This window comes from Drosophila novamexicana, unplaced genomic scaffold (genome assembly GCF_003285875.2).
Source record: "Drosophila novamexicana strain 15010-1031.04,08,12 unplaced genomic scaffold, DnovRS2.1 tig00001361-arrow-arrow-pilon, whole genome shotgun sequence".
Lineage (NCBI taxonomy): Eukaryota > Metazoa > Arthropoda > Insecta > Diptera > Drosophilidae > Drosophila > Drosophila novamexicana.
The window spans coordinates 257,794-401,972 of NW_020824852.1; the positions used below are offsets into that span (position 1 = coordinate 257,794).

General features: G+C 38.9%; 8 protein-coding genes across 13 annotated transcripts; 4 read left to right on the forward strand and 4 right to left on the reverse strand.

Moving 5' to 3' along the window:
- The first annotated feature begins 16,011 nt into the window (after positions 1–16,011).
- Positions 16,012–62,284, forward strand: LOC115767318 (zinc finger CCCH domain-containing protein 13). Of its 2 annotated transcripts, XM_030711559.1 has the most exons (6): positions 16,012–16,120; positions 35,457–35,489; positions 56,635–56,906; positions 57,059–57,285; positions 59,032–59,798; positions 59,854–62,284. In XM_030711559.1, exons 3-6 carry the CDS (start codon positions 56,712–56,714, stop codon positions 61,719–61,721), a joined length of 3,057 nt encoding a protein of 1,018 aa, XP_030567419.1. In that variant the 5' UTR covers positions 16,012–16,120; positions 35,457–35,489; positions 56,635–56,711; the 3' UTR covers positions 61,722–62,284. The 2 variants fall into 2 exon arrangements, with proteins under 2 accessions (XP_030567419.1, XP_030567418.1); XM_030711558.1 differs by lacking the exons at positions 16,012–16,120; positions 35,457–35,489 and adding an exon at positions 52,415–52,504.
- A 1,396-nt stretch (positions 62,285–63,680) lies between these two features.
- LOC115767256 (moesin/ezrin/radixin homolog 1) lies at positions 63,681–91,871 on the reverse strand. 4 transcript variants are annotated; one of them, XM_030711467.1, is made up of 9 exons: positions 91,679–91,871; positions 74,188–74,335; positions 67,841–68,020; positions 67,578–67,709; positions 67,020–67,046; positions 66,117–66,883; positions 65,653–66,040; positions 65,372–65,584; positions 63,681–64,541 (listed from the first exon to the last, which is right to left on the reverse strand). In XM_030711467.1, exons 2-9 carry the CDS (start codon positions 74,200–74,202, stop codon positions 64,377–64,379), a joined length of 1,887 nt encoding a protein of 628 aa, XP_030567327.1. In that variant the 5' UTR covers positions 74,203–74,335; positions 91,679–91,871; the 3' UTR covers positions 63,681–64,376. The 4 variants fall into 4 exon arrangements, with proteins under 4 accessions (XP_030567327.1, XP_030567329.1, XP_030567328.1 ...); XM_030711469.1 differs by lacking the exon at positions 91,679–91,871 and adding an exon at positions 87,466–87,562; XM_030711468.1 differs by lacking the exon at positions 91,679–91,871 and adding an exon at positions 85,047–85,399.
- A 659-nt stretch (positions 91,872–92,530) lies between these two features.
- On the reverse strand, positions 92,531–93,794 carry LOC115767290 (uroporphyrinogen-III synthase). Its single transcript, XM_030711522.1, has one exon. The coding sequence runs from the start codon at positions 93,545–93,547 to the stop codon at positions 92,738–92,740; it is 810 nt and encodes a 269-aa protein (XP_030567382.1). The 5' UTR covers positions 93,548–93,794; the 3' UTR covers positions 92,531–92,737.
- A 285-nt stretch (positions 93,795–94,079) lies between these two features.
- LOC115767283 lies at positions 94,080–97,532 on the reverse strand. The gene is made up of 4 exons (XM_030711514.1): positions 97,128–97,532; positions 96,700–97,074; positions 95,969–96,620; positions 94,080–95,667 (listed from the first exon to the last, which is right to left on the reverse strand). Exons 1-4 carry the CDS (start codon positions 97,226–97,228, stop codon positions 94,603–94,605), a joined length of 2,193 nt encoding a protein of 730 aa, XP_030567374.1. The 5' UTR covers positions 97,229–97,532; the 3' UTR covers positions 94,080–94,602.
- A 232-nt stretch (positions 97,533–97,764) lies between these two features.
- Positions 97,765–103,279, forward strand: LOC115767284 (protein MAK16 homolog). Of its 2 annotated transcripts, XM_030711516.1 has the most exons (5): positions 97,765–97,898; positions 97,964–98,010; positions 98,071–98,866; positions 99,306–99,498; positions 103,202–103,279. In XM_030711516.1, the coding sequence occupies exons 1-4, from the start codon at positions 97,884–97,886 to the stop codon at positions 99,495–99,497; spliced, it is 1,050 nt and encodes a 349-aa protein (XP_030567376.1). In that variant the 5' UTR covers positions 97,765–97,883; the 3' UTR covers position 99,498; positions 103,202–103,279. The 2 variants fall into 2 exon arrangements, with proteins under 2 accessions (XP_030567376.1, XP_030567375.1); XM_030711515.1 differs by lacking the exon at positions 103,202–103,279 and having other exon boundaries at positions 97,771–97,898; positions 99,306–99,628.
- On the reverse strand, positions 101,083–102,447 carry LOC115767288 (protein enhancer of rudimentary). The gene is made up of 3 exons (XM_030711519.1): positions 102,339–102,447; positions 101,901–102,000; positions 101,083–101,839 (listed from the first exon to the last, which is right to left on the reverse strand). The coding sequence occupies exon 3, from the start codon at positions 101,734–101,736 to the stop codon at positions 101,422–101,424; it is 315 nt and encodes a 104-aa protein (XP_030567379.1). The 5' UTR covers positions 101,737–101,839; positions 101,901–102,000; positions 102,339–102,447; the 3' UTR covers positions 101,083–101,421.
- LOC115767273 lies at positions 103,089–118,806 on the forward strand. Its single transcript, XM_030711504.1, has 4 exons — positions 103,089–103,118; positions 103,202–103,500; positions 118,477–118,482; positions 118,527–118,806. Exons 1-4 carry the CDS (start codon positions 103,089–103,091, stop codon positions 118,642–118,644), a joined length of 453 nt encoding a protein of 150 aa, XP_030567364.1. The 3' UTR covers positions 118,645–118,806.
- A 10,374-nt stretch (positions 118,807–129,180) lies between these two features.
- LOC115767287 (protein FAM136A) lies at positions 129,181–129,741 on the forward strand. Its single transcript, XM_030711518.1, has one exon. The coding sequence runs from the start codon at positions 129,258–129,260 to the stop codon at positions 129,660–129,662; it is 405 nt and encodes a 134-aa protein (XP_030567378.1). The 5' UTR covers positions 129,181–129,257; the 3' UTR covers positions 129,663–129,741.
- The last annotated feature ends 14,438 nt before the right edge of the window (positions 129,742–144,179 follow it).

Below are 144,179 nucleotides of genomic sequence, written 5' to 3' on the forward strand. Positions count from 1 at the left end.
GTCAAATCTCATCCGATTTTCAAAAAGTTTGGCTTTTTGTTCATGGTTTGGGCTCTAGATCAAAGTTGCATCTAAATCTGACAACATCATTTTTGGTCAAAATTCATGTCGAAATGTTACCCTCAAAAATCTTATACAGACATAGGTCAAAATTTCCCACCCCATAACTCGGTCAAATCTTATCCGATTTTCAAAAGGTTTGGCTTTTTGTTCATGGTTTTGACTCTAGATCAAAGTTGCATCTAAATCTGACAACATCATTTTTGGTCAAAATTCATGTCGAAATGTTACCCTCAAAAATCTTATACAGACATAGGTCAAAATTTCCCACCCCACAACTCGGTCAAATCTCATCCGATTTTTAAAAAGTTTGGCTTTTTGTTCATGGCTTTGACTCTAGATCAAAGTTGCATCTAAATCTGACAACATCATTTTTGGTCAAAATTCATGTCGAAATGTTACCCTCAAAAATCTTATACAGACATAGGTCAAAATTTCCCACCCGACAACTCGGTCAAATCTCATCCGATTTTCAAAAAGTTTGGCTTTTTGTTCATGGATTGGGCTCTAGATCAATGTTGCATCTAAATCTGACAACATCATTTTTGGTCATAATTCATGTCGAAATGGTACCCTCAAATATCCTATGTCGAAATGGTACTCTCAAATATCTTATGTAGACATAGGTCAAAATTTCCCACCCCATAACTCGGTCAAATCTCATCAGATTTTCAAGAAGTTTGGCTTTTTGTTCATGGTTTGGGCTCTAGATCAAAGTTGCATCTAAATCTGACAACATCATTTTTGGTCAAAATTCATGTCAAAATGGTACCCTCAAATATCCTATGTAGACATAGGTCAAAATTTCCCACCCCATAACTCGGTCAAATCTCATCCGATTTTCATAAAGTTTGGCGTTTTGTTCATGGTTTTGACTCTAGATCAAAGTTGCATCTAAATCTGACAACATCATTTTTGGTCAAAATTCATGTCGAAATGGTACCCTCAAATATCCTATGTCGAAATGGTACTCTCAAATATCCTATGTAGACATAGGTCAAAATTTCCCACCCCATAACTCGGTCAAATCTCATCAGATTTTCAAAAAGTTTGGCTTTTTGTTCATGGTTTTGACTCTAGATCAAAGTTGCATCTAAATTTGACAACATAATTTTTGGTCAAAATTCATGTCGAAATGTTACCCTCAAAAATCTTATGCAGACATAGGTCAAAATTCCCCACCCCATAACTCGGTCGAATCTCATCCGATTTTTAAAAAGCTTGGCTTTTTGTTCATGGTTTGGGCTCTAGATCAAAGTTGCATCTGAATCTGACAACATCATTTTTGGTCATAATTCATGTCGAAATGGTACCCTCAAATATCCTATGTCGAAATGGTACTCTCAAATATCCTATGTAGACATAGGTCAAAATTTCCCACCCCATAACTCGGTCAAATCTCATCAGATTTTCAAAAAGTTTGGCTTTTTGTTCATGGTTTGGGCTCTAGATCAAAGTTGCATCTAAATCTGACAACATCATTTTTGGTCAAAATTCATGTCAAAATGGTACCCTCAAATATCCTATGTAGACATAGGTCAAAATTTCCCACCCCATAACTCGGTCAAATCTCATCCGATTTTCATAAAGTTTGGCTTTTTGTTCATGGTTTTGAGTCTAGATCAAAGTTGCATCTAAGTCTGACAACATCATTTTTGGTCAAAATTCATGTCGAAATGGTACCCTCAAATATCCTATGTCGAAATGGTACTCTCAAATATCCTATGTTGACATAGGTCAAAATTTCCCACCCCATAACTCGGTCAAATCTCATCAGATTTTCAAAAAGTTTGGCTTTTTGTTCATGGTTTGGGCTCTAGATCAAAGCTGCATCTAAATCTGACAACATCATTTTTGGTCAAAATTCATGTCAAAATGGTGCCCACAAATATCCTATGTAGACGTAGGTCAAAATTTCCCACCCCACAACTCGGTCAAATCTCATCCGATTTTCAAAAAGTTTGGCTTTTTGTTCATGGCTTTGACTCTAGATCAAAGTTGCATCTAAATCTGACAACATCATTTTTGGTCAAAATTCATGTCGAAATGTTACCCTCAAAAATCTTATACAGACATAGGTCAAAATTTCCCACCCGACAATTCGGTCAAATCTCATCCGATTTTCAAAAAGTTTGGCTTTTTGTTCATGGTTTGGGCTCTAGATCAATGTTGCATCAAAATCTGACAACATCATTTTTGGTCATAATTCATGTCAAAATGGTGCCCTCAAATATCCTATGTAGACATAGGTCAAAATTTCCCACCCCATCACTCGGTCAAATCTCATCCGATTTTCAAAAAGTTTGGCTTTTTGGTCATGGTTTGGGCTCTAGATCAAAGTTGCATCTAAATCTGACAACATCATTTTTGGTCAAAATTCATGTCGAAATGGCGCCCTCAAATATCCTATGTAGACATAGGTCAAAATTTCCCACCCCATAACTCGGTCAAATCTCATCCGATTTTCAAAAAGTTTGGCTTTTTGTTCATGGTTTGGGCTCTAGATCAAAGTTGCATCTGAATCTGACAACATCATTTTTGGTCATAATTCATGTCGAAATGGTACCCTCAAATATCCTATGTCGAAATGGTACTCTCAAATATCTTATGTAGACATAGGTCAAAATTTCCCACCCCATAACTCGGTCAAATCTCATCAGATTTTCAAAAAGTTTGGCTTTTTGTTCATGGTTTGGGCTCTAGATCAAAGTTGCATCTAAATCTTACAACATCATTTTTGGTCAAAATTCATGTCAAAATGGTACCCTCAAATATCCTATGTAGACATAGGTCAAAATTTCCCACCCCATAACTCGGTCAAATCTCATCCGATTTTCATAAAGTTTGGCTTTTTGTTCATGGTTTTGACTCTAGATCAAAGTTGCATCTAAATCTGACAACATAATTTTTGGTCAAAATTCATGTCGAAATGGTACCCTCAAATATCCTATGTCGAAATGGTAGTCTCAAATATCCTATGTAGACATAGGTCAAAATTTCCCACCCCATAACTCGGTCAAATCTCATCAGATTTTCAAAAAGTTTGGCTTTTTGTTCATGGTTTTGACTCTAGATCAAAGTTGCATCTAAATTTGACAACATAATTTTTGGTCAAAATTCATGTCGAAGTGTTACCCTCAAAAATCTTATACAGACATAGGTCAAAATTCCCCACCCCATAACTCGGTCGAATCTCATCCGATTTTTAAAAAGCTTGGCTTTTTGTTCATGGCTTGGGCTCTAGATCAAAGTTGCATCTGAATCTGACAACATCATTTTTGGTCATAATTCATGTCGAAATGGTACCCTCAAATATCCTATGTCGAAATGGTACTCTCAAATATCCTATGTAGACATAGGTCAAAATTTCCCACCCCATAACTCGGTCAAATCTCATCAGATTTTCAAAAAGTTTGGCTTTTTGTATATGGTTTGGGCTCTAGATCAAAGTTGCATCTAAATCTGACAACATCATTTTTGGTCAAAATTCATGTCAAAATGGTACCCTCAAATATCCTATGTAGACATAGGTCAAAATTTCCCACCCCATAACTCGGTCAAATCTCATCCGATTTTCATAAAGTTTGGCTTTTTGTTCATGGTTTTGACTCTAGATCAAAGTTGCATCTAAATCTGACAACATCATTTTTGGTCAAAATTCATGTCGAAATGGTACCCTCAAATATCCTATGTCGAAATGGTACTCTCAAATATCCTATGTTGACATAGGTCAAAATTTCCCACCCCATAACTCGGTCAAATCTCATCAGATTTTCAAAAAGTTTGGCTTTTTGTTCATGGTTTGGGCTCTAGATCAAAGTTGCATCTAAATCTGACAACATCATTTTTGGTCAAAATTCATGTCAAAATGGTGCCCACAAATATCCTATGTAGACGTAGGTCAAAATTTCCCACCCCACAACTCGGTCAAATCTCATCCGATTTTCAAAAAGTTTGGCTTTTTGTTCATGGCTTTGACTCTAGATCAAAGTTGCATCTAAATCTGACAACATCATTTTTGGTCAAAATTCATGTCGAAATGTTACCCTCAAAAATCTTATACAGACATAGGTCAAAATTTCCCACCCGACAATTCGGTCAAATCTCATCCGATTTTCAAAAAGTTTGGCTTTTTGTTCATGGTTTGGGCTCTAGATCAATGTTGCATCCAAATCTGACAACATCATTTTTGGTCATAATTCATGTCAAAATGGTGCCCTCAAATATCCTATGTAGACATAGGTCAAAATTTCCCACCCCATCACTCGGTCAAATCTCATCCGATTTTCAAAAAGTTTGGCTTTTTGTTCATGGCTTGGGCTCTAGATCAAAGTTGCATCTAAATCTGACAACATCATTTTTGGTCAAAATTCATGTCGAAATGTTACCCTCAAAAATCTTATACAGACATAGGTCAAAATTTCCCACCCGACAACTCGGTCAAATCTCATCCGATTTTCAAAAAGTTTGGCTTTTTGTTCATGGTTTGGGCTCTAGATCAATGTTGCATCCAAATCTGACAACATCATTTTTGGTCATAATTCATGTCAAAATGGCGCCCTCAAATATCCTATGTAGACATAGGTCAAAATTTCCCACCCCATAACTCGGTCAAATCTCATCCGATTTTCATAAAGTTTGGCTTTTTGTTCATGGTTTTGACTCTAGATCAAAGTTGCATCTAAATCTGACAACATAATTTTTGGTCAAAATTCATGTCAAAATGGCGCCCTCAAATATCCTATGTAGACATAGGTCAAAATTTCCCACCCCATAACTCGGTCAAATCTCATCAGATTTTCAAAAAGTTTGGCTTTTTGTTCATGGTTTGGGCTCTAGATCAAAGTTGCATCTAAATCTGACAACATCATTTTTGGTCAAAATTCATGTCAAAATGGTACCCTCAAATATCCTATGTAGACATAGGTCAAAATTTCCCACCCCATAACTCGGTCAAATCTCATCCGATTTTCATAAAGTTTGGCGTTTTGTTCATGGTTTTGACTGTAGATCAAAGTTGCATCTAAATCTGACAACATAATTTTTGGTCAAAATTCATGTCGAAATGGTACCCTCAAATATCCTATGTCGAAATGGTACTCTCAAATATCCTATGTAGACATAGGTCAAAATTTCCCACCCCATAACTCGGTCAAATCTCATCAGATTTTCAAAAAGTTTGGCTTTTTGTTCATGGTTTTGACTCTAGATCAAAGTTGCATCTAAATTTGACAACATAATTTTTGGTCAAAATTCATGTCGAAATGTTACCCTCAAAAATCTTATACAGACATAGGTCAAAATTCCCCACCCCATAACTCGGTCGAATCTCATCCGATTTTTAAAAAGTTTGGCTTTTTGTTCATGGTTTGGGCTCTAGATCAAAGTTGCATCTGAATCTGACAACATCATTTTTGGTCATAATTCATGTCGAAATGGTACCCTCAAATATCCTATGTCGAAATGGTACTCTCAAATATCCTATGTAGACATAGGTCAAAATTTCCCACCCCATAACTCGGTCAAATCTCATCAGATTTTCAAAAAGTTTGGCTTTTTGTTCATGGTTTTGACTCTAGATCAAAGTTGCATCTAAATTTGACAACATAATTTTTGGTCAAAATTCATGTCGAAATGTTACCCTCAAAAATCTTATACAGACATAGGTCAAAATTCCCCACCCCATAACTCGGTCGAATCTCATCCGATTTTTAAAAAGTTTGGCTTTTTGTTCATGGTTTGGGCTCTAGATCAAAGTTGCATCTAAATCTGACAACATCATTTTTGGTCAAAATTCACGTCAAAATGGTACCCTCAAATATCCTATGTAGACATAGGTCAAAATTTCCCACCCCATAACTCGGTCAAATCTCATCCGATTTTCATAAAGTTTGGCGTTTTGTTCATGGTTTTGACTCTAGATCAAAGTTGCATCTAAATCTGACAACATCATTTTTGGTCAAAATTCATGTCGAAATGGTACCCTCAAATATCCTATGTCGAAATGGTACTCTCAAATATCCTATGTTGACATAGGTCAAAATTTCCCACCCCATAACTCGGTCAAATCTCATCAGATTTTCAAAAAGTTTGGCTTGTTGTTCATGGTTTGGGCTCTAGATCAAAGTTGCATCTAAATCTGACAACATCATTTTTGGTCAAAATTCATGTCAAAATGGTGCCTATGTAGACGTAGGTCAAAATTTCCCACCCCACAACTCGGTCAAATCTCATCCGATTTTCAAAAAGTTTGGCTTTTTGTTCATGGCTTTGACTCTAGATCAAAGTTGCATCTAAATCTGACAACATCATTTTTGGTCAAAATTCATGTCGAAATGTTACCCTCAAAAATCTTATACAGACATAGGTCAAAATTTCCCACCCGACAATTCGGTCAAATCTCATCCGATTTTCAAAAAGTTTGGCTTTTTGTTCATGGTTTGGGCTCTAGATCAATGTTGCATCCAAATCTGACAACATCATTTTTGGTCATAATTCATGTCAAAATGGTGCCCTCAAATATCCTATGTAGACATAGGTCAAAATTTCCCACCCCATCACTCGGTCAAATTTCATCCGATTTTCAAAAAGTTTGGCTTTTTGTTCATGGTTTGGGCTCTAGATCAAAGTTGCATCTAAATCTGACAACATCATTTTTGGTCAAAATTCATGTCGAAATGTTACCCTCAAAAATCTTATACAGACATAGGTCAAAATTTCCCACCCGACAACTCGGTCAAATCTCATCCGATTTTCAAAAAGTTTGGCTTTTTGTTCATGGTTTGGGCTCTAGATCAATGTTGCATCCAAATCTGACAACATCATTTTTGGTCATAATTCATGTCAAAATGGCGCCCTCAAATATCCTATGTAGACATAGGTCAAAATTTCCCACCCCATAACTCGGTCAAATCTCATCCGATTTTCAAAAAGTTTGGCTTTTTGTTCATGGTTTGGGCTCTAGATCAAAGTTGCATCTAAATCTGACAACATCATTTTTGGTCAAAATTCATGTCGAAATGTTACCATCAAAAATCTTATACAGACATAGGTCAAAATTTCCCACCCCATAACTCGGTCAAATATCATCCGATTTTCAAAAAGTTTGGCTTTTTGTTCATGGTTTTGACTCTAGATCAAAGTTGCATCTAAATCTGACAACATAATTTTTGGTCAAAATTCATGTCGAAATGGTAAACTCAAATATCCTATGTAGACATAGGTCAAAATTTCCCACCCCATAACTCGGTCAACTCTTATCCGATTTTCAAAAAGTTTGGCTTTTTATACCCTGAACCCATTAAAAATGGGTACAAGGGTATATTGTATTTGTGCAAAATCCAAATGTATGTAACAGACAGAAGGAAGCATCTCCGACCCCATAAAGTATATATATTCTTGATCAGCATCAATAGCCGAGTCGAGCTAGCCATGTCCGTCTGTCCGTCCGTCCGTCCGTCTGTCTGCCCGTCCGTTCGTCCGTCCTTCCGTCCGTCCGTATGTATGAACGCAAGGATCTCAGAACCTATAAGAGCTAGAGACTTAATAATAAGAGCTAGAGTCACCAAACTTGACATTTAGCTTCTAAAATAGAATATATATATGCATTTGATGTTGGAAGAAGAGGGTTCAGGGTATCGCCTAGTCGGGAGCTCCCGACTAGAACCTCTTACTTGTTTGGTATTGTTTTTCGTGGCCATCTGACGCTGAACTGGCTCGTGTTATGGTCACATCAATTTCCAGCTCGCTTTTATTTAAACGCATTTGTTTGCATAAACAAACAGAGACAACAACTGCAAATGAATGGCAAAAGCTAAAGCAACAGCAATAATAACAACAAAAATACAAATTGGGTGAAACAAAGCAAAAAAAATTAACAAAAAAAAAAAAAACTAAACAAACGTCAAAACTTTTAAAATTTCAATTTCCGGTGCAACGTCGAATACGTTGGCAGGGAATCTCTTCAGATCTACACACAGATGGAGGGCAGGCAGGTCTGAGGACTGCTTGGACCTGTTGCCCATTCATAAAAATAAAAAGCGACAGACAGAGATAGAGAGAGAGATAGAGAGAGAGAAAGAGAGGGAGATCAGGACTCTTACGAGCTGGCGCAGCATGCGAGGTAAGTGCAGGGCCTGCGACTGGGCCTGGACCTGGACCTGGAGCTGGAGCTGGATAGGAGCTGTGTAAAAATCAACGAAATTAATTTTATTTTGATATTTGCGCAACAAATTCCCCAGCGAAATTATCACAACAAGTTATTTTTCAACGGGGCAAGCAGCAACAATAACAACAACAACAACAACAACAACAACAACAAAGGACACAATTCGCAACGTTGCACGTCAAATTTATCAAAAGCGACAGCCGTAAGAATGGAATCAGCAAACTCCATGGCCAGAGCGTATTCCACGAAGCACGCTGGCAGCTCCCTTGTGCCCGCCTGTGCCTGTGCCTGCGCCTGAGCACCAGCCGTTGAGCAGGGCCGTGTCCATTTTCGTGCCCGTGTATCCATGTCCAGGCCCTGGACTTGGCTCTTGTGCATCTGTCAGTCGTATAACCTTGGCGAAATGTGCGACTCTTGCTTGTTTGCTATTTGCATTTATTCAAAATTAATCAAAAACGCTTTTGATTTGTGATTTCCTGCTGTGGCTCGGGCCACGCTGATGCCTTCTTCATATGCGCCCAACCTGCACAGATCATTTCCTTTTCGAGTTGCCTTAAATGGAAAAACTTATTTACCAAACAACGATCTCTGAATGCAGCAAACGAACAAGCTACTCAGGGATTCTTTTAACGTTTAATATGGTATTAATTATTTAATTTAATATAATATTAATAATAAAACTGTTTGGCCTCACTGAGTGGGCTTGGGTGGGAAAAATTGCGAAAAACGTCTGCCTCAAACTCAATTTCAAGGATCTTTGAGAGAATTTATTATGCCCGTGCCACAGGCTAGGCCGGGGTATACCCGCTATTATCTTACGTAGACATAGGTCGAAATTTTCCTCTCCGAAATATGTACCATATTTGCCTAAAGTTCTTTAACATATTTAAGACTGAATATAGGGTTAACGGAATAGTAATTATCTCTTTGAATCATCAACAACAACAAATAACAGTTGCGCTCAAGCAGGAACCTCTCCGAATGTATTTATAGCATTCAATAGGAATATAATCAGTGCTCATTGTCAGCATAATATGACATTAACATTTGAAGCATTGCAGGAATTATATTTTAAATTCATCTCAACAAATAAATAAATATGAAACGAGATAATAAGATATAATCATATAGGCATAAAGTGAAGCGCGTCGATGCTGAGTTTCATAAAAATATCTTGGAAAGAAGAATATTTTGCCATAGAAGAGCCGATTATTCGACCGATCTTTCCCATGTCAGCTATATAATCTAGTTCTCTGATCCGGCCAGTTTCGACTACTACAAAAAGACGGACCTGAGCAAAGTTTTAAGAGGATAGCCTTAACAGAGATAGACACTAGTTCGCATAGACAGAGACAGACGGACAGAGAGACATTGTTATATCAACTCGGCTATTAATGCTGATCTAGAATATATATACTTTATCGATATGTCTCCTTCTATGTGTTACACAATTCAAAACATACTTATAAAACCCTTTACAAGTATATTAAAACTGGCGACCAAAAAGGGCCGTATAAAAAAAAATATATTCATTAAGGAATTTTAGATTAATATTTATATTAAATGCCAATATAAGTAGTATTTATATTATCATTTGAAGTTTATTTATTACTAATTATTAATAATTAGAAGGCATCTAAGCAGGGTTCAGTTATATTTAGTAAAGTTGCCTACTAGATTGTTCACTTACTAAATCTAAGTTATAGATAGAGGGATAATTGCAAAATAACTTAAAATATATGATTATGTGTGTGTGATACTTATATGCCAAGAGAAAAGTCGTGTAAGAAATAAGCAACTATAGCAAGAGGTTATCATATAATATAAAATATGTTTATATGTGCCTAACATTTAGTTACATTATATAAAACAACAATTAGCACAAATTAAATAATTTAGTTCTTTTATTGGCGCAGGCAGAAAGCCACAATAGATGCTTGTTGCGTATCGCAGATATTTAAATGCCTGACATATGCCACACGCAACAGCTCAACGGAGGCGACCATCTGATTTGGCGCCCACAACATTGCATGGGCCGAGGGGCACATAATCACAGCATATTGCATGGATGTGGCTAAGACAACAATGGCAACTCATTGATGCCGAACAGCAGCAGCAACAACAACAACAAGGAACAAGAACATTCGACGAGTTATTCATTCAAAGCCGCTTGCTGCGACTCATTTGAGGCTTACATATCGTACATGCAGCTAATGAGGCATGATCATGACGCAGTCAAGATCGAAATCAGGACAAGAATGTGGGAGCAGTTCGTGGCGAGAAGAGGACGTCTACAAATTGCAGCTAGAGTATGGATGTGGGTGTGTGTGTGTGTGTATACATATGTATATATGTCTAAATGTGCGTGTATATATGTATGTATATGTGTGTAGGTGTGTGTGGGTATGTTGTTAAGTGTGTGTGAGTGTGTGAGTGTGTCTATGAGTGTGTATGTTTGTGTGCTTATGTGTGTGTGTGTGTGTGTCTATGTGTGAGTGTGCCTATGTGTGTCAGTGTGTGTGCATATACATATGTGTAAAAACGTTTGTCTGTATGCATGAGTGTGTCAGTGCTTATGTGTAAGTGTGTGTGTGTATGTTTATTCAGATGGAGACAACTTCATTTACACACACACACACACACACACACACACACATCAAAGCGAAAAAGTTCCAGAGCGTACGCAAGTGCGTGCAAGGGGATGGGAGCTGGGTATTCTAACTTTCTGGCCTGTTGCAGGCTTCGCACCCGCTCAGCGACAAAGATAAACAAAATGGCGCCCGAGCAGCAACAACAACAACGACAACTCCACTGGCCATTGGCTAAGTTATGGTCTCTGGCCCGTGCCCATGCCCATGCCTGAGACTGAGCCTCGTCCGATCTGGTCTGGTTCGGGCCACAAAAAGGCTTTGGCATCGAGATGGGCATTGCATGCAAATGCAGCACATGCCTCCGCCTCTCACCAGCCTGCCCTCTCCCCCCTCTCTCTCTCTCCCTATCTCTCTCTCTCTCACTCTATCTGCTTCTCTGTCTCTGTTGCCCCTTTTGGATTTGACTGCGTCTGGCTTGGCATTTCCCTCTGCACGTCTGCAGCTGACATGATATACGCTTTGATGTCTCGTTTTTTTGATAAAGTACTCAATCTATAAACGCCAAGAGCTAAAACGAAGAGCCGCTTTTGCACTGCCACCGCCCCTCAGCTCCTTCCTCCCTCCCTCCCTCACTCTCTCTCTCTCGCTCTCTCTGCCTTGCACTGCTCTGCATTGGGGCCGGGGGTCAGTGCAAAAATATGATATGAAATGCCCGGCTGCCCAGCGACTGCTCAATGCTGACTGCCAACTGCCAACTGGCGACGGGCGACCGGCGACTGCCGACTGGTCACTGCTTACTGCTGACTGGAGAATGAAATCAAAAAAAAAAAACAACAACAAAAAAATGGCGCGCTTGCAACGCTTCAAAGGTAAACACTCCGCGAACGGCAACCGGTAACAGCTTTTGGCTAATTCGCGCGGCACCAAAAAGCGACAAAGCTAATGCCAAGCACCTGAACGAACCTTGCATACCCTTACATTCATATCATCATACAGCGATTGTACTACTTTCTCCCTTTTGCCTCACACTACGCACATGAAATGCTAACTTGATTAATTCAGTCGATATTAAACGACATTATGAAAAAGAGAAAAAATTCATAAATAAGAAATTAAATGCTGAATGTTAACGTGAAATATAAGCCAAGAAAATATAAATATTAAATTATGCTCTTCAATTGCATACCTTTTCAATTTCACTCGTTTAAATTATTCAATCAAAGAATTTCTGACCTAAATCTGTGTCATATATGTATGTATGTTACCAGTGTTGGGTAAGGCAAAGCAAGAAGCAGCATTGAGCTATTGTCGTGCCTGCTGCGGGGGAAAAGGTAAATCATGGGGCGATTTTATACGACTTCAAACGTCCCTGAAACCAAACTGTCGACTCGACAAAAAGCAGCGAAGACCCCACGAGTGGTCAGTCAGCCGTTATGGCCAGTTCTTCGAAGAACGATTTCCGTGGAAAGCATGCTCGTTTTCTCAGAAATGCAACGCAATCGCACATCAGCAGCCAGGGGGAGGTGTGGATTGCCACAACAGAGCTGAAGGTGGGGCAACCGCATGCTTTGCTGCCTGCTGCTATTGTGGGCGCCCCTTCAACATTAGCCTGTGATGGATGAAGTGCAGCAGCTCGGTTATGGCATTGTGCTCGGGTCAACAGGGGCCCCACTTTGATCCCGATCTCTCTCATTCTCTCTGTTTCTGTCTCTTTTGCTCCCTCTTTCTGTGCCCCTTCCTCTCTGTGCCCGTCTTTCTCACTTTCACTGTCTCAGTCGCTCTGTTTCTCCCTCTCCTCTCTGCATCTGCCTATCTCGCTCTATCAATTTCTCTCTCTCTCTTTCTGTCCCTCTGTTTATTTCCCTCTGTGTGTATCTCTCTCTCTCTCTCTCTCTCTATATTGCTTTCTTTATATTTCTCTTCCTCTCTGTCATCTCTCTCTTTCTCTTCTCGCTTTCTGTGCTTCTGTCATTCTCTGTCTCGTTCTCTTATTTGCGCTCTCTTCCAACATCTCTCCATATCTCCCTTTCTTTTCCTCTCTCTCTCTCTCTCTCCCTCTCTCTCTCTCCCTCTCTCTCTCTCTTTTCTCTCTCTTCCTATTTTCTCTCTCTCTCTCTTTTCTCTCTCTCTCTTTTCTCTCTCTCCCTCTCTCTTTTCTCTCTCTCTCTATTTCTCTCTCTCTCTCTTTTTTCTCTCTCTCTCTCTCTGTCTCTCTGTACATCTCTTCTTATCAGTATCTCTTTATCTCTAAGAGGGGGAAACTTTTTCTCTGTCTATCTCTCTCTCTCTCTCTACCGCCCTCTGGTTCGTTCCCTTACGCAAGCTCTTTCTCTAAAACTCTCACTCCATATATATCTCTCGTAACTTGCCCTCTCGCTCTCTTTCTACCTGCCTAGCTTTACATGTTAATCGATAGTGAATTTTCTTTAATTATGCGCTAGAGACAATGCTAATCTCGTCCTATCGTCCACGCGTCCACCAAGTGCCGCGCTGTGAGAGGCATGTTACCAAACGGTTGTTGCAGCTCACGGACTCTCTCTTGATCAGGTCAGCCGTAAGCTAAAATGTCATTCATAAATCATACGCAACGATGCTGGAACGACTACGATTCCATTGCTCCGGCCACGTTTCGCTTGCTTGTGCCCGGTTTTTGTTTTCGTTTCTTGGGTTAACTTCTTTTTTCTTGTTCGCGGGCGCTTTAAATCGATTCGCAAGCAAATTAAAACATTTCAAGATTTATACGCACAACTGTCAAAAAATGTTCAAGTTCGTTTATCAGCGTAGTCACCCCCCGCCCTCCACTACCTCCACATCCTCACCAGCAGCAGTTACCCTCCCCCTCCCTTTCCCTGTGCTCTGCCCAACCTCCAACTACACTTGCATTTGGAATCGCAAAGCACTTCCGGCATTCAATTTGAACTTTGCGCACAAAAAGGGCACAAAAGGCACCCTATATATCTATATCTATATCTGTATATGGCCACATATATATATACGTATATGCACATATATAGCCGCATACGTACATTTAGATATTATTTTGGCTGCACTAAGCCGCGGGTGTTGCGTCTGAGCCGAAACTTTTGTGCGTGCTGCGAAAACATAACCCAAAAATTGGCTTTAACTTTTATGATTTTCATGATGAAAGTTCCCAAAACCAAAAAAAAAAAAATAAAAAACGCTTCCAAAACGCAGCGAAAAAATGAATGCCAACAGCCGCAGCCGTTGCACACAGCCGCTATGATAATATTTTTGCATAAAACACGGAACTACAAATGAAATCAAAATTGAATTAAAAATTCTTTCTACCGCGCAAATTGCCAAATGCAACACATTTCATACAGAAATTTTGTTTTTTGCTTTATTTCTTAAGTGTGGCACGCCTTTAGCAACAATTTAAGATACTCGTATGTACATTAAGCATGTTTTCTTTATTAATTTTAGAAAATTGGCGAAAAGGTAAAGTTTGCGAAATTTTAGAAAATATTTGTAATAATTTTATTATGTGAGTTATCTTCTTTCTAAATAGGACCACATTTTTGTTTAGCTCACTGGAACTTTAATTTTTAATTTTTAATTTGAATTTGAATTTCATTTTGATATGAATAATAATTTGTCTTTTATTAGATAGTAAAATATATATTTTTTTATAGTAAAATGAACTGCGTTTCATTTTCATTTTGAAACAGCTATATGAAATATGGCAATAGATATATAGATAGATAGATACATTTCAGACTTGTCTAACCGATTGGAACTATTTTGTTCCAACTTTCAACGGACACGGTAGCGACACCTGTTGTCAAACAATAACTCTGAATGCGCCTAAGAGTATGCCACTATTAGCTGGGACGCGAACCAATTTACCAATTACGATATTTGACTTTACGATATTGGTTTACAGAAACACAAATGTTAACTACTATTAACTGCTCTGCTGTTAAACAAAATGCTGTTCAGATTTAAAAGGAAAAAATCGTAATTACTGAATTTGTCAAGCTGAGAAAAGTTACTAAAAACAAGACAAACGAAACTTAAATAAAATTCAAGAGCCTCACAAAACTAGCCCAATAAAGGCATTCAGCAGAAATAAATAAAAATATATTACTCTCCACATGGCCCATTAAGTAAAGCCAACCGGCGTTATATAAACATTTAATGTCGCGTAGAACATTTATATGTACGGCAAGAAGCCGTTAAAGAAAATATCCAACCGATATTCTATGCCATTTCCGAAACCGAAACAAAACTTTACGCTCGCTGCGTTTGCCTCTGCGTCTGCGCCTGCGCTCCAAAGAAGAGCCCGACGCGAACGCCGTCAAAGTCAACCGGTTTTTAATACACTTACGTAGTTGGCTATGTGCACTACAAGAGTTGATCTGTAACATATGAATATATATGTGTGTGATATATATGTTTTAATGCCGAGATAAATGTTTCTAAAAACATAGAAAATAATTTCCACAAATATTTTCCAGTATGTACAAAATATTACTAAAAACGAAAATTGATTTAAAAAAAATATGTGATATATTTTTTAAAATTTCTTTCTTCTTTAAAACTTTTTCAAAAGGAGAAAATGCTTGCCATAAATATTATTTAAAAGACAAATACTGTCTGAATAAATATATAAATTAATATAAAACAAAATAAGTAAAATAAAAGCTTTCCGAATATATACATATCCTTTATGCTCATTATATTCCAGGAGTAAAAAAGTATTTTTGAACAAGGACATTTTTTTTTTAGTTAAGAGCTCTTCAATTCATGTTGTTTTTCTGCAAAACACTTTTTTTGTGTGCAGTTAGCGTATAATCGGAGTCGGTGTGGCATAGTTAACAGTTGGCTTAGTTGTTTTCTCTGCGAACGTTTTGGGCTGGCGTCTTGGCTGCCGCTTGTTGTTATTGTTGTGCGGTGCCTTGTTAGTTTGTGCGCGCGACTCGACAACGTTGGTTGTTGCCACTAATCAGCGAACAGCGAACAGCGAATGAACCAAACACCAAACACCAAAAATACCGAACCGCATTCAATTGTTTGTGATTCTTATTTTTTTTTTTGTGTGTGCTTCGCATAATTTGTATTTCGTTTTTTTTCTGTTTGTGACACTTGTTGCATGCCCCAGTCCTGCGTCCTTAAAGCGCAACAACAGTGCTGAGAATTGAGAGAAATAGATAGAGAAAGAGAGAGAGAGAGGGAGAAAGAGAGAAACTCGCGAGTGCAATTTGAAAGTCGCGTCAAGCTGAACATCAACTGCGAGAGGAAGAGGGAGAGGGACAGAGAGGAAGAACGAGCGGCAAACAGGGTAAGCCAAATCTTCCAGAACTGCCGTTAGATGATACAAAAGAAGAAGAAGACGAAGAAGAACGCTTTAAGCCAATTTGCTGTGAGTGCCGATGTGTTGGCTTTTATGACAGAACGCGATCTAAATTTGATAGGTGTCTGTGTGTGCCACATAGCCGCAACAACAACCAGAACAACAACAACAACAACAACAGCGACAACAACAACAACAACAACAACAACAACAACGAGTGGTTTCTGTGGTGCAAGCAACGCTTGCAACGCCAAATGCAAGCGTCAAGTGTAGCTCACGACGTCTTGGCTGGGTGAAAATTGTGTGTGGTGTCAAGCCGTCGACACGCCCACTTTCTAGAGCTGCATTCGCCAAACCAGAACTGCGGCACTTGAGCCTGCGGTGCTGTCAACTGACATGGCCAAGTTACCGAATGAAGTCGCTTCAAGTAATCAGCATGAGAAGCGCAGCGAAAGGCACATGTTGGGTGCGAAATTAACAGCCAGCTAATTACAAAATTACTAAATGTACTTGTCAAAATATTCCCAGATGTTTCCTGATATAAGGCATGGCAACGTTAAGATGGACGCACATTTATTAGACGCAACTCGATATCAGTCGAAAGTAGATACAAACACATCCAAAAAACACTTAATTCTCCAATATTTAAGTTTCTAGAACAGCAAGAAGCTAGATAGTTCTGCAATCCACCAATGAATAGAGAACGACAAAAGAAATAACAAAATACATATGAGTACAAGCTTATAGTGAAATTATAAATAAACTGGCGCCCAACGTGGGCGCAGAGAATATAACTAAGGAGAGTCAAATTTACAAAGTAAATCGAAACTATAAGGAAAATCCAAGCATGTATATTTATGGGCCATTTGATACAAATCGGTGCCCAACGTGAGTTTGATAAATGATTCTCGGGGCCATAAACTAGACTATAAACAAAATCTAGCTGGGTTTCAACTTTACTTGGCAAGCTGTGGCTTTGAATGCAAGATTTATTACAGACAATGCAGTGCCTAGAAAGCTGCACTTACCTATTTAATTACAAATGAATGCAAGTAAAGTTAAGATATGCATATGCACATATTGTATGTAGGTCTGTGCACGACTAGCAGTACCTAGGAAACCCATATCTATGCAAATTTATGTAAAAGACAAAGAGATAGAAAGAGAGAGATTGAGAGAGCGAGAGAGAGAGAGAAAGAGAGTGAGAGAGGGAGAGCTGGCGAGAGAAACAGTGAGAATCGCAACAGTTGCTAAGCTGAGCAGCTCAACACATTGAGAATTGCATTGAGAGGCGTGCGGCAAACACCAGAGCTTGAAATGACTTTGACTTGAGACATTTGGCCTGAATTTTTGGATTGGTGGTCGCAGTTTGCAGGTTTTTCTTTTTTTTTTTTTTGATATTTCTTTTTGTTTTTCGTTGCTTTTCACGCTTCTTGGCTCAGCTTTGCGCGCCAAGTGAACTGAACTGAACGTCGCCAGTGAATGGGCTGTGTTGGCGCTGGCAAACAGGGGGAATTTGTGGTACCAAGAAGTGTTGCCCGAGTCAAAGAAAGGGGCAACAACAGCAACCGCAGCGGCAACAACAACGACAACAACAACAACAACAGTGTGTCGTCAGTCGCATTAGGGCAAGAAATCTTTGTGTTTACTGAGATATGCTGAGGTGTGTGCAGCGCTGTATGTGTGTGTCTGTAGGTAATTAAACAGACAACATCTGCAGTTCAATTCACAGCCATTTCTGCTGCTGGAACTGATGCTGCTGCTGCTGTTGCTGCTGCTGGTGCGGTGCGTTGCAAGATTTATTTATGACTTGACCATTCACCCAGGACGGCGGAGGGGAGCAAGTGCTGCGGTTGCTTCTGGTCTGATGTCTGATGCTGCACAGCATCGGGCTGAAATTCATAAACAACATCAACAACATAGAAATCAAGTTTAGCAGCAGCTGCAGCAACGGGTGCTGCGTTGTTAGAACTGCTAGGGCCTGTCGAGGGGGGATGGGATGGGATGGGTGGCCAGAGTGTCCATTGGGCATATATACGTACATATACAATATATATATATATATATATATATATATATATATATATATATTATGTATATTATGTATATGTATAGCAATTTACTGTGCAATTGCTGCAGCGGGCCGAACACAAAATCAAGATGTTGCTGGAAAATTCTTCGACACGAGCTTCTCCGTCCGCCTCGCTGGCTGCGTCCGAGTCGTGGACTCGTGTTGCACTACGACGAAGTCGAGAGGCCAAAGCTTTTCGTTATTTATTTTTATCAGCGATTTTTCTTTAAGCTGCGGCCAAACAAGTTTTCCAGCATATATTTCGCTTTTCGCTTGCAGTTCTTTTTGGCTAAAACTCCACAACCGCCCAACCGACCCAACCGAATCACCCGCCCGACCTCCCGCCCTTCAGCTGGCCAGTTGTCTTTGGCGCTTCGCTGCTTTGAATTGAATGCTTGTTGCTGCAATTTTTTTATTGTTATTATTATTGCCAACTATTATTTTCATTATTATTATTGCCGCATTGCGATGCACCAAATGTCAAATAAATCATGCAACCAACAGATTTTTGCATAGACAACTCGTCGAGCCAGTTTCAACCTGGATGCGGTTCTTGTTGCGATTTCGGTATTGAGATTAGTTGAATTCTTGGGGGATAGCCACAGCATCATTGCGGCTGATTAGGCAAACGAGTGTGTGTGTGTGTGTGCATCTGTGTGTGCAACAGCGTGAAGCAGCTTGTTACATGCCACACATGCCACACACACAAGCACACAGTCGCCTGTGTAGAGAACATGGCTTAATAGCTAAGTCACGCTTGAATAAAGGCTCTCCACAAATGCAGCAAGCAATTAAAATACCATTGATAGCATATCCGAAATGAAAGCAAAAATATTTGCTATCTCATAGGTGCATACCTTGGAATGAATGAGCCTTGAGATAGGATAGGATAGAAAGTTCGTGTCAGTTGGATTCTAAGCAAAATATATATATATAATAATAATATGCAAGGCAAAACCTTAAGAATTGTAAATTAAGGATATATAAATTAAATGAAATTTTCTCTCTGAGGGGTGTATGGCGATTTCTCCAAGTCAAGTTTAATTTGAAATATAACATTTTAATAATATAAGTTAACATAAGTTGATATGAAGTTGAGAAAGGCTATACATTATCCATCGATACACATTATCCATTGATATACATTATCCATGGATATACATTATCCATGGATATATGTACATTATTCATCGATACACATTATCCATAGATGCACATTATTCATCGATATACATTATCCATTGATATACATTATCCATGGATATACATTATCCAGTGATATACATTATCCATGGATATACATTATCCATAGATGCATATTATCCATAGATATTTATTATCCATCGATACACATTATCCATAGATATTCATCATCCATCAATAGACATTATCCATAGATATTCGTTATCCATCGATATAAGTTATCCATAGATACATATACACTATTCATTCACAACTACAAATACAATTATCATTTATTATTTTCAAATTAAACTCGACTCGGAAAAATTCCTAACTAGCTCCCACACCCCGTTTTGACACATCTCACCAATCCATCATCAACCAGTTGACTCAAGATGACATTCCGAATAAAACTTTCGCACAGCTTTTTAAATGGCGACCCATTATACTTAAGTTTGTGTGTGTGTGTGTGTGTGTGTGTGTTCGTATTTTGTAATCTATTCGCGTTTATCTGTCAAAATAAAATCAAACAATCATTTAATTAGCAGCTACAACAACACCAACTACATAAGAAGAAGGAGACGCAGATGATGATGATGATGATGATGATGACGAACATGAAGAAACGAGGCCGCAAACTTCCGCACGCAATAAACTCAAAAAAAAAAAAAAAAAGAAGAGACACGAAAAAAAAAATTGAAATTGAAATTGCCCACTTGGCTGGGGCATCATCTTTGAGAGTCTGCGGCATGGCCTGGGCGTTACCCCATTGGTGTAGACTTTCTAAGCTTTCAAGATTTTTAAAGTGTGCAAATATTTCCATATAGAAAGTAAATGAAATTTCTGCGCAAAATAATTGCCATAGATGCATGGCGGAGGCCGTGTACTTGCTCGTTAATATGTATATGCACACACACACACACACACACACACACACACACACACACACACACACACACACATGCAGTATACACCTGCAGCAACAGCAACAGCAGCAACAACAATGCCAAAGGTCTGCGCCAGCTTCGACGTCGACGTCGGCGCCAAAGTTAACGCCAACGTCGCATCGTCGCATTGTCAACGGGCAATCAGTGAAAGTTAAATCGAACAATGCAGCCAGCCGCCTTGCTGCTCTCCCTCCCTCTCGCACTCTCTCACCTTCTGTATATCGGTCGCGCTCTCTCCATCTCCCTCGCTCTCTCTTCTTTGTGTTTCTGCGTCCACCTGCTCTCGCGCCGGCTGGCTGTCACTCGCAGCTGGAGCTGTCATTGCTGTTGTAGGCGCGCCGCAGGTGCCATTGTTATTGTTATTGTAATTTCACACTCTCAGCAAGCAAAAGTGAAAAGAATGCTAAAGCTACAAAAACCTACGCACACGCACAAATGCCAAAAGCTCTGGCAGCCAGAAGAGGAAGCGGCTTAAGGTGCAGAGGCGCATTAGCGCAGGCAGCGCCAGCGCCAGCGACGGCGACGGCGACAGCGACAGCGACAGCGAGCGTTAATCAATTTAATTAAGGCGCGTGAGAAGCGCAGCAGCAACAACAATAGCAACAACAAATTTGACAGCGACGTCAGATTAACAGTTAAGCCAAAGTGTAAAGCAACAACAACAACAACAACAACAACAACCACACAAAAGAGACAATGCCAAAGTAGTACAATAAAAATTTTCAAAATTAATTTAACTGTTTCGTATAATGAAACAGGCGAAATGGAGAATACCATAATAATAATAATAATAATAAAAACAAAACTGTTAGTAGGTTAGCAGTAAGTTTTGCCCAGCAATATATTTCGCCATCTCCGTCCGAGATAAGCCTGACTTTATGAAGCTTAACTTTCAAGGTAGCTGCCAAAATGTAGCATATTATGGTATGTTGCTTTTAAGATTATATTTTGTATGTATATATGGGTGGGTAAATAAGCTGAGAAAATACGATTAAATTTTGGGTATATATAGGGTTTATGTACTGGGTAAAAAGGCTTAATTTTTGGGCATATATTGGTCGGTAAATATGCCAAGGCATAAAAAACGCAAGAAAAATATATATTAGAATATAATTCTTATTGTTCTTGCCTGAAAGCCCCAAAAACCGCTTTATTTAACAAAAAACTGCCCAAAAATATGTTGCCCAAGCTTGTGTCCAAAGAAATTTTCACTTGGTTTTAGGAGTTTTAAACAAGGCAATATTTGAACTTAAAACAAGTCCACTGTTGTCTAAATTAAGGAAAAAATACTTTGACTTAAATATAATCCATTCCCGCCGAGATAGTAGGTCAAATAAATAAAAGTCCATTCTCACTCAGATATTAGGACAAATATTACCCGAAAATGTAATCCATCTTTTTCTACACCTCAGGCGATGTTCGACTAAAGTATAATCCATTCCAAAATCCAGCCCAAATTTATCCTAAATTTTAGGCAACATATGACACTAATATTGTCCATTCCAGCCTAGATACTAAGGCAAACAAAATCAAACTAGCCTTAAAGCAATAAACCAGAGGAAAGTATATTCAAACGTAGTCACAGAAACCATCTAGTTTAGCTAGGTATTATCAGTAACGACTTCTGTAAAATGCAATATATTAAATATAGTATATATATTCACATATAAAGCAATACATGTATATATCATATACATAAATCCTCAACGAACCGATATCTGTTTGTTTAGAAACTTAATATCTAATACTTAATGCGAAATATATTTTATTATCCCCTGATCATAACATGAAACCTATGTAAAATTGAACACAAACCGAACCCTAGACCCAAGTTCCAATTCATTATCAGATGTACGAATTAAATGTTTAGCATTTGTTGATTATAACTTTTTCGTAAATGTTCCGCCATAGATCTATTTGATATCCAGGTGTTTCACCCGCATTTGTTTTGTTGTTTCTCTGGTTTCTTGTTATAAATTACATGTAAATACAATTTATTGAAGGTGAACGGAAATGTGAGCTAATTTTTGAATGATAAATGCGTTTTGTGGGGCGCGCGCTGTGCAAAAGCGATTTACTTTAATTAATTAAAATGCCAACAAAATGCCAAGATACTCGTGCAACAGCAACAACAACAACAACCAGAGAAGAGCCAACACCTGGAAAACGGAGCCAACGAAGCGCTTAAAAGTTTCTTGACCTTCACGGCGCTGTTTTCTTTGAGCAACAACAACAACAACAGCAACAACAACAACCACAACAACAGCATGCGTTACGAGCTGTAACAGCAACCGATTCATAACTCACGACTTTCGCGACAATTTTCACCTATAACTCATCTAAATGGTAACGAAAAACCCGCCAAAAAAGGCCAACCACAAAACCGGTTTGCAGTCAAAATGATTTTTCTGCCAAACACTCTTAACTGCAGGTGAAATACGTTTGTGAACGCGTTTGCTGCGCAATCAACCCAAGTACGTGTACTTATATAAAAGCAATCGTTTAAAAGCATTTGACCATTAGTTAATTATAGCTATAAAACTTAACCATCGGTCAGAGCGGTTCGTATATATTCGCTGAGCGGCATATAAAGTGTGCAAGGTCTCAATCGCCTGTGCTTAGCTTGTTCTATTGTATTTCCTTTTTCTAATTCCCTTTTACACTATATTCGTGAACGTTATGCTGGCGCTGGTACGGCAATTTCTGTATAGGTTTTATCCCAGCTTGAAATACAAATGCATGCTGGGATAAAAAACGAAATTCAAATTTGGAAAGAAAAAAAAACAAAGAATAAAGTTTATCACTTTTTTTTCATATTCATATTCGGAAACGTTTTTTCCTGATCTTAACTCAGTATGTACCCTTTTGGGTGCAGCAATAGAAGGTATTAATGCTTTATATGTATATATATATATATATATGTATATGTAAATCTGTATAATTAATTACAAAACTGAACGACGTGCGCACGGCTCAAGTAATTCAATATTTTTCGAGTTTCGCATATTTAATTGGCACATAAATTTGACAATTTTATGACAGGACATTTTGCGCCAAATCTTGTTTTTATTTTAACTTTTTTACATCTTTTTTTTATTGCATTTGCTGTACATTTTTGCGGTTGTTGTGGTCAGCGCCAAAGGCGCATAAATAAATATATTGTAAATGAAAAAGAGATTTTTTTTTTTTGGAAATTTACTTTTATATTTGGCAAGTTTTTTATATTTTGATTTTTGATTTTTTTGGTTTTGGTTTTTTTGGTTTTGATTTTTTGTTTTTTATGTGCATCATTAGAAAGTGAATTGCGCGTGCGTTGTTGTTGTTGTTGTTGTTATTGCTGTTGTTGTTGTTGTTACTGGTTTGCCAACTGATCAGCAGCACCTTTCTCTCAACGAGAGAGCGAGCCGAGAAACAAAAACAAAATCAAGACGAGCGAAAAAACAAAAAACACTGCCAAAATCGATTCGCTTCGGTTGGAAATGGCCAGAGCCAGGTCTGGCCAGCTGAAACTAAAGCTGGGAGTTGGAGTTGGAAGCTGGAGCTGGGGCTGGGGCTGAGGCTGGGACTGAATCTTTTTGATCTTGGGAATGGCGAGCCAACGGCTACGGTAGCAATGGACAATTTATGGGGGGCACTGTCTGCATTTTATGGCAAAAATAAATTAAATGCAAATTAACAAACGCTTTTCGAGCGCTTAATAAAAATACAGCAAATGCTTTGCCAGGGGCCAGCTTAGAAAGCCGCTCCCATGTGCCCAAGTAATATGCATTGTCAACGGATTCGTTTTGCCCCGGCCAGGCACAGCCCAAGCAATTTTATGCTCTTCAATTTTGATGTCCAACTTAGCCAGACAGCTTTGAGAGGCCAATCAAGTGGCAAGTGGCTAGACAATTGGTAATTACTGCTACTACATTGATAAGCTATGCTGCCTTTAAGCCTAATACGGAACCCAGTGGGCTACTGACGTGACTAATATGCCGTTAAATATCTTTATTTGGTCCAATTTATTAGTTTTCATTAACATAATGAACATTTTTAATAAAAATGCAGTTTCCCATGTTGCATTGTTCCATTAGGCCCAGTTTTATAACTTTATTAGAAGAACAGGCAAATCCTGATAAAAAATGTTCATAAATTGAATATGATTCAAAACAATTGTTTTTTGCTCCTTTCAAAGCATAATTGCAAAATTTGTTAGTTCTTATTATTTTGTATTTTAAGAATTTTAATCAATTTCGATAAGTTAACAAATTAACTTATTATTTGTGCAAAATTCATTTAAATTTATTGAGTCACCAATTAGCTTTAGAAATTGGGTTCGTTGAATGAAAAGTATGATATAGGATCGATGAAAATCGTTTCCTTTTTATGCCCTTATAAGGGTATTATGATTTTGTCATGAAATAGGAACGGCCATAGGAAAACTTTTTTTTGTATCAAGATTTTTTAACCAAGCTTGGCATTTATAAGTTTCACCATGCTCCTCGTATATACATGCAAAGTCTTATCAACATCGGAGTGCTATATCATATATGTAGCTGCCATAGGTACAATCGGTCGAAAACTAGTTTCTGTTTTTCAAGATATTTTCATCAAACTCAGCATTTAAGAGCTTCACTCCTCCCACACCTCTGCAAAAGGCAAATGTCTACAATGGTATTAACTTTTAAACTAACTTTATCGTTTCTTTTTAAATTGTTTCCCAATGTATAAGGACTACCTCTATAGAATCTATAGAATCCGAAGTGTGACCTTACAGAACTAGCCGAAATTCCTAGAAAATGTTGTCGCTACTTTTCGGGCCCACCCCGGCGTACATTCCCGGACGGACTTCCCCTGTTGATCCGATCCGAACCAGTAAGTTAGCTGTGAACCTTGACTCTTAATGAAATGTTAATATAACCACTTTTAGTTTCGCAGAGCCCACGGATCAGCGTCAGGCACTTGGCTATCAAGTGGTCCCCGTTGACCAAATCGTGTTTCACTTTTGTTTTCATTAAAAAGCATAAAATTTCGTTGACCACCGCGTGTTGTTTCGACTGTTTTCCTTTTTTTTTACGTTTTGCAGTTGAACAATCCGAATGGCTGACCCGTTCGGATGGAGTGGGGTGGGGGACAACGAGGGAGCCGCGGCAATTGGGGGAGCATTTCTATGTTTCTCAGGCCAACGTTGCCGACATGCGACATGCGACAATTGAAAGTGTTGTCAATTTTAGTTGCTTTGTTTGTTTTTGCAAGCTCAGAGGCCACTTTTTTTTACTTTTTTTTTTCTGCCTGTCCAACTGTCTGGCTGGCTGGCTGGCTGGGCAGGCGACGCACTGCGTCTACTTGGCGGCCACTTCAGGCGACTGCTTCAGATTTCCGTCATTAATGTCATGCGACATAAATCTTTGTTGTGGTTGTTGTAGTTGTTGTTGTTGCTGCTGTATAGCTTGTTATTTTTATTACATATTTTCTCGTTGTTGTTGTTGTTGTTGTTGTTGGGGCAACGTTGTTGCCATTATTATGATTATTTCGCATTGTCTTTTTGGCGGTCGAGCAGCGCCCAATGTTCACTTGGACAACCAGTTGACCCGGTGCCAGACGTCTTCCACTCGTATATCGTTTTCATTTTCATTATTTCGCTGAGGTTTACAGCTTGCCCTGCGAAACAAGTTTCAGTTACACCAAAAAAAAAAAAAAAAAAAAAAGGGAAAAAATAAAAGTTTATGACAATTTAATGCAATGCCAGTCGAGGTGTACAAAAAATGTACAGACAGCTTGGACAAGTACCAGAAATGTTGCAAGCCATCCAATCCCTAACCCCTTTATATACTCTATTATCTTTAATTTATTTGATGTTTTTGCTATTTGCAAAATTGGTTGGGGCATGTATTTTGTAGATTTATAAAATGTATTTTTGCTGCAATTCAGTTGTTGGATATGTATTTATGACTGGGAGATGGACATGAATAGACTTAATCTAATAAATATAGAAATATACACATAATGTGAACTTACCCACAATTTACACGGCGCGGAGTCCAGAAATTGCTGTACATGTGGACAACACTAGAACAATATAATAAAGTGAAGAGCAAGTTAAAGAGTGAAAAGATAAGAAAAGAGAAGAGATATAGGCAAAGAGCAGTGGGTAAAAAAACGATATACTTAGATAGATATACTTAGTTGCAAGAGAGTATGGACGAGTATATATCAGATTTTCAACATAACTTGTTTATATATCATACTGCAGAGAAAGAATTCTGAGAATCGCATAGAAGGGCAATTTTTCAATTTGATTTCTTCGATATAGAAGAACATACTCATAGATAAGTTATGTATGTATGTGTCTACAAACAAACATAATCATATACTTTTTTCGTTAATTCATTTAATACTTACTAAATATTTATTATGTTAAAAAATTATTTTAATATAAATTGCACGAAATTAAAAATTCTATTCATAAAGACGCAAGCAACTAAGTCACAATTGAGGGGATGAATTTTGGCAAAAGTTTCAAATACGACACGTGAATTTTCACTCAGATCTTTTAAAACAAGTTTTGAGCTTAACATATTCTCATCACATACGACTCATGCGTATTGCGAACAACTCTTAATACAACTTTCAATTCAGGGGATAGATTTTTGCAAAAGTTTCAAACACGAAACGTGCATTTTCACGCAGATCTTTCAATATAATTGCTGAGCCTGATAATTAAAAAATTGATAAAACTCATATTGAATACATCTCTTGAAAATAACTAAAATTAATTTCATTTATTTATTTGTCTTAGCCTTCAATATTAAAAATGTTTACATAGTCTCTGGCTGCGATATTTGACAACTTCTGTCAACGGCTGACTTCTGATCCCGTTGCAGCGCAGCTCTTCGACCCAGTTCGCACAGAGCGCCAACTTAGCTGTACATTTTTTGTTTGTTAGCCTCTTGGCGCTTAGAGTCAAGTGTAGCACAATCGATCGAAACAAAGTATGACCTTTTCGGCGCATTTTACAAAATGGATTTTTTATTCGATCTCTCATAAAAGGCCAATCAAAAAACAGTCGTGCAGTTGTTGCTGCTGTTGCTTTTGTTGTATCTGACTTCTTCAATGACCCACTAACTGCTGCCATCAAGCACGGAAGCAGACAACAGGCCAAAGTTATGTATCGATTTTTTAATTTAAGCCTACATATATAATGTTTATATATATCAGAGTACTGGACGTGGCTAGGCTATAGTCTATAGCTGGTCTCATTTCTCACACACATTTTGCATGCTCCACATAAAAGAATTTGTGTTGAACAAAAATACGTTAAAAAATATTATTAAACCAATTAAGCGCACTTTATACGAGCACATAGCTATTTTTTTCCACAGCCACAATTAATACCTTCTATTGTAGTATGTGTGTGTGTGTGTGCCGGGTCTGTCGGCGCTTTTCATGCCATAATTTTCAGCTTCCGCAATTCGAAAATAATGGAAAATTTGGCAATAGACAAACGAGTCGGAGAGTGATTCATGACTTTTAACCAACTCGTATTTAATGCACGTGATTAGCTTTTTTTTATTTAATATTTCATTTTGTTCTTTTTTATTTTTTTATTTTATTATTATCATTATTATTATAATTTTTATCGTTTGCTCACTTTTAAGTCTTGTGATAATCCTTTTGTAAAAAACTTGTATTCGTTGCCTTTTGTTTATATTTTTTACAGTTACGATCAATTAATAAATATTATGCAAACATAGGCCAAAAATACAAAACTAGCTAATAAATACCTAAAATATTGATTGCAAATACAGACTTCAGCTTTTGCCTATTCAAAAGTTTAGACGGTACATTTTCAATTACAGTAATAACGATGATTTATAGAACCAGTTGCTGTCATTGTTGCTGTTGTTGTTGTTGTATTACGCGTGTTGTTACCTTGACTCGTGCATCGTAATTGAAAAGTTCCCACAGAGATCCCAAAAAAAAAAAAAAAATTAAACTTAAATAAATAAGAAAAAAAATCATTTCCCTCTTCGAAATGTGATTTCAAGGCGAAACCTTTCAATGTCTGCGGAGGGTGCACGCGCAGGGGGGCATGCCGGAGGCGCTGCGTAAGACAAAATTAAATTAAACAGCCAAAAAATGACAATAACAACAAACCCATGAAGGCTATAATGATGTCGAAGCTGAAGTACGCCTCAGCTTAAAGAGACAAACAAACATCGCATATGTTGTAAAAACATTTCAAAAACAAATACGATTAGCCTAGTAGGAAATGCCGAACCTAAAGATACCCACGACTTATAGAAGTAAAAATGTCATCGAAAGGTTCTTTGAAAATTCGATTTTCAGAAATGTATTGTAAATATTAAAGATTATTATGCAGTACAGATATTGCTTATATAGAAGGGAATTTTACAAAAAAGTGCGACCTTTGCTTAGCTCTAAATGAACAAATCATGTGTAGTTCTTGACGTATGCACACTGCAATTGTAGCTTAAATAGTTGTTATACCCTTAACCCATTGGAAAAAGGGTACAAATAGTATATTTTTTTGGAAGTAAGCTTCTACGACCCCATAAAGTGTTTATATTCTTGATCAGCATCAATGGCAGAGTCCATCGAAACATGTCCGTCTGTCGATCGCAGAACCTGTAAGAGCTAGAGCAAGTCTCACAACAAGTCTCTCCTTGACGTAGATCCCTCTTGTGCCCATGCCCATGCAGTGCGAGTTTGTTCCCCCCCCTTCCCCCTCTACAGCGAACTGCAGTTGATAGGAGGTTCAGGGCATTCGCTAGTACTTGTTTTTTCTTCTTATCTATCGAACATTCACTCTACGTCATGCAGTTCAACTACAGCCGCTATTAGCTCAAGCTGCAGCCCACACATGCAATTAAAGCGGGCACTTCCGTAACTGAATTTGAGGCCCTCTTCTTGAGGGCATTGCACCTAACACAGAGGTCAAAATTAGATACATGTGGCTGATAATAGCTGAGAGAAGACAGCTTCACAAGCGGCGCTCAATACGCTTAAAGCGAAGTTTTTTGGGTTTTAATTTTCTTTTTTTTTTGAGGAAATGCAATGTAATTATAATAAAATTCTGATTGTAAAAAATTTGATAAGCTTTATTGCTGCTATCATAGGATGAGAAAACTTTTCCGGTGAATTCCAAAGTTAAACTTTTTACTACGTATTTTATAAGCCAGAATATGTTCTTATTATTATTATTATTATTATTATTATTTTATCTATTATTCTTATTATTATTATTAATAATTTTAGTTTTATTATTTTTTAAAATTATTATTTTATTATTATTTTATTACTATTATTATTTACGTTTTGATTATTATTTGGAGAACTCAAGCTTATGAAGTAAAATATTATCAAATTCTATGATTTGTTAATCAGAGAGGCTCTTTAACAATCTACGCAGTGCCAGCTAACAATTGGTTTGTGCAGCGAATGCATCTGTCGAATTTTCTCTGACATTACCCACTTATTGGTGGACCAAGTTTAGATACGATTTACAATATCTGAGCACAAGGAAGCGAATGAATGAATGAGCTAAACTGTGACATAATCACGAGTCATAAACAATGCGCCTTCGTTGATTGGGGGTTTTGTGGGTATCAATGCAGAGAGAAAATACATATGCAGGCAAATAGTATGAAATCAACTGCGGTTGAATGCAGCGCCTAATGCTAGACAATTATTGCGATTACGTGATGTATATTAGATAAAAGACTGCGCACGCGCCCCCTTCCCGCTGCCCCCTTCCCGCTTCCCCTACTCCTCACCAACCCATTCGATACCTGCACTGTGCACTGAGCGCCTGATATATCGATTACCTTGCAAGCAAACACTTCCCCATATGTATATGCATGAGGCGAGGCCCAGGCCCAGGCCGCACTCCACAGTCCACACTCCACACGACAGCCCCAATCTCAATCTCTCAGGCAGCAGGGTTCGAGTCGACTGAACACGAAACGTACTAAAATCGAAACCGAAACCAAAACGCAAAGTGTACGCAAAAAAAAACCTTAATTACAGCAACAACATCTGCAACAACAACAATAGCAGCAAATGAAGTCAAGCAAAACCTCAGACCCAGTCAACACTCATCAGTTGTGTGAGTTGTGAGTAGTACTCACTGTAGTGAATAGTGAATCGTGTGTTCCAGTTCCAGGCAGGGCTATCATATGACCGCAAGTCGCTCCATTGAAGCATTGCAAATTTTCTATACCCTGTAATTGAGTTGTGCAGTCTGCTGGTGACCTTTAGCGAATACCCATGATTGCATTATCTTGATCAGAACGCTGTGTTAGTTTGTCCGATCTGGGTGAACAACATTTAGAAAATGGGTTAACGAAGGCCGTTTGAGATAACTTCCACAAATTGGAGAATTCTGAAACCTTTCGTCCATTTGCAGCTCTGAGCTGGGTACGAGGCATCTGATAGTCAGGCAGATCTTTTATATTTATCTATATTTATATATCTATTGTGTTTTGGGTGCCTACCCAGCACAAATACGTGTTGGGGCGCCTGAGATTTAAGCTCAGACTAAAATTCGGACTGAGACTCAGACTGAGAGCTGGAAACAATGTTGGCAATATCAACAGCAATAGCATCGGCCCTGTACGGCCCGTCCATTGTCTTAGTTATTTTGCTTGTTTTTTTTTTTGCGGCTCTTCGATTATAATGATGCGACGCCAATGGATGATGTAATGATCTCAGGCCCTGGCCACGTAATCACCAACTAAGCAACTAAGCAACTCGCCAGTTCGGCAACTAAGCAACTTTGCTTAATTTGTTTACCCCCGATGCGATTGATGCGACGCGACGCTTCCTTTTTCGGTATATTTTTCTTCTTCTTTCTACTCAGTTTCAATTTCAATTTCAGTTTCTTTAGCTTTTGGTTTCATACCATAATAATAAAAAAAAAACAACAAAAAACACGATACTTTACGATGTTGCATGTGTCTTCATGCACTTGCCGCACTAAAAGGCAAACAACTTCTATAAACAAATGTCATTTCCACTAAATTGAAAACTTGTTGACTTTATGTGAAATTTAGCTGTAAGTTAATGAACTAAAGTGCACAATAAATGGTAAAATAAAAAAGATAGCCGGTTTATACCCTGGCAGAGGGTAGCATGATTCAGTCACGTAATCCCATAAAACATTCCCAACTAAGCTACGGAAGTCGTTCTCTTCATATTAAAAATCTGACTAAGAAACCAAACTTAACTATTACTCATAATAGATGTATATAAAATATATATAATATTTGTATATACTGTATAATAAAATATATTATTATTAATATAAAATATACTAATATGTATATATCGAAATTTATATATTTTTATATCAGGAAATATAAAAAAAAAAGATAAGAAATATATACATATATTTATTATACGTATATTTGTTTTTTTCTTATTTTTTTTTAATTTTTATTTTATTTTTAGAAAAATAGTATATTGTATGTTTTTATAGTAAACATATATTTAACATATTTTATTTTAATAATATATATTTTTTATGTTTTTTCTATGCATATTTATATTTTGTATTAAATCTTTAAATATGCAACTTTTCATGAGAAGTTAAGATTTTAACCATCGAATGGTCATACAAATCTATTTTAAAGACACTCTAGTGGAGTCTACTGCATATTATGTTTGAAAAAAAATTAAAATAAAGCTTTTTATAGCCCGTAGAACATAATTATAATATGTGGCTCATACCAATTTGAATATAACTTTTGCTTATATTAGTTGCAAGTGGTAACATAATAGTTTTAATCAAGATTTTAAAATAAACAAAATTTGCAGACATTTTTAAAAATGGTTTTTTAAATAATAATAATTATAATAATAACAATAATTAATGACCAAAAGCGAACACAGCAAATTCGAAGGCAATTAACATATGCAAGATTTTATGGTCTGTCGCCCGCTGTCATAATTATATGAATAGCAAAAGGCAATTGCAATAATGTTTGAAAGGTCTGCTACGATTGTCATCCTTGACAAATTGTTGCTTGATTTAATTAACACTTGAGTTTTAATTAGTGCAAATGTGTCAATGTTGTAGCGGGCTTCAAAGAAAGCGTGACTTGTGCTTTCAATGCACTCAAACAATAAAACTAGCCACTCGAAATCGAATAAGTTTCGCCCACAAATTTCATAATCGAATTTCGTAAGATAAATACATTTTTTGTATTATTATTTGGTGTGCTTTTTTTCAACGGCTTTCAGTTGCGCCGCACCGCAGCACAACTATGTGAAGTATGCCTTACCCCCAAAAACCGCTCGCGCCCCTATGAAATGAAAAGAATTCTGTTAACTGGCACACTGTGGGCGTGGCACAGACATCAAAATCAGCGGTTGCTGTTGGTTTTTGTTTTCGGCTTTGATTTGCATTATATAGTCGTTTTTATTTTTTTTGATTTTTACCCACGCTGTGCAAAACAAAAGACTTAGGAAACGAACTTGCCCCCAAGACAAGTGACGCAAAAAATGTGGCACAGCCAGTAGCCGCAGCAGCAGCCACAGCAACAACAACAACAACGAAATGTGAATAGGAACAAAATGCTGCGGTAAATTAGTTGCACGTTTGCTCGACTTTTTGTTGTTGCCATTGTTGCTGTTGTTGTTGCTGCTGCAGTTGTTGACTCAATTGCGGCTGCTGTTGTTGCAGAACAAACCGCTCATTAGGCGCATTAAATGCAACTGTGCATTGTGTTTGTTGTTGCTGCTGTTGTTGTTTCTTTTGTTCGCAACGTAATTACACGACAAGGCGCAACTTTAATGTTAACACAAATACCCTACCCTACCCTACACACACACACTCACTCACACGCAGATGAGTTTGTCTAAGGCGAGGACTTCAAACGAAATATTTGCTCAGTATTTGATTCTTGGGAATTAGACTACAGTGAAAACTCTCCTAATGAACACTTCTATTAGACGTAAGCCGCTCCTGGGCGCACATTAGCTTTTAAACCAATATAAGTCAGGCCACACCCATTTTTTCCCTATAAGGCGTATAAGGCGCTCTTTAACGGACAATTAGTCAACGTTCGCTGTCCACCGAAGAGAGTTATCACTGTTAGTGAGCCGACTGATAAGCTATCAAAAACATCTCTCTTTTGGGATTATGTTAACGCCATGGCGTGATCAGTTTATGGGCCCAGCTTTTAATATTTTTTATCTATTACATTTAGGTGGGACTCAAGTGTCAATTTCTTCCAAGCCCCCAAATAACTTTGTCCAAATGACTCTTGCTCATTCGACTCACTTGTTTCATGGCCTTATCTGACGCTAGCCCTGATTTATTTCTAAATAACTCCCAACACATTCCACACATATGTCGGAATAGTAAAGCTTCATAGATGCTGACTTTGATGACAATATCTTGGAAATAGAATATTTCGCCATTTAAAAGCCTACTTATCGACCATTCAATCCTGTGTATATATATGAAGTGAAACATATAAATACCAAGATTGGTCAAGTTTGATAAACCTACTTTTTGAACGATCGTTCTTATAGCAGCTATGTCCGATCCAGCCGGTTCCATAATCTGTACTGCCTGCAACAGAAAGGCGGACCTATGCTAGTTCGCATATAAACGGACAGACGGAAAGAGGGGTATATATACTTTATGGGGTCGGAGATGTCTCCTTCTATGCGTTACAGAATTCCCGACATAATTCTAATAGAGGGTGTTATATTATACAATATAATATACAAATAAAAAACAAGCTATGAACGCCAAAGCTACTAATTTCTAAATTATTTATTACCTGTTTTTTGCTTCCCACTCAAAGAAAGAAAACCTGATGAGGTATTTTTTAACATTAACTTTAAGCTATCGCATCATTTATCAAAAAAATCAAGTGTGCATAGTTATTATAGACATTTTCTACAATTTTTCGCTTACAATTCCCAACTGGTGCAAGCATCAGCTGATTTTTAGATAATGAGACAGAATTGTTTCTCAGCTAATTAAATGGCATTGTGAGCAGCTCTCGCATTTACAGCTACAACTAAACCAACCAACTAACTAGGTAACTGACTAAACCCAACCAATATGTAGCCAAATGCATGTATTGTGTGACTGTGTCAAGTTGTTGCTGCCTGTGGTACGTGGGCGCGGGTGTGGGAAAAGCGCAGTAAAAGTGCAGCATCTTTGCCGCAGCACGTTGGCTGCCTCGACGTGGCATTGTCTGAGATCTAAAAACTATTTGCCATGACATGAGAATTAGGCGCAAAAGCGCACTCAAGTCGGAAGAGAGCTTGTGCTAGATATACCTGGTGCCGGTTAGGTAGTTAGTGTCTAAAATTGCTGTAGCCGTTGTCGTTGGTGTTGGTGTTGTCGTCTTTTTTTCTCTATTGGGGTAACGTTCATCACGTTTGTCGATGCAATTTCACAGATAACTGTTTCTTCATGTTTGCCACTCGTGCGATTGCATAATCCAGCAGCAGCAGCGGCAGCAGCGGCGGCACCGCCAAACCACCAAAACAATGCAAGCGCTTTAAAATGCTGCAATTATCCAACAACAACAACAACAACAATTGAAACTTTTGGCCAACTGCTTCTTTGGCTGCTTCCTCGCCAACAAGTTGCAGCTACCACCACTTCCTACCCGCCCGCAATGCCCGCCTATGTGGGTCACAGAAGCTGCTTGTTGTTGCTGTTGTTGTTCTTGTTGTTGTTGTTGTTGTGTATGTTATTGTTGCTGTTGTAGCTTGTCTTTGGGGCAGTGGCTGTGGCAGCCAGAATATAATTGTTGTCGGTTTGTTTATTTTTGTAGACAATTTGCTGTTGTGTTTGTTTTTCTTCTGTTCATTCGATTTTTATACCTTTTTTTGTGCCTATTTTGTGCGCTTTAGGTGGGCCGCCGCTATGGCATTTGCAATTGGCATTTTTTTTTTTTTATCATTTTTTCATTTTTTTATTTTGGGCTTGTTATGACATTTTTCTGTTGTTTGTGGTCGTGTGACATTTGAGCGATTGCCTGGCATTTTGTCACTGCCAGATTGCACCGTACAAATTTTGGATATGTTTCCAAGAATTGTTCACATTTATCAAATGCTAACATACAATTCCTTTTCTTCTTCTTTTTTGCAGATCTTTAACAGCGCGCTTGAAGCTTTGCAGCATGTAAGTCACTTAAATAATTTTGGTATTTAGCCGTTTATTATTTAACTTTAATTTATTTAATAATAATTTAATAATATATTCCTACTACCTAAATCTCAAATATAGTAAATAATAACTTAAGTACAGTACAAAATATATCAAAAAGTATGTGCCTCCATAGAGAAAAGGCATGCAAATTCTCTCAATAATATACCGCTTATTCATATTCTACTTATAATTATTTAAGAAAGGTTATTTCTCGCAAAAACTATCTATACAACTTTTAGAATTAAGAATTCTCTGAGTGTAGTTACGTTAAATGCTACGGATTAATAAAAGTTTATATGGCCATAAAAGTCTGGCTATTTAAATATGTAAAATCAAGAAAAAGAGCTCTCAGTAGAGTTTTATTCATTAACTTTACCGGCAGGTACTCTTCAGATCGGACCTAGTGTTTAGTTTATATATCATTTGTAGAATTAAAAGTGGGGTTTCTCTGAGTGTTATTATATATAATATATATAGAATGTAAGGGTGTATACTTCTTCTGCAACCATACAAATATGTGGAAAAAAAAACCGAGCTTTGAATAGAGTTTTTCTGCCTTAAGGAATCCTTCATAGCGGATCACAAATCTAGTTTTAAAATGTATATACAATTTTTATTAAAATTTAGAGACGGTTTTTCTCAGAGTGTAATTGAGGTTTAAGACAAGCTTATATAGCCATAGCTCCTAGTAGAGTTTAATTCATTATGTTTGGCTTTAGAAACCCTTCAGATAAGATCACAATGCTAGTTAACATGGCTTACTTTTATATATTTAATTGTTATTTTTTAAAGAAACTGATAAAAAGAAATGATTTTTTTTTAATTTGATCTTTATTTATATTAAGCAGCAGACAAGATTATATTAAGAATCAGTTAGCTTCACGTTTACTTTCTTTGAATCTTCAATTAATTCCTCAGCTCTTTTATGTAAACACAAATCTAAACATATTGCATAACAATAGCTAACAAACTTTTCGCGCTTTCCCAACAATAATTCGAAGTTCATGCGACGCCAAGAAATGTTTGATATGTTATGCAACAAAAGGAAAGAAACAAAAATAAAGGAAAATATTTGATGCATTTCGTATTTAAATGCATTTGGCATAAATTGTGCCATTGTCATGTTTCCCTTAACGTTGTCTATGCATATTTTCACATGATTTTCAAAATGCATTTGACAAATGCAGCAGCAACAATAACAACAAACCACTAGCAAACAAATAATAATAATGCAACAAAAGGCGCATTAAAATGACATACAAAATATTTGGGCGTTAATTTGTGGAAACAACCGAACAACAACAACGCATAGAAAGCTAATGTTAATGAACTATTTCTGTAAGACAACAACGAAAACAACAACAACAACAACAATAGCAACAAATGGACGCAAATGTGCGCTAAATGATGATCGAAATAATCAAAAACAAAAACCAACCAACGAAAAATAAATGCACAATAAGAGCGACAACAGCAAACAACAAACAAACCACGCTGTGCATTTAAAAGTCGAAGTTCAATTTGGTAAGACACAACCGTGTTGGGACGAGGGACTGCAGCGGGGGGTAGGCGCCACCTGATGTGGCGTCAAGTGGACACTTGGCAACCACAACAACAAATAATGAAAACAACTTGCACAATGCACAATTTGGGAAATATTTTGTATTCAGCGCGCATACCACTTAAAGTGCGGCAGTGGCAGGGCATATTGGATATGTCGAGCAGCTTGTCAGAATCGAGCCATCGGGTTGGGCTGCTAAATCAATTGAATTGAAATTCTTTTCTTTACATTGTTCATTTTCAGCATGATCGATAGTTCAGCTTCGAATAGTTTTCGATAGTGCCGATAATGCCAACTATGAACTTGACATTTGTATTTTAATATAATTTACATTCTTATAAATAATTAGCCAAATAAACTATATACTTCTATAAACGTATTCATTTTTTATCTGTAAAGACATATATGCTATTTTTGTTTCATATCATATTCTAAAAAGTATATAACCTGTTCTGCTATAATTACCAGATTTATGTTCTGGCTTTAAATGCACATACTAGTTCCGGCTTGAAACCCGCACAAGAATTGAGTCAAATATAATAGAACTGGTTCAGAAATCTTTCAGCCTCATAACTTATAGAGTTTCACACATCTGCGTTAAGAAAATTTAATATACTGGCACTTAATATCCTGATCTGAATGTCACTAACATAAGGCAAGCTGCAAAACTAGTTGAAAATAGCTTCAATAATTTACAAATAATATTTGAAATAAATTACTGTTTTGTCACGCAGTTAAAATAAAAATAAATGCCATTAATGTGAACGATCATGAAGAACACGATATTTATTGATACACTTGGGTGCAGTTAAAACCAAAATTGATTTCAAAAATATTGCCAGTTTAATAACTTTTTTATTAAATGACGTCGTAAAAACATAAGACCCACAAATGGCGTATAAGTTTTGAATATAAAACAAAACAAAAATTATAATAATGACGTTTTTATGTGCGCCGATTGAGATATAGAACATAGATGTGAACTATATCGCATGCGGATCAAGAGTAAGCAATTGAGTGTAATGTATTTCCCTTTAACCTTACGGAATAAGAATTAAAGCATTTAAATTTAAGTAATAAAATAAATCAACTTGTTTTAACTGCAATTTGAAAGCTACTCCAGTTCGATTTAATTGCTGGCAGTTAAAACAGCCTACGAACCGAGCTGTAGGGTATTTAATCTGAATATTCGCCCAAGCTGGAAATCAAGTTCCCACGGCATCGCGATGGGCCAAAACAAAAAGTGTGCTAAGTTTGCCCAAGTTAAATAATCATTCTTGACAAAGCAAAGTAAGCAAATGCTGGCATCTGTACATGACATGCAGATCCTTTCTATCTATATATACATACTTATATATATATATATATATATGTATATATGTGTGTGACTTATGCACACATATGCTTGTAGAGTATTTTAATTTCAATTTAGTTTTTGTGTCAGGACATATTTAATATACAATTATGAAAAGCAACTGCTGATGGCCCTCTTCAAAGCGCAAACAGTTACATTTGCTGCCCAATTAACAAACTGTTGAGATACTCATTCATTTGTGTAAAGAGCATACCTTTTTCGTGGCAGTCGAACTTAACTTTCCACTCGAGTCTTCAATTGCATTTTAACCTTCAGCATTTCTCAATGAAATTGCATGAAGAGCAAAGAAATCAAAGCTTCAACTTGTCTGCATGTGGTTGGCATTTCTGATTGACATCGTTGGCTGTCTGGCTGTTGACTGTTGATTTTTGTCGCCGCTTCTCACATGCATAGATACCCTCGCGCTCCTCCTGCTGATATTGGGTGGCGGGAGATACGTTGCGTTGAGCCACATGACATGAGAGTTTTTGGATTTTTTCTTTCTTTCTTTTGTGCCAATGGCAGGCGTTTGGTGAAAGTTGTTAGCCTGTCATATGAGGTCTTGTTGAATGTTTAATTGCTCGTTGCGGTTGCCAAACGTCTTTAGTATTGACCTTTTGGGCCACGTCCTTCAGCCATATGTGTGCCAGCCTACCCCAACCAGCTGAAATGGTCAGGTGTTGGGCAAGTTGCCTCAGCTGCCACTCAAACTCGCCTGCTCTCGGCTTTTCTCTTCTCTAGTTATCGCTGTTGTCGCAGTTGTTGTCGCCTTTCTCCTGCCACTTTTGCATGGCACTTTGGTTATTTTTTTCGATAGTTTTCGCTGCCATTTTTGGCTTGATTATGCGAGCATTCCAAATTACCTGACTGCCTAGCTAGCTGACTGTCTGGCCGGCTGCCTGGAAGCCCACATGCTTCATGCTCGCCTCGACTGCATTTGGCGTCAACTTTCATTGATTTGCTGGCTGAAATATGTGAAAAACAAACAAACGTGCCCCGAAAAAAAGTATACTGCTGAAAACTGAAAACTTATCGAGACAATTTCACTTTTCATTGTCTTGTCTTTTTTTTCTTGCTATTTTCTTGTCAGCGACAGTCAGCCTGCAACTGCTCTTTCCCCTTTGCCGGCAAAATGCAGCTCGATTCGGTTTTAATGCCAGCAGCAAGTTTGTCGCCTAAGGCTTTTGTTTTACTGCGCGCACAATGTCCTGCAATTGTCTGAAGGTTTGCCTCTGTTTTTAGCTTATTTTCCCTATTGCTGCTTAGAAAGTTGCCAAAACGTGCTCCTAATTGGCCAAATAAAAGCAAAATTATCACAGCAACAAATCAAAGTCAAGTCCAGGCGACATATGCATACGTTATTTTCTAGTGCCAACTAATTTACCCATTTACAGCTGTTAAGGCATTAACATATTCATCTGAGCATATTTGCTAATGTAGAACACATTTTATAAATATGCAGGCGCATATATTAGATAACTCTGCATACACAATGAGCTGTCTTTAAATTAAATTTATGATATTCAAAAGATATCAAAGATAACATCGAATTGGAGGCTGAATAATACAATCAATTTGTTTATGTTAAAATGGCAGTTAACACTTTTAGCTCGCATTAACATATTTTTAGCCACTACCAGCTAACAGAATTTTCATTAACATTTTAATTTCAAACTTCTTTTATGTAATTATGTAATGTTAAGTAACAGAAAACACAGATCCAAAATGAATTAAATCTGTTTAATAATTAAGTCAAGAAATCTTTCGAAACTAATAAATATAGAAATGAAATAAAAAATATGAAAAAATTCAGATAAAATGTAGAATATATTTTTAAATTATACAAATTAAAAAAAAAACGAACATGAAAATGCCTTAAATGCCATAAATAAATAAATCTTGAATTTTATTAAAATGAATACGTTTATCTTTCGTATTCGTGTCTTAAAAGTTGCTTTTGAGTTTGACCTTTAAATAAATAAGAGATTGTTGATACATGTAAGTCGATTCCGCTTAATGCAGGTTTTTAAAATGAACTGAAATTCCCGATGGGATTGAGTTAAGTTCTGTCTTGGATATAATATAAGTTGGTTTTTAATTTTAAAAATAAGTTCGAAAAATGTTGATGGAAGTGAGCCTAACTTTTTGTAAGCCGCTTCTTCTTTTATACAATCTAATTGTGCAATAATTCGTGTATTACTCAACTTTCAGATGTTATCAGAACTGGTTATGATTAATCTTTGTGAACTATTGTATAACATGATCTATGCGCATGGCCAAGACCAATAAATTCATTCAGAAATTCTTATGCTAATACATGGGAACTCTCTTCAAGGCTTAGCCCAGTTATACTTCTTGACACATTTTCATTTTGGAAAACCTATGGGCCAATGCTTTGATTTTAAAAGAACTCTCCCAAGTAACGCCAACGAAATAACGCTTGACCATTGAGACGAGTCGAGCTTCGAATTTGAGGCGTGGGCGACGCGTCGTGACATTTACAGCTGTGTGTATGTGTGTGTGTGTGTGTGTGTGTGAGTTCCATTTATGGTTATGTTAGCTGGCTTTACAGTTACTTCTGGCCGGTCTCTAACGGCGCATGCAAATTGCGTGCATGACAACGACAAAAGCCAAATGAAAACAAACATCAATAAATATTGAGCCTGATTGATTGGAAAGGTGCGCACGCAACTAAAGCGATCCAAAGCAACTAAGCTGAAGAGTGTTTGCAGGGGTGTGCGGGCAGAGGGATAGGCAATTAACCTTGATATGCAGTACATGCGGACAATAAATAAAACAAAGCAAGCCAACACAAAGTAAAGTAAAAAGTAAAACCAAACAACCGAAAAAGCCAAAAGCCGCAGCCACAAAAGTCGTGCAAATGAAGTCATTTCAAGTACAAAACGCTTCAATTGGGGGCAAATAACAACGGCAAGCCGCAAAAAGTGTTTTAAGACAAATGTACCCAAAAATCTGAGACCATTTCCAATCGCATTTCGCACAAAATGGACACAACAGACGGCTTGAGGCGTGTGGGGGAGGGCGACCAGACATGAGCTTAGAGCCAAGCAGGTGTTGTTGCTAGAACTGCCGGAAATTGCCCGGCCAGAGGCCAGCAGATACTACTTTTCAGCTCTTTACAGTTTGTTGCACAATAAGCCAAGAGCTGAGACGCAAACCGGTTGCCAAAATGAAACTGAACCAGAAGCCAATTAAAGCATCTAATTGCCTTTACCTTTGAAATAATTTGGCATATTTCTTCTTTATATCCGATTTTGGCGAGTTGAGGAAAGAAAAACCGTGATTTGGGTATAAATTTTGCATTGAAATTATTTACAATACTAAAAAAACTCATTAATACGGGTGACATTTTGATTATAATTTAATTATTTTATTTGATTTCGAAGCTTAAACAATTAAATTTATACCCCGAACCCATAAAAAAGGGTATAAATGGCATAAAGGTTTTGTGCAAATGTATGTTAAAGCTAAAAGCCCCAAATTTGACATGCAGCTTCTTGAATAGCATCTGTAATTTCCGTAGTTATAAATCAAATAAATAAATCAATTGGAACAACTCGCATTTGGTGTTTGTAGAATAGGATTCAGGGTAGTTCCCTAGTCGAGAACTTCCTACTAGAGTCTCTTACTTGTTTTTATATTTTTATTTTTATTATTTCTTAATAAAAATAATTTATGACCATTCATTTTTCTATGCCAGAATATCATATCAAAATAATTAAATAATTTTTATTGTAATCAGCTCTGATCTTTCCCACAGTCAGACTTTTTATAAAGTATTCAAGCTTCTGCTGCATTTTTTCCTCTTGAATTTCATATATCAATTTAAACAATTTAAAAAACAGCTACTGTTAGCATTAAAATGCTTGAATTTAATTAAAGCTCATTTTGTTTCAAAGTGCTAAATCCAATGCAAAACGAAAATATTTCGTTTAATATTTGTTTCTAATTTCAATGCCTTTTATCTGTTGCTTATTTGACTGACAAATGCTAAGCGTGCGGTAAACAAAACATTTTAATTAAATAAAAAAAAAAAACTGAGAAACCGGCTTCTAAATCCTGCCATGACATCAGCTGCGGTAACCACATCAAAATGCCGCAACGCATCAGCAATCGAGCAAGCGAACCAATAATCATCATCATTATCGGCATCAATTTCTAAGCAACAGCAAAAAAAAAACTTCGAAAAAACCAACCACAACAAATACAAAACTAACAAAGAACTGAGGGAAAAACTAAATATATGAGAAACAAATTAAATAAATGTTTTTAATTTGCGGCCGCTGCGGGCCGAATTTTTAGCCAAAAAGAATCTTTCGATTCGCGGGCTCAAAAATCGCCTTAAATATGCTTCCACTTTTTTGGAACAGATCAAACTTAAATATTTGGGGTTGTTGTGCCTAGCGTACGGTGGCATAGAGAGGGTTGCCACCAAAGTTTTATATTGATATGCAAAGAGAAACAAGAACAAGGGTAATACATGAAAATATGCAGGGAGAAACAAAAACTTAGAGTTAGGGATAGGAGAAAACGATGAGCGAAATGAAAAATTCTAGAAATTCAAGAAAATTCTTAAATTTCTATATATTTGTTTCTCTAATATAATATTTCGCACATCCCTCGTTTTGTAGCACACACACACACTTGACTTCCATTATAGCTGGCAGCCACACATGTGTATTGGTACTTATGCCCGTGTTGTGGTATCATCTTCATTGTTAACGCTATCTCGGGGTCTGACTCTGACTCTGACGCTGCCGCTGCTGCCGTCTCGGGCCCAACAACTAAATTCAGTTGCTGTGACTGCGCCTCTTTTCACAGTTGGCGTCTGGCATTTTGGCTTTTGTCAATTCATTGTCAACAAGTCAGTGAACTTGTGTGCGCGCGTCTCGTACGGTACGACGCTCAGAAGAGGGCCAAAGACAGCTAAAAGACAGGCAGAGACAGCAGCAAAGGCAGCCAAGCGACCAAATGGGCTATCGGGGTACCAGAGTAGCGCGGTACGGAATACGGAATACAGGGGGGAGGAGGTAGCGGGCATATGGTGTAGCTCTTTCTTTTACAAATAATTAACATAAATTAATAGGAAATGAGTAGAAACAGCGCATGGCACACCAGCAACCAGCAGAGGTCGGTTACAGTTACAATAACATTAACATGGCCCGTCGAAAATAAAGAAATACATAAAGTTCGTGTCTTAAGTCTTTTGTTTTGTTTTTTTTTTCGTTTTTTAAGTTTTTTTTATATACTTATATACATATGCGCATTTTTTAGTTAGTTTCGTGTAGCATCTTGAGCTAGTCAGAGGCTGCACAGTTACATAAGCCGAGTCGAAATCTCGCCCAGTTATTTATGGGGCGCCACACACAGAATGACGACAATCGTAAAAGCGTAAAAGACGCAAAAACGCATTTGTGGCAAGTCGCGAAAAATTGCAGCAGCAGCGGCAGCCATTTGGATGCATTCATCGTCTCGGTGTCAGCCAACTAATCAGCACCTGTCATGCGTGCAACGCAATCAGGAAGCAAAACAAAAACCTAACCCACTGTGCAACTAACAGCCGCAGACGCAGCCTCCTCCAGTCTCAGTAACCGTAATGGCCTCTGGCGGGGCCTGCGAGTCGAAACTGAGACTGAGACTGGCACTGGGACTCCTCCTCTGGCACAGCCCACTATGATGTGATTAGGTATGGTTTTTTATGGGCTTACTGCGAGCAGCGAGCACGTCATGATGTAATGTTTATATGGGATACCAGGCAATGAGCCAGCTAAAACGGCTACGAGTATTACCCACCCAATAACGAACAGGCCATCAATAGATAACCAACTAATGGACTGCGAGCCAAAACTATGCACAGCTTTTAACTTTGCCACCCTAAACATCAGTTTCGGTGTGTTTTGCGGAACTAACCAAGGCAACAAAAATTAATTAACAAATTCCGTTTCAACTTAATCTTCGCTTTTAAATGATTTATCTATAAATGAGTTGTTCAATAGAACAAGAATAAAAACAACATCGATTTATGATTGATTATTGTTTTTAAAGCCCTTCAGCTGATCAACAAAAAAAATACGTAAATACTTCTCGCATACCTAAATAACTTATCAAAAAGCTACACATCCGGAAACCATCCAAATTTACTTTAAAAATAATTATAATCATATCAATAACATTTAGCAAAGCTATCGAAACTATTGATTAATACAAATAGAGTATTTAAAACTATAAAAGAGGCTAACATATAACCTATGCCATAGTCTAAATTGCTTTAATATGGATTCATATTTATATACATATAAATATATATGTAAATATCGACATACAAGTACACACGCACGATTAAAAGAACAATAAAAGTAGAGAGCGAGGGAAATGGAGTAAGCGCAGGAAAAAGAAACATGAATAAAATGAGAGAGAGTGCAAATGAATTAAATAGAGTGAGAGTAAAAGCTGAGCAAAGGCCAACATAATGCGTTAATACAACACCTATAAGCAAAGCCTAGAAGTGTGTAAGTCTGCCTGAATGCGTGAGAATCGCAAAGAAGAGCAATATTTAAAAATACATATATTTCATGCAGCGCAGCTTGTTATAAAAGTATGTACAAACTGGGTGCCATAACGTCTTGGGCAGGTCAAGTCATAAATTAACCATTTTTTACCACAATTCCACGCATTTCTCACCCAGTTGTAAACGTCGAAGTGAATTAATTGAGTCCGCAAACAAAAAAAAGCTGCATGCAGCCGGTTTTCAAAAGCTTTCCACATTTTCGGGTGGTATACAGGTTCCTATCTCTTACGATTTCGGTTGCGCATTAATCACCAATCAGTCAGTCAATCAATCAATCAGCGCAAGCAGTTTCATAAATATGCTTATTTGCTAGGATTATCAATTTTATTTATCGAGCCGATTTAATAATTTTTTAAGCAATTGCTGCACATGCTAATGAATTAGGACAAGCGGCAACAGTGCTAAATATATTTAATAGAAATCTTTGAAGTAAAAAGTTTAACAACAAAAAAGAAAGGAATCGATAAACTAAATCAGAGTCATGGCTAAAAAATATTGACTTAAACGGAATAACAATTGGTATCATTGATCTAGCCACACGTATTTAACTTTTACTTACCCAACCACACACACACGTATTAGCTGTTCATATTTGTTGAAAATTAAATAAATTACATACGAAATTTCTATTTATATAAAAAATTATTAAGTGAAAGTGCAACGATCGAAGCAGACAAACAAATGCAAGCAAACAAATCAATTTCTGTGATTTCTGTTTGCCAACAATGAGCAAAATTTTATTTGCCTTGGCCTATGTGAAGAGCTCAGCAAAGAGTATATACAAATGTATAGATAATGTATATAAATAAATACATATATATACATATATGAATATATATAAATATGTGTGTGTGTGTATGAATGTAGTATGCTCATTTATTGATTCATGATTTATTGTACATTTGTGTTGGATTTGCGATGCTTTGGCAAAACTACTCAAAAGGCCATAGAGGAAACTAATTGTAGGGGCATATATCAATTAATGGAAGCTAATGGAAAATTTAAAAAACAAAGGATGAAATCTATTGCAAGATTAAAAGAAGAGAAATAATTATAAAAAAATAAAAATCCTAGGAGATATTAGAAATGGAGAATGTAAGAGAAGAAAAAGAGAAGTACACTTCCCGAAATATGAAGAAGGATAATAAGACAAACAGGAGCCAAGTTAATTAAATTAAATAAAATTACAATAAAAAATCCCTATGAATATAGAAAAACAAAAAACAAGCTATGCAAAATACGATCTTAATTTTATTGTAATGATCGCCTCCGGCCGCTGTCTATGTAAAACGCATGATTATGCAGGCACGTCGTATAATTATTTTCTATGACACACTTTTGTTTAATACCCTGTGATTAGCTCGCAAGTCTTAATCATTGGCCTGGCATCTGAAGGCGCCGCCCTTTTATATGGCTGATGCCCGCATCAAACGCTTCGCATGAGATCGACGAATTTCGGACGCTTTTCAGCTTTGGAAGTGATTGTACGATTTTGTAGGGCTTCGATGCAAATTACCTGATGGCAGGCATATAAACCTGGCGCTTGGCTTTCAATCGTTGCGCTGGTTATACAATCGATTCAATACAATAGGCAAGGCCATCAATGCGGCCACGCCCCCATTTTTTTTTTCTCGAGTGGCAGCAGATACGCATGCGCATCCGCAGATACACCGATTAATAAGCCACACGCACACACCCATGCAGAGATGTATCAATCAAGTGATCGTTAATTGAGAACCGACTTGGATATATTGTGTCCGCTTGATGCTATCCGCCCGTTTTGTTCGGGAAAAAAAGTTTCAGTTCCTAGAGCCATTTGCGACTACAATCAAATTTGGACAATCTTTACGCGATTTTAACGCTTCGTAAGGTTCGCAATTACCCAAAAGAAAAAAACTAACTCAAACAACATTTTGTTGGCCTGACCCAAGTACTAGCACGTCTCACATCTAGCACTGTTTAGCTTAACTGCTCGTTGCTTTACCAAAATTAAATGATATAATTACAGTTCCGTCATCTACCCCTTCCTCTTCCTAGCGTGGCTTATAAACATACTTGGCTGCCACTGAATTCTGCGCTGTCGCTGTTTTGCTTCAAGAATTTTTCTTTCTCTTTGGGCGCGTGTCTCTCTACTAGGGTCAGAGTACAATACACTTTATAGCCTTTTCTCCTTATTATTATTATTCTTTTGGCTTGAACTCTGTGCAGTTTTCCAAGAATCTTCACAATTAACAGCACATGCCAGATGCCACTGGTTGGGCTCCAAGTGCTCAACTTTAACACTTAACCAAAAAAACGATCCACTTTTTTAGATAAAAGAACTCATTGATTTTGTACATTCAGTACAGTTAAAAAAAAACGGGAAGAAAGTATCTATGCACTATTTATAATCTAATCAATCACTGACTACATATATATAAATTTTAATAAATTCATAATAATATATATATTATTTGTAGGCTCACGTAGTCATATAAATGCCTACACAGAGATACAGATACAGATACAGATACAGATACAGATGCAAATACAGATACAGATACAGATACAGATACAGATACAGATACAGATACAGATACAGATACAGATACAGATACAGATACAGATACAGATACAGATACAGATACAGATACAGATACAGATACAGATACAGATGCAGATGCAGATACAGATACAGATACAGATACAGATACAGATACAGATACAGATACAGATACAGATACAGATACAGATACAGATACAGATACAGATACAGATACAGATACAGATACAGATACAGATACAGATACAGATACAGATACAGATACAGATACAGATACAGATACAGATACAGATACAGATACAGGTGCAGGTGCAGATGAATATACAGATGGAGATGGAGATACAGATGGGTATACAGATATCTGCAGGTGCAGGTGCAGGTAAATGGAATATGCAGAGACTGATAGATATAAATATACCCTGTAATCATATGCTAAGTACCCAACACTTTCGAATGGAGTTAATGGCTTGCATCTTCAAGTGCATACCCATTTCATGATTACAGGGCATTCAGAAGAGGGAAGTGTAACTGGGTGTGATAGTAGCTACGTTTGCTCATAGCCTCTCCCTAGCTATTAATATGCACCTTAACTACAGCCCTCGGCTGTATATTCAGTGCCAGGAGCAGCTGCCGCCACGCCCACCAAAACAATGCCAATCGGATGGGAATGTTGTGCGTGCTCATGATGGTGTCTGGGATTGTATTCATGTTCTGTTCAGTTCAGTTCGGTTCGGTTTGGTTTGGGCACACCCACATGCGTTTTCACCTCATCAATCGGAACGCTCAATCAATGAGCCGACCCGTTCGGCGCCCATAAACATAAACAAGCTGAATCTGTCTTCTGTCTTCTGTCCACAGTCTTCTGTCTTCTGTCTTCCATCGGCGAGCCGAGCTGGCTGGAAGTCAATTTATATGCGCGCTAATCATATGAAATAGATCAAATTTCTATTTGTCGGCTTGGCTGTGTGTGGAACGAGGCAGCGGGTTGGCAGGGAAGTGTAGCAAAGCGGAGCGATCTTCGGTCATGTGGATGGGAGGCAATTTCACTTGCTGCGCTGTGGCATGCAACTTGACGTGTTTGTCTGTGTGTGTGGGTTGCCATCTTATAAGCAGGCAGTTAAAATGTTTTAATTTTATTTTCTTTGACTGCGATGGCGGCTTTTGGCTTTTGTCGCACTCTCACCGCCTAATCTATAAGCACATACAGAGATGTGGGAATTGGAATTGGAAATGGAATTGGAATTGGCCGAAGATGGTGGATTGGGGATTGTGGATTGGGGGGTCGTTTACTGTCCACCACTGAAGCTGATTGGTATTGCCATGCCGCACGCCCCGGCCTCAGCCGCGGCCGTGCACGCTAATGATGATTACCCACTTTTACCCAGGCGCTGGTGGCGGCTAGTGGCTAGTTGTTGGTCTGGTCGGGTCTGGTCTGGTCTGGCCTGGCGCATGGAGTACATATAAAAATCAAAAGCGGTTTAACGCGTTTCTCGTTCGAGACTCTTTTTCATTGCGATTCAATTAAAAACGCTTAGCAGCTGTGCATTGAGTCCCTGGTCTCCGATCTCCAATCTGGCGATCTTCAAGCAGATCTCTCGCTGCAAGTCGTCGCACCCAAAAGAAAGCCACTTGTTCCGAGGCCGTCACAAATCAGTTTTACGTGTTGTTGTTATTGCTGCTGTTGCTTTTACTACTTGTTGCGGCGACATTGACTGCCTGCCAGGCCGTGGGCGTGGCAGTTGCTTCTTCCTTTTGATTTAATGGCACACAGCGATCGGCTTGATTCACTTTGATTCAGCTCGGCCTTGGCCACATGCTCGTTGCCAACTAGTTGGCTGGCCGTTTGTGGGAATAGGGGGGGAGGGGGGGCGCTGGCAAAACTCTTTAAAAGCGATTTCGATTTTTGCGCTTTGACTTGCTGAATTTCACCAAAAAAATTAATAAATAAAAAGCTGCAAGCTTGATCATACCGAAGCAGAAATGCACTAAATAAATCAGTCAAGGCAAAAGAGCAAAATCCAAAATATAGCTGGTTTTTTTTTAGTATTTTTCTGACAATTTTCACAGCATGTTGTAGGGTTAAGTTTTGAGCTGCTTAACTTTTATTCCCACACAATAAACACCACTTCTATTATAATATGTTGGTTCAGTATTAACACAGTATTTTTTTTTTAGTATTTTTCTGACAATATTCACGGCATGTTGTACAGTTCACTTAGGTTTTGCGCTGTTTAGCTTTTTCCCTCTTAATAAATACACCCTTTATATTATAATATTGCTTCACCATTAAAGTAGCATTTTTTTTAGTATTTTTGACTTCAGTTCTTAAGAATTTTCTTATATGCGATATTCCCGCAATAACCCGAAACCCTTTAATTTCCATACAAAACATGAAAATACAATTTCAATAAAACCCCCCAAATTGATTATGATCTTAAGCTCAAACTTGTTTATATTTCAATACTCGGAGCTGTCAAGCTGAATGCGAATGTTAATAACACCTTTGATATACACTGTGCTACAAAAATATAAGTGTATAGGCAACCAGTTCCCATGCGGCACGACCATCGACGAATTTAATTGCAAATTATTAAGTGTGCTCGTATAAAGTTTTTATTATTATTATTATTATTATTATATTTGGTTTTTTTTCGGGTTTTATTTTTTTAGTTTTTCCATGAGTGAAAAGTGAAATTGCTCTGCTGCTGGCTGCTGTTTCTTTTTTTCGGGGAGGCGGGGCCTTTGCGCCAATAGCATGTCAGCAGGTTAGCAGGGATTTGTCAAAAGCGCTGGTGAAATCTCTCAGATTGCAGTTGCCAGTGAATTGTTGCCTCAGTTGTTGTTGGTGTTGTTGTTGTAATTGGCTGTGCACTTGGCACAAAACGTGCTGCAAATGCATTTCTGTGCTGCCGTCTATGTGGCCAAAAGCAATCACAATTCGCCAACCAAGGCCGTAAACAAATTTACGCTTTGGCATTTACAACAATAATTGCCCGCTCATATGCAATCACAGGTCCGAAAGGTAACATAGCTATGCATATCAATTGAAAGTTTAACACGCAAGTAAATTTGAGTTTCTTACTGTTTTTTTTTTACCAGCTGGTATGTGCTCAAGAGTTGAGAAAGGTCTTCTAGATTAAGCAAGAGCTGAAATCTTGCCGTTCTACAAACTAAAAGTTGCTTTTGTGTGGGCGAAAAATTTATTTGGGCAACTAAAGATATTACAAATTATTTTGAGCAGTTTTTCGAGAACTGAACTCTAGTATTCTCGCTGCTACAAAAACAAAAAGTCCTCAGACATATTCTATAAACATATTTTTATGGCAATCTCGAAATAAAACATTTCTTGAAGTAGATCTTCTACCTTTCCACGGATAAGGATTACTTACTCTAAAATCTTGAATAAAAATAAAAACCGTTTTAGCTAAAGTTTTTTATATATGTATGTTCGTATATCTTCTACCTATCTACACTGGGCTTATAGCCCACGTCTTCTACGAAACACAATTAAATTTTAAAGTAAATTTTTAGTGTAAAATCTTAAAAAAAAAAAAAAAACCTAAGCAATTGCCCTCAAACTTCACAAATTGATTGCGCAAACATGTTCTTCTGCCAAAAGCGTGTTAAAAAGATATCAGTGCACATTATTAGATAAACCCATAACAATTAAAAAAAAAAAAACAAAATAATAATAAAGAAGAGAAGAGCACCAAAATGAGTAACAATCTTTTTATGACATTTTCCACTTATTAGCAACAAGATGAGATAAGATAAAAGCAATTAAGGTTGCTTGCAACGGATCTTAAGTCGCAATTAAGCAATTAATCTACGTGTACTGACAACTGTGGACGGTTTTCTCATTATGAAAATTCGAGTGGAAAACTTGAGATGAAATTCTTAAGACATTTGGCCTTCTGCCATGAACCGGTACACAATAGCAAGAGACACAAAACGGAGCGTTTCGAAAGTAAGTTGGAAATTATATGTGTGCCAACCAACAAAATTGTAGAAATATCGATACCTTTTTGGCGGCAACTGGCCAAATTTGAGCATTTCCGTTTCCGTGGCCAATAGCAACAACAGCAGCAACAACAACAACAACAACAACAACAACAAACCTGTCCGATTATAGGCATATAGAATAATTTTGTGCAGATTTCACTCGATCTGTGGCCAACAAACAAAGTGACGGCCAAGCTAAATGCCAAGTTTTTCAATTTTGCAGCTCAGTCTGTGTCTGTGTGTGTGCGTGTGTAGATGGAAAACTTGTAGAATGCATAGAAACGACGACGGCTTTTCAAAGTGCTCAATGCTATATCAATAACAGCAGCAAGAGCCCCGCCGCAGCGGCCGCAGCCACAGCCGCCTGCTACACCTGTCTAAGCCAAAAAAAATAAATAAATAAATAACAACAACATGCACTAGCCTGGCCAGGGCCAACAACAACGGCAACGGCAACGACGGCGACGGTAACGCTGCGCCCAAAAATCCAACAACTCTTAATTTCAACACATTCCAGCCAAAGACTTCGCGGCAGAGCCAGCGGCAGAGGCAGAGGCAGAGGCAGCGACAGCCGCAGCGACTGCGTCAACTTTGTACGTGCGACTCGACTTTCTTTGCGGCGGCTTACAATAACAACAACACACACATATACATGTACATATATACAGACTGACTGTGTGTGTGTGTGCGCACATACCTGTCCAGCAGTTAGCCAGGCGGCAGGCAGCAGCAGAGCCAGCAGCTCGAGCTAAAGTCAGTCGCTAGCAGACGGCCAAAGCGTTGAGACGTCGTTAGTTACGGTACGCGTATAACGTGCTAAACAAAACCCAAGCGAGCAACAACGACAACAACAATACAAGCAGAGCTAACATTTGCCAACAACAACAAAAGCTCACAAGCCGCTCTTTTTTTTACTGTGCGCTGTGCTGAACAAGCAAAGGTGTGTGTGTGTATGTGAGAAATGAAGAGAGCCACAGATTGTGCTCTCTCGCAGTCGCCTTGCTGCGCTCTTGCAATTACCGTTAATCAAATAAGTTTTGTAGAAATTTAAACGCCACAACTGCCGCATGTACATATTTGTGTCTGCGTGTATGTGTATGTATTAAACGGTTCATTGATCGAGTTCAGCTGAAATGGAGCAAATGCCACAAACAACAACAACAGCAATGGCAGCCAAACAAACGCAAAGAGAGCCAAAAAACAACAAAAACAAAACAAAAACAGAACAGTGCAAGTGCCTATGTGTGTGTGTGTGTTGCTGCGTGTGTATGCGTGTGTGCCACCAATTTGCTTCATTTGCGGCGCGTCTTCGTCAAATGCGCTTAACCCATTTTATTGTGAGCACTTTGTGTGTGCGCAAAGCAAAATCCAATAAGCGAACTGAAGAGAATGCCAAAAGAATGACAATTGCGGCTTGCAGCCGCTCACCAAAAGAGGGCGCTATGGCAACAAACACAAGCAAACACAACAAAACAGTTGCGACTGTGCCAAAGAAAGGCAACCGAACATAAATGAATGGATTATATTTAATGAATGATCATGTGAACATACATATATGCACACATATGTACATATATGCACTTTTCACTTGCCATACGAGAACCTAGCGTTAGTTAAGCTAATATTTAACTTGAATAAAATGATAAAATGATATCATTTTTAATGCTCAAGCACTTTTAATACAAATATATTGCCTGCTTTCGCAAATGTATCGCTTAGGCGAAACTCTTTCCTATCTGTTCGAGGCGAAGTGTTCTTTTCTCAATGTGAAAAATTACAGCTTTTCAGAATTCAATTCATTTGATTAGGCGCTAAAATCGATCAATACTTTCTGATCTCTGGAAAAATAACATCTAAACTGAGCTCAGCAATGCAAAAAACTCTTTGTTGCCTTTTACAATGGGAACAAATCATTCTATATACACATAACGCTATGCATATGGTATATCGAATAGTTAAAGGGCAGCAAAAAGTGTTGAAAAATTTCTCAAAACTATTTTCGTAGTCTTTTTTTAACAACGAAGCACGTGTAACTAATGTCTAAATTTTACAATTAAAGTGTAAAAAGGGGAATTAATATCATAATCAAAACTCAAAACCTAATATAAATATAATTTAGCAAATGGTAGAAATCTGGCGAAATAAAGGTATTTCAATTGCAGAAAATGGGATATTTTTTTTTTTCTTTGCATTCAATTGATTACAGTTTTGTACACAAGATATTGGCACTTCATGTATTCCAAGCACGATTGCATTGATCCCACTAAATGGGATAAATGATTATAAGAATATAAAAAGAAATAGCCAGCGGATGGCATTAATTAATATTAACAAGTTCTCTGGCCATGCAAATGACAACTGAATAACAATTGGAGAGAGAGAGAGAGAGAGAGAGAGAGAGAGAGAGAGAGAGAGAGAGAGAGAGAGAGAGAGAGAGAGAGAGAGAGAGAGAGCGGGAGAGAGAGGGAAAAACAAATTTATAAATATGCATTTAAGACGAGTTCTGTGCACATCGCAAAGTTAAATGTTATATCAAATACGCTGACACCAGACACTGGAAATTTAATATTAAGCAATTTGCATATAAAAAATATTTTTAAAAATGAGTCACGCATTTGGAACAAGTGGAAGGCGAGCCGATTCCATTTGCATCAATGTTAACACTAATGCGAATGTCGATTAGCTCGTTGGTAATTTTAGCCAGAATGAGCTTGGTTTTTTTTTTTTTAACGCATAATATTAAAGCCCAAAAAGCTGATTGATGCTAAAAATAGTGACATGATGCACAATAAACTCGTATCCACAAGCCGAAATCGAAACAAAGATACAGATACATGGCACACACATATATAGATGCATCTACAGATACATACAGATATCAACATTAGCACTTTATTAGCACTCAAATTCAGCTATTCAAGTGTTTTGTTTGTTTTGTTCTTCTACTTTTTGCACATATAAAATAGTCTGGAAAATACGCGCTATATATATATATATATATATATATTATAATTAAACGCCAACTTACAGAATTTTTAATGCAATAATTAAGAGCGAACTCATGGCCACTCCCAAGTTCAGCCACATTCAAGAAATGATCTTAAAAACAAGTTGGAATATTATCGAATAATCTATACGGCTGCAGATACTCTGCTCTCAGTGTTGTATGAGCTTCAAATTGCCGAATTTCTGTTCTCATCTTTTAGGGTTAATCAAGATTTTTATCATATTAAATAACTCTATTCATAAAATTCTGGGAAATATGGCCAGAAAATTGAGTTCCATCTTAACAAGATGAGATCTGATTTAATATGTAAATCATTTGATTGTAGATTTAACAATTATCATATATTTATTATTCTATAGATACAGACTATATATATATATAGATTGGCAATTTTTAATAAATAAACAAATTTAAGAAAAAAAAACGAGAAAGTAAGGAAGTACCCTTGTAGATATTTCCACTTTGCAAATATGTGAGAGTAGAAAATATCTTGAAAAACAGAATATTTGTCCAAAAAGCGACCAATCTTTCCTATGGCAGCTATATAATATAGTGCTCTGATGATGATAAGTTTTTGTATATATGTTAGGAGCATATTGAAACTAGGCTATTGATGCTGATCTAGAATATATGTATGTATATACATTATGGGGTCGAAGATGTCTATGCGTTACACATTTCATGACAAAATTATAATACTCTCTGCAAGGGCATAGAACATAAGATAAAAGAAAAGGAATGTAAACTTCTGAATATATATTTGATGTCGCAGAATTAATTTTGGGTGTTTTTCCACATTTTGTTATGCTCGTTCTCGATGTTAAGGTGTGAGTGTGTGTGCGTGTGTGTGTGGCTGTGTGTTTAAAAAACGTTTTTGAGGTTAATAATTTCGTTTATTTAGCAGCTTTTGTGCTGTTGGAACCGCTTTTGTGTCATATGTAAATTTAAAAGCCACACATTGTGTCTGGCTCATTCGGATTTTTGTTTTGTTTTGTTATACAAATATATTCAGTAAAAACGAACAATAAAAAAAGAAAAGAGTTGAAACATATAAACGAGATTCGAGTCGCACAACAAGTTGTACAGGCTCATCGATTATGAATATTATTGAGAAGATATACGAGCATGTCTGCAGCGTTGTGGCCGTTCTCTGCCTGCCCACTTGATTATAGCACCAGTTTCTGAGGCAAACATATGCCTACTTGCAGCTGGATGGCAGAACATTATGAAAACGCAACGGCAGCTGGGAAATTTGAAGTTTATCTGAGTATAGAATGCCGTTAGAAAGGCCGCAAAACATGCCTAGCTTGAGCATAAATATTAAGCACTTAACCCAGCTGGCCGTGGAATACGTTGAGGTTTTTTCACTGCAGCGCATTCCTGTCCGATCGATCAGCATTCCACTTATATCCCATGTTAACGAGCGAAATAATTTCACCTGACGCTAATGCGCATTCACTCGCCCGAATCTTCTGGTTCGTTTTCTGATTGATGATCATCCCCTCGGCATATCCCATAAATAAGACATGCATTTCTTAGCGTACTTAACTATTTAATGCTAATAGGATTTGTTCTTACATTATGCACATTTAAGCTGGGCTTAATTTCTTTTAAGTCTGCCATTAAGACTTTAACGCTTTCAGTATTTAATTCTTGTTACTAGCTTGTTTAGCTCGGGTTTAATATTTCTTATTAGTCCGCGAACTAAATCTTTATATTTAAGGGGCTTTATTGAAGCATTTGATCAAAGAGTTTGAGTTAAAGATATCTTGAGCAAACCAGAATTGAATGTTTTCTTAAAGGTAACTTAACATCAGACGACTATATCTCGGACTCAAGGAGTCAAGTCAACATCTAATGTTTATTTGATGGAAATTTAATTGACTCTCAGTAAAAATGCGAAGCTTTAATTGCATCAAGCTCACCTCTCCATGCAAGATATATAAGAAATGCATGCCGAACACATTTCCCTAAGATTCTCTAAATGCCGTACATAGTTCTCTTTAATCCAGTTGAGACACGCAGATTGCTGATCTTCCAATTACGTGTGGCTTTTCTTGCAGATGCCCAGAAGTACTTAGTTAGCGTCTGGCAATCCATAAATTGAAGTCAACTGAATAATCGAAATTGATCGCAGAAGATGGCGCTACGCTTGCGTCGGGACGTCCAGAAGGCCTCCTACTATGTCTGGTTCCTGGGCGCCGAGGAGGCGAAGGGATTGCGTGGCGCGCGCGTCATTAACTCGGTGCTGCCGTATCTGGTGGACAGATCGCGTGGCCAGGAGCCGCTCAAGGTGACGCTGCAGGTCTCGCACAAGGGCATCAAAATCGTGCAGGTAAGTGCAGCGCCTACGCCACACCCCACCAGACACACACTCGCACACACGCCCACACACACTTGCTCGCACACACACCCAAGACACATTCCTTTCTGCTGTTTTTGCTGTTTCTGCTGTTGTTTATTGTCATTTCAATCGGTCGCTAACAGGGCTCGTCGAAGCATTTAATACCACACAGTGCCATAACCAGCTCCGTGCAGACCGATGACATCGTTGCCTGTGTGCTGCTCCTCTATAATCCGGCCACCAAATGCCCCTTGCATGTGCACGCCTATCGTTGCGACTCGGAGACAACGGCCGAGGCGTTGCATTTACAATTGCAAATACTAATCAATCGGCCCGACAATCAGAAGCGCTTCGAGGAGCTGGAGACCAGGTGGGTTCACATAAATATATCTGTATTTTACATTCAACGGGTTTCCATTTTCACAGTTGCTATTTTTAAATCACAATACGTTTACTTTTTAAATCACGTTTAGTTCGCAAATCTAAATCGTTAACAAACTTTGCGATTTACTTTTCAAATCGCTTAAACAATGTGATTTACTTTTGAAAAGTGGGCAGCAAAATGGAAATTCAAACAATATTCTTGACTTAAGTTTTAAGCGAAGCTCGAAACATATGGAAACTAGAAATTGTAGAGTTCACATTCAATTACAGTTCATGAATGTGTTTTGGTTAAAAGAGTCTACACCCAAATTTAGTTCGCTATATCGATTTCAGATGCACGTACACATAAATGATAGTAGATCTTGAGTTGGTGGGAAAGTCAGCTGCAAATGCAGTGGCATCTTCATGTCATTATCATGAGTAGCAAATGCAACGATCTGCGGCAACAACGGCATGGTCGGATCGGTTAATGGATTGTCTAAATGTCTAGGTGGGCAAAGCCGGCTGCCTGGTTGCCAGGTTGCCAGGTTGCCAGGTTGCCAGGTTGCCACTTAGCTGCCTGCTGGTTGCCACTTGCTTCCTGCTTGTTGCGCCCGACGGGTCGGCATGCAATTAATTTCAGCTTTGCGGTAAATTGTAGAAGATCTACATGCCATGCCCCCCACACAGCCATGAGAAACCGTTGGCATCGACTGAACTTTTGTGCAAGCCGCAGCTTTTAAATGAGTGGCAACCCTGCCACATGTTGAACTCTGGAAGATCAAAGCGGTAAACGTGCATTTACAAATTTCCATTCGACCATGCGCCCCCATTTCCACTTTTCAAGTCTACAATTTCGTTTGTGGCTGCTTTCAGCTAAATGTTATCGGTAAGCATTTTCAAGATCGTGAGATGTTTAAGAGAAATTCGGCGATTATATAAGAGCTTAGGAACCGTAGCTCTAAACACCCAAATCTGACAATTCAATATTACAGAGTCTGAATGAGTCTAAGGGAAAACATGAAAGAATCTCTAAGAAATTAAAGATACTTCATATGTATATACTACACTAGAAACTACATGTGAGATCTGGCGACTTTAGCTCTTAAAACCTCAGAGTGTTTGATGTCGATTCTTATCGATTGCTTGGCAACGGGGCAAGGTATCGATTATCGAAAACAAACAAACAATGTTTCATGTTTCTAACTCTTATGGGTACCGACATCTTCACATTCATACAGATGGACTTGGCTTTTGATGCTGAGCAAGAATATATACACTTTATAAGATCGGAGATGCTTCCTTCTGACTGTTACAAAAGTTTGCCCAAAACCTATATACCCTTTTTATGCATTTTCAATGGGTACGAAAACAGCTCATTGATAATCTTTCTTGAATTAAGCATATTCCATTGCAATAAGTACACAAAAGTTAAAAGAATGTATACAAATAGCTGCACTAATCGAAACTCAAAACAGAAAGCTGGTTCAAACCCTAAGCCCTACTAAGCCAGTTAAATTAAAACCAGCGATAGACAAATGCATGCAGATTGCAATAAGTAAGCTGTCTAAGTCTAAGTCCAGGCAACTGCCCGGAATCGTACTTAAGTCCCAGGCTAGTCTGTGGCTGTAGTATTGCCTAGCTAGCTGGTGTTTTTGGCAGTTGATAGCTTGTAGCATAAAACTACTATTTCACAAATATAAGTATATGTATGTTTTGAAAGTTGCGCAATCTGAACCGTTTGGCATTGCAGATTGGGCATTTTGCCGCCGCTGCCCGCTGGCGGCGCACCAGGTCACAACAGCGACAAGAGGCATGATTCCTCGCACAAGTCGTCACATCATCAGTCACAACAACAACAACAACAACAACAGCTGCAGCAGCAACAGCATCATCTGCAGCACCATTCCAGTGGCGGCTATGCGCATCCGTCGCAGCAGCAGCGCTGCCATGAGACATCGCCGAAGCGCTTCAGCAGCTCGCTGGGCAGCGATACGGGCAACAGCACGCGCGAATCCGAGTGCAGCGAGGAGCAAGGTCTGGCCGGCTCGCCAGTCTCCCGATCGCCGCCACATGCCAGCAGCAGCAGCAGCAACAAGCATCATTTGGCGCATCACTCGCATCATCCACATCCTCATCCACTGCCACATGGTCATCCGCCGCTGACGGCGCAACAGAACAGCGATCTGTTCGACTCGCTGGCTGCGGAGCTGCGCGCCAAGCTGAATGGCAATGGGCCGCCGCTGCTGCTACCGCCGCGCGACTATGATACAGTGCATCGCTCCAAGGGCAATCTGACGGCCATTGAGCTGCGGCGCTGTCGCAATGCGCTGATTGTGGGCGGCGCCGGGCCGACCAAAGGTGCAGCAACTGCCACAGCAGCGGCAACCGCAGCGGCAGCAACAGTTGTCGCACCGGCCACCACGGCCAATGGCAAGCAGGTCTCTTCGCGCGGCTCTTCGGGCATTGGCTCCGATCTGGCGCCCAGTCCGGAACGCCAGGAGCTGAACAGCTCAAGTGGTGAGTAGCCAAATAAACTTATCAAAAAATCAATTTCTAATCTCTGCCTGCGCAGATGACGAGCACTGGTCGAACGAGGCGGACAACTCGGTGATTGCCTTGAAGCCATCACAAATTGCGCTGCCGCATCACGCGCAGCTGAAGCGCAAGAGCGCTGTGCAGCCGCCGGAGGATAGCTATCTGCGGGATTTGCCCGCCAAGCCGTATGTGCCGCGCCAAATGGAACGGGAGCGCACCAAGACGCCGGCAGTCGCGAGCAAGTCCTGGTCGAGGGAGGATGAGATCAAGCCGATTATTATGCGACCGGCCGACTATGATGCGAAATTCAATCGTGTTATGCAGCTGGAGCCGCAGACGACCAAGCATGAGGCAGCTGCCAAGCTGCGCGACACCGACAAATACAATGAGATCAATCGTTTGCTCAACAAGAAGCTATCCGGCCAGGACAGAGATCGCGAACGGGAGCGGGAGCGCGAGCGAGCGCGAGAGCTTGAGCGAGAACGCGATCGGGAGCGGGAGCGCGTCAAGCAGCGCTCTCTGCACGATGACGACTTGGATGACTTTGATGACTCGGATCCGTGCAGTGAGCCGCAACAGAAGCAACTGCCAATTGCCGCTGCCGGCTACCGCAAGGAGAATCTAACCGATAAGCAAAAGTTCATGGAGTATGCATCCAAGAAGCAACAGCTCAAATCCTATGCAGCCGAGGAGGCGCAGCGCTATGGCGGCAGTCGCCATCGCTATGTGGATCCCGCCGAGCTGCCGTTTGAGCAGCTGCCGGGCCCCGTGCAGCCAATGCCCGTGGGGCACAACAAGTATGCGGCAGTGCATCGCGGCGCGGAGCAGACGCGCAGCAGCAATAGCAGCAACAGCAACAATGCGGAGCGACGGGAGCGCCACGACAGAGAGCGAGAGAAGGAGCGCGAACGGGAGAGAGAACGCGAGCATTCCAGGGATCGCAATCCGTATCGCGAGGCAGAGAGCCTACCCTACATACAGAGCATGGAGAAGATGATGAAATCAACGGGCATGCGCTACGGCGATGAGCCACCCCGCAAGCCTAGCAGCCGGGATGGCGCACGTCGTGATCCGACAGACTATGGCCGGGAATACCCGATCGCCGCTGGCAGTCAAGTGTCGCCACGTGAGCGCTTCCACGATGCCAAGGACAAGTTTCGGGCCATGGAACGCACCAGCAGCAGTCGCGGCTACGATATAGATGAACGCGACAATAGCGGAGCAGCAGCGCCCGCGGCGTCAGCGTCATCAGCAACCGATTACAGATCCTCGTCGCGTCGGCGTCGCGGCTCCGTGGAGCCGCCCAGCTACGAGCAGTGGAGCGATGAGGAGGAGGAGCTGCAGCCCGTACAGCCGCAGGAGCCCATCATGAGCCGTTCACGTGCTCGTTCACGCGAGCACTGGGAACAGGAGCAGCATGCCAGCAGCAGCAGCAACAGCAATATGCGTCATGGCCAGGAACGGGAGCGCGAACGCGACAGGGAACGGGAGCGGGAGCGGGAACGAGATCGTCGCGAACGCGATTATCCCATGCGACGCGCTGAAGATATACGCGAGCCAACACACGATCCTTATCGCCAGGAGCGTGAACGGGAGCGAGCACGTGAGCGGGTACGCGACAGCCATCAGTCGCAGTCGCGTCACCAGATGCGCGCACATTCGCGCGAATATCTGCAGCCGACGGAGCCGGTGCCCGTGTCCAAGTCCAGCTCGTCGCGCGTGGCCCACCATGCCGAGCGCTATCCATCGCCGGCGCCCACGCCGAACAGCAGCAACAGCGCCGCCTCCGGCTCCGGCAAACAGCCGCTGTCCAGCATGCCCAAGGGCTATCGGCACAGCTATGCGGAGCCCGTGTTTGCGCGCTCCGGCGGGCGTGTGGGCCTAGCCGCAGTCAATCCCTATTAGCAGCAGCAACGACAACAACTACAACAACACTTCTATATGAGCATACTCAATTACTGTACATTACACACACACACACACACACACACACTGAGACACAGACCACTTTTGGGATGTATCCGTCTGGGGAAGAGGAACGACCCCATCCAAGCGCCACAATGCAGCTGGGCACCAAGTGCCCCGCCGGCCAGCGCCTGTAATTATGTGCCTTCTAAATATGTTTTATATCAGTACAGATACATATACATACATATACATATACATATATATAGATAAGCCCATCTATATGCATCAATATCTATGACTATATAATGCATGTATATTTTTATATAGCTAAAAACGAAACGCGAACAAATCGATCAGAGTTGATATATGCATTTTTTTTTCGTATTCTTAAGTTGTGCGGTTGGTTGGTATACAAATATTATATATATATATATACTATACACATATATATATATATATATAGATATACTTTTTTTTTAAATCAACATAATATTTGATACTTGTATGCATAATGAACGTATATAGCTGATGTATCTATTGTTATCAGTTTGATATTTACATTAATAAAGCGCTAGAAAAAAAAAAAAAAAAAAACTATAATAAAACTTTTCTTTATTTATCACTCCCAAAATGTACGACATTTAAGTGAAACAACGAATCTTGGCTTACAACATTCAGTTTAGATTAGTTTTTGGTATTGTGAATTTGACTCAGCTAAAAACTACTTGAAATCTCACAGGCGAAAACGTAACTCGGAACACGCCTTTCGAATCCGCCGCCCATCAGACATTTTTGTTTTTTAGAGTGGCGCCATCTCTCGGCACCACGAACACAACTAGAAGTACGAATCAACCCTGCGCAATATTGGGCCACGTAGATAACATTTCGCAAACGATCATGAAATCATATTCTGCTACGAAATCGTCTAAACTAATCGAATAACAAATCCTATATTATTATAACAGCAAGCAGAAATAATAAATGGGAGCCACCAATAATTTAAGTGCAAATATAGACAACAGTTTCATAATAAAAAAAATCCAATTCGTAAGTCTGGTAACACTAATTTTTAAATCAAATCGGGTAGTACCACATGTTGGTAAGTATTGCGACTTGCTCATTTGTTGCATCAAAATTGAGCTGGACAATAAAATGGGTTTGTGTTAGTTTAGATTTAGATTTAGAGCAAATTTAACCAAGTCTAGTTAAGTATTCAAAAATGTTGGTACAAGATTTCTGCAGAAACTTACCAGAAGTAAATAACGCCAATGTCAAAAAATCCACCAAGAATAATAATATTCGGCAAAAATCCTAATTACTAACATTACAAATGATTATTTTCCGGATGTGATGCGTTATGAACTCCTGAATTATAAAATATATATGTATTCCTTATCCAAACATAAAACACTTCCAAAACTTACGCCAAAGCACTAAAAAAAGAAAGATGTATGGTATTTCATGAAAATTCTTCAGCTTAGACATATTAATTACTTCAAAAGTTCTCGAAAAGATTTTGATTTAACAAGTTTTAAAATCGGAATTGGAAGAGTTTATTGAATATTATAGTGTCATATCATATATCTGACTCATATCTTGAACACTTCTCGACCAAAAACAAATTCAAAATTTTTTAATAAACAATCAGTAAATAATACTCACTTTTTTTTTGCCGGTCGTAAGGAATTACTCAATTGATTTGTCGCCGGACTCCATTGTTTTCTTTTGTTGTTTTGTTTTACATTTTTATTGTTTAATTTAAAAACTCTTTGTTTGGTTTTTCACAATATTTTTTTTTTTTAAGATTTTTTCAAAACAAAAATAAAGAAGAAAAATATAGTTTATATAATATATTTTTTTCTTTCTCTCACTTGTGTTTTCGTTTTTTGTAGTTTTTTTTTTTTTGTAATAATATTAATTAAAAATATTGGTTTTGTTTTTTGTTTTGTTTTTTTGTTTTTTTTTTTTTTTTTTTTTTTTTTGTTTTTCTTTTGCAAGTTAATTTAAGAAACAATTAATCAAGTTCTTATTTAATTATACAAATTTAAAAAAAATAGTAATTATATAATAATAAAAATAATATTTATAACGGGGGAAAATGCAAATAGCTGTTGTTGTTGATTTTTCATGTTGTTGTTGTTTCTCTCATTTTGATGCGCGCACAAAACCGACAAAGAAAATGGGATTGGGGGCGGGGCGGCGGAGGCTTTTGTGTGTGTGTGTTTTTTTTAACAAAATTTGCGACCATTTTACAATATTTGATAGACGGAGGGAAGGGTGGTGGTAGCAATTGATTGATTGATTGACTGATTCATTGTATGATTGTCGTTCAACACCAAACTGTCAAAACCGGATGTTTCTATTATTTTTTCTTTAACTAATACTCTCCATAGATCCACACATGATTCCTCCTCTTCGGCTACTTCTTTACATAAGGTCACAAAAAAATTATTTATATATATATATTAATTGGTCTGCATATTGGTTCAGTGTAAGCTTGGCTATTGATGGTTGAGTGCGAGAGGCTGTTGTGTGGGGTGTGGGGTGTGGGGCGCGCTGCGTCGATATGGTGCTGGTGGTTGGATTGTGGTTGCCTTCGGGATTTAGGACAGAGCGCTGCTAATAGTTGTTTGTTGGGGCGTGGACAGCGCTTTACATGTTCTCGAACTGATCCACGCGACGCTTTGTGTTGCCCTTGCGAATCTCGCGCAATGTCTTGTACTTGTCACGTCCCTGGCGCACATTCTCACGGTGAATCTTATCATTTGCCGTCTCTTTCGTTTCGTCGCGTGACTGCGCCAGATCTTGCTTCAGGGCCTGCAAAAGAGCGAGAGAGTGAGATAGAGGATATGCACGAATAATGCGTAACATAGTTCTTGAGCAAAAAACAGTTCTGTAGCTTACAGCCGTTCGCCAAGTTCAGCTGAAATACGTATTTAACTGAGTCTTTGAGCTATAAACCAAACTGATGCTCAATTGAGATAAGTTGACAATGCTTAACTTATTCTATATATTATAAATTTATAACAAAACGTTGAACGTATAGAAGGAGACATCTTTAAATTCTTAATCAAGAATAACAGCTGCTTCAACCTAGACATATAATTTGTTTCTATGTTAACTAGTCTCTCAGTTTTAAGACTACGATCAAGGAAACTAGCATAGGTCCGACTTGGGAATACACAGAGTATCTAAATCAGAACTGGCCGAATGGGAATACTATACCATATAATTGTCATAGAAAATTAAGTTCTCGTATAACAAACTTGGTTGTTTTTCAGTATATCCCTATCAAACATGGCTTTTACAAGTTTTAGCCTGCTCAAATATATATATACGATATACTATCCAAGAAGAATCCAAGAGAGAATATTCAATGCTTTAAATATATCTTCAAACTCAGCAATTGTTAGCTTCAAAATTCTCTTCTTTTCTAAACATATTTTCTGCTAAATATAACAAAAGAACTTCTTTCAAAATTCCTTCATGCTATGATAAGATAGCTAAATAAACTGTTTGCTGCGCCCATTTAGCCAAAAAGCCTTATCTACATATCTTAGCATATTTATCTAGAAAGGTTATCTGTTCGGTCGTAGCACGTATATCATTAAATATGCCGCTCTGCTGGTTCGTATGTTTGCACGCACCTTGAGCTGGTCGTGCAAGCGTTCATTGCGCTCGGCCAGCGTGCGTCTGTCCTCGATGGGATCCTTGATATGCTCATCTGTGTCCAGGTCGCGCGACACATCGCCGCCGGCATCGCCATTCGTCAGCTCCTCCTCGTTCTCGTTCTCATCCTCGGCCACGTGATGGTGTTGCGGCGTGGTGGATGCAGCCAGCAGCGCAGCAGCAGCCTCGGCCTAGATGGATAAACAAATGGAAAATATGAATGATAATGACGGATAATGGGTATATGGTGCGGATTAACCTGCTTGCGGCGTGCCTCCTCGACCTCGTCTTGTAGGCGTTTGGTCTCTTCGTCCTTGGCATTGACCTCGTCCTGAATGCGCTGCACCTCCTGTTGCTTGGCCATGATCTCCTCCTCAAGTTTGGCTTTCTCGACGGCCTCCATATTCTTGGCCTCCTCGAGGCGCTGCAGCATGGACTGCAGCTCCTTTTGGCGCAGCTCAAGCTCATCCTTGGCGGCCTGCAGCTGCTTCAGCTGCTCCTCCAATCGTCGTATCATCTCCTGCGCCTCGAGTAGATCACGCTGTGAGCGCTCCATCTCCTCTTGCATTTGCTTGAGTCGATCTTCGTACTCTTGCTGCTTCTTCTCGGCGCGCTCACGTGCTGCCAGCGCCAGCTGCAGCTTCTCGCTGCAATTGGGCAACAAACAAGAGATGACATATAGACAACGGTATGAGAACTGGTGGCTTTGTGGGATCCACTTACCGCTCCTGCTGTTTGGCATTCTTTTCCTCGCGCGCCTGCGCCTTCATCTGCTGCACATCGATCGTGTCGGGCTTGCGACGACGCATGTAGAGCTCATGGTTGCCCATGCAGAGGGCCAGGATGCGCTTGTTGATGCGAACGCGCGGCGCAAAGAACATAAAGTCCGGCGCCTTCTTATCAATCGGTTTGATAATGAACTTCTTCTCAGAAAATGAAATGTTACGTATTTCGGACCATGGGAAACCAATTTTGGGCGTTAGTCGATCGTCCTGCTCGTAAATGTTAAGGCCGAGCGCATCGACGCCCAACCACAGATCGGTGCCCTTCTTGTTGCGTATCTCGAAATAGTTAACGCCATACATTTCCAGATCCTGGGCAATCTTCAGATACTCCATCATGGCATCTTCGCGCAGCATGCTGCGATGCTCCTGCCACCAGGTCATTATCGACTGCTCCCATTCATCCTTGGACATCTTGTGCTGATCGATGACACGCTGTGGCAATAGGCGATCATTCGCTAGGAAACCGGCTGTGTGAGTGGTTTTATTGTGATCACCGTGGCGCGCCTGCACCGCATAGGAGGCCAGCAGCACCGACGTTTCCGGCGGGCAGTAGATCTCGTCGGTCAATATGGCATTCTTCACTTGCAGATAGAACAGGCGCAGTGTGATGTCCTGTATTAGCTCCTCGGCCACATCCTCCGGATAGAATTTGGCACGGAATCTGAATTGCAAGGGATTCTCCTTTTTCACATCCTGATTCATAACCTATACATGCGGACAATTGAATAATTGATATTTGATTAATATACAAGTAGCTAAAAAGTTTTCCTTTTAATTCTCTATATATATATATTAAATATTTCTACATAAATATAATTTATATATTGCCCAATTGGGTTACCCATGTGGAGAACGGCATTGATCCAGTCTATGCATTTGTGTGTGCGTTCGGTGCAAAAGAGTGCAGCATGTTTTTTAATGGAGAATTAATCAGAGATCGATAAGAATTATATATTAAGTTAAGTTTTTCATTGACAAACTCTACATTTTAGAGGAGGGGGAGAAGGCATGCAAGGTCTAATATACAGACATATCGATAGATAGACATATCGATAGATTTCAGCAAAAAACAACAATATTTAAATTATCGCTGATGCCAGTTTTCAGCTGCGACGTTGCCAAATTTCACAACTAGTTAAGTTTAACGTTCCTTCGTTTGACGGATTGAATATTTGATATATTACACAATATAAACAATCGTATCCCAATAAACAATCGTTTGCCAGCTGGCTTTTTGACAATTTGCACTTTACAGCGTTGCCAATTTTCACAACTAGCAATTTAAACGGTTCAAATAGTAGGGTGTATTGAGGAAAAAGGAGCCACAATGTTTCAAGGCAATTTCTTAGCGAGTTACACTAGCAATATCTAGTTTTTTTTTCATTTTGATTTGGCCCACCATATCATCGGCATCATCATCCTCCTCGCTTTCATCCGTCTGATTGTGTCCATTGCTATCAGCGGTCTTTTTGTCCACATATTTCTTAACACGTTTCAAATATTTAATTGTCTTTATGGCCGGCGATTCAGGCTAAACATGAACACATAACCTTAATTATTGTCTAATCCAGTATATTTTATAACAAACACAATATACTTGCAAAATACTGTGATATATACCTATATATAGTTGTGTATAGATGTATTTTTTTAGATGCTTACCTTTTTGTATAACTTAATCCATGTGGAGTCACCCTTTGAGTCGGTGTACTGCAGACCAAAGAACCAAACCTCGCGCAGACCAATCGTCTTGACCACCTGATCGAACAGTTGTTTGCCGGTCGTTGTCGACTGAATGGCAAACTCCAGTTCAGCGTCCATTGTCGTGACGCGCACATTTAGCTAAAAATATATATAGAAAAGGGGAATATGTAGTAGAAGGTATGTAAACATAAATATATTTAAGTTTCAGGCATTTTACATAATTTTGGTACTTGTGTATAGACTAAAAGAAGTTGAAAACAAATCAATAGAACTGGATTATGTGCTATCGATCTTGCCGCATGGATCCCCAATACGATAACACTTGCCTAAGAAAAATAATATAGATATAAAGGGGGGTAATAGCCATGGTCAAATCTATGGGTTTAGACGTCAATTGGGTAACTGGGAATCTTTAGGGATTTTTAAATTTTTAAAAACAATTATTTTCTCAGAATGATATAAAGTGTGACCTAATTACTGCCTTGGGATGGCAAAATGCCTTACGCTCCTTTTTTTTATTAGAATTAAAATTCTCACGTGCTAGGCTCATGTGATTTCTTCCATTTCAATGGGTTTTGGTCATTTCTTATCTTCTGTTTTTAGCATTCAACCCTTCACCCATGCGGCAAACAAATTGGTCAAGTGACACACAAATACAGAAAGACACGCTCATACAGTTGTCTCTCTCCTCTCAGCCCTTCTCCGCTCTTCTCTCTCCTCTCTCTACACGGCCATGTGACTGGGAGCCCCTCTTGTATAACGATGACTTCTCTAAACACCCCGCGGTCAACAAGCTTAACAGCTAGTCTATCCATTAGCTATCTATGGGTGTTGTTGTTATTGCTGTCATGGTTGATTGCTTTTTGCCGTTTTCCGAGCGTGATTTTCCTGTATGGAGCTTTCCCGCTCGTAATTAGCTGACACGTGCACGCCCCACATGTTGGGCCAATTTTACTTATATAATCCTCCTTTGTCAGTTGCCGCTCGCAGGTCCAGTTGCAATGCGTGCAAATTGTGCTCGTTTATCAAAGCATTAAATGATCAAGCAAACGATTTTTTGTGTTTGTTTTCATTTTTCCATGTTATCGATGTTATAATGTGTGTGAAACTATCTTTGTTCTGGTTTGATATCAATAAATTGTCGTTTACGCTCATATCCATTTCCAATTCGAATTTTTTGCAACAATATTGCAAAGTTTTTTTCCAAAACGTGTTATCGATAACTCAGTTATCGCATTATCAAGTGCAAAGTTGAGCGTTCTACAGAGGTTCATATAAAGTAAAAACCTTGCAAAAGTTATGCATATTAATCGAATTTCTAAATGTTGCTCTGAACATAAGGTTCTGTCCATTATTCTGCGTATTTTATCGATATCGATAACTTAGTTTTTACATATTAAAGATAATTATTTGCAAATCTGAGCGTTTATTCAATGATATTGAACATCAAACGCTAACCTACAACAATTCTAAATAATTTTTGGCAGTGTTGAGCTTTTTCTATTGCTTTTACTGATATCGATAACTTTGTAATTGCGTACTGCAAAATTTATCGAGCGAAATTGCTAAATCATCGATGCTATTATCGATATCGATTACTTTGTTACTGCAATTGAAATATAAGTAATTATTTTCTGCAAATGTTGAGCGTTTATAAGGTGTTGTGGATTTTAATCTATGTTATCGATATAGCTCAGTGTTATCGATATCGATAACTAAGCTGTCGCAGAAAAAAGATTTCAAAGCTCAAGTGCCACAATAGTTTTTTCTAGAGCATGTTAACGATCTTTATGACTAAGTTCTCGTAGGCTCCAATATAATTCATAATTGAGTGCAAAATGTCGCGCTTTCTAGATGATTCCAGTTCTTGTTACGTGTTGTTAACTTTTTGCATATTTGTTTTGCTACGTAAATTGGCGTGTTGTTGTTGTTGTTGTCGTTTTTTCTTCTCTTTTTCTCTATGTTGTTTATTAGTGCACTTTTTTGCAATGCAAATCAAACGTGACACAATGCAAGGAAATTGAAAACGTTCATTTCAATCCAATTAACGTTTTTGGGTTAATACACGTTGCTGCTGCTGCTGTTGTTGTTGCTGTTGTTGTTGTTGCTGCTGTTATGTCTACTGTACGTGCATACAAGCATAGCTCACACACTGGCCCCACTGTGCATGCGAGTGTGGCAACGGAAACAGCCGCATAATCAACCAGTTCACGTCTCCCTCTCTCCTACCTGTGCCCCTCTGCTCCTCTCTCACTCACTCTTCGGCCGTGTGCTTCATCTGCGAGTCGCTGCGATTTGTCGCTTTTTGATAGGCAGCGGCTGCTGCATGACAAATTGCTCTCAGCTATGCCAAAAAATTGGCCTATGTGACGTTACTTTTCGTCTTTAGCTTTTATTTTTTTGTCAAGCCGGAAACCATATAAATGCATCAAAGCACAAAATTTGTGACTTACAAGTGGGGAAAAAAAAAGAAAAACAAGAAAATATTTGCAAATAGTCGCATATTTCTGACGGAATCGTGAATTATTCAATTAGTTTGTCAAATTCCAACAGTTTATGGCAAACTCTTGCCTAACAGCAAATGCTTCATTTGTATTTGTGATTATGCAACTTTGGCTTAAAGCTAAGCTATTTCTTTAGATGGTTTTCATATTTTACAGCTCGAATAAATAAATATATAGTTCGCCTAGTAACATATAATACCTATAATACCTAATATATCTAGAAAATAAAATATACAATCTTTTGTGATGTGGGAGCATATATCATATAATAATATAATATATCAAACGAAAGTTTTCAAGTTCAACATATAGATAGATAGATAAAAATATAGATAGACGTAGATATTGTAAAAAAAGATTCTTTAAACTCGTTCCATGCAGAAACAAATACAAAGCTACATTCATAGGGAAAACTTTTGGGCATGGACTATTAAAAAATATGATGAAACCTTTTATAGTCTTGCAAAATGCAGCTATAAATGTTATAGGACTGAACTATCTGCATGCCATAAGATAAGATATGACAATCTGTAAATATATATAATCAAAAAACTGTTTCTCTAAAAAACAATCGCAGAACTGAAGCCAAAAAAAAACTTTGTACAAAAGCTAATTTCACGTTGAAGAATTTCCTTGAATAAGCTGTTTTTATCAGCTAGATTTATCAGCTGTATTTAGAAGCTAGATTTATCAGCTACATTTATAAGCTAGATTTTTAAGCTGGATTCATAGGGAAGATTGTTAAGCTATTTTTTTGAGAGCAAAGTTTTAAATATAGGTATGAAAAATATAAATTGTTGATCGAATCTTTGAGCTTATATATTTTTAACAAATCTATTCAACAATTTGGACCAAAATCTTTTCAAACACAGCGATAGCTCGTCAATTAGAATTATCTAGAAATAAGAATCAGCCTTGAAACTGAAATTCCTATTTTTATTTATATTTTTTTTAGATAATTTTTCATGTACAAAAAAAACATTATAACAATACATTCATATAATAGATAATTAGCTTAAATTGGGAGCATCAGCGGAACTGAAATGTTCTAATTAGCGAGCGACCACTGTAGCAGGAAGCACACACAGGCACACACACACTACATTGAAATGCCCTACTCAAGGGTATTCCAAGTGGAATGTAATGCAACATGGAGGACGCACCATTTTGCGCTTCACGCTGCCGGCATAGCGCGAGAGCCGCGCACGGCTGTCGGAGACGACGACCATTTTGGGCGGCCAGGCGTTTTTCAGTAGTTTTTGAATAGCTGCAAAATTTTGGATGGCGCGTGGCCCGCACAAACACGCACACACACACACGCACACACAGAGGGAGAGAGATGGAAGAGACGCGTTGCAAAAAAAAAAATGACCCGCAAAAAGAAAACTTAGACAATGCGCGTCGTTCTGTTGTCCAGCGGCAACTGAGGAAAATGGAAAAGCGCCATTTGGTATTTAAGTTAATTCCACACGACAGTCGATAGGCTCTATTGACGAGAAAGTAGCCCAAGCCCAGGCCCAGGCCTAGTCTCAGGCAGCACGTGATCAGGTGTAAGAGGCAAGGGTGGCACTTGCAAGAGGGACGAGGTGCGAGGGGCGAGGGCCGAGCATACACGTCAGAGCCGACTTTGCAGCGACAAAGTGAAATGGACAAACGCTGGAATTATATTTTCCCTCAATTCGATTTTACGCATTTTTCTTTTTTCATTTCACTTTTTTAATTTTTTTTTTTTTTTGTTTTCATTTTTGCCCCCGCCTACTTGCTGGCAATTGTATGTTAATTATGGACCTAAAAATAGATACACAAATGACTAAACTGAGACATTAATACAGCTGTGCTTTTCACCTTCTCTCCCCCTCTCACTCCCTTTCTCTCTCTCTCTCTCTCTCTGAGCTGACCAGTGGGCAGGGGCCCGGCCTGGATAAACAAATCAGCGTCAATCATATGGCGCGTTGGCTGTCAGTTCTATTAGAGCTGCAATTAGCCAAGCCCATTAAGGTAAATATGCACATCATGAATAACGAAAGGGCATATAAATTATATGTGGAGTCCCAACATTTTTACAGCCTTATTAGAATTTACGTAAAAGATCATCTGTTTTTATGGCATTTTAGCTGTAGAACCTATTAAAACATGCTAAAGCCATTTCCAACAAAGTGGCATTAACGTTTACGAATGCGCAGCAAAGAAGATAAGAAGATTAAACGATAAAACGTAAGAGCTAATGTGTGAAACGTTTACGAATGAGACACAAAGCAGAAAGCTATAATTGAAATTATCTATCTAAAGCGGAAACAAGCTGAGAGCTTTCAAACGCATCAGCTATGAGTGGAAACGCTTACGAATGAGTAGCCAAAGAGTAGAAGACTGAGAGCTTGCTCTGCATTACACCCCCCACTCACGCACACGACAAATACTTACTCGGACTTATCTTGAAACTCAATTTTGAGGTCATTTGTTTTGTACGATTTACAATACGTGCTACACACATTTCATAAAATATACTCTTTTAGATAGTGGGGAAAATAAAAATAAAAGTTGACACTGAACTTATTGACTGATTTATTGTTTTGGCTTTCCGTCTGCCCTGTTCGCTGTCAATCAAATTGAATCAAATGAAATGAAATCGCAACAAATCAGTTTCTTGCACGTCGTCCAAGCTGTCAACTGATAGAAAATTCAGCGACAACACAAGACGGCTAAAAAAAAAAAAAAAAAAAAGACGGAAATTGGGCAACGCCAATGGGTCAAGTGGTCCCCACCTCCAAGGTGTGGTAGGGGGGGCGCCAAGCATTATGACGTCGCCCGCAAATATTTGACGTCATCGTAATATATTTGTACTTTATTATTATTTTGGCTCAATGCCAAGTTGAATGAACAAAAAAAGAAGCAGTCTTTAGACGTCAGGCATTTGGCCAGTTCAATGACGCTCTGCAGATGACGTCTTTTAATTTTTCAGCAAGTTCTGCTGTCAATCATTATTGATAAGAAAAAGTACACACTCGCTATGACTTTTTTTTTTTTTTGATATCGATGTCCAAGTGCTTGATAATCTATCATAGTTTACAAGCTTGTTTCCATTCCCATGATATTTTGGTGTTCTTTTCTTTTTCTCTTTATCAGCGCTCTCAAAACATGAAATGAGTTTTTCATTAATTTGATTGCTGCTGTGATTGATTGCATAACGATTAAAATACAATTTCATATCAAATATGTACATATGAAAATAATATAAATGTGCATATTATCAAATGTTTTTAAGTAGATTTGCATGTTTATTTTTAATGGAATTATAATTCTAGACGAACAATCTACTTCAAACTATTGTTCAATTATTATTGTTGATTTCTTTGCAAACAGTGTGGCAACACTTGCAAATCTTGTACGTTTACCAACACTGAACGTTTCTTGTCTAACCAAATATCAGGTCAAATCCTTTACCCTGAACCCATTGGAAATGGTTAAAAAGGGCATCACGTTTTTGACAGGCACAAGAAAGCTTCTCTGAATCCAAAATATATATATATATTCTTGATCAGCATCAATAGCCGAGTCGATCTAGACATGTCCGTCCGTCTGTCTGTCTGTCCGTCAATCTGTACGTGCTATGAACGAGTCGAACTTATAAGAATGTAGCTCTTCCTCGTGCCCGAGCAGTATGCGGTTGGTAGAACAAAGTTCAGGGTACAGTCAACAGTGCTGCCAGCTTGTTTTTACTTGTGTAAAGGTTGCCACTTTGCAGTGTTGCATCACAAAGTTCATTTGCCACATAAATGTTGTATATTTTAATGCTTTACTTACCGATTTTGGCGACATTTTGCTGCTTGTCTCTCCTCACCCAGTCGTTGTTAGTGAAATTTTAACAGTTTTTGGGTTGCCACAAAGTGTTGGACGTTTGCGTTTCTTTGCTCTCGTGTGTTTGTTGCTTTTACCTCAGTACTGGTTCAGACTGCAATGAGAATTGACAGGAGAATAATGCAATTAATTGAAAGCAAATAGACAAACGAACTATATGTGTCGAATAAACTAGTTTGGGCAAAATGAAAGACAGAACAATATTGTAAGGCTGTTGGACACAGTTGCTTTCTGCACACGCCAAGCGACTGCAAATGGAAAGCTCACGATCATAATTCCTATATACTATAGGAACTGTGTGTTTTGTATATATCACTTGGCGCATGTGGTTATATCTGGTATATACGCTTATTTCGGATTTCACCTGGCACTTTGACAAACGCAAAATGCAGCCTCAGAAACAACTAGTTTTTGTGTTTGCTTCTTCTTTTTTTTCTTTCTAATTATGAAATCGTGTGTATGAAAGTTGAGTCAAAACATAAACGGTTGCTAAAGCGCGCACTCGAAAAATATTGATAAAAATGTTCCGAGCGGAAATGCAAAAAAAAAAAAACAAGAAAGAAAAGTTAACAAAATGTTTAAATTACGACTGTGTTTAAAGGTTTTTTTTCTGTTTTTTTGAGAGAGAGGAATATCTCGTATATATACTTTGACAAGTTAATGAGCTCAGCTCTCAATGGAAGCAACCCACCCGTAGCCGGAGCAAGTGCATCCATTTTACGGGCAACCCTTGAAGCTATTTGTATTTCATATGAAAACGTTTGCTTCCACAACGAAATCACTTAAATCGAACATTAAATGCATATGTTTAAAGGCTTTTTGCTGTTTGTTTTGGTGTATTGTGGCCAAAAGCTGTCAAACATGTCATGAAAATTCAATTGACATTTTGACACATGACATTTGAAACGCCGCTTACCAACACTGACGTCACACGAGACGCCATATTTGTTTGACTTACTCGTAAATATGTTGAGCACACACACACACATATATATATATATACACTATATGATTTTTGAAACGAGCCTGAACAAACGGTTTCCGTCGAAATGCAAATTAATAATCATTAGCTGCAAAGGCAAAAGACATTCCAAAGTTTCGGTTTTCATTGTTGTGTTGGGTTTGCACAAATAGTGACATCATGCCGACTTTATTATCGCTTCTGCGTGAACTTCGAGTGTACATAAATACACATACATATATATTATATACAAGCTACTACTATATCAACACACACACGCACACACACACTCACACACAAGTATGTTATGTTACACTCTTTAAGTGTTGTTGGTTACAAAAGAAAAAAAAAGTATCTGAGGAATTCGCATTGGTATTTATCATCCGAAATTCTTGTTAATTGATGTGCTTGTCACAAAAGTCGTGTTTTATAAGCAGCTAAAAACTTCTTTGAAAAACAAAAATATGACGCCAGTGTTAGTAAATATTCAAATTTCCGTTTTCATTGGTAGCCCTGCTTCGATAGAAATTTATTGATATTATCGCTGTTAAATTTATATCCATTTCAGACTCAACAAATAGAAGTTCTTACAGCTTATTCAAACGAATGTCAGTGTTGGTAAACATTGCTATTTAACTTTTCATCAAAATTATCTTTCACTTGAATATTAATACTAGAATTTTTTCATAATTAAAGCACGCAAACTTTTTTTTATTAACAAACATAGCATTTCAAAGAAATTTACGGGCATAATTTTTGTGTATTATTTTCACTTAAGATCTTAAGCAAAATCTTTCCCTAATAGAATAGATGAACTATTAAAATCTTACAAAAATTATATTTAAATCAAGAAATAGCTGACATAAGTAAAATATTAAGCTACATTAATTTTTAATAAAGGGTATTTGTTGGCCCTGCTACGCCGAATTCGCTTTCCTGTTTCCTCATTTTTATTATTTTGAGATTTCTGTTAAATATTATTTATTTGCCTTGGACTCGAGTAAATTTTGAAATGAGCTCATATTATTTCTTGCCAGCTGTAAATGAGCGAAATGGTGCTAATCAGCGGCAACAGCAACGGCTAGCGACAAATTCCTTTGGTTTGAATCAAGCGTTGAGGGTCAAAACGGAGCGTCTATTGGCAGTTGAATGAATCATTTGAATGTTAAGCGCGCGCACACTCACTCACACACACTCACACACACATACTAATAACACTCAAACGTTTGGTTACGAGCAATGCATCCTGCCTTCGAGCAACCATGCGTCATTTCCTACTTCAGTTGATTGCTATTTGATTTTATTTCATTTCGCTTTTGCTTAATCTGTGACTTGATTTTTTTATGCAGGAGGGCGACGGACGGGAGGCGTAAGGGCTGGTCTGGTGGGGCTTTTAAGTTTACCGCCACAAACGGAAATGAAAATGATTTGGCGAAAATGCTTGAGCGACGCATTTATGGACTAGACTGGATGGAGCGCAGCTTAAGTTATCGATAACACAATGCGTTGCTCAGCACTAAGCGGAGCGTACACCTGATATGCACAGTTATGTTATGCACATTACGTTTACATAATCTCGCCGGGGGTTAACCCACGCGCAACATTTGCTCATTGTTTTGTTTATGTTTAATATCCATTAACTGCATTTAATGAGTTCAAGCTGAAAGCAGCGGGCCAAAAATCACGTTTTCGTTTTACGTTTAATGCTTGACCAACGGAACCACAAGCGCAAAGCACACAAACACAAACGCAACTAATGAGCTTTTGAGCGTTGAGCGCACGCAAAAACGTAAGAGAGCGTCGTAAGAGAGCGACGCGACGCCGACGCGACGCTCGCATTGCGTATGCGCAACGCAATGGAAGCCAAATAACTACATAAAAGCGAAATGACAACAACAACAACAACAAGAGCAGCAGCCGCCGCAGCGTGTGCTGTCTTATTTTTCTTCTTTTTTTTTGCCATTCGTTTTTACTTTTCATTTTCATTTGGAGTCGTAAAAGAAGCATATCGTAATAATAATAATAAATAATCATTAAATAAATAGCTAAAACATTTTTAGCGCCAAACTTTTAATTTCAACAATTATGCGTCTTTTTCATGGCGCGTTGATTTTCGTCCATCCCGCTCGCACTTTCATTCTTTCTTTCTTTCTTTCATTCTTCATCTTTCTTTGTCTGTTTTGGCTGTTTGTTGTGTGGTCAATAATTAAAATGGGGCAATCAAGCGTACAAATGAATCGCTGCTGACCAAGTAAACTGTTTAGTCTGTATACCCTGTACTAAAGCGTAGAAAGTATATGCTGCTGTTCTGGCAGCTGGGCGAAAGTATTTAAACAGTGTAATGTATATTTTCTTTCTCTTTCTCTTTCAAATAACAGCTTCAATTCTTTATTTTATTTCTTCTTATATATGCGAGCTATAAAGAAAACTATCGAATTACCTATAGACTACAGGGCATCTAGAGGTCGAGCACACGAATCTATCGCACTCTTACGCATTCTGTTTTGTTTCGTGAATGAGAACAGGTAAGACAGGGCAAACAGTCAGACAAGCGGCTCGGCTTAGCAACAAATGTTAATTACAGGTTAAAACAAATATATTTTTAGTTCAGCTGTTAATTATAAATATGTACATATGTATATAACATACAATATAAAAAGCTCAGATGAAACACGTTAATGTCTATACAAAAATATCTAAAAAGCTTATGTACACACTGCCACATAGACAGACGACAGCTTAAAATGTGACAATCTAATGAAGCAAATTAGGCTTAAATGTTCTTGATAGCAAGCAAATGGCGCGCACGTAAAGAAAATAACAGCAGCAGCAACAACAACAACAACAGCAAAAGGCAACTGTCAAAAGTCAGCGACTGTATCCCAGCGACATGTGCGAAAGCGAGAGCGAGAGAGAGAGACGGCAACAAGATAGCAACAACTTGGTGGGCGTAGCAGTAGCAGAATGTAGTTGCGGGGGAAGGGAAGGGAGGGGGGAACGTACAAGATGGGAAGAACGGGAGCGAATAAAAACATCAGCGCGGCCATAATTAACACGGCACGCAAATAAATTTAAAAGCAACAACAGTCGAATGTTTTCTTTTTTCTGAGTGTTTTTTTTTTTGACATTTGCGCCTCAGTCACTTCATGATTGGTTTAATTGCCAACATATAACAACAATTAGTTGTGCATAATTATAAGCTACATATTTTTATGCGTAATTATTCAAACACGCAAAAAGTGCTTTTGACAAAACTGAAAATATGATGAGCATGAATATCACATATAATAATTGCTCACATAAAAGCTCTCTCAGCGCAGAGAGAGAGACAGAGAGAGAGAGACACCGTTAGTTGGTCACTAAGCGTGATCTGCGCTTTTATCATGATGTTAAATTTGCTCTTTTGGTCAATTTGACAGAAAGTAGTGCATGCAAAAAACAAACATGGAAACACACACACACACACACACACCACATAGACAAAGCGAACATTGTTTTTTTTCAAAGAGCAGCTGGCATTTATTTATTTTTTTTTGTTGACAATTTTTTTTTTTTTTGGTTGTTTGCAGCTCAATCAATGGAAAGTTTTTATAGGAAGCCTGCGACCGGCTAATTTGCTCGAATAGTTATTACGTGTTTTGTGGCTGTTGTTGTTGTTGTTGTTGTTGTTGTTGTTGTTGTTGTTGTTGTTGTTGTTGTTGTTGTTGTTGTTGTTGTTGTTGTTGTTGTTGCTGTGTATGTATTGTGTGTAGTACATATGTATGCATATCGTACTGCTCGGGTTTTATGATAATCTCAATTGGGTCATATTGCATAATAACGAACGGAGACGTGTCGCTTATCAGCGTTGGCCACGTAAAGTCGCCCTACGTGCATTCCATAGCCGAAGTTGTAATTTTTTAGCTCATTTCTTTGCTTTTTTTTTTTTTTTTTTGCTTTTATTGACGTATTTGTTTTCTTCAATAGTTCATTAAACACATTGGGCATGTCAACTAAATAAAAGCAACAAATAAGAAAACCATGTAATAAAATAAAATTGGCATCGCGTTTGTGCACCGCGGCCTAGTACCATATTTTTTCGATTGCTGTCAACGTCACTTCCGTTAGCAACTGTTCTCCCGTATTTGTACAATGAAATCATGTGCATATCTTATCTAACAACATACATGCATACACACATACATACATACATACATACATATACATACATACACAAGCGCACCCACCACCCGTTTGTATAGCAATTGCTCCAAAAATAATTTATATAAAAAATTTGTTGTGTGCGTTCCGCGCCCGAAACAATTACAAATTGGCAAATAGACAAATAATGAATGACAACTCAAATAGCGACAGACAATTGAGTCGCTTGTTCTCTCCCCCAATTTTGCGTTATCGATAAACAAAAGCACGCACCCAACTCGCTTTCTGTCTCTGTCACTCACACTAAATAGCCTGCGCCAGTTGCTAGAAAGCGCCTGAACTAACGGCTTAAGGCTCGCATGCTGCGAATGAGAAGAGAAGCCCAAAATTGTATGGAGAGCAGCAGAAGTAACAGAACTGCAGTCGTGCATGCTTGTGCAGAGCTTAAGAGCACGCTAAGTGGACAAAGAGAGAGCGGGGGAGAGAGAGAGCTGAGCTTTGATTTAATGTATGGATGTTGGTTATGTTTTACTTTGGCTATGTTCCTGTTATTAGTTTTATATATATGTACATGTATATGTATATGTACATATGTACGTGTGCAAATGTACATTTGTGTATGTCATTATATTTTGCAGATATCAAGCTTTTTTTTTCTGCGGTTATGAAACGACAATTTGTGCATGCAAAACAGTGCGCCGGCAATTTTATGATGCAACACAACGCACACAACACACACACATGGAAAGCTTGGGAGCGCAACAGAGATAGGGATATTAGAGACAACAAGTGATACTCCGCCTCATCTGCCGTTTGCTGTTATTATTTTTATTATTTGCAACTTATTTTATGACAGCCGCCGCCGCAACTCGTTAGTTAATTTCATTTAGCTTCAACACTAGCGCAAATATTAATCGTCAGCCAACAACAAAACCAAATACAGTACAATATAAAGGAGAGGAAGAGGGAGAGAGAGAAAAACCCAAAGACAATAGACAATAGACGGACAAACACACACGTGCACACTATTAAAAAGAAATGTATATGTGAGTATAAATATAATATGCGTGACATTGAGCTTTGAGGTTATGCATACGATATGCAGTCGCGGTCGCTGCGGCCAGACACTTGAATTGTAGAGTTGGCTAAAGTCTCCATTGAGAGAGTGACTCATGTGTGCGTGTGCCTGTGTCTGTGTGTGTGTGTATGTGCATATGTATGTTTATAGAATCGGATGTCTTATCAATCGCTAGTTAATTGACTAATTGGGAATTCCTCGCGCTAGTCCGTTAATCATGCTGCGGATTTATGCGTAGCTCCACGATTGATTTATGCGATACAAATAAAAATAAAAAACAAATATATATGTAAACCACGATAAAAGAAAAGTAACAAGAACAACGAAAGCTTTATAGAAATGTGCAGCAACACGTAACGTAACAAAACAACAGCGACTGCGACGTCGGCAGCGACAGCGACAGCGACGTCGTGCGCGTCGCAGCTGTCATTAAAACAACATTAAAACTAAAACAAACAGCGGCAACAAATTAAACTCACACAAATCGAGACTGTAGAATAAAAAAGAACATTTCCAAACGGATCACAATTCGATAAAAAAAACCAAATGGCAAGGCATAAAATGCATTAAAGTCAGGTTAGCGGACGTTTGTAGTGTTGTAAAACGTGACAGTATCGCGTGACAGCTTCGCGCACAGCAAAATTATTGAAAAGCGCAAAGTTTGATAATTACCTAAAAGGTTCGCAGGCATTTTATCGCAGGGCTGAAATAAATACGACGCCATTTTGAAATATTCCACCTCAAAGAGTGGAAAATGCGTGGAAGACTATTATATGCAGGTTTATTGGTTGGTTGTAAAACAAACTAAAAGTTGCCGTAATTGAACACGAATTTGGACCGACAGACAAAGCAAGAGTTTTTTTTGTCTAGTCAAAGCCTCGTTAGCCAAGCGAAGGAGCCTTAGTTTAGGACTCCAACTAAATATGTCTGCCGTGGGGAAATGTCAACAGAAACCTGAATGCATGAATGCAATATGGACTTAATGAATGGGTACTACTCGAAGTTTATGGTTATGTTAACCATTTAATGACCAGATTCCATGTATTATAAGCAGCAAGCACTCTGTTATAGAGCTCTGCCAACTCAGCTGCCAAAAATGTAGCATCAATCAATCAAAACCTTTGACAATGTTCCGCTAAATAGGTCAAATGATAGCGAAAAACGCGGCACAAACAAACAACCGAACAAGGAAATAGCAAGATGTGAGCAACACTTTTTATGACAGATAATTTTAAAATTAAGAACAAGTCAAAGTGCCCTACACGGGAGTGTGCGGCGGGAAGGTACCCTGTAGGCAGGATTCGAAAAAGTTAATTATTCTTTATCCATGTATAGTAATACGAGAGCCTACATAATAAATTTGATGACTCTACCTCAAGTTCACTAGTTGTGCGTTAGAAAGGACAGACATCGATAATTATTGAAGTTATTTCGATATTTATCGATATTATGAAGATATTGAGAAAAAATCGATATTTACCGATATTATGGATATAGAAGATATCGAAACGCGATCGTACACACAACATTTGATGCCTCTAGCTCTTATACTCTTTGAGTTGCGCATAGAAAGGCTTGCTTAGAAACCGATATTTATCGCTATCGAAAAACAATTCTTAATTAAACAGGCAACCAAGCACAATTTCCGATATTCGGAAAGATTAGCAAAAAAAACCAATTTAACCATTTTAGCCCAATTTCAATTGTTACAGGGTAGAGAAAAAAATAACGGGCGACAACTCATGCTGAATCAGAGACAAACCTTTTTGGCAAATGCCGAATGTGGATGTGAGTGGTTGTAAATGTGTGTGTGTGTGTGTGTGTGTGTGTGTGTGAGATTTCGCCCAGATACTTATCAGAATGTCTAACTGAGTAAGGCTGGCTATAAACGAGCATTGCCGTCATTGAGTTTTAACTGATTCATCGCGTCAAGCGCCGTTAAAATTAAATTGTTTGCTACCTTGACGCATGCAAAAGTAAAAACAAACAACGAAAATTAATGAAAAAAAAAAAAAACAAAAACCAATCAAAGAAAATCACAAACACGCACACACACAAGTTCACTTATACGACAAAAAATCTCAATTGCACAATTAGTCATTTCGTCAATTAATAATTAACTATTTTTAAACCTGTGCGCTGCCGCTGCTCTGCCGCTGCGCTGCCGCTGACGCTGCTGATGAGCTCAGTTTGAAGCGATTGCTAAAGCATGTTAGAGCGAGACAGCAAGCGCGACCCCCACACACACACACACACACACACACACACACACGCTCATAAAGTTATTAACAAGCATGTTTCAAGATTTATCGTATTTTGTACACCTTGAACTTTGACGCAACACACTTAAAAGCGCAGTGCAAAGCTCGACATAGGCCGAGTGCAAAGGAAAGCAAGAAAGAGAGCGACACACCGAAAGAGAGAGAGAGAGAGAGAGAGAGAGAGAGAGAGAGAAGAGAGCAGCAATTGCAGCGCTGCCGATCATCGCCTACGAGCTTTCTGTACGTATGTATGTGTGTGTGTGTGTGTGCTGTATCAATAAGCATTTGTATGCAACAACAAGTTGCACCTGTAACAACAACAACAACGACTAGACAAAAAGCTGTAAACTTTTTCGACAATCGCAATGAATTTAAGAGAACCTGTTTCGCTTACATTTGCGTTTCGTGTATTTGCCTTTGACATTTGCGCTTTGATTTAATGCTAATGACAACAACAACAACAACAATTACAACAACAACAATGAATCAATGCAATTGAAAGGGTGTCAAAATCAATCAAGCGTTCAATTTGTTGGGATCCACCTCAGCGCATTCGCTTCCAGAATATAAAGCCTTTATGACCTTCAAAAAGTTTGTTGTGGCATCATGACATTTAACAGCACGTTAACAGCGCATTAACAGTGATCGCTGAGATGCCTTAAAACAATTTACATAGCAACGCCGAAGAAAGCTGCAAAAAGACAAAAGAAAGCTGCGGAATTTTAGCAATGCGGCCAACGATGGCCAATGGCCTCCCCAACACCAACACAAGGCCTGACAGACAAGAGCTAGACCAGTCGGAGACCAGAGCACAGCTGAGCTACAAAGAGAGAGAGACAGAGAGAGAGAGAGAGAGAGAGAGAGAGGGAAGAGCGTGCGGTAGAGAGAGTGAGATTTTTCATTCCCACAAAACAAATATTGGCTGTGTACGTTTTGAAGCTAATATTATAAATTAAAGAGCCGATTTAAATGCATTTCAACACGCGCATCTCACATGCCAGCAAAACGGGTGGAATTATCATCCATAACTTTCGACATGCAATCGTGCATTTTCACAATATTATGTGATCTTTGTTAAATGATCTTCGCTGAAGATCTCGAGTGCGCATTTGGCGAGTTAATTTTCATTATTATAGCATGTACTTTCAATTCTAATTAACCAAACGGAGTAATTACAGCAGAGGGGTAAAGAAACGACCTCTGCTAATATTTTCCCCCGTTTGAATATACATATGTAGTTGTGCAATTTAAGTTAACTTAACAGCATCTGATAATTGATAATAACAGCCAGCTCATAGAATTCAATTCACTTAAAGAATTCACGCAGCGGCTGTTATGATGGTTTGCCTGTAGAATTCCACCTGCGAGCGTGAAAAACGGGTGGATTTCTAAAAATGTTCCTTTTGTTTATTCTCTTATGATTCAAATTACTTATGAGCGCGCATAGACTCTTATGATTATGATATCTGAAGAGTATGTTAGGAAAATTCCACCTGCGAGCATGAAAAATAGGTGGATTTCTAAAAATGTTTCTTTTGTTTATTCTCTTATGATTCAATTTACTTATGACAGCGCATAGACTGTTATGATTATGATATCTGAAGAGTATGTTAGGAAAATTCCACCTGCGAGCGTGGAAAATGGGTGGCTTACTATTTTATGCAACATTTTCTTGTGTTCTTCATTCGATTCCGAGTTCATTCTGTAGAATTAACATAAGAGATGCAATCAGATCTCTGCTACTTTCATTTCGAATACTTTTACCAATACTGTAAATATTTGTTTTATTTTGTTTTCGTTTTACAACACTTGTAATGCCATTGAATATCATATTTTCATAGCCTGACAGATATGGAGATTTTTGCCAATATGTGTGTAGAGGCTGCTGCAGCTCAACTAACTAGGCATGATTGCAATTTTTACTGTTAGTCGCTGGCCAAACGAGTCGCTAGCCGCTGCCGCGCCGCCGGGCGCTTCTGCCTCTGCCTCTGCCTCTGCTGCTGCTGCTGCTCGGCTGTCTATCAACTTGTTTATGAGGCACTGTCTATGTTTCTGTGTCTCCGTTGTAAGCCCGACTGCTGCAAGCAGCGGCGGCGGCATTTGCTGTGGCACTTAGCCATTGCCATTACAGCTTGTTGTTGGCGCTTGGTCAGATTTGCTTGTTGTTGTTGTTGTTGTTGTTGTTGTTGTTGTTTTTGCTGCTTGACTAGCGCTTTTAGAAAGTATGTCAATTTAGAAAAGCCGTTGACTGGACAAGGCACACACACACACACACACCAGTTAAGTTAACCACACACACACACACACACACAATGGGCCATTTCTATGCATGTGTTAAATTCAATAAATATTTTTATATACCAACCCAAGCAATTTGTTGCTGCTGTTGTTGTCGTAATTGTTATTGTTGCTGTTGTTGTTGTTGTTGAATTCATACAAATTGCACTTGAACACAGCACACGAAAAAAAACGACATTTATTCAAATTGCAATTTCCACAGAAAAAAAAGCGAATTCGAAACGTCACAAAAAACTTTGCGTCTGCTTAAAACGAGCGCGCCGTCGCGACTGTCTAAATAAAAGCTTGTTGCTGCGATTGCGGCGGCGGCAGCTGCTGCTGCTGCTGCTGCGCTGCTGCGTTTCGGTGACTCCCAAAAGAGAGTGGGAGAATGGGAGAGTCGGCGAGTGAGCGCGAGTGAGTGCGGGCGGGGTTAAGCTGCTGCTGCTATTAACTGCTAACTTAGACTCTGCTCAGCAAATACTGCTGCTGCGTGCGGTGCTTTGTACAGGCGCGTTAGCAAGTTTGCTTCTGACTAAATGGCAAATTCTATAATAGAGCACGTTGTGCGCTGAAACGCCAAAAGACGCCAAAGCTTAACAATAGCAGCGGCAGCGCCAGCTTACGTGCGAGTAACAGCCAAAGAGAGGGAGAGCGAGGCGAAGCAAAAGAGAGCAAGGAAAGACAGTTAACAGCAGCAGCAGTAGCATTGTTGCTGTTTTAAGATAGCACAGGAAATAATATCACACATACACTCACATATATATATATATATACATATATATATATATATATAGGGAGAGTGAGAGCGAGACAGAGGCATGCGGCATTTTGTGCGATATGAGCGCCAAAGCATATCAATAACAGTGAACAGTGAGAGTGTGAGAAGGGGGGGGGCAGTTTTGCCGTACAAGTTAGTAGCTTAGGGCTGACTCATCCGGCAGCAGCTGCAATCAATTGAAAGTTCACTCAATGCCTCACAGATGAAGCTGCAGCTGCAGGTGCAAGGTTGTATGGCGTAGCAATACCAAAACCAAAGTCTACACAACACATACATGTATGCACACACTCACACAAACGCACACACACGACCGCATCTTGAGAAATATTCGCGGCTCTAAGATAGGCGGCCGCGATCACAACCCAAATTAGAACATTACGTATATACACAGCTAACCACTTTGAAAATAGTTTATCAATTTTGTTTCTTCTTTCGGTTCGTTTTGTTTTTGATAAAAATAATAAAAAAAAACAAATGCCGCTCCAGAAATACGCAATCTACAAAAAGGAACATTTCTGAGCAAATGGTATAATGATGATTGGCCTAGCGGGCCGGGCGGGGCGAGGAGGTGTGCGTGTTAATTGTAGTTCATTCCGAAAGGTGGAGCCACATTGTATATGTGTACATATATACAGCTATTGCCTAAAGCATTTAAAGATAAACAAATATTGGAATCGTCGCAAGCGCCCTATTATAATGCAAACTGAAACTTGAGCAAAAATTGTTGCAATTGCTTGGAACACAAAAGAACAAAACAAAATACATATGTACTTCACACACACATGCATAAATATATAGATTCAGTTATGCTTGTGTTTAACATTTACATACACATAAACATATGTCTATATGACACACACGTTACGCTCAACATCTACAATAAACTGCAATTCAGAATAAAGTACAAAAGAAGTAATAAGAATGAACCGTTGTTGTTGTTGCTGTTGTTATAACGTCTGCCTTGAATTAATTACACTCACTCACTCCCTCTCTGTCTCTCTTCCCCTGCACCGCCATCATATTCATCACACACTCTCTCTCTCTCTCTCTCTCCTTACGCATTGCACGCGTTTGCACTCAGTGTAAGGTCAACGCTGCTTGACTTGACAGTCAGCGTCGCAGTCGGCTTCGCTGCTTATTGTTCACTTTCAAAAGCGTTTAAAGCAAAAGTAAAAGCTCTCCCACGCAGTGTTTAATGGTGAATTGTGGAAAGAGAAAGAGATCGCAGATCGTAAATGTTAACGTCGACGCCGACGTTTCGAGTGTGTTGCACGCAATGTTTAACGACTTTTGTCCAATATTGCAGATAAGATAGCTACAGCGCCAGGCATCTGGTGGATAAGACAATGGGGCGACGGGCGGAAAGGGCGAGTTAAGTTGCTTAGTTGTGTGTGGATCGTTTTGGGGCGGCGTCGGAGGTCGTCCGGCGTTTGACCCACTAAACGACGACAACGACGACGACGCAGCGTCTCTGCCTGAGTTGTACCGACGGCTTTTGCTTTGACGTTGATTAATTTCTCACACTGTTTTCAATAAGTGGGTGAAGGGCAATTCTGATTGGACAGCCGCTGCCGCTGCTCTGGGTGATAGCGAAGCAGTTTTAAGGCGTTGCCATATCAACGATATTGGCTGCACTACAAAATTCACCCATTTCGACTCACATACACACACACACATACACACACCCAAACTTATGTTCCAGCAGTGCACAAATATTTCTACTTACATGCAAATAATGCACAAATTATTAAACGATAAAAGCGCGCGCCAAAGCTCTCGCTTGCAGCTGCGCTCGCGCTCTTGCACTCTCACTTGCACACGTGCAAACAAAAAAAAAAAGAAAAGAGAAACACAACAACAATAACAGTTGGTTTTTTCGACAGTTTATTTTCTGCGCTGTCCGCTGACTATACGTACCGAAAGTCAAATGCGAAATGAACCGACGTCGCGGCGCAGCGCAGCGCAGCGAATGCGAGCGCACAACGTTTTTATCTGTATGCAACGGACGGTGAGGGGTTGGAGCGGCATTCGACTCTCGAGAGATGCTCCACGAAATTGTAATGGCCGGCCAGCAGCCCAAAAAGCAAGTCACGCGGCTGACTTGAAGCTTCAAGCATACACATGCACATACACACGCACACATGTACAACTAAGTGGAGGGAGAGTGAGAGATCGCTGAGCGTAACAAGTGTCAGTTGAGCCGTTGTCAGGTGGCAACGCTGGCTCATTGAAATTTGAAAGCAGGCGCCCGCTCTTAACGTTTTTCGTTTCGTATTAGTTTTGTTTTGTTACGTAATGGAGCCGCCACCACGGGCGCTGCTGCTGGTGTACTCTACGCGCTGCTGCGCCCGCTTAACTAGTCAAGCATAACGACAACTCGTTTTGGTTAATTTACATAAAATACGGTACTACAACAACAACAACCAAATCAACAACAATAGCAAGCCGCTGCACACTTGTTGCACAGCCCCTCCCCCAGCATGAAAATCCATCCTAACGCGACACAGTCGGATGCTTGAGCAAACAAACGAGTGAGAGTGCCGGACAGCAGCGACTGCGCAGCCGTCTGTTGCGCTTCATGGCCAGCCCACGTGAGGGTTACGAGGTTGAGAGAGCGAAACAGAGAGACAGAGAGAGAGAGAGAGAGAGAGAGAGAGAGAGAGAGAGGGGGGGGGGGGGAGATAAAGAGCGCCATTATAATTTTCAAGTTCGAAAGCAAGTTCGAAATCTCGTGTGACATCGACAACGCTGCCGCTGCCGGTGTCGCTGTTGTCGCATCGCTGTCTGCACCCAAAATGCAAATTGTAAATTCTGTTTAATATTCATTGCCTAAAAATATTCACATCACAAATAAATTCAACAGGCGGCAGAGTCAATGACGTCAGCGCGTCTTCTGCTGCTTCGATTGTTGTTGCTTGCTGTGCAAAAATTCAATTCAGCGAATTCAATGCCAAACACACAAGCACAAACGCATACACACACACACACGCACGCACACAAGCGCAGCAGAGAAGCAGAGGAGCAGCACTCAGTGCTCAAAGACCACAGCCAAGGCGACGATCGACTGTGGCGCTCACTGTAGGCGCAACTAGGGATGAACGCATCGTCAGTCACGGGAGCGAATAACGTTACTTTAAATTAAAAGTGAAAATAAAAGTCATTTATCTATTTATCATGAAAGTAATCTAACATTCATTTTTAAGTGCATTACCAGACCCAGTTATCGCCCTAAATGTTGGTGTTTTAGTTAGAAACTTTCGATTTACGAATAATGTGTAAATTCATTTTTCACGCTCACGTGTTCACGCGCTGAATTCTGAACGCACATCAACAGCGGCAGGCAGAGACGTCAACGTTGGGTGCTTACCTGTGGCTGTCGCTGCTGCTTCTTGCCAGCGCTTTATTTTGCAGCCCAATAAAAACAACAACAGCAACAAAATCGTTGGGTATCTACGCAAATTTCGCACAAAATGGCAACTCTGGCACACAAACTGGTTTTGTCTCAGTTTAGTGGATGAGCAGCAATGTACATGTATGTACATAAATCATAGAAAATATAAGGTGCTAATTGATGAGAGCGATAGAGAGAGGTAAAAAGATAGTGGAGCGGCACAGCTTTGGCCGCCTTTTCGTTTTGGGCATGTTCAACAAGCTAATTACGAATCGTTCTACTTTTGGCCGATAAATCAACTAATGAATGAACACACTCTCGCGAGCGCACACACACACACATACGCAGAGAGAGAGAGAGAGAGAGAGAGAGAGAGAGAGAGAGAGAGAGAGAGAGAGAGAGAGAGAGAGAGAGAGAGAGAGAGAGAGAGAGAGAGAGAGAGAGAGAGCGCGTTGGCGTTGCCAGTAAGTGAGCGAGTGTAAACAACAGCGTCGCAGCATCCGCTGCTAAATCATTTGGCTGTCTCTCGAGCTCTTGCACTCTCGCGCTCTCTCCCTTTATTCTTCGTTTTGTGGAGATGCTGCTTTAGCGTCTAAAATGGGCCAAGCGCAACAGAGAAGAGCAGCAGTGCGGGGAGTCTTCTGCTGCTACTCTTAAAGATTAGAACTTGGGTGCCGCCATAGGCTTTGCGGTTTTTGCTCTACTCTTTTGCTCAATGCGGCCACTTTCTGGTTACCACAAGACAAACCGTTACAAATGGCTTGGGAATGTCAGGCCGTTGAGATGCTGGACAAATCACAAAGAACCAGAACAGCAAAGCGTTTGACTAATGTCCCGGTTCAATAAAATTCTAAAAAACCGCTCCCATATATATGAGTGTGTGTGTGTGGGTATATATATAGCAAAACCAGGCCAGCGAAGCATACAGCCAGCGTTGCCAGTTCTGCGTTTCCCGTCAAATCTGGCTAACTTAAAGCGGAGGGAATTCTGATTCTTGTACTCGTATAACAACATGTAAAGTATATATGCGGGGCTTTTTCGATAACTGTTATATCAAGAATGTGATTTACCAGATGGCCAAACATTTAAACAGATCTAAATTATTGTGGTTCACATTTGACCGGAGTCTGGCTAAAAAAGCTTAGTTTGAGCAAGAATTTATAGCATCAGGTTCAAGTAAATATATGTTATGTAAAACGCACCCATTCAAATTATATTTTAGGCAGATACAGGCTACAATTCTTTTATGGGATTTTTCTTTTTTTAATCAATAATTAAAAAAGATTGCACTTTGTAACAAACAGGTCTGTTTGTCGTTTGAAAGGTGGCAACACTGTACAGCTTATAAAGTCAACAATGGGATGATGGCGACTTCTAACTGGAAAATGCGCCTTTATGCTAATTAGATAATACGCTGTTGTTGGACAAACTTATACACGTACATACATATTTACTTATGCATATTCCAACAAACATACATATACACAATTTGTATATGTGTGTGTGCATGTGTGCGGCGACACATGATAAAGACGGAAGTGAGCGACCTGCAGACACAAAGAAAGAAGACGGTAACACAATACAAGACGACGCAACGCCGGCAGCGTCTTTGTGTGTGTGTGTGTGTGTGTGTGTGTGTGGAAAAACTTTCGACGACTCGGGAAAAATGGTGGTTGCGAGGCGACATTGACTGCAATTTTCACACGCTTTGCCTAGCATAACTTTAACAACAACAACAACTACAGCAGAAATGGGTAGCCGGCGGGCAGCGACAGTGATTTATGGCAGCTGGCACTTCCACAAAAAAAAAAAAAAAAAAACAAAAGAAAAAGAATGCAATAAAAAATACTAATTCTCACATTATTTTACATTGTCTCTCGCTCTAGCACACAGCGGCGCGCGCGCTAACTACTTTAAGGCGAACTCAGGCTTGGCACTCAATTTCAAAAATTTAACCGACTTTTGGCGAATTTTATTTAAAGCGGCGGCGAAGAGAGCCAAACGAACGCATGCAACAAAAAGCCTCTCACTCTCACTCTCTCTCTCTGATTGCCACCGTATTCTAGCTTATTGTTGTTGTTGTCGCTGTCAGACAGCGAAACTGTGTTAGTTGCATGTTTTAGCAAGTAAATACAAGACAATAAAAAGTGTCAGCAGCAAATTTGCCAATTTGCAATGCCAAAAACAGAAAACGTTGACACAGCGGCGCGCAGGCCGGTTAATGACTCACTCAAACCAACTTAACTCAAGTCGCGCTCTCTCTCACACTTTGCTTACACACACACACACAGACAGTGGTATATGTATGTATGCACACTGACGCCGCGCACACCGGTATTTCAACATTGCGTTACACACTCATTCCGTTTGCTCGGTTCTTGCTTGCTTTCTTGCCATCCCACTTCATTTTTATTGCCTTCAATGCTGCATGATCACACATTAAAAAAATAAGAACCTTTATACTAGGTACACATGTACAATTGCACATAATGTACATTTAATTGAAAAGGCGTAAGATATGAAAACCAATTAACTTGGCTGAACTCACCTGCAATTTCGGCTGACACCGGCACAAAGTGTTTGCGTGGAGTTTTGTTCTCTTTTTTTTATGTACAACGCAACATACACTCACAAACACCAATATATCTATCGCTGTTTGTTATTGGCTATAAATGCGCAGAAAATCACACAAAAGTTGAACGAAAAAAAAAATAATAGAATAAAACTGCTTCAGTGGCGCGGCGGGCACAAAAGCACAAAAATTACTTCGCTGTCGTTGTCGCTAGAGCTGCACCACAATCGATAGTATCGATAGTTTCGTCACCCAAAGCACAAGAATCACGAATAAAAAGAGCAACTGCTTTTTGCCGGCGGCAGCTGTGAATGTGTATTGGTATGCTGAGCTGCTATTGGGTGTCTCCGCATATGTGTATGTGTATGTATTGGCTTGTGTATGCGACGGACGGCTTGTTGCGCTTTCAAACTGCGACGGCGTTTGCAATGCGACGTAATTTGGTATTTAAATCGATTTGCCTTGTTGTAGATTCTACTGAAATTGTCGCTGCGTATTGCTAGCAGTTATTACTCTTATTAATGTGCGCAAATTAAAATCAAGCAAAACGCACTGTCGATCGTTTACATTAGGGATGGCCACAATTAGCGATAGATCGTCAATTAGAACTCGATATGGTCGACAATCTTTAACAGCGATATCCGATTAACTCGACCTATCGAAGTTTTAAATAAGCATGTATCGGATGACTGTAGAAGAAAAAAAGCACAATCACGGTGCTAGTATTTAATCGACTATCCGCCACAGCCAGTCGATAATTCTATTGGCGCGTCCAGCTGGCATTCAAATAATGTCGGCCAAATGTAAATTTAGATACGAAAAAAAAAAAGAAACAAATTTATTTAGCTTCAATTGAGGTGAGTATCTGGCATCAAAAATAACTTACAATGCGCAACATTTTATGCTGGGCTCACTAATTTTGTACTCATGGAGGTCACATAGAAATAGATAGAAATAGTCAATATAACTTGTAGTAAAAAAAGAAAAGAAAAAAAAAAACAAAAGCACACCAAACGTCTGAATGCGCCCACAAATTTATGCTAAATCCATGCGCTCACGCACCAAGCGCTCCCGACTCTCCTGCGGATTGAGCAGCACCTTCACCAGATGCTCCACCGTCGGCCGCTCGGCGGTGCAAAAGACCTTCAGCCCCAGGGATTCCAGAGCGCGCCGCGTGCTCGGCCCAATGGCCACCAGCTTCCATTGATCCGGCGCAATATTGTGGGCCTTAAAGTACTCATTCGCACAATTCACGCCGGAGGGTGAGAAGAACGCAAGAAACTCAATATTTTCAGCTTTCAGAGCACGCTCCATGCACTCGGCCAGCTGTGGATTGCACTTCGTCTCGTACACCTCGCAGGCATCCACACAGAAACCGTTCTCGACCAGCTTCGAGAGCAGCGTATCCGTTGCCAGATTACCGCACGGCAGCAGCAGCGGCAAGTTGCGCGACCCGTCGAACGTGTCCACAATGAAATCACCCAGATTGCGGGCATTGCCCGTCTGCTTGCCGTGCGTGAAGAGCTGCTGCAGCATGCTCATGGCCAGATTGTGCGTAACCTCGCCCACGGCATAGTTATGCAACAGCTTCCAACCGCCGGGCAGCTCGCCCAGCTGCAAAGCCTCGGCGACGGCCTCAACGCAGCGCGGACTTGTAAATATGATGCCCGCATATTTATCCGGCGTCCGGAGCTTGTCGCGCAGCTGATCAAGGTTCTTATAGCCGAAGCTCAGTGTCGGCACGAACAGCGGCTGAAAATTGTGTCCCAGCAAGGTCTCCGCATACACATCCGTGCTTTCCGATTCCGATTTGAAAATAATCACCGTCCGCTGCTGACTGCTCATCTTGCCAGCTTCTTGCCAAATTGTTGCCAAATTGTTGTCGCCGCTCTCAGTGTCCGTTGGCCCTCCACGATCCGCACGATCGATCGTTGCGTCTTGCTATATGCCGCCCGATTATATATAGTAACTGCATTCGTCTTGACTGCAGCTGCTAAGTTCTTTCTTTTCTTCTGTTTCGTTTTCTCCCTTACTTTTTACTTTATACTTTTTTCTGCTCGCGCGCACAGCTGTTTTGCCGGCCTGGCGCGGCGTTGCCACCCGTTCGGTTAGCTGCGCTGGCAACGCTGCCGTGCACAGTGGAGCGCATTCGAAGTGTTTGTGGGTTAAATGATACGATTTTTATATGATAAAATTTGCTTTTATTAACATTTAAATATTTATGTATGTATGTATATATAAATGTTTTAGGCAGTCTTTCTTGTTTTTTGTCTTAAATTAAGCGAAGTCTATAAATAAGTTGTTGCAGCAAATTTATTTATACAATTCATCAGACTATATATAAATGATTTAATATAAATGCATATATTTAATTTTAATGTCATTCAAAAATTCATTCAAATCTAGTTACATATATATCTCTAAAGTTTAACAATGTCCTGACTACAATAAATAGCTAACTACTTTCGCCTTCTACATAATGGCATATATATTCATAGTTCGTAAAGATATCTTTGAAAAATACGCGATAATAGCTGCTCAACATGTTCAATATAAAACTATATATATAAATTCCCTTTTGGGATAAACTTTACCATATTTTTAAAAGATATCTCTTACTCTAGATAAATGCCTAGAAATAGCCTATATAGTAAATTTATATATAATATCATATAGCGTCATAAATGCCTGAGTCGATGTAGGATAATAAGTCCCGTTAGCCTCGCGTTAGTTCAATTTGTTTAGTTCGTTTCCGTGTGTGTGTGTGTGTGCGCGTGTGTGTGTGTTTTGTGAAGTTTATTATTGAACCCGTGAAAAGATACCGTTAAAATTTAACTATGCGAAATAAACGTAAACTAGAACTAGAACGAAAACTAAATTGAAATCAATTCAAAACCGAATCAGCCATTGGTCTTCTGCGTGGCGACTCCGTTGCGGTCCATCCAATTGCGCAGCAAGTCGCCCGGACGATAATCGTTCTGGCTCTTGGCGGCTGCACTGCGTCCCAGTTCACTCTGGACGGCGTACGGCGAGCCAGGTGCCGGGGGCACGCGCAACTGACGCTGCTCCGGCCAGACAAAGTCGCGCATGACACCCGTTGGATTCAGCTGCTGCTGCTGCAGCTCTTGTGGAGCAGCTGGAAGTGCCCAAAACGGTTGCGGCATTGGCACATCCGGACGTGCCGCCAGATTGTTGTTGCCCAGCTGCGACTCAAAGCCGGACGATTGCGAGGAGGTGCGCGACAGATCGCGATTGTAGCTGCAGTGCATCAAATTGGCCGTGCTCGGCTCCTGCAGCAAGTCCGGATGCGCACTGGCGCTGGCAGCATTCACCCAGGCGCTGATGTCGCCATTCCGCTGCTGCTGCTGCATTTGCAGTCGCGGCGGGAACAGCAAATTGTTGGTGGAGCGCGTCATCGGACGCTGGTCGAGGCCAAAGCCATACGATGACTGCGGCCGCTGCTCCAGGCCCGTCGCATACACTGCACGCTGCCAGCCATTGGCACCTGGCTGGCCCAGATTCAACGCATCCGTGTGCTGCACGGCGGCATAGCTGCTGCGCCAGGCCTGCTGGTCCAAGCTGCCGGCCGCATACATGGGCGCCGGCGATGCCAGCATGCGATTGATGGGCGTATGCTGCGTGGACAGTCGCAGCGAATCCAGGGACAGCACCGACGGCGGCGGCGCCCCAACTACCGTATGGCTGCTGCCCTGCCCGCCGCCCAGCGAGCGCAGCTGCGGACTGCTGCAGCCGGAGCCAGGCAGCGAGAGATTGGCGGTGGTGTTGTTGGTGGCATTGCTGGCATTTTGACAGTTTAGTTGCTGGCTCAGCATGCTGATGGTCTCGTCGTCGTGGATGCACTCGTCCGCGCACAGCCGATGGAAGCTCTCGCCAGCGGACATTTGCTCCAGGCTATCGGTTTGCTTGCTGCTCAGCAGCAACATTGTCGCCACACTGCCCAGCAGCTGTAAATGGACGGGATTAGGACGTTGTTAGTTTCGTGTCAAGCACAAGAGTCGACTCTGACCGGCTGCCAGTTACCCTGCAGCCCATCGAGAGAGTGAGAGATCGGCCAGATCGGACCGTCGGACCACACGGAAAACAAAGAAACAAGTTGTCCCTTAAGATATAACTAGAAACTCTCAGTTTCAACGAGCTCTCCTTACTTATAAAAGGGAATTCTACGAATCTCACGAATACTTGACTTCCATTAGTTCTTTTTTCTATCTTATTAATAAGCGTATTTGGATAATTGAGGGTACTCACGATATAGGTAACGCCATCGATGGCCTCGACGAGCAGAAAGGAGCCCTTGGCATAGATGCTCCACAGGAGCAGCAGCACGGTGTAGCGTGTCAGTTTGAATCCGTATATTAAGTTGCTTATGAAACTGAGTCCCAGCATGGCATACGGATAGAGGCTGGTATAGCAGACGCTGAATGTCGCCTGGCCGGCCTGCGTCTGGTTCATGCCCACCGAGTAGACCAGCAGCTTGCCCAGAATGTTGGCGAACAGCAGCAATTTGGCGGCAAAGGGCTGCTCTGTGAGCAACTCGCCGGCATAGTCGAACAGCAGATGCAGCACGGTCAGCGCATGTGAATAGACAAAGAAGAAGGGCTTGGCCAATATGCCCAGCATGCAGCTGAACTGTTCGGGCGTTGCCGTCGGCAGGCTGCACACCAGGCACACAATGTTGATCAATGTCAGCCACTTCATCAGGCGCCGATAGCGTGCCAGGCGGCGTTGCTGCTGGGCGCGGGCGAGACGCTGGAAATGCGGCTGCTTCAGCAAGGCGGCGCCCTTCATTATGAAATTGAGAAACTTGGAGCCGAGCACCATTTTCTTTTTCTCATGCAGCACCTTGTTCACGTGCCGCTCACAGCTGGCGCACAGCCTATACCTTTGCTCCAGCTCGTTCCTGCAGCGGGCAAGCGGTATAAAACAAATCGTTAGTCAAACTATGCCCCATGCCAGAAGCTGGCCCAGCTGCTACTTACTGATACACCTTGAGCTCCTGGTCGTAGCGCGACTCGTGCCGCGGCTCAAACTGTGCCAGCTTCTCAATCTTCAAGCGCTGCGCCTCATTGCACTGCGCGCACAGTCCGTTCTCCTGCGGCGGCGTCAATCCATTCGCATAGTATGCATTGGCGCAGTGGCCATTTCTGGCGGCGCTGCTGCTGCCCCGCGAGCTGTTGGCGTCCGTGCGGCTGCTGCAGTCGCGCTGCGACAAGATGTCCCGATTGTAGTCGCCGTCCTTGTTGAAGCCATTGTACTGCTCGCAATCCGGGCAGGTCCAGCTGTTGCGCTGCTCGAACGGCACGCGCAGGTCCTTGTTGCAGAACCAGCAGTTGACCGTTATGTCGAAGCGTGAGCTGGTGCAGACATCGTTATTGGCGGCTTGAGTTGATGATTTCAGTCAACTTACCGCACATTTATGTAGCACTTGTAGGCCAGCAATGTGAGCACAAAAATGAGCGCCAAAAGTGGCACCGCTTTGGCGGCAAGCATCAATATCAGAGTTTGCATGTTGTTGTTGTGTGTGTGTGTTTTTTTTTGTTTGGAAAACTTGCGTTTCGTTGTTGCAATTTATGAATTTGATGCTCGACTTACTCTACTATCAACTACAACTGGGTAAATGTGACAAACCATGCGTTAGGGCCTATATATACATATATATGTATTAAAACAAAAACCGGGCAGTGACAGCGGCTAGCTCTAGTTATTCAATGTCAGTTTGTTTGAGATTTATCGTTATCGATAGGTTTCTGTGCTGCCAGGTATGCAACGCGCACAAAATCAGCACGCGCTAGGCAGCAAAATTGTGATGTTCTTCTTTTTGTTATGGTCACACACTACTTTAGGTGTGTGCAGAAGATTTTTGGCAGGCTCTCACATTAATGATATTAAATAGCTCAGTCGTATGTTTTCAGTGAAAAATAGAAAACACAAGTATTAGCTACCACATCACCATAAGCCGGCATAGCATACTAGTCCCGATAGTATCGATATGTCGCCTGGTCACACAGCCTTTGAACGTAGACAAGCGAATGTCAAACACGAACCGTGTGTTTTGTTGTTGTTGTATTTTGAAGCCGCTTGCACGTTGCACGTGTTAGTCGAAAATAAATTTGATTTATAACAAATATACAGCTGAAGCGTTTATTCATAAAACGGCCGCAAAATGCAGCACGACGATGTAAGTAGAGAGCGTAGAACTGAGTTACCCATTAATGACAATGTCTGCCCTCCATTAACGCACAGGTCGTTTGGAGCATCATCAACAAAACCTTCTGCTCGCACAAAGTCAAGTAAGTGGCATTGAATTCAATTTAATATTAGTTAGCATGTGTGAATACGCTGTTTTGCAGAACCGATACGCGCACCTTCTGTCGCCACGAGTACAATCTGACGGGCCTGTGCACGCGGCGCACCTGCCCGCTGGCCAACTCGCAATATGCCACAGTGCGCGAGGAGAAGGGCATCATTTATCTGTTTATGAAGACGGCGGAGCGGGCGCATATGCCCAGCAAATTGTGGGAGCGCGTCAAATTGTCGCGCAACTTTGAGAAGGCCATCGAACAGATCAATGAGAATCTTGTGTTTTGGCCAAAATACATGATAGCCAAGAATAAGCAGCGCTTCCTTAAGATCACACAATATCTGATGCGCATGCGCAAGCTGAAGCTGCGCCGCCAGAAGCTGATCGTGCCGCTCTCCACAAAGATCGAGCGACGCGAGGCGCGCCGTGAACAGAAGGCGCTCGTTGCGGCCAAGATTGATAATCATATCGAGAAGGAGCTGTTGACGCGTCTCAAAATTGGCACGTACAAGGATATCTATAACTTTTCACAGACGGCCTTTAACAAGGCGCTGGAAGCGGAGCATGTGGACGAGGACGATGAGCAGGAGGTGGAGGATGAGGAGGAGCGCGAACATGAGCTGGAAATGGAAGCGGATGCATCTGAGGACGAGGCACTCGAGCTGCGACGCGCGCTTAACGATACGGAAGAGTACGTGGAAGCGGATACCGATGATGAAGACGAAGACGAAGATGATGATGATGATGAGGCTGAGGCTGACTATGACAGCGATTCGGGCCAGCGCGAACAGGTGGAAATGGACAGCGATTTCGCCCAGTCCGATGATGATAATGATGATATTGAGGTAAAAATATGCCTGTTTGCTTTTAGCCCGCAAATTGGCAATTTGTCATACGTCGATGCTTGACTTACTTTATATTGACATTTGCATGTCATTTCGACTCTCGGCTTTGTTGTTCTTGTTATTTTCCTTTTCTCTTTTCTCATGCAAAATCATTGCACAATCCTAATTACCATAATTTGCAATGAAAACAAGACAAGCTGGCAACTCGCCTGCTCAAAAGCTCAAAGCACTTGTGTCGCCGGCCGGCGTCGCCGCTGCAGCGCTGTTGACGTTGACTGCGACTGCGGCGGCGGCGGCGACTTGCTAACTTCTAAAGCGTACAACATTGAGCGCCAGTCGACGAACGCGCGCGCGCGCATCTTGACTCCAACTCGAGTGATAAATTGCTATTAAACAGTTGAAAATTAACAGTGTAATATAACGTAAACATTTCACGCAGGATACCCAAGTGCCAGCCAAATCGACGAAGAAGCTGAGCGGCGACGCCAAGAAGAAGTCAAAGACAACGGCAGCAGCGGCAGCGGCAGCAGCAGCAACATCGAAGCGACGCAGCAAACCCAAACTGCAATTGGAATATGAAATGGAATATGAGGCTGAGGCTGCTCCAGCACGGCAAATGCGTCATAAGTGAGGTAGAATAAAGAACGGATAGAAGAAGAGAGTGCTAGAGAGCGCAACTAAATTAACATATACGTTTATTATTGTATAGATCTAATTAAATGTAATGCGATTAAGAACTTGAGAGAAATCTTTAAAACGAAAGAGATAGCCACAACGTTTGCATTTCAGTTTTCATGTGTGCGTGCGTGCGTGTGTGTGTGTGTGTGCGTTGTGTGTGGCCAAATACGGCATGAACTTGACATTGGCATCGCTGTTGTTGTTGGTCGAGATGGAGTCGCAACAGGTGCTAAAACCAGTTCTAAATATCACAACTAAATCGAATAGCGTAGCTTTTGCGTTTATTACATCAACTTGGCGGGCTAATTAAAAGTAATATACATGTATGTATGCAATTATTAAAACAAAAGCAAAAACAAAAAACGCACGCCAAGTTCAATGCAGCTGTGGCAACGCTGGCGCTGACGACGTCGACGTTGACGTCGACGCTGACGCTTTCCAAGGCCATTGCTGAGCCAGCTTCAGCGTTGCAGTTGCTTTTGTTGTATTTTTAAAGCTATTGTTATTTATTCTCGTTACGGGCTACTGAAGCTACTATCGCCAAAACGACCAAAGGTTCTATTTGTCTTAATGCACACACACACACACACACGCACGCACACGCACACGTTCAAAGTTGTCAACTGCCAGTTAACAGTTATTTTTATGATACCCTGCACTTCGCGGTTCAAACTGAAGGTGAGGCGAATCAGGCTAATCAGCTGAGTTTTCTGTTTGTAAATGTCAAAAACTTCATTTTCCACTTAATTTTGTACATTTTCTGCCGTAACATTCAAATAATTTGTTTAACTTATGAACAAATTACAAAGTTCAGCTCAAATACAAAGCGTTCAAAATTGGGCTAAGACTCGAGAGCGCATTTAGGGTCGTAATATATATATATATATATATATATATATCTATATATTTTTATTGCTTTCTGTATAATAAGATATATGCATGTCTATATAGATAGGAAAAGGCTTTCGGCGTCAATAAAATGTTTGAAAAATGCATCAGAAAATAAATTTTCCAAATTTTTTAACCGCAATTTAAGTTAAGAAAGATGGGAAAGACGGACTGGATGAGATGGGAAAGACGGACTGGAAAGATGGGAAAAACGGACTGGAAAAATGGGAAAGACGGACTGGATGGAATGGGAAAGACGGACTGGATGAGATGGGAAAGACGGATTGGAAAGATGGGAAAGACAGACTGGAAAGATTGGAAAGACTGACTTTGATGGGAAAGACAGACAGGATGGAATGGGAAAGATGGGCTGGATGGGATGGGAATTAACGAGTATTATCTAGTTGTGTATAATCCGAAAATCTGAGCATTAAAAGCTTCCGATGTTTAACTAACAATTGCAATACTAAAGAAAATACAAAATAAACTGTAGAAATCCGAAAAGCTGGCAAAGACAAATGTATGTTGGTTTTTCCAAAAGAAACGTTTTGAGCTTAGCAGACATTGAATACTCTACAATGCGAAGTCTTAGACGCTTAGCTGTGCCGCCCAATCAAATAGCATAGACAGCTTTTGTTGTCATTTGTATATATATACATATACATACATTATATTATCGTTACAATACAAAAAAATTAAGGTTCGCATTTATCATCATTTTGTAGAGCATTTGCCATTTGCCTTATGTTAGTTTGGAAATTGGAAAAGAAAATCCGCAAATACGTAATGTTTCGAGTTGTTTGTTGCAATTATTAATTAATTATTATTAGGCTTTTTTTTTTCGTTTCGTTTTTTCTCTTTTTTTTTATACAAAGAAATAAGTTTGAAACAACTTGATTCATTTGTGGATTCGCTTCTCTATTTCGATATTTTGTTGTTGCAGCTGCTGTTGTTGTTGTTGTTGGTATTTGGTTTGGGCTGATTTTGATTTAGGCATTCGGACTGAACGCGGCCTGGCGCAGCAGCACATAGATCTTCTCCTTGATCCAGTCCTTGTTGTAGGGCGCATATGTGTTGGTGCTCTTCTGATAGACCAAACAGCTAATGTCAATTAGTGTATCGATAAAGTCAAACAGCTGACTGATGTCATAGGTGATTGTCGGCGTGTTCGGGTTGCGCCGCTTCAGGTGCTCCTCATAGATCTTGCAGACGCCCTCCATGCACTCGTTGACGCTCTCATAGTCGCAATATGTGCGCGTCTCTGGACGTGCGCCCGGCTGCACCAGCAAAATGGTATGCGACATTTCTCTCTCTCTCTCGCTCTCTCTCTCTCTCTCTCTCTCACTCGCTCTTCCTCTCCCTCTCTCAGGCGCTTAGCTTCAGCACAATTGGCACACCAAACACAATCTGGCAACACAAAAATAAGCTTAGCATACACAGTTGCATTTGTTGATTTTCAGTTACTTACCGAAAAAAAAAACCAAGAAAAAATGATGTTAAATCGTTCGTTCTTGTTGTCTCCGAGACTGTGCAAATGTTTCGGGTACGCTGCTGCGACTGCACAAATTCTGAGAAAAAGAGCAAATTCGCAGAAAAGAATATAAATTAAATAATGCCAATTGCAATAGTATGGAAAAATATTATTAATTTTCTTGACATTGCCTTCAAAGCAATTGCAGTCAATCTGTCAGAGGTTGCAGCATGTTTTTCTTTCTCTCTCTGTCGCACTCTCGCTTTATGCTGCCATTGTTTTTGCCGCCAGCGCACACACACACGCGCACACATACGCAGACACTCGCGTATATACAAATGGACGCAGCAGCATACGTTTGGGCACAGCAGCGCGGAATATGTTGGGCTGCGCCTCTGCAAAAACAAATGCTGACGCAATAAGCTGGTAACTTACCTGATTGTCGGTGTATTATAATATTGCTTATAGTGTTTGTACTTTAAATGTTATAAAATCTTTACATTTCTCATGGCTTGCTTGGTTGCCTCTGCTGCTTCTTTCTACACAGTGCTGTCAAATGCTGCGCATCAGTGTTGGTGAATGCCGCTAGCCTGCTGTCTGGCAGCACCCGGCATGCGTTATTGGGCGTTGCCACCTAGGCGTTAAACAGCCAGTTAGACAGCTGATTTAAACTGATCGCCAGCCAATGGACCAATTGGAGAGCGGCGCCAGTTGCTTAGCGTACGGGGGCTGCGCAGCAGGCGTCATTCAGTAAAATTAAATTGCTGTTGTGTGTGAATTTGTGTGTGTTGTTTTTGTTGCTGGCTGTCGCAATGCTGCCGCATTGGGCAAGTGAAATGCAAAGTGAAGGCGCAGCCGCAGCCCAATGAGCTATGAATGTGGCACAAACATTTTAATTAAAAAAAATCACAAATCGTAAGCACAGTTAATTGTGTTTTCTTCCGTGTGCCCAGACTTCGTATATTCTTTTTTTTTTTTTTTGTGTCTTTCATTCTGTTTTGCCTATTTTCTTTGCCGCTGCGCGCTGCCGCGACGCGACGTACGCACGCGTGTTGAAAGTTTTGTTGTTTTTATAAATTTTTTGTTGTTGTACTGTGTGTTTGTGTGTGTGTGTTTGTCATAGCCGAGTGCTATGCGGCTGTTCTATTAGTTAATATTGTTATTTTTTTGATTGTGCACTGCTCAATGTTCTCTGCGGCCAATGGGAAAATCAAGGTGCTGCATCTTATTCAATTGCATTTACAATTCCAATTAGATTACAACTAATTGGAGTGTATTGTCTGTTGTTATTGTTGCAGTTGCCGCCACATGATACGGACGCAGCCGCCTCGTCCACGCTACGCTGTCGGCTGAATATACCCTTCCGCGATCTGCACTTTAATGTGGCCGATCATCGGCTCATACCCGTGCACGATGTTGTCTTCCTGGACGACATCGAGCGCAACGTTAAGCCGCTCATCTACAGGCCCGTGCTGGCCGACACTGTGATAGTGACGTCGACGCCGACGCCGACGTCGACGCCGGCGACAACGCTTGTGACGTCGCCGCTGCAGCCAGCAGCAGCAGCAGCAGCTGAGCAGCTGGCAGCCAACGGCAGGTGAGTGTAAATGTGTGCGTGTGTGTTTGGCCTTGAACTTGTTTATTTGCCTGACTTGTTGTGCCATCTTCTTCACACTTTTGCTAAGTGTTCCCCCCCCCCATCCAGCATTCATTCATCCATTTATCCATTCATCCATTCACTCATTCATTATTTCCAATTTCCAATTGATGTGACAGCTGCGCTAATTTTGTAATTAAGCAGCTAGTCGCTAAGTTGCCGTTAAAATGGATAAAAAGCTTTCGCACCAGGCCAAATGCATCTCCTTTATGGGTGTCGTAATTCAATTACAGTTATTTATCAAATTTAATTGATTTTAAGTTCTGCAAGGAACAGTTACCAATTCACGATACGGCTGTCCAATTGGAATCGACATTATTGTTATTATTGCGGTAACAATTATTATTCTTATTAGAAATATTTTGTAAAATTATTATTATTGTTATTATTATCATTATTGTTATTACGAATTTAATTTTATTCTTATTTTGTTATTATTATTGTTTTTTTTTTTTTTAAATATTATTGATGTATTATTTTTATATTGATTTATTTATTTATTTCATTATTACTTGTTTTTATTATGTCACATATAATTGAATGTAATTTAATCATAATTATTATTATTATACCCTGAACCCATTAAAAATAGGTAGTAATAGTAGTAGAAGTATATATATTCTTGATCAGTATCAATAGCCGAGTCAACTCAAGGATCTCAGAACATATAAGAGCTAGAGACTTGAAATTTTATATGTAGATGCTCCTGCGCAGATCGAGTTTGTTTCCGATAATCGATAACTTAATCCGTTTCCAAGCAATCGATAAAAATCGATATCGATATCCTGTTTTTTTTTGGCAATTTTGGTAAATAATAAGAGCTAGAGTCACCAAACTTGACAAATAGCTTCTAAAATAGAATATATATATGCATTTGATGTTGGAAGAAGAGGGTTCACGGTATCCCCTAGTCGGGACCCTAGTCGCGACTAGAACCTCTTACTAGTTATAATTAATCTTGTTCTTCGGAACAGCCTCTGCTTCTGGGCATCGCACCTGGTCTCTTTTAGTTTTTAGCTTTAATTACATTTTTATTTGTATTTTAATTAATACCAATTTGTAGCTCAATTACATTCTTAACACTTAACCATAAGCTAACTTTCGATTTGTAAGATCCAACTGGAGAAGCGGATAAATCGAAGCCAAAAGCGAGCTTAAAATCGAACTGTAGAAAACTCTTGTTGGATTCCGGGCTGGCCTTATCACGTTAGACAGCTTTCTTATCAGGCTGTTTGCTTTCCCATTTCAATTAATAACATTTTATTAACTGTTTGGGTTCACAAAGTCACGAAGTCACTGTGAAATCACGCTGAAACTCTGGCCTTGTCACCTCGCACTAATTAGTCATGTTTAACGAGCGTTTAAGTGTTGTCTCTTAGCCCCGTGCTGATAAGAGCTTGGGCACAGCTGATAAGGCCATGCACGAGCCGTTATCGTTGTTATCAACAGCATCGATGCGATTGCGACGTCACAAAATACTAAATTATTTCTAATTTATATGGGTAGCCCCATTGTTGCTGTTGCTGTTGTTGTTTTTCTCGCGTGACTCTGCACAGCTGGGGGCGAGTTAAGCACTTTTATAATATATTTATATGCATATAGATTCATTAAAATATATTTTTATAGGCTCACTTATGGTTTGTTGTGTGTGTGTGTGTGTGTGTGTGTGTGTGTGTGTGTGTTGTGTGAAGCATTACTCAGAATTCGCAACGTGGGTTGCTTAACAAATTATTACGAGTGTTTTCTTATTTCTATTGTTTTATTGTTTTATTCTTTTGTTTATGTTTTCTCTTTTTCTCTTGCTTGTTTTGTGGACATGGACTTGTTTTTAGTACCCTGTAATTTTTATAAGGAGCGATCTGTTTAAGAAAAGTCGGCTAAATATGATCTTCAAAGTTGCCATATTGCGATTTCAGTGTTGTAAAGATCTGCAAGCTGCCTTGTAGCGAATTCAGTGTTGCAAGATCCTTAAACATATTGGCATATTTCATTTGAATTGCACAGTTGCTTATTTGGGAATTCAGTGTGGAAAAATCCTTTAAACAATTTATTTTGACAGCTTACGTGGCTTCATTTTGAACTTAATTAACTATTTTAAAGATAAAGAAATAAAAATGAAAATAATAAATTATCTGGCCAGGGTATTTGTTCTAGCTGATATGTTAATTTTTGTCTTATTTATATTAGCTTAATAGCTGCCAATAGCTGTCAGCTTTAATTATGAGCACTTTTATTTTGTATTATAAATAGTTTTAAATTTTATAACACTGATTACAAAGATTGCGTTAGGTTTTCGCCACAGTTCGAAGGTTGTTTCTGTTGACACCTTTTAGTTGTTGTTGTTGTTGTATTTTTCTCACCGTTTTTCGGGTTTTTTTTTCGTGTCTATTCCGTTGTGCTTTTGCTTTTGCCATCCGTCTGTGTGTTTATCTTCGTCTTGCGCGTAATTGCTTCACTCAGCTGGCTGCCACAGTGACTGACAAGAGTTTGCGACGACGGCCTTGGCATTGGTTTTGTCGGCTTGTGACGTCATCGCGTCATCGACTCGTATGCATAATTGATATACAAATCGGTGTTGGGTTGTTTACGAGTTGCGAGTGCAACGGACCTTAATTAACATGCGCTTAAATAGTCATTCGAGTAATTCGAGTCATTCGCTGACATCAATAATTGCCATTAATTTAATTGCAACGCGACAGTTTAGACCAGTTTGTGCGTGGCCCCATCCTTTGTTTTAAATATTAAATTGCAGTTGCAAGTGACAATCGCATTGGCCATGTCAAAAAGTAATATTTATCTAATTAGCTTAAAACGTTCCAGAAATTGATTCATTGGCAAAACCAAATCAAGCACATTCATTAATATTTTTTTTCTCCATACTCATGCGTTTTTATTTCTAAACAAATTTCCACAAATACTTGAACTAATTATAAGGGCTTCTATTTTGAGTGCAGACCTCAAATTCTGCACTTAAATGATGATTCCGAAAAACATGACAATATGTTAGCAAAACTATCGATAGTTCTTATAGTTCGATAGTTTTCTTAATCGATATTATAATTCGTTTTGATTTTCTGCAGATTTCTGCTGGCGCAATCAAATGCAAGTATTATTTACATAAATTTGAAAAATTCTGATAAATCCCTGAAAACCAATTAAAAAAATCCTAAAAGATCGCAGAAAGACTCCGAATTTTGAATAGCAAATGTTATAGAAGGCATTCGCAAAGTTATTAATACAAATTAAATACTCTGTTTAATATTTAGATGGAAAACACGTATAATTATTTAAAATAGTCCCTTAAGACCAATTAAATAAATAAACAACCTTTGGAATTCATCGCAAAAAGTCTTCGAATATTAAAGAGCCAAGCGCATTAAACAGAAAATATTATAGCTGAGGAGAATTTGATCAAACTTATCGAAAGCAAGAAAATCTGTTAAATATTTAAACAGCAAATTATTACAAATGGATTATGAAACTAATTTAGTTGAATATAATCAAATCTTTGATCTCTCTTACGCCAACTGATTTGTATTAAAAAATACATGAGTTATTGTATAATATATGCATATGCCTATTTACATGTAATTGCAATCTTTGGTCTGCCGTAATTTTTGGAAAAATAATAAAAAGGCACAGGAAGAAAACAAACAGCAAAAGATAATAAGGAACGACTGCTTAATACTCTGTTCTGTAGTTGACGTTGGGTGAAGATGATAGTTGAATTGACATTATCTACTTACTTCTGCGAAAGTAAAAAAAAGCTTAATAAATTAAACAAGATATTGTTTCTTAAGAAAAACCGTTCACATTATTCCCAATGCACAAAATATGGAATTGCGGTATTTCGTTTTCTCCTATCTATCTGTCTATTTATCTATCAATCACTCTATCCTTCTATCTATAAATCCAACTGTATATCCATCTATCTATCTATCTATCTATCTATCTATCTATCTATCTATCTATCTACCTATCAATTGATCTATTAATCGATTTATTCATCTATCAATCTATCTATCTATCTATCTGTCTATCGATCTATCTATCTATATATCTATCTATCTATCTATCTATCGATCTATTTATCTATCTATTTATCAATTGATCTATTAATCGATTTATTCATCTATCAATCTAGCTGTATATCTATCTATCTATCTATATATCTATCGATATATATATTTGTAGATATCGATATATCTATCAATATTTATCAGTCTGTCTATATGTCTATATATCTATCTGCCTATCAATCTATCAATCTAATAATGTATCTACTGTGCATCGATATATCGATCTATCGCTTACCAATCCATCTATCTAATAGGAAATAAAGAAAAAACCCATAATTGGAAATACTTAATCTCATACTCTTGTATATATACAAAGTTTCCAACTATAGACAGACAACCAGAACGATAAATGAACAAGACCAATATACTCGTCTGCAATTTGTGAACAGGGTATGAAAACATGTTCAACTGGCTGCACACTCTGCGCCTTGGCATTGAAATGGCTCATTAAATGCGCGCGTTTTGCCTTTGTGTCTTGGCTCAGCTCATTTTCGATTTTATGGTTCTTTTGGCTTGCCGGCAACGCCGGAAACGCTGCCAAAGCGGCCGTCAAATGGCCAAACAGCCAAACAGTCGGCCAGCCAATAATTTTTAATCATTTTTTTTTCTGCTGCTGCTGTTTGCAAATAGCGAGCTAATAAGTCAGCTGCCCGCACGCGCTATGCCAGCTTCAAAAATCAATATATTTAGCAGCCAAGTGACCGACTAGTAGTTACCGTTTATCCTGCTCAGCAGCAAGTTCTTAACAGGCGAGACTGCGACTCTGCTTCTTTTCATACCCTGTATATGTAGGAAATGGTTAAAATTAACAGTTTTTTATTTGATGTATACTTGTATTTTCTTTGAAGCAAAACCAAAGACAAAGGTCTGTAGGCTCTCGCATAGCACAAATTAAAAATATTTCACTTTTTGAATAGCTCTTTCATTCTACAAGATTGTAAGATACTAATTTTTAAAGCTAGAGCCCTGCCATTTGGTATATACACAATTTCTGTCTGCGAGATTTAGCCACTGAAAGTTTCATTAAGATCGTAGATAATCGAGAACGTGTTTCCCATAGTGTGGTAATAAGGGAAGAAGAAGCACAACCGCTGAGAAAAGGTGAAGTAGAGAAGGGAGCTAGGGTGCTTGGAACGGCAGCTTGGCCTTGGGTTCAGGGTATCTCCTAGTCGAGCTCACCCGTCCGAACCACTCTTACTTGCTTTTTTTCTTCTCTTGGCTTCCATATTGTGCCAAAATTTATTTCTTAAATCATTTTTCGGTTTATTATATGATATTTATCGCATTTGAAATGGAGGGAGGGAAAAACAGAATCGGAAATTTTTATTTATTTATATGATTATTATTTATCTAAAAATCAGTTCTTGGGAAATCTAAAGAGCACGGGCTCGAGTCCTCACGATAGTTTGCGGCTGTTGCAACGGCTCAAGTCCAGTTTTGTCAGAGCTAGTTCAAATATGTTTGGAACCAGATTATAATAATTATTTAAAATAATTAAGAAAGGACGGTTATCTTCGGCACGCCAAATATGAAATAATTTGCAAGGCTTGCAATAGATGTTGTTACTACACAAACTATTTTTACCGTTTCCTCCATATAGCCATATAATATAGTAGTCCGATTATGAGATGATTTTGTTCATATGTAAGAGGCAATGTAATATAAGTGTTTGTCCTGAATGACTGATTGGTAGCCTTAAAAAGTCTATACAGACATAGGTCAAATTTCATCTGGTTTCCTAGACGTTTGACTCTGTGTTCATGCTGTGGCGTCTAGATCAATTTGGCATCAGAATCTGGCAACTTTATTCTTATTTTTAGGCCATGTCGGATTTACTCCAAACTTATATTCTAAGCTCTCCATAAAAATTTAATGAATACGTGGTAAATGGGCGGAAAACGATTGTATGAAAGTTTTTTGTTTACCTTCCGATTGGTTTCAAACTAACTTTCGACTTAGCTAACTACTTATCACGGGGTAAGCCGGGCTATGCCCGCTAGTATAATATATAAGCTCCAAGGTGTCGGAGACACATTTCGTGACCAAATTATGGCACCCCGTAGAAGGGTGTAAATACAATTAAACTCAAAATAATTATATAACAATTTCATACTTTTACATTCATTCAAATTAAAACTGAAAGCACAAAGTCCAAGAGCGTGGTGGAAAGTGTGAGGCAGGTGAAGGGTGCTGAGCACGTGTATCTTTCTATGCGGAAACAACAAACTTGCAGAAAGAACTAAGCTGGTCGCTTGAAGCGTGCTTTTTGTATCTGGAAGATACTTTTGCTGTTTTTATTTTTTTGGAGTTTTTCCATTTTGCGATTTTTATTGTCTAAAAGATACTTTTGTAGATTTTTCATTTTCGTATCTTAAAGATACTTTCACAGTTTTTTTATTTTTGCATTGGAAAGATACTTTTGTATCTGTTTGAATCTTGTACTTGATACTTGGATATCTGAAAGATACTTTTGAATTTTTGATTTTTGTACCCGAAATGTAGTTTATTGGATTTTTATATCTAAACGATAATCTTGAAGTTTTTTTGTTTTTTGTATCGGAAAGATACGTTTACATTTTTTAATGTGAATTTTTGGTTTTTGTATCTGAAAGATACTTTATTTATTTTTGTTGGTTCTTGAAAGATACTTTTAATTTATTTTCGTTTTTGTATCTGATAGATACTTTTTCAGCTGTCTGATTTTCGTATCTGAAAGATACTTTCGCAGTTAATGCGAATTGGCTTAACGCATGAGCTTCACAGGCAGGCAGGTGCACAGAGTGCTCGTTGCTACACAGTGTCGCCCCCAAAAATCGCTGACCCCATTTAAAAAACAAACAAAAAGTGAAAGAACAAAAAAAAGTGCTTGCTTTATATCTCAGTGTTGCTGCTAATTGAATTAACAGCGAAAAATCACCTGGCGGCCTTTTCGAAGCCCCACAACAAGTCAATTGGCTGCTTTGGCCGCTTGCTGCCAACTGGGGACGCACTCGCAGCGGCAATTGCAGTTTTGAATGCGTTCGGTGAAAGTCTCCAGCTGTGGCAGTGTCTGTGCCTGTGTCGAGTATCGTGTTGGGATTGAATTGGTCCATTATTGATTGTCTCGTGTCAACCACGACTTCTTGTGCCTTTTTTTTCTTGTTAACGATCAAGTGTTGTGTGTGTGTGCGTGCGTGCGTGCGCAAGCGTAAGCAAAGTTAAAGCTAGCCAAAGATAGTAACCATGCCGGAGCGCATCATTAGCCAACGTGATCTGGACGAGATTGAGATCGAAAGCGACGAGGAGGATGAGGAGCTCGAACAGGGTGTCGGCCTGCCGGTACAATCGATACGCAGACGTGCTGCCGTCTCACCGGATAATAATGCCAGACGCCGCATGGGCGCTGCTGACCATGGTGGGCGTGGCAGCAGCAGCAACATCAGCCATACGAACGGTCCACAAAGCCGCGAGCGTAGCCGCGAGCGCTTCAGCAGCAGCAATGCCGCCCGGGAGTCCGAATTCTATGACGATGATGATGTCGATGATGATGGGCGACGGGATGGCGACAACGTTGGCAGCGACGATGAGGATGACATTGAAATGGTGGACTAGTAAGTTCTGACCTGACGCATGTTTGGAAACATTTTTAATTTAATTAGCCGCGGCGCGTGTGTGTGATTACGTGGGTGTGCGTGTGTGTGTGTGTGTGTGCGGCAATTCTATGGCCGTTTTTTGCTCATTTTTTTTTGTCGCAACTCTTATGATTTGCACTATTTATGTTGTTTTTGGTGCTTGTGCTGCTTCTTCTAGTGTTGCTCCCATTTGCTTATTCGCTCATTTTGCACGAACCCAAAGCCACAACCAGGCCCACAACCATGCCCACGCCCACGCCCCCCATCTTCCCCATTTGCCATTGCACGTTCTTTCCCTCTGGCCTTCTGTGCGGCATTTTCATGGCTTTTTTGTGTCTGCACCGCGCGCGCATTTCAATTAAAAAAATTTTCTTAAATGGATTTTCTTAATTCCAGAAGCGCGAAGGTTCAATTTTTTTTTTCCTCTTTTTATTTGTATATATCACTAGTGCGCTTAGTTTAAGGTTTTAAATTTCAAACGCTGGAGATTAGTGGGACTTGTTGGTTCTTTGAGGTCGCTACTGCTGATTTTTTTGGCTTTTGCCAACTATTTGCAATCTAAATGTTCTTTTTATTCAATTCACTTAAGATTCATTTAATCACTCTCTCTAAGGTCGCCTAGGTTTATAAGCATTGCTCAAGGCATTTGAGAGCTAAACTAGAACAAGTTGGAGGGCATTTTGTGACAGTTAAACTGAAAAACAATGCATAATGAAAATAATATGAATAAAAACGACTCCGAACTAGTCTGTAGTTTCATCAAAATGTCATCTGAAGTCTGAAAAATAGTCTAAAAATCAGACTTTTTAGTTAGTCAGACTAGTTAGTTTTAAGGTAAACGCAGCTCGGAATTGTCTGTGTACACTTTACATGAATGTGCATACCAAAGTCGATAGCTCTAGCTTCTATTATCTTTGATGTATGCATAACATATATGGTGATTATGAAATACCCTACCTTTCTTTTCAATGGCCTCTTTATTCAGCATCTACCCACATGCTCTGATAGCCCTTTAGCCCACATACACATATGCAAACAATTTTCTTTCAATTTTCTATTTTATCTCAGTTTACGTTTTCTTTCTCCAAGCCTCTCCATGCTCCTCCTGGGTTACTTATTTAACAGTTACACTTTAATATTTGTTGGTCTGCATGTGGTTCTGTGGCCAACGCATTCAGAGTTCCGCTTCCGACAGAGACAGACAGACAGAGAGAGAGAGAGAGAGAGAGAGAGAGAGAGAGAGAGAGAGAGAGAGAGAGAGAGAGAGAGATAGAGAGAGAGAGAGAGAGACAGAGAGAGAGAGACAGAGAGAGAGAGAGAGAGAGAGAGAGAGAGAGAGAGAGAGAGAGAGAGAGACAGAGAGAGAGAGAGAGAGAGAGAGAGGCATGAGACGTTTATTTATTATTCCTTGGAAAATCTCAAGGTTAGCCAAAAAAAATGGCAGCTGGAAAATGGCGAACGTTAAAAAGCAAAAAGCTAAAAAGCCAGCGACTAATTTGTCACTTTCGCTGGCACCTAGCAAAAATGTTTGCCTACTTTAAGGCGCGACCAGAGATGCGCTCGTGATTGCCATTGGAAATGTGCTTAGATAACTTCGATAACTTATTTATCGAAACACAAATGAAGTAAAAGGTTCATCTGAAACAGAATTGTCAGACTAGAGGAATACCTTCAATGTATTTTATTTGAAATTGGACGACAAAGTAAAGAAAAACAAAAACTCTTCTAGTGAAAATCTTGCAAATTAGTTTATGGAATCTTTTCAAAAACGATATACTATTTATATATTATATCTTATGATACAATATAAAATATATGGTACATAATATATAATATATAAAGTAAAATATATAATATATAAAATATTATATAAATATATAATATATATAATATGTTTTTATTTTTCTTTACATTATTTAATCGAAGATTGCTTATTTAGTTTTTATACCCTGAACCCATTAAAAATGGGTATAAGGGTATATTGTATTTGTGCGAAAGCTAAATGCAGAAGGAAGCATCTCCGACCCCATAAAGTATATATATTCTTGATCAGCATCAATAGCCGAATCGATCTAGCCATGTCCGTCTGTCTGTCCGTATGTATGAACACAAGGATCTCAGAACCTATAAGAGCTATAGACTGAAATTTTAGATGTAGGTGCTCCTAGTGCCTGCTCAGATCGAGTTTGCTACCGATAATCGATAACTTACTCCGTTTCCAAGCAATCGATAAAAATCGGTATCGATTTCCTGTTTTTTGGGCGATTTTGGTAAATAATAAGAGCTAGAGTCACCAAACTTGACATATAGCTTCTAAAATAGAATATATATATGCATTTGATGTTGGAAGAAGACGGTTCACGGTATCCCCTAGTCGGGAGCTCCCGACTAGAACCTCTTACTTGCTTTTTATATAATTTGGATAATATTTTAAATAAGCTTCCAAAAATTTTTATGAATATTTTAATTCAATTTATTTTTTTTTCCTTTACATAATTTAAAGAATAGTTTTTGTGAAAAACAGGTATTTCATAATTTTTATTTTTGTATTATTTATTATCTTAGTTTTTTTTTATATAATGTAGACTATCTTCCTTAAGTAATATTCCATGTATTTCATTATTTTTTTTATTAATTTTCATTTAATTTTATTCCTTTTCATTGCTTGTTATTTGCTTTTTTTGGTATTCTCTTGCATTTTGTTTTATTTGTTGCCCCTCTTTCTTTGCGACACATCTCTTTGGGTGTAAAACGGGACGCGAAATACATTTCAGCATGTTACCAGAGACACCAGTTGCCAGAGTCACCCGTCACCAGTTACAAGTCACCAGTTACCCGTCACCATTTAGCAGGCGGCGATGGTACAAAAGGTGGATTTTACGGCCTACCTCACATTTTGGGGTTCACTTTTTGTCATGCTGTGGGCGCTTAATTAAAATTAATGAAGTACGTTGGCTTTTTATCCTTTTGCCAGGCCGAAAGCTACATTCTCACCAGCCTACTACCCAGCCCCGACCCGAGTCCATCCGTTACACATTCTCCATTCACCCTAGCCAAGTATTTACCATTCTCCAGATGATGCCGTTGTAAATATTTGCGACTGACTTTATTTTAAGTCTGTTAATTGAGCGGCAGCTGCCGCGTTGGACTCTGTGTGTGTTTTTGTGTGTGTGTGTGTGTGTGTGTGTGTGTGTGTGTGTGTGTGTGTGTGTGTGTGTGTGTGTGTGTGTGTGTTGTGAGTGTGCGTGCAGACACACAGTGCGTCTGTCATCTTGATAATATAGTGCTTTTGGCAGTTAAGATGGACTCGGTTAATAAGGATTAAGCAAAAGAAAAAACTGAGTACTAGACACAATGATTGACGAACTGATTGACAAACTGACAGACAGACTGATTGACGAACTGATTGATATCTTAGGTAACTGACTTACTGATTGACTGATTGATAGATGAACTACATGACTAATAATTTGATTGATTGAATGAACTTGATTGATTGATTGACTTATTGATTGACTACTGATTGACTTATTGATTGAGTGACGAACAAATTGATTACAAAAAAAAAATAATAATGACCAATTGACGTATTGATTATTAAATTGATTGACTGACTTGATGATTGACAGGACCACAGATTGACAGCCGTTCAATCTTTGAGCGTCACAGCAGTCACTTTTTTTCAATACATCTTAACCTATTTGGGCTTCATTTCACTTTGAGCAATTTATCATAATTTAAAAGAAATTTAATTTCTTGTGGCATTTTTATTGCGCTTTACTGCTATCACCATCAAAATGGGCTGTACCCAGCTGCAAATGAAAGCAAGCAAAAAGCTGTCTGCTCTCGTTTTACACCACGAATAAACGGAACGTTGAAATTGACCCGAAAAACGCATTCCATATGCACACACGTGCGGCTCCATGTGTGTGTGTGTAAGTGTGTACTTGTGTGTGTCTCTTATCTTACTGTCGCAGTGATAACATATGAAATATGCATAACATTGTAGCTACACAAAATTTATGCATATTGGGCCAAGTTAAGTGCCCCGAGTGCTGGTAAACGAAATAAAGTTAAAAATACTTAAATTGATAAAAGTGCGAGAGAGAAATAGGATTAGGTATCCTGCTGGATATGTTATGTTAATGGAGTGGTTAAATATGAATGAAAATAATAACAGATAATTATATGACAAGTCAGCTCGATATTATGTATCGGAATATATATATATATATATATATATAGAAGCTGGACTGATTGGAGGGAGATCAGCGCAAAGCCCAAGCTATAAGGCTAAGAAGGGGCTCGCTTAGGCGAGTTTTGAACATCTACACCCTAAACTGTGGAAAATTGGTGGAAATTCGTTGTCTGAAACTTTTTTGCTGACCGAGACGTGTTTCACGCTTTTCGCAAATTTCACGCCTCTTGAATGGAAAAAGCGAGTGAAAGTGCAATTGAATTTTCGGCTCTATGATCACTTTCAAAGCTCCATAAAGCTTAAGATTAAACAAGGATTTCAAGGATTTTATAAGTCAAATGAAAAGCTAAAAAAGTTTTGTCTTAAATTTAAAGAAGAAACAACCTGGGCCTGGCAAAGCCGGGCAATATCTACTGCCGGTATATACTTTCTTAAGTGTCCTATATTCTCAGTCAATGCTAATTCCAGGCTTCTATTCAATCTGCTTAGCCCATTGTCCACGATGAGAATATAAATGAAAAGCCCGTGAAATATTATGATTAATTGAATCAAATTAATTGCAGGCAAAGCTTGAACCCCAACAAAGGGAAACTTTTGAAATAGAATATAAAACAGATATTTGTAATAATATATAATACCATAGAAAAACTTCCTTTGACTAAATTGTCCGAAAATGTGAACTTTACCTGACATCCAAATGGTTTTACTATGCCCCAGCTGCTACACAATATCAAAAATGGAATGTTGAAGGTAGTGTGCAGCAATCGTGCTTAAAAACTCTATCCTTGGCCAGATACTTGCGTCACAGACATATAAAGCAAAAAGGTTACTGCCGCATTTAGTTGCAGCCAGCCGAAATGCATGCAACGTGGGGCACCTTTAAATATGCAAAATGCAGCCCGATGCCCAAACCAAAAACTTTGATATAAATGCCAGCAACAGAAACAAAAGTAAGAAATAACATTTTGCAATATTGCTGCATCAACTGCAACAACAGCAGCAGCAGCAGCAGCAACAAAAACAACAATAATAAAACTGTAGCTTGCTACAAAAATTTGAAGTAAATATGCGCTTAGAAATTGTTGCCAAACAAAGCCAAGAGCGTCAAATACTTTGCTGCATCTTTTCTTTGACTTCACCAAGTGTGCTAAGCTATGTGTGTTAGTGTGTGTGTGTGTGTGTGTGTGTGTGGCTGCTGTGCGTGTGTGCTTACTGGCCTTTGCAAATGCCTCACACATTTCTGGCTACTGGAAAAATATTCGATGCCCGCAGCGAGCACGCTTTAGCCTTCAGCTCTCCGAAGCTACAATTTTATTTTTCTTGATTTTCCTTTGCTTGTCTTACCTTATAAAGTTGTGCGCTAATGCATTTTAAATCAAGACCGGGCAAACCGGGCTTCAATCGAACCGAAACGGAACTGGATATATAGAAAAAACAGCCACAACTTGAACTATTTACCATATATAAACCTGGGTTCAAATAAAACTGTTTTTTGAATATTTCCAAATTTTTTTTTAAATTTTTTTTACATTGCTTCAACAATATTTTCTCTGTATAGGAAAAGTATTAGTTAACTATATCTGATAAACAATATCCCAATAAAAATAATCTGAAATCTTTTATATGAAAGCCAGACTCACAACCGAACCTTATGTCCAGGCTTTGCTTTTTACTCTGAACTCTGAACCGAGCCAATCATAAATTTAGTTTGCCCTGTAGACATTTTATATGATTTATTATCTAAGAATACAATTCCATGACACACTTAATAAATACCCTATTTGTAACAGGCAGCAAGAATCATCTCCGAATCCATAAGGCATATGTATTCTTGATCGGCATCAATCGCCAAGTCGATCTAGTTATGTCCGCCCGTATACCGGACCCTATAGTTTGTAGAATATTATAAACAGATCAAGTGACTTTCACTTGTGTTGGTAGCAGCAGGATCAGGGCATCATCTAGCCGGGCACTCCCGACTAGAGCTCGCTTTCTGGTTTTGATTTGAACTTTAGGCATATATTGGCATCGCCAAAGACCAATACAAATGTGTGCTAAAGTATTTTCTCGTCAAGCTTTGCAGCAAAGCATATTTTAAACTTTTAGTCTTCTCACAGATCTTGACAAGCAGCTGCTAGATGGGTTTTCTATGCAACCCCCACACACAGACATTCACGGCAAAATGAAACTCTAAGTGAAATTGGCGTGTAACTAACTTTGGCACGTTGACAACTTAATGCCCAATTCCAAAACTATCCTTTAACAGACAACAATATTTCAATTGCACATATATTTTTAGTGTGGCGACATCTAGCGGTGGTACATTTGCATATTTTGATGCATAACATTTACTTTTTTAGGTAATTTGCTAAAAGCAAATTTATATTTATACATTCTTTGAATGCTTTTCAATTAATTTGCCCTGTCAGTCAGTGCGTTTGCATAAACGCCTCGATAAATATCGATTTTAAACAAAAGTTCATTTCAGTTAAGTTTATTTTTTCACCAAAATTTGATAAGTTTCCTTTTTTTTTTATATAGTATACAATAGCTTGAAGGTAGCTTAGCTTAGATATTTACAGATAGTAGGTGGCCTATGTATATGTTTATTTTGTTTGGACTAGACTATTTTGTTCGGGATCATTTTGAAGTACATTTAAAGAAAATGTTTTCTTGAGAATTTACAAAAACGATAATATAAGTATATCTTTAATACGTCGAAGATTTAATACTCTTGTAGACATTTGCCCTTTGCAGATGTGTGAGAATAGTGAAGCTCGTTAATGCTGAATTCGATAAAAAAATATTTGGGAAATCATATAGTTATCCGATCTGACTAGTTCCGATATATGCACTGGCTGCAACAGAAAGACGGACCTTTTCCTTTAAAGCTTTTCCTTTAAACTATGTTTTCGATTGTTTAAGTGACATACATTTATATATATATATATATATATATATATATATATATATATATATATGTGTTTTTTTAATTTATCTAATATTCCTTTATCTTGTTTCATTTCAGCGACACGTGAGTAGCTCGAGAATATTTCGCCAAATATGTCATTTAATTAGAATTCGAATACTTAATACCAGGTATTTGCACTTTAAGTTAATTAAAATGCCAACCAACGAATTTGTGGTCTGCTTAATAAATACGATACGTCCGCGAGGCCGACCCGCAAATAATTGAATTTACTAAAAGCACATGGCAAATAACCGACAACGATTTAAAAACGAATTGTATAATTACCATTATAATTAATTAAGCACTGCGCAAACAGCCTTAATGAAAAATTCAAGCGTTTCATCCGAATAAAGGCTTACCTTTGCAGGCTCCAAATGCTCTCATTTTTGCCGAAAATATAATGTGATTGATTCTTGATGACTAGAAAAGTTTTTACTTAACTGAACTCTTAGGTCTGATTTAATCTGTGATAGTTTCTTAATATGTTAGTCCTATAGCTAATACATTTGAATTTTATGGGCATCGATAAGTATCGATAATAATCCGATTAAAGAGGAGTCTAATCAACCTGATTTATTATATCTTGTATCTAACATATTTTTCAGCCGAAAGAAGTCATTTTTTTTAAATAAAAAGTATCGAAAATAATCAACTGGGCTTAATTTCTCCCATATCTAATACATTTTTCATATGAAAGATGACAGAAGAATCGTTTTTAATAAGCATCGATAAGTATCGATAATAATCTGATCAAAGAGGCGTTCAATCAACTCTATTTATTATATCTCGTATCTAACATACTTTTCAAGCGAAAGAAGACTTTTTTTTTTAAATGAGCATCGATAGGTATCGATAACAATCAGCTGGGCTTATTATTTCTCATATCTAACATATTTGCATACGAAAATTAACAGAAGAATTGTTTTTCATGAGCATCGATAAGTATCGATAATAATCTGATCAAAGAGGAATTCAATCAACTATATTTATTATATCTTTAACAAATTTTTTATGCGAAAGAAGACAATTTGTATTTTATGAGCATCGATAATAGTCCGATCAAAGTTGAATATATATATAAGTATATATATATTATATAAATAATAATCTGGAAATCGGAGTTCATAGTAAAAATATCGCTAAAACGATAGAAAAATTAAAATATTTGCCGTAAGAGTATTCAATATGTGTTATATACTGGAGCTATAAATTTTATATATGCACATATATATATATATATATATATATTTTTATTTATGCATATCCTATATATATTTGAAAATTAACATTACTAATTCATGTATTTGTATAATTATATTTGTGCATAAGCAATATGTGTATAGATTTGTGCACATATGCATGCGTATAGAATCACGCTCGCACACAACGTGCAGCCCACCTTTTCCTTTTCACGTGGCACGGGTGTTGTGTCAACCATTGTAATCATATTTCCCTCTTCACAGTAAAACAACAACAACAACAGCAACAGCGTGCATAATATGAAAGCGAAAAAGGCAGCTGGGATTGTGGGCAGAAAGATGTTTTGATTATGGGCTACAAGTGGGTTTTGGTCATGAGAGATTAGGGGGGAGGTGTGGATGGGGGCTTATGTATGTGCGCCTTATAAAAATCTATAGAAATTCAGCGGCAAATCGTTTGAATTTCTTTCTTTCCTTTTTTACGTTGCATGTGCCTCATATAAATGGGTAACATGTGTATGTGACCGTGTTTGCAATTTATGCGGGTTGATTCTGGCATCAGAAATATTAAATATGTATATAATAAATATCTTATTTTGGGCAACAATTGAACTCTTTGCTAATATAAATGTTGTTCTGAATTTTTGACTGCAATTTTTTTGTCTATAAATGTTTTATGCGGCGATAATATTGCAAAAGTTAAGGCATTCAAAGATTTCTAAATATTTCCCGGCTGAACAAAAGAAAAACTGTACCGAAGTAAAATAGGAAGTTTGTTTATTTAATCGAATCTATTCAATATCCATGACCGGGCTATTATCATAACAAAAATTCAATTTCTGGCAGTGTATGTAAAGTTCGCATTGCCTCGCTCTCAATTTTTCTAGCCTTGGGCTACGCATACGCCGCGTTGTATTTGCGTCAGTTCTGTATTCTGGTTATTTTTTTGTTCTTTGTTTCGCTAGGCAATGCACAGGCGGAGCGCGTGGCCTGAAGACGCCTTAAAGCCAGTAAAATGTGTTACAGCCAATGTCAATAAATTCTTTAGACCAAAAAACGTGAGCCATTTACGTTGGGGAAATTGATATTATTGCATAAACACTGTTTGTCATTTCTGCGACCGCACAACACGTTGCAAAACATTGCTAAATGCGTCAGGAATCTTTTTCCAGAAGTAGTTGTTATATGAGCTGCTTGCATGATACCTTCCAAACATAGAACACAGAGATATGTGTGCTTATATAAATTCGAACGCAAAAGCTTAAATATTCCCACAGGTGGGAAATGCGTATTGAGGCTTTGAATTTAAAGCAATGTAAAGGACAATTGCTCTAGTCCGAAATGTCAGACTACGGTATACGCTGAGCCTTCTCCTACCGATCTATATATACTATTCTAGAAGCTACATGTCAAGTTTGGTGACTTTAGCTCTTAGAACCCAAGAGACTTGCTCGAAAAACAGGATTTCGATATCGATTTGTATCGATTGCTTGGAAACGGGGCAAGCTATCGATTATCGGATAAAGAAACTCGTATGGCGTGGCACTAGAAGGACCTACGTTCTAGGCTTCACGTCTTTATCTCTTATAAGTTCTGAGGTTCGATGTGTTCATAAATACGTATTGCCAGATGGAGGGACAAATAGACAGACGAACATGGCTAGATCGCCTCGGCTATTGGTGCTGATCAAGAATATATATACTTTATGGGGTCGGAGATGCTTCCTTCTGCCTGTTACATACGTTTGCACAAAAACATGATATCCCTTTAACCCATATCCAATGGGCTCAGGCGTAAGCTGGCCCGTGCAAAGCCGGACAATGGCCGCTAGTATGCACACATAGATTAGTATATGAGGCACTCTGGGCATATGCAGATTGTATGCTACAAATTGGAATTGGAGGGAATTTGAAATGTTGCCGCTCCCCGGCTCGTTGCACGCACTTGCTATTGACCTTGTCAGCGAGTTGTTTATCATTGTTGGGACCCATTGGATTTAAATTGCATTCCACCAACAATAACCAGTTAACCGGCGAAAGGCAATCAAAATATGTTGGCTGCCGGGCACTTGTTGTGCTTGTGGTTGTTTTTTTTTTTTTGTTTTTTTCTGTTTTCTGCTTTTGTCGCACGTGCCGACAACACTTCGCTGTTTTCCAGTTCATTTGATTAGTTCCGCATTTTTGTTTTGCATAGCCAGAATCCATTGGAAATTGTTTACCGCGATCTTTGCTTATTTTCGCTACCTCAATAAATATCAATCTTGCGACATAGTTTTCTGCGCATAACTCGAAAATTATAAGCGCTGCAGTATAGTATCTGTATATAATATGATAATAATGTGATTATACCATGATTAGATATTACGAATAGTTTATTTCTCCTGGATACCTCGTCCCAGCCTCACCATAAATGGCAAAAACCCAGCTCTTAAAAGCCTTGCATTTTGATAGATACTCACATTTGTATTCCATATCTAAGCCCTGACAATTTCATAAAGATCGGACTATAAGCACGGCAGTAATTCAAGCATGTGAGAACGTAAAAAAAGAAGAGCAGGCGCTGCTGCTGCGAAAATAATGTGTGAGAATAGTGAAGCTCGTAAATGCAGAGTCTGAGAAAAATATCTTGGAAGGCAGAATATTTTTCCATAAAAGAATCCGAATCCTCTTTTCGACTGATTGTTCCTATGGCAGCTATGTGATATAGTGATCCGATGTTGATGAGTTTTTGATATATTATATATATTTGTCCGATCCGTCCGTTACCGACATATGTACTGCCTGCAGCAAAAAGACGAACCCATGCAAAGTTACAAGACGACAGCATTAGACTGGGAGACAGACGGACATGGCTATATAAACTCGGCTGTTGATGCTAATCTTTATGGGATCGGAGCTGTCTCCTTCTATTCATGACAAACTTATGATACCCTCCTCAAGGGCTTGCAACGTTAGCTGAGCGTAGGGTATCACCTAGTCGAGCGACCCCCACGTCAGCGTTCTTAGTTGATTGTGTCTTGTTCTGTTGTTGTTTTCTTGCTGCAGGTATGCGCAAGACTGGCGACATTTGAGGTGCTTCTAATGCAAAAGTTAAAGGCCACGATGCATTTGTGCATTGCCTGCTCAAAAGCATATGCAAGAATGTTAATTGAAGCTTAAAAATAATGACTGCATTACAAAATAATGTCTGTTCGGCCATTGATAAGAGACACTCATAGTTCCTTCGTCTGTCTAGCTAAGCAGCCAACTTAAATTTAATTATAAACTGGACATCGGAAAATGTACTAATAGCCTTTCACTTAATTGGTCGCAAGCTGCTTAAGCTGTTTAAGACAACAAATATCCCACGAAGGGCAGCGCCATTTCGGGCAATTGCATTAGTGCAATAAGCGTGTGATTGATTCGATTTGATTCGAAATTTCAAGTTCAGCTAAATTAAACTTGAACTAAACGGGTTCAAGTTCACACACATGTGTGCACATTCGGGCTAGTCAAAATAATTATGTTCCATTCGCTGGTTGCCATAGCAATTGATTTGCTCCGTTTAGGCTATTTTAGTTCAAGTTCAAGCAGCTTCATCGATTTGAAATTAATATAATTACAGTTCGTTAGCGAATTGAAATCTGATACGAATAAAGCCTAAGGCGCCTACGACTAGCACAATATTAATTACGATTCTTATGTCGATTCCGTGTGAACATTTTGCGTGTCTCACGTGATTGGCGTGCACAGCATTTCGTATCTTCCACACATCTGCCACACTTGCCGCCCATTGCGAGAATTTGGGCTTGAGCATCGACTTAATCAACCCCATTGCTAACGGGTAGGCATTAAAAATGTAAGCGCCTTAAATATTTAATATTACGCATACGACATGTTGCGTCTGTTTTGTACGCTGCGCTCCTGACATTTGAATGAATTTTCAATAATTTTCCTACGCTTTTCTTACGCTCTATTTTCTTTTCTTTTTTCCTATACACTTGTAGAGGGTTTTATATTTTTTAATGAAATTTGTAGCGCCTAAAAGGAGACAGCTCTAACCCCATAAAGTAGACATATATAAAGATCAGCATCAACAGCCGAGTTAATATAGCCATGTCCGTCTGTCTCCCAGTCTAATGCTGTCGTCTTGTAACTCTGCATGGGTTCTTCTTTCTGCTGCAGGCAGTACATATGTCGGAAACGGCGGATCGGACAAATATATATAATATATCGACAACTCATTACCATCGGATCACTATGGAACAATCAGTCAAAAAGAAAAATATTCTGCTTTCCAAGATATTTTTCTCAGACTCAGCATTAACGAGCTTCACTATGCTCACACACCTGCAATAGGCAAATAACTACAAGGGTATTAAATCTTCGGCATGCCAAAGATATCCTTTTTTTTTGTATTTTGTGCTGGTCGTGCACAGCAGGCGATAGAGTTGGGCCAAGCACTTAACGCCTGGCAGGCGCCCAGGCGATAAGCGTCGGTAGGCGCTTGGGATAGTAAGGTCCTGACTGGCCCCAAAATGCCATTTGTGTAAATCTAATAAATAACAAACCGCATTAAATTCGACAACAACGACAAGCAGCAGCAGAAGTAGCAGCAGCAGCAAAATGAGCGCCAAAGGGCGCTTGACACGGCAGCTCGCACGTGTCAATGCGACTGGGTCACAAATTTCATTATGAAAAAAAATTTAAGATAGAAAAAACAGCCAAAAAAACAAAGTTCTGTTCAAGCCGAGAGTGTGCTTTTGGGGCATACCCTGTACATACACAACTTTCTGCTGCTTTTTATTTTAGCTTTAAAGATTTATAAAAATTTACGACTGAAAAACTTCCTGGTTTACCTTCCGATTGTTGTCAAACTTACGTAGTTTAAAGATGTCGCCCTTTAAATAAAACGATAGATCGTCGAACAGATCTTAAGATATACTATATATATATATATATAAACACTCTTTGGCCATGTGTATCTACTGTCACATACGCTCGCACATTTGTACAGGGTATGCAATTTCGTGAAGCGTTGGCACATTCAAATCCTGCGCTAACTGGCGAATGTGTTACACGTTTCATCATGTTGTTGTTGATATTATTAAATATATGTATACATATATATATATATATGCTTGGAGATTTTTACTGGCAACGGCCGCAGCATGCAGCGTTGTGTAGTTTAGGCCAAATTAACATATCACATAAGCCGCAGTCGTTGTCGCAATCATTGCTGAGGCCAATCCTCGTGGCATGTCCTTGCTGGGGACGTCGCTCTGGCTTTTTGGCTCTGCTTGACTTGTCACTTTGAGGCAACGCCAAGGCAACCCAGATATGCATGCATTTACTGTATATAGGCCTAGGCTGGCTCTTAATGCTTATGCTTTCGCTTCTGGGCCATTGACTGGCCCACAGTCCACAGCCCCCCCCCTCCGTAACCGGGCCACCACCCATTCAGCGCCGTGCCACGTCATGGCTCATATCACATTTTTGCTGCTTGCTGCTGTCTTATAACATGGAATGTCTTATGAATCTGTTGGGAATGGCAGCCGAAAGTCTTCTTAACGTCAAGTGCTTTTAAAGCAGAGTATATGTGTACTACATTTTGCATATGACGCTCTTCTGTTGCTTTTACAACGAACCAGTAAATTACAAGTGTACTATATTTTTCCTAATTTGTTCACATAATAGCTTAAAGCAGAAGCTGTGCATATGAGTCAAATTATTAAATCAACTAGTAAACGAGCTAAAGATTGAACCATTAAATTAACCAGTGAGTTGTCGTCAGTCAAAACTGTACTCTCTTGACGTTTAATCTACAATCAATCAGTCATGGAACCAGAAAGAGAATGAATATTGTAAAATTGCCAAATTGAACGAGCTATTGAAGCAGTAAGTTTTCGGCAGTCAATTAAATCTTTACTCTCTCGGTGTTTGGTCTACAATTGACCAGTCGTGGAACCACAGAAAGAACCACAATCGTACATATCTGTCAATTTGTTGACTGTTGCATAACAATTTGGGTGCCGGTTGTAGACTGAATAACTAAATGAACCACTTGAAAACCTTTGACGTAATGTTGCAAAGGAAAAGAACCGAACGAACTAATTCACAAGAATCGTAACGCATGTTTTTAGGTGACAAAAGCTCGAATTATACTGAACTAGTTGCACTCGCCATTGAAAGCGTTTTCATTAAAGCAATATTAGAAGCAAATTGCAATGCTCTCAATTGCAGTTTGAATAGTACTCGAGTCATCAACTGCTTCAGCAAATCAGGCATCAAAGAGCTTGAAGATAAATGCAAACAATTTTCTTTATGTTCTCCAGTGGTTCATAAACCGAATCACTGGTTCAATGGCAGCAAAATGACAAATAATTTCTAATCAAATCTTTCCATCTCTGTGCAAAAGTATCCCCCCCTCTCTCTCACCTCTCTTCCACTTCCACTTCAACTCACTCTCTTTATCTTTTTCTCTCTCTGCATTGTGTTTGTAACAAGGCACTGCATTGCTGGATCGCTCTCGCCTTTATTTGCATTTCTCTCGCTCTCTTTCTCTTGCTCACCCTACGCCAATGCTTTTTGTTTGTCTATCGTTATGTGTGTGTGTGTGTGTGTGTGTGTGTGTGTGTGCCGCACACATGCACACATTACATTTTGACAGTCGCCGATAAGTGCACAACTTTCAGCTTGCACAATTCCTTGGCATTCTTTGTTCTCGACTGCCTCTGCGCCCGCCCACGCGACCCACCTCGTCCTGCTCCACCCAGTCAGCTGCGCTGTGTACGTTTTATATATGGTTGTGCGTGCTCAGTGGGTGTATGCTGTGTGTGTGTGTGCTGTGTGTGTGTGTGTGTGGGTGTGAGTGTGAGTGTGGATATTAGTGTGCATGCCTTTTAACCAAGCAGATTAATGAAAATTGAAATTGCATTTACCGTTGATTGCTCAAAGACATCCAAACACTACACTTGCCACCCTCCTTGCCCCTCCCCCGGCCTGCCCACTCCTCGGCGACTGTCGCGCCATTTTGCTGGCAATTCTTGTGCTAGTCGCGCGAACCCCCGTGCCCCCGTTTTCCCAGCTCCCACTCCATTTCTACTGCCCACACACACACAAGCACACACACAAACACGCACGCACACATTTAAAACAAAGACCAAAATGATTCATTGTATTCTATGAATGCAGGTAATATTTTTTCACTTCTTCTTCGGTACCCCTCTCCGCCTCTCGCCACCTGCTCGTACTTCTTGTTTAGTTTGCATGTTGTATCATGTTGATTTGCTTGCGTTTTGTACACTTACAAAGGGCCTTATAGCTATGTCACGAGTTTTGTAACGCATACAAGTATATGTATATATACGAATATATATTCATGAACAGTATGAACAGCCGAGTAGATAAACAAAATATAAACCTCTGCCCGCCTCTATGCAAACTTTTTAACTGAAAAGAGCTCAAAACATTAGAACTAATGTGAATAATATGTGTGTCTGCAAGGATATTTGATCGTCGGCGTGCCATTGATAAGCTCGGTATTTTTTTTGTTATTTATTATAATTGTTATCATTTTTGTTGTTGCTGTTTGGTTGTGGACAGACAATAAAAAGCATTTCATTTGAATAATGTGAAAACATTTTGTTAGACAACGCCGTCGCCTTCGTCGCCGTTGCCGCCACTTCTTGCCACAATTTTAAACTGCTCAACTGACGTCTCTCTCTCTCTCTCTCTCGCGCTCTCTCTCTATCTCGCTCTCTCTCTCTCTCGCTCTCTCTCTCTCTCGCTCTCTCTCTCTCTCTCTCTTTGTCTCTATATCTATCTCTTCCACTCACTGGCGCGCCTCACTCCCGCATTGATTGCCCATTGATAGCAGGTCGACAAACAGACAAGCGGACAAACGCACAAACGGACGGACAGACGGACGTACAGCCACACGGATATTTAAATGACTTGGTCATTGTGCCATTAGCCTAGAGAGTTCTGTGACTGATGAAATTTGTACGGCCTGTGACCGGCAGTGGAACAACTTTATGTTGGAAATGAACTAGATCATTTTCAATCCAAACTAATATTAAGTATTGAGACTCGGCATATAAAAATAGTAGAGAACTTTTTGTGAACATTCTAAAATATTGCGACTTCTTTAGGAGGGTTCTTTGAAGTACAAATTTGATAAAATATAGAGTTTTCAGATCTGCGAGTGGAAAAAAATATATTTCCAGTTCTTTTGAAAATAAAAGTAAAATATTTTGTATTTCCATATTCTTTTTATACCCAAATATTTATGGGAGGAACACTGAAAATCGTGCATTGTAATTGACAAAGTATTATTTTCGAAATCATTTTCGAAACCAGAGCTCTGACAGTTGAGAGAACAAAATTATTTCTAATGCCTTTCAAATCGAGAACTGATTCTATGGTTGGAAAATTTTGCACCTGCAAATTTCTATGAAATTTTGTGGAGCAAGACGATTTGAAAATATATTTTTTATTAGTAATTTTCGAATTGCTTTCGTTGCCCCCAAAAGTATGTCACAATTTCTGCTTACCTGTGGCTACATTACTAATGTGCAGCCACGTATGGAAATTGTTTTGTATTGTATTGTATTCGTCAATTGGGAGCATGTATGAATAATTTGTGCTGCGTGGGAAAGGAGGAAGTGGGGTAGGGGGTAGTCAGGGGGGGGGGGGGGAGGGCGTGACTAAGCTGGTGGCAGAACAGTCCGTGGCTGGGGGAAGGGTAGGCTCTCAATGGTCCTGCAATCGATTAGCTAAATAAATTATCGATAAATGTTATTTAAATGGCACACTAAGTGCATTCAAATACGTGCCACAGATACTTGCTAATTTGAAAAGTAGATCAAATTTATGGAGAAGTTTGCATAATATCAGAACAAAAGCCAAACTAGTAAATGGACAACGGCAAACTACAGTTTGCATTGTTTACTGTGGTTTTATCGATTGCTATCGATATACATCAATATAAAATTTTATTATTAATCTGTTAATTATCTGTAAGGGTAAATATTCGTTTGTTTAAGAAAAATATCGATAAAATAACAACAGTCTGTGGTTTGGTTGATATCGTTATCGAAATGTTAATCGATTGATTTAGTAGATTTATTCATCACAATATCACATGCCACAACATATACAACGTGGGACTTAAATGTTTATCAACTTAAGAAAGGTGACAAGAACAAGGGTATTGTAAATCGATAAGTTATCGATAGAAGCCATTATTCGCTTCAAACTACGAACTAGCAATATTTATATGTGAGCACACAAAGCAATCAGTTTCAGTTTACTGAAGCTATCGTACTCCTTATTACATCCAAAATAAGTGGAAAGACAATGTATATCGATAAGTTATCGAAAGTGTTTATTTAATTGGCTATTTCTGCAAACTACGAACTAGGAGCATTTTGTTGTGAGCGCAAAGTCACATCCCCAATTAGTGACAATGGCAATGTATATCGATAAGTTATCGATAGCAAACATTATTCGCAACATCTGCAAGCTAGGAGCGAGCAATATTTTGCTTTGAGCACACAAAGCAATCTTTTTCATTTACTAAAGCTATCGTACTCCATATGACATCCGAAATATACCCAAAAATTGTTCACTCAACTAACATAAAAGACGCGTCCAGAAGATGGGCGAGAATCCCAATTTAATGGAGCAGCGTGAACGCATTGACAATGCGCTCATCAATGCCGTCGATGACATGGATCGGGAGCATTTGCGCAAACTGCAGCTGACGATGCACGGTTGTGCCAAGCGCTGCTGTGCCGACATGAACGCCAGTGCGGATGCGGTACAGCGTTGCGTAGATCGCTGCCAAATGCCGCTGACGCGCGCCCGCTGCTATGTGCAACAGGAGCTGGCCGAGTTCGAGTCCCAGATGGAGGATTGTCTGCGCCAGTGTCAGTTGCCCGGCGAAGATGATATCTGTGGCGGGCGTGTCGAGCGCTGCTCCTTGGACTGTGTGGATAAGTATGTGGCGCTATTGCCGGAATTATTGAACGCCATGCGCATGGAACTAGAGAAGGCCCTATAAACGGGCGGGGGCGGCCAACACAGGCAACAAAACATAACTACGTTATAGTCAGGAAATGCAAAAAAGTTAATTAAAATAGTTGTAAATAAATCAAAGCTTATCTAATGTCTGAACGCTGCCACACATTGACAGCCAGCTAAACTGTCTGTCTGTCGTGTCAGTTTTGGCCTATAAGTAGCGACAACTTGGCCGAGAAGAGCACAGAAAGTTGTTCCAACTGAAACTGAATACTGCAAAAAAACAAATCAAAAAATGCGTTGCCTCTTTTTACCGCTGCTTTGCATTGTGCTGGCCGCTGCCCAACGCGATCGCTTGGGATTCCCAACTGATACTGGCATCGATGTCGAGGAAAGCAACGATCTGCCGCTGGTCGAGCCGCGTCCGGCTAAGCAGGATGGGGCTGCAACCCAGCCCAACCCTGAACCGGCAGCTACAAAGCCAACATCAACGCCAACATCAAAGCCAAGCAGAAAGTTTGCCAGAAAGGTGCGACGGGTGCTGCGACGTTTGGGACTGCTCAAGGATAGATTGGCCAAAACCGTGGTGGATGCGCTAGCAAGAGATAGCATGCAGCTACTGCGCTTGGATGAACTGATGCACACCGCGGCGTTGGGACAGAGGCGTTATGATAATGCTGACCGTTGGCGTCGGCTTAACGCATAGGCTATGCTGCTGTAGTGTGCGTGTGTCTTCTGTTCGTGTATGTGTGCAATAAATGCAATAAATGAGTTTGCCATAAAGTGTATGGCAAGCCAGCAAAGCAAGCAACAACAAGTAGCTGCCGTAATGTGCCAACTGTTGAGTTTCCTTCCGCTTCCGCGAGGAGCGCTAGTCGTGCGCTCTCTCTCGCTGTCCCTCTCCCACACACACTCTCGCACTGTCATGCTCTCGCATTCCCGCAAACAAGACACAGCGACTGTGCCGGCATTATAGCGGCTGCGACGCCAGCAGCGGCAGCGAACAAACCCGAACGCCGTCGATGACTGCGCTTACAGGTGTTTATTATGCTTCGTGTATTGCGGCTGTGCATTCGTTCGTGTTCCACTGTGTAGGAGGCGTTGCGCTCCCTCCCCTCATTCCCCTCAGTCACCGTAGTCGCCGCAGTCGCATCGTTCGTCTCGTTCGTTTCGTTCGTCTCGTGCGCTCTTCGTTAGTGTGCGTTAGTTTTATGGCGCTCTTGTCGTGGGCGTGCTGGTTGCTTTATATTCCTGCGACTGTTGCGCTATCGCATCAGTTTCATTTGAACGCTCGTCAGGGCGAGTTGTGCAGCAGCAGCTGAGCAGAACCAGAACTCTGAACATTCAAAAACTCAACACTTCAAACTTCAATCAAATTCTCAAACGCTCATGTTGCTTGCCAACAACAACAGCAATCAGCAACTCGCTATCAATACTTTTTTTTATTGTTTTTTTGTGCAAGTGCAGTGCTAAAGATTTCGTAGCTCATTCAGAACAAAAACAAATAAAACAAAAAATTGCTTAAAAAATAAAAGAACTAATTAGTAAAAAAAAAAAAAAATATTTTTTGAAATTTGAGAGAAAAGAAAAGTAAAAAGTCGAGACTATTTGCATTTTGGCTCATTTTAATTTGCACAACATTTTGTGTTAGTTTTGTGTCTTCACTTTATTTTTTTATTGTTTGTTGGATTTTTTTTCGATTGTGTTTTCATATTATTATTAACTCTGCGGTGTAAGAATTTGTTGATTGCTTACGCACAAAATGTGCACAAAATTCTCACTGGATTCGAACGACTGAAAAGTGCGTCGTTCTCAGGACATTCTTCCAACAGTAAGTAACAAAACATAAATATTCGTTTATTTTTGAAAACTTTACCAAATATTTATGTGATGAATGTGGCGTTTATAGTTTTTGGAAAAACGCTTTTGGGGATTCATATTGTGCGTGTGCGTGTTTGTTTGTGTGCGAAAAAATGAGTGAAAAAGTTCATTTTTTGCATTTTTTTATTTTATTTTTTATCAGAGTTTTTTTTTTTGTGGCTTGCGTTTTCCAAGCTGGCGAAAGTTCTGTTTCAAAGTTTAAAGCATATTTGTGGTTTATTTCCATTTCCATCTTTTTGGCCATTTGATGTCCGAATGTTCAGTTTCAAATAAATATGCAAAAGTATTTAATTGAGACTGAAAGAATAACTTTAGTTTCATGGGATCAAAAGTTTTAACTTGCTTTTTTTCGTTTCTGTTATTCTTTTGATATTTTTTTTGTCATTTCCCAAAAACCATATTTGATTAAAGTATGAAGTGCATTTTGGCTATTTTTTAACGAATTTTATTTGTATTAATATGTATTTTAATTTAATTTTGCAATTCGCCATGAATCAAGGGCTTAAAATGCAAATTGCTTTTTGGTTTCAATTGAAATTATCTTCAAAACATTCGATTTATTATGACGTTTAATTGCTTTTAATCAGCTGTTTATGGAAAAGTTCGAGAATTCTTTTTGAAAACTTTAACTAGAAATTTTAGTCAAGTCGCACATCACGTATACGCAAATTGCAACTGCATGAAAATCGTTAGGAAAATGCATTGGCAACACAATAACAACAACAACAACAAAAAAGTAGAAAAATAAATAGAAAACAAATAGAAAAATGTAGAAAAACAAGAAATACTTTGACAATATGAAAGCATATTGCCAGGCACACGAAACTTTCTTGGGGCAGTTCAAGAATTGATTCAATGTCGCGTTTTTTAAATAACAAATTTGTGTACATTTTTAAAAAAGGGAGTAAGTAATTTCATTCAAATAATTTATTATAATATTCTATTAATTCGATTTTATTATAATTCGAATAATCATTTTTGAAGTGAGCTTGTTAATGAAATATCAATTGCATAAAATACGAATTTTATATATTTCTATTTTGCGATCAATTCTAATTGCTGCTATATATGACTCCATATCGGACTCCATAATATATATCAAATATGCTCTACAACAAATTTTGACCGGTTTTGCACGGCATATACTGAAATATTCAAAATAAGTTTTCATACATTTGCCAAACGTAGGTTATTTTATCAAAGTCAAAGTTTTTGAAATTTATTTCTAAACATATTTTTTAAGTTGCGTTTAAAAAAAGTTGCGTGCAATAGTTTTCTGGGCATTTGTCGACCTTAAAGTAGGACCCATAAAACACATTTTCGTAAATTGTGATAAATTTGCACAAAGAATGAAAGGAAAGGTCGGTTAGTCGGGCTAAAAAAATAAGCTTAAAAATATAGATGAATTATATAAATTATAAAATATTGAAATATAAAAATAAAGAAATAAATAAATCAATACTTAAAAAAATATATAAATATTATACACATTCATAAATGAATGTTAAGAACAGATTTATTTGTTAATATAAACCTTGAGATGTGGCAAGGAAAAGATTTGAAGATTGATATGATATGATATGATATGATATGATATGATATGATATGATATGATATGATATGATATGATATGATATGATATGGTATGATATGGTATGATATGATATGGTATGATATGATATGATATGATATGATATGATATGATATGATATGATATGATATGATATGATATGATATGATATGATATGATATGATATGATATGATATGATATGAAATGATATAATATGATATGATATGATATGATATGATATGATATGACATGATATAATATGATATGATATGATATGATATGATATGATATGATATGATATGATATAATATGATATGATATGATATGATATGATATGATATGATATGATATGATATGATATGATATGATATGAAATGATATGATATGATATGATATGATATGATAATATATGATATGATATGAAATGATATGATATGATATGATATGATATGATATGATATGATATGAAATGATATGAAATGATATGATATGATATGAAATGATATGATATGATATAATATGATATGATATGATATGATATGATATGGTATGATATGGTATGATATGATATGGTATGATATGATATGATATGATATGATATGATAATATATGATATGATATGAAATGATATGATATGATATGATATGATATGATATGATATGATATGATATGATATGATATGATATGATATGATATGACATGATATAATATGATATGATATGATATGATATGATATGATATGATATGATATGACATGATATAATATGATCTGATATGATATGATATGATATGATATGATATGATATGATATGATATATGATGATATTCCATATTGAGATAGCTATATATTTGAGCATAGTTAAAGTTGTAACCATTCTGAAGGGGTTTTTATTTAGAATCTGTTTGAACGGCCCTCGCATCCACACGCAAATGGCATTTGCCAGCTTCTCAGGTTTGCTGCTGGTTTGCCTCGTTAACCGTTAAGTTTGCGCGCGTGTATGCGTTTGTGTGAGCGCGTGTCTCGGCGGGGTGTGCGTGTGTGTATTGTTGTTTATAAGCGTGCATCCTGTACGTGTCCTTTTGCTAATCGCTGCGTTCAAAGTGTTGCACGGCAAAGCTGCAGCGACGCTTTTGGCGCGTGACACCCAAAACTCGCGGCAAATATAGAGAAACAGCCACACGGCGAGAGACAGCAACAGGGAGAGAGAGGGTGGGAGAATGTGGGCGGCTGCGAGAATGCGATCTTTGATTTGGCATCAGGCGGCGGAAGTATGCGGCGCATACGTGCTGCAAGTTTTTATTGCGGGTCGCCACCTTTTGGCAGCAAACTTTTTAAGCTAGCAAACTGCTGCCGCAATTCATTGCGCTTTTTACATTTGTTGCATTCACAGCAGCTACTGCTTGTTGCGTGCTGCTGTCATTTGCCACTGCGTTTTTTTTTCTCTTAAATATAATTTTTCTTTTTCGTTGGTTTTTCTTTCTATTATTCGCGTTTGTTTCGCCTGGCGCGAAAACTTGTTAAGCTTCAGAGCTCAGCGGCGCGTTAAACTTGCCGAAAACGGCAACAAAATTAATTAATTACAGTTTTGAATAACGAAAACTGTCGCTTGTGCTTTAAAAAATAATATTTACTCATTTTTTATTCATAATAATAATATGAACATAACCAAGAGTTGAAATATACATGTTAATGTTAAATGCCGTAACAGTTGTCTGTTAAATAACATGTTGACAAAAATGTTAGCCAAGGCTATGCATATGCAGGTGATAACAGTCTGTTAAATAACATGAAGGGAAAGTACTGTGAAGATTGTTAGTATATATATGCACTTGAACCATAATAACAGTCTGTTAAATAACAGTTGTATAAATGTTGTCAAGAATGTTAGCAAAAACACGAGCAAAAACAGTTGATTGCAATAAAAGTCTGTTAAATAACATGTAAAAGAAATGAGTCCGAGAAAAAGGTTCAGCACGAGCAAATTGAAAATATAAATATGAATAATTTTATTTACTTCACTTAAACGTGTGGACAGCTCATCTGAATTGGTAATAAGAGTTAAAATGCCAGTAAAATGAAAACTATTTATTGAGAACTCTAGTCTTTGCTCTTAGCTCAAATGTCGCATATCCCAAAATAAATGTTATACTAACTAACTAAAATGCTACCAAATACTACGATAGCAAAAGCAAATAATTGGTTAATGGTCATTTTGATGCCTAATAAAAGTCTCGACAGAAAATAAAAAGATGCGGAAAATCCAGTCACGTTACCTTTTACAAAATGGCTTTATGAAAAGCAAAAATGCTGAGATATTAATAGCTCATAATAATTAAATAAATGTCGCATTCAAGAAGTTTATACGAATAGAAATTGAATCGCAAAACAAAGTCGATTTTCGGTCGCTTGTTTGATATTTAAAGACGCAAAAAAGTATTCACTTCTACGCAAACGGAAGCCCACTGATAGATTCTTTTGCAGACCTACGACAATTTCGCCCGGGAATTCCACATATGTCGTTAACTTAGATTATATTTCTCAACAATTTAAAAACTAATTTGAGTTATTTTATCCAAATTTCATTGTAGAAAAAAATGTTAATTAGTTGTTTTGCAGGGGCCAAGTTATTTTACTATTTATCACACAAAATTGTTGCGCATAAAGTTTGCAGACTGTTTGTTTCCTTGTTCTGTGTTGAAAATATTGTTTTTTTTTTTGTTTTTTTTTTTTTGTTGAATCTGTAAAACTTAAAGCTAAACGTGCTTGAAGTGTGCAATAAGTTGTGTGCTCTGTGAGCCAAGTTCAAGACATGCATATTTTCAACATATTTCTGGTCTAGGTTTTGTTTTTCTTTAATTGAAATTCTTAAGCTTATCGCTTGGTTAAAAATATGTTTGTGGCATTGCGGGCAGCTGTCAAGTCTTTACAAATGACACTGAGTTGGGCAAACTGTCTGGCAAATTATCAATATTATGAACATGTGCGCCTAATGGCTGGAACGCGTGCCCAAATATGCCAACAACTAGCAGCGGCTTCCACTATGCGACACTAACCTTTCCCAGGGAAAACACATTGCGGCAGCGCCAACATTTGGCTGCAGTGCCCCAAAAGACTCTGCAACAGTTTCTTTAACCGGTCAATAAGTGACACGATATCCAGAGTTTGCACAGCTTGACCCTTTGATGAGCATATACTGTTTCAATCTAGCCCGCACTCAACCTGCTATTAACAGGGCAGTCAATCAACGTCTGCCCAACTCACTCAACCATTTTTATACCCTTGATCCATTGCCATGACGCTAAACGGGTCTCTTAGTTTTGTGCATTCGCTTGTAACAGACAAAAGAAAGCATATAATATTCCATTAAGTATATACATTCCTGGGAAGGACGATTATTGTACGCAGCTTAAGTTTACCATTTGTTTTTTTTTGTTTAAATAATATCGATAACTATCACAATGGAATATCGATTAAAGAAGACTAGGAATATCGATTAACAAGCGTTCAATTAAAAATATCGATATATAGGGAAATATTTATATCGATTGGAAAACAATCGAAAAACCGATTAACAAGAGCTTAAGATATCTAATTTGCAAAACAGCCATTTCCGTTAAGTTGAAGAACATCGATAACTAGGGAAATAGAAAATATTGATGGCTATTCAATCAGAATATCGATTAGAAAACCTGCCTCACTTTATTGCACCGATAGCTCGGAACGGGTTACAGGGTAGTTGCTAGTCACCGCTAGTTGGACTGAAATACTTTTGTTTTTAAGTTGAGTTACTTGCGAAAATTCACATAAAATATTCAATTTCCATTTTTTACGTCCGCTCTAAAAAACCCAAAAAAAAAAGAATCCAATAAAAATACGCGCGCACACACACACAGTCACCCACACAGACATAGACACAGGCACACACACTCAAACAAAGAGAATATGAAAAAAGAAAATAAAAAAATATTCAAAACAAAACACAAAATTTTCGCTTGTTGCGTCCTGTGGGCGCCCGCCCCGAGGCGCAGCCATGACCATGGCGCATGGGGGGTGGTAAGTATGATGTAGGGAGGGGGCGGGGTTCGCAGGGAAGCGTATGGTGTGTGCGGACGCGTGTTGTGTGGGCGTTTGGGGGCGTGAGGGGTGTTAACATTAAGATGCGTGGCGAGGCGTATAAACACATGCAGCGCATTTGATTGCAGATTGTGTTTCGTTGAATATGAAATATATATATATTCTGTGTGAGTGTGCGTGTGCTGCTGCAGCATGCATCGTTGCCAAAAGTTTACGTTGCAGAACATCTAAAAATTTTTCTTTTAGTGCACACAAAACAAAACCAATTAATAGAAAAGGTACAAAAAAAAGCACCTTCAAAATGCAGCACGCAATTCCTTTAGATAATATACAGGGTATATGTTTGTGTGTCTTGTTCTGCCCATTGAAAGTGGGTAAAAAGGGTATAATGGTTTTTGTGCAAATGCTTGTAACGGGCAGAAGAAAGCACCTCCAAACCCATATATATTCCTGGTCGGTATCAATCGACGAGTCGATCTAGCTTTGTTTATCTGTTTGCCTGTCCGTCCGTCTGCCTGTCCCTCGGTCTATCTGTCTGTCCCTCCGTCCGTCTGTCGGTACGTATGAATAAACACGTCTATCTCAGAATCTATAAGAGCTAGAGACTTACAAATTTGAACGTAGGTCCTTCTAGTGCCAGCGCACTACGAGTTTGTTTGTTCGATAATCGATAACTGGCCCGTATTGAAGCAATCGATAAAAATCGAAATCAAATATCGAAATACTGTTTTTTTAGCTAATCTGTTAGGTTTTAGAGGTAGAGCTACCAAAGTTGGCATGTAGCTTCTAGAATAGTACGAACCAATCGAGTATCTTTCACTTTATAGCTAATCAGCGCGAGCTGCATTTGGTGTTGGCAGAAGACGGTTCGGGGTATGCCCTAGTCTGGCACTCCCAACATTTGCTCTTTTACTTGTTTTGTTGTTATTGCTCCTGTTGTTCATTTTTATTGCCCGACTGCATCAATCAAAATGTGAAACAACGATAAATGGCTTGGGGCTACCCAGCTAGATAAATGTTATGCACAATATATACATATATATATATTTTTTTGTATATAATTTAATATATATTTATATAAGTATATATATAGCAGCTCGCGAGCACAAATCGGTCAACCTTATGGCCGTTTAAGTGGAAAACAATGTTTTTTTTTTTTTTTCTGTTTTTGATAACACATCGATAATGCCTCTTGATAATGCTTATGTAATTAACGACTCGACTACCCTCCCTCTCCCCATACGAAAACTAAAAATAAAAAGATTCGACTCAATTTGTGGATTTCATAACCGAATGCAAATCAATCAAAATAGTCCTAAAAGTTATACAAATACGAATTCCTTTTGTTTCTTTTCCAATTAGTTGGAATTATATTCGTATAAATTCCATTGAAAGTTTCGCTTTGAGTGCCAACATTTTTGCATTGATTCACTTGTCGAGGGTAGTTCAATTATGTCAGAAAATTTGTAACGTCTAAAAGGAGACGTCGCCGAACCAATAAGATGTATCATACTACTATATACTACTATATGCTTCCTCTAAAAACAAATGGTCAGAAATACATTTTTTTCAGAAATACTCTGCTATAAGTGTATTTCAACTTCGTTGTGCCGATTTATCTGTTTGTAATTGTCAATTTCAATTAATTAGCAGGAAGTATTGATAAATATTTGATTAAAACAATGCAAAACAAAGGGTGAACTATTTGTTTTATGTTTAATTTTTTTCTCCATCATTTAGGGACATGTTGTATGGTCTTCAGTGTGACCAGCTTAGCTAATATAATGAACAAGTTCGTTGCTTATAATTTGAGAAACTAGTTCATTTTAGTTTGAGTAGCAAACTGCGCAGAACTCTTTATTGTCTTTTTTATATAGTTTACTTACAAATCGACTGGACATTGTAAATAACTGAGTACATTTGATAGAACTTGCTCCGTAACTTTTGTGCGAGCCAACATTTATTTGAGCCAGTAGTTAAATAATGTAACGGAACAAGTTCTCGAAACAAAAGTAAATATCCAGGGCATATCTTTGGCTGGCTAGCTAAACTTTGTGCCAAAACTTTTATCCAGTTGGCTGCGACACAAATTGAATTTGTATCAGAGGCGAGTCGCAAATACTATTAACCTTATCCTCTACAAATATAACTCCATTTTTCATTCATTTCAATCAGTTAAGCCCACGGTCGAGTGTTCTTCATGTTTTGTTGACTCTCGGATTCCAGAGAATGAAGTGTTGAACCAATATCACCAAACTTGGAGAAAAATGTGCCGAGTTGCTGTTTTTATTATTATTTATTTCTCTACTTTTTTTTTTTTTTATTTTGTTTTTGCTTTATTTTGTGCATATTTTGTTGTTTTTGAGCTGAGTTCGGCAGAGGGTAAAGTTAAGTGATTGCTGTTTTGGGGGTTAGTTGTTAGTTGTGTATTTGGCGTGGTTTTGCTTTCGCTATTTTGGCACTGCCATGGCCTATACTTTGGTGCGCTGTCAAGACTCGGGCTGGCGGCTGTTTGTGTATTGTTTTACTCTAGTTAAATATTGTTGTTGTTGCACCCCACCCCCACACTCTACTCCTTTGCCACCACAAACGACACTGGGTCGGCCTTTGGGGGCCTGGGCTAATATTCACGCGCGACAAGCTAAAACATTTGCACTCACATTTTAGCCAAGTTCCATTCGCAAGGCTATTTATGCCCATGCCGGTGCACACATGGCGTATGCTTTATGTGCTCAACATTAAAGCGACAATAACAACAACAAGAACGACAACAGCAAGAACAAGAGCAACAAGCACGACGGCAGGAACATTGGCAACCCAGTTATGAGCCTTTAACAGGCCATAGCAACAGCCAAGCAACCAAGTTGGCCTCCACGTAGCAACCGCTGCCCGTAATAACTAACGTAGTTTGCCTAAGCAATTTGGCACTTGTGTGCGCTCTATGCTACGGGCTCTGGCACCACCATACTTATCCCTGACAAACTTCAATTTGCCAAGAACCCACCCAAACCAACCAAACGCACAATACCAGGCACTGCTGCTGCTGCTGCCGCTGGTCTTGCAGCAGGCAGTGGGCCAATCCTTTGATATGCATCGATGAAAGTTTGGAAATCACAGTTAAGGCAATTACAAAATGCTCCTAAGGCGCTTAAGTGTACAGTGGTACGAATGCCATCAAATAGATGTGAAATCAGGCCTTATTGAAATTTAAAGGAAATAATATGTAAGACAGCACGGAAAATGCAAAGAAAATTCTCATGCTAAGCTTCAAGCTGTTAAAGGTTTGGTCGCTTATAAATAATACAAAAATTTTGCTGTAAATTATAAGTACATATATTAACAGTAAATACGAAAACATAACTGTTTTTTAAGACAATTTTTGCCTCTCATAATGATCATGTAAAAACCTAACGAAATATTAAATTTTCCTTGAGTTTATTTTACTATTATTTTTTTTTAAATAATTAAATGTAAAATAATTAATGTATGTATTTATCAATTCGTAATGCAAATAATTAATTAATTAATTTAAAAACGAATTAATATTTGTTACCAAATTCGAATGTGAATAATGCTTATTAATGCCTTAGCTCCATACGATATCAACTAATATCTCTACTATTACCCTTCATAATGAGCCTAATTTAGAGTTTCTGATTAATATATATTTGTGCAAAATTTCTTTTTGGTCCAGTCTCTGCCTACGACTGGGATCAGTGTGTGGCAAGCAAATGACACACATATATTACAAGGGGCATCAGGCAGCTGGCAGCAGGATGTGGCACATGTAGCCTAACTGCAGATGTTGACATTGAATAGCTTGCTAGTTGGAGGAACGAGGAATCTTGCCGGGGGAGCGGTATGGCGGGTGGCGGTATGGCAATGGATACTGGGCTTTTGAATGATTGACGTACTGATCTATTTGCATGAGGGAGTGTTGTAACAGTATCCGTTGTAACTGCAGCTGGCCGACCGATTAATGCAAATGGACGGACAGGGTGCATAACACAAATATTACGTATACGCCACGAAACATCGAACACAATTTTCGAGGCAAGGCAATAAGTACCCTAAAGTTTTGACTGCATAAACTCAACTCTACTCTGCGTAGATGCCGTGTAATTGCCAAGCGTTAATCGGCAATTGGTAAACGTTAATCGTTTATCGTTTATCGCATGGCCCGTGCTCACATTTCGTTCGTTTGCCTCTGTCAAATACACAAAGCACATTTATTCAATAAACATAAACCAAAAGACCATGGAAAACAGGAAAAATACACAAACAAAAAAAAAAAAGAAAATGAACGACAAATTATGTGTAGTTGGTGTGTGTGTTATTGTATGGGTGTGTGTTTGATAACAACGACAACAACAAACGAAATAAGTCTGTGGGGATTCCGTCGCGTGGTCTTTTCATTGTTATAGCTGTGATTAACGCAGCCGAGTAACAGAAATGTGTTACAATACCCTTCTGAAGAGTACTCAAAATTGTGTTACAGAATGTGTAACGCATAAAGGACGCTATCTTGCAGACCATAAGAGACTAGAGACGACCGAAGGACCGCATAGAAGGAGACATCTCTCCATAAAGTATATATATTCTTGATCAGTATCAGCAGCCGCGTCGATATAGCCATGTCCGTCTGTCCGTCTGTATGTTTCTCAGTTTTATAGCTATCTTTATGATATGATATTGTTGTATGAAAAACATATTTGTTTATCAAGTTATCTTGACCAAACTCGGCTTTTATTAGTTTAACTGTGTTCCTCATATATGTATATGCAAAATCGTATCAACATAGGACCACTATATCATACAGCTGCCATAGGAACGATCGGTCGAAAATTAAGTTGTTCTATGAAAAACTTTTTTGTCATTCAAGATATTTTGGTTAAACACTGCATTTAAAGATTTCACTATGCTCCTTCATTTTTGCAAAATCTTTTTTACATCTGACTACTATATCATATATCTGTCACTAGAACGATCGGTCGAAATCTAGGTTTTTGATTCTAAACCTTTTTTGTTTACCAAGATATCTTGACCAAAATCGGCATTAACTATTTTCCCTGTGCTTCTTAGATACGGGCAAAGCACTATGAGCATTGTAAAAAAAGGTGGGGTCTGCAAGGGTATTAGATCTTCGGCGTGCCGAAAATAGCCTTTCTTTCTCATTTAAGATTTCTTCACTAAACTTGCCTTCTATTTACTATAACATCTTGTCAACAGCAAACTAATTGAAATGGTATTATAATATAGGTTAAAAGGAAGGTATATTGTTCGAAAAACTTCACCAAACCCGCCTTTTATTTATTATTAAATCTTACCAAGTACTTAAAATGGTATGATACTATAGCTCTTTAAGCCGAATCTGTTGGAAAACGATGTCTTCTTTGTTTTTGAAGATATCTTCACCAAATTTAACATTTGTTTATTTTAAAATCTTATCAACATCGGACAATTTAAAATAGTATGATTATGTAGCTTCTTAGAAAGAATCCCTTGGAACATGATCTTTGTTTTTCAAGATATCTTAAACAAACTCGGCTTTTATTTATAACATCAAATCTTCCCTTATCTTATCTAACTACTGTAAATCGAGATCTTGTTCCTAAAACTTTTCTTATTTTTCAAGATGTATTTTCAAAACTTAACATTTATTTATTAGAAAACCTTATCAGCGTCTATGTGCTTGAAAGGATATAATAATATAGCTTTATAGGCAGCATCAGTTGTCAAATGATTTTTTGTTTGGAAATCTTTTTGGTTTTCATGATATCTTGACCAAACTTGGCATTAAACGAATTGCACTTCTTCTTAAATATCTGCAAAGCTGTCGTACAGGAATATTATGTGACTCTTATTGGAACAATTAGTCGAAAACGTAGGACTTTTCTATAAAAGCATTCTGCAAATTATATCTTTAAGGGTATTTCACCGTCGACATGCTGTAGGTAGTCTTATTTCCGTTAATTTTGTATGCCTTTGTTGACATAGTGCAGCTGCTTCCGCTTCCCCCGCCCCACAGGTTAGTTGTTAATAATAAAGCTTGTTTATATACTCAGTACTCGTTAAATGGGTAAGAAACATGGTTTCGATTCCGATGAGGCAGCAGGCAGAATGTCCAATACCCTAAAAGCACTGTAATTTTAGCCATTTGTAAAGATTTTTAAAACTATAAAAATATGTAAAAAATGTATAAATATATATTACGATTTCTGAAATACTAAAAAAACTATAAAAATCATATTTCTGTCACGCAATTCGAAATTAATTTAATTTTTTCCTCTGATTCTGATGCAAATTAAAAAATATTAAAATATGTATATATATTGTATACAATAAAAATATTAATTATAATTATTATATATTAATAATTGTAATTAATATTTTTATTGTATACAAAAAACCTTCAGCTACTGACTGTTACATGCTAATGGCTGGGGATGGGGTGTTGGGGTGTACTTAAAATTTGTTTAAGCTTACATTTTGCACTCATTTTAAATAGATTGACAGACGCTGCTTTTGTTTATTCTGTCTCTGTTGCTGTCGCTGTTAATTAAACTAGAACCTTAACAAGCACACAACAAACACTTCAGCTTACTTCTTGGCCAAATTGCAATTGTCTTCAAGTAGTCGGAAAGTTTTGCCTGGTAAACAGACTTTAAGTAGCTGCGAAAACTTTAGAAAGCGATAAAAAGCAGCTAATTGAAAGCATTATCTTAAACAATATAAAAATTTACCTTGTATTTGCAGCACGCAAGATATTATAAATATATATATTTATGCACATTAATGTTTGGTTTTTAAACTGGGTAGAAAAAGTTTTCAATAAAATGATTTTTTTGTAATAATTTTTAACGATTTTTAAATTTGTTCTATTTTTTGTACAATAATATTGGGAATTGCAATTTATATTAGTTTTTTATATTTTTTTTGTAATATATAGTTATTATTATTTTAATATAAAATAAAAATAATAACTTTCCCTTTTAAATATGGATTGAATAGAGTTGTGATCCATTTTAGTTTA

What these genes read in the sequence shown, in the direction of transcription:
- LOC115767318 (XM_030711559.1), top strand. Translation starts at nt 56,712, where the DNA reads ATGGCGCTACGCTTGCGTCGGGACGTCCAGAAGGCCTCCTACTATGTC. An exon ending in TTCGAGGAGCTGGAGACCAG is followed by an intron (nt 57,286 to 59,031) that starts GTGGGTTCACAT and finishes TTGGCATTGCAG; the next exon opens with ATTGGGCATTTTGCCGCCGC. An exon ending in GGAGCTGAACAGCTCAAGTG is followed by an intron (nt 59,799 to 59,853) that starts GTGAGTAGCCAA and finishes CTGCCTGCGCAG; the next exon opens with ATGACGAGCACTGGTCGAAC.
- LOC115767256 (XM_030711467.1), bottom strand. An exon ending in AATGCCAAACAGCAGGAGCG is followed by an intron (nt 66,041 to 66,116) that starts GTAAGTGGATCC and finishes GCCCAATTGCAG; the next exon opens with CGAGAAGCTGCAGCTGGCGC. An exon ending in AGGAGGCACGCCGCAAGCAG is followed by an intron (nt 65,585 to 65,652) that starts GTTAATCCGCAC and finishes TTATCCATCTAG; the next exon opens with GCCGAGGCTGCTGCTGCGCT.
- LOC115767290 (XM_030711522.1), bottom strand. Translation starts at nt 93,547, where the DNA reads ATGAGCAGTCAGCAGCGGACGGTGATTATTTTCAAATCGGAATCGGAA.
- LOC115767283 (XM_030711514.1), bottom strand. Translation starts at nt 97,228, where the DNA reads ATGCAAACTCTGATATTGATGCTTGCCGCCAAAGCGGTGCCACTTTTG. An exon ending in AAGTGCTACATAAATGTGCG is followed by an intron (nt 97,075 to 97,127) that starts GTAAGTTGACTG and finishes TGTCTGCACCAG; the next exon opens with CTCACGCTTCGACATAACGG. An exon ending in TCGATGGCGTTACCTATATC is followed by an intron (nt 95,668 to 95,968) that starts GTGAGTACCCTC and finishes GTCCATTTACAG; the next exon opens with CTGCTGGGCAGTGTGGCGAC.
- LOC115767284 (XM_030711516.1), top strand. An exon ending in TTCTGCTCGCACAAAGTCAA is followed by an intron (nt 98,011 to 98,070) that starts GTAAGTGGCATT and finishes GCTGTTTTGCAG; the next exon opens with AACCGATACGCGCACCTTCT. An exon ending in ATGATAATGATGATATTGAG is followed by an intron (nt 98,867 to 99,305) that starts GTAAAAATATGC and finishes CATTTCACGCAG; the next exon opens with GATACCCAAGTGCCAGCCAA.
- LOC115767288 (XM_030711519.1), bottom strand. Translation starts at nt 101,736, where the DNA reads ATGTCGCATACCATTTTGCTGGTGCAGCCGGGCGCACGTCCAGAGACG.
- LOC115767273 (XM_030711504.1), top strand. Translation starts at nt 103,089, where the DNA reads ATGTTCTCTGCGGCCAATGGGAAAATCAAG. An exon ending in CGGCCAATGGGAAAATCAAG is followed by an intron (nt 103,119 to 103,201) that starts GTGCTGCATCTT and finishes TTATTGTTGCAG; the next exon opens with TTGCCGCCACATGATACGGA.
- LOC115767287 (XM_030711518.1), top strand. Translation starts at nt 129,258, where the DNA reads ATGGGCGAGAATCCCAATTTAATGGAGCAGCGTGAACGCATTGACAAT.